At 32.5% G+C, this 134,245-nt stretch overlaps 9 protein-coding genes across 16 annotated transcripts; 6 read left to right on the top strand and 3 right to left on the bottom strand.

Moving 5' to 3' along the window:
* The first annotated feature begins 19,261 nt into the window (after positions 1–19,261).
* Positions 19,262–25,321, top strand: LOC114712457 (phosphatidylinositol/phosphatidylcholine transfer protein SFH13). 3 transcript variants are annotated; one of them, XM_028897001.1, is made up of 16 exons: positions 19,311–19,419; positions 20,175–20,312; positions 20,420–20,520; positions 20,683–20,986; positions 21,382–21,481; positions 21,785–22,051; positions 22,190–22,267; positions 22,361–22,465; positions 22,549–22,598; positions 22,684–22,783; positions 22,911–23,009; positions 23,112–23,225; positions 23,329–23,485; positions 23,714–24,108; positions 24,199–24,273; positions 24,765–25,321. In XM_028897001.1, exons 3-16 carry the CDS (start codon positions 20,514–20,516, stop codon positions 24,783–24,785), a joined length of 1,872 nt encoding a protein of 623 aa, XP_028752834.1. In that variant the 5' UTR covers positions 19,311–19,419; positions 20,175–20,312; positions 20,420–20,513; the 3' UTR covers positions 24,786–25,321. The 3 variants fall into 3 exon arrangements, with proteins under 3 accessions (XP_028752836.1, XP_028752837.1, XP_028752834.1); XM_028897003.1 differs by lacking the exon at positions 24,765–25,321 and having other exon boundaries at positions 19,262–19,419; positions 24,215–24,273; XM_028897004.1 differs by lacking the exon at positions 22,911–23,009 and having other exon boundaries at positions 19,303–19,419.
* Positions 25,322–29,305: 3,984 nt separating this feature from the next.
* Positions 29,306–37,358, bottom strand: LOC114712434 (SUPPRESSOR OF ABI3-5). 2 transcript variants are annotated; one of them, XM_028896970.1, is made up of 16 exons: positions 37,186–37,358; positions 36,586–36,708; positions 36,335–36,375; positions 35,252–36,074; positions 35,105–35,176; positions 34,912–35,004; positions 34,753–34,832; positions 34,469–34,619; positions 34,240–34,327; positions 34,067–34,158; positions 33,904–33,972; positions 33,140–33,319; positions 32,336–32,516; positions 31,044–31,982; positions 30,226–30,404; positions 29,306–29,685 (listed from the first exon to the last, which is right to left on the bottom strand). In XM_028896970.1, the coding sequence occupies exons 2-16, from the start codon at positions 36,631–36,633 to the stop codon at positions 29,506–29,508; spliced, it is 3,216 nt and encodes a 1,071-aa protein (XP_028752803.1). In that variant the 5' UTR covers positions 36,634–36,708; positions 37,186–37,358; the 3' UTR covers positions 29,306–29,505. The 2 variants fall into 2 exon arrangements, with proteins under 2 accessions (XP_028752803.1, XP_028752804.1); XM_028896971.1 differs by lacking the exon at positions 30,226–30,404 and having other exon boundaries at positions 29,554–29,685.
* Positions 37,359–45,656: 8,298 nt separating this feature from the next.
* LOC114712427 (uncharacterized) lies at positions 45,657–46,527 on the top strand. The gene is made up of 2 exons (XM_028896963.1): positions 45,657–45,756; positions 46,175–46,527. The coding sequence occupies exons 1-2, from the start codon at positions 45,657–45,659 to the stop codon at positions 46,525–46,527; spliced, it is 453 nt and encodes a 150-aa protein (XP_028752796.1).
* A 14,661-nt stretch (positions 46,528–61,188) lies between these two features.
* On the top strand, positions 61,189–63,571 carry LOC114712435 (GPI-anchored protein LLG1). Its single transcript, XM_028896972.1, has 3 exons — positions 61,189–61,498; positions 61,591–61,647; positions 62,919–63,571. Exons 1-3 carry the CDS (start codon positions 61,417–61,419, stop codon positions 63,272–63,274), a joined length of 495 nt encoding a protein of 164 aa, XP_028752805.1. The 5' UTR covers positions 61,189–61,416; the 3' UTR covers positions 63,275–63,571.
* A 627-nt stretch (positions 63,572–64,198) lies between these two features.
* On the top strand, positions 64,199–66,091 carry LOC114712458 (pentatricopeptide repeat-containing protein At5g66520-like). 2 transcript variants are annotated; one of them, XM_028897006.1, is made up of 2 exons: positions 64,199–64,701; positions 64,810–66,091. In XM_028897006.1, the coding sequence occupies exons 1-2, from the start codon at positions 64,281–64,283 to the stop codon at positions 65,877–65,879; spliced, it is 1,491 nt and encodes a 496-aa protein (XP_028752839.1). In that variant the 5' UTR covers positions 64,199–64,280; the 3' UTR covers positions 65,880–66,091. The 2 variants fall into 2 exon arrangements, with proteins under 2 accessions (XP_028752839.1, XP_028752838.1); XM_028897005.1 differs by having other exon boundaries at positions 64,199–66,091.
* A 908-nt stretch (positions 66,092–66,999) lies between these two features.
* On the bottom strand, positions 67,000–73,722 carry LOC114712450 (actin-related protein 8). 3 transcript variants are annotated; one of them, XM_028896993.1, is made up of 12 exons: positions 73,306–73,720; positions 73,075–73,160; positions 72,917–72,987; positions 72,665–72,732; positions 72,352–72,413; positions 71,709–71,806; positions 70,647–70,728; positions 70,229–70,371; positions 69,313–69,461; positions 68,061–68,194; positions 67,764–67,882; positions 67,000–67,462 (listed from the first exon to the last, which is right to left on the bottom strand). In XM_028896993.1, the coding sequence occupies exons 1-12, from the start codon at positions 73,623–73,625 to the stop codon at positions 67,445–67,447; spliced, it is 1,350 nt and encodes a 449-aa protein (XP_028752826.1). In that variant the 5' UTR covers positions 73,626–73,720; the 3' UTR covers positions 67,000–67,444. The 3 variants fall into 3 exon arrangements, with proteins under 3 accessions (XP_028752826.1, XP_028752825.1, XP_028752827.1); XM_028896992.1 differs by having other exon boundaries at positions 67,000–67,556; positions 73,306–73,718; XM_028896994.1 differs by lacking the exons at positions 67,000–67,462; positions 67,764–67,882; positions 68,061–68,194 and adding an exon at positions 68,204–68,414 and having other exon boundaries at positions 73,306–73,722.
* Positions 73,723–81,188: 7,466 nt separating this feature from the next.
* On the top strand, positions 81,189–83,800 carry LOC114712451 (H/ACA ribonucleoprotein complex subunit 3-like protein). 2 transcript variants are annotated; one of them, XM_028896996.1, is made up of 4 exons: positions 81,189–81,354; positions 81,565–81,648; positions 82,679–82,721; positions 83,499–83,800. In XM_028896996.1, exons 2-4 carry the CDS (start codon positions 81,595–81,597, stop codon positions 83,594–83,596), a joined length of 195 nt encoding a protein of 64 aa, XP_028752829.1. In that variant the 5' UTR covers positions 81,189–81,354; positions 81,565–81,594; the 3' UTR covers positions 83,597–83,800. The 2 variants fall into 2 exon arrangements, with proteins under 2 accessions (XP_028752829.1, XP_028752828.1); XM_028896995.1 differs by having other exon boundaries at positions 81,190–81,344.
* Positions 83,801–90,063: 6,263 nt separating this feature from the next.
* Positions 90,064–90,823, top strand: LOC114712439 (photosystem I reaction center subunit V, chloroplastic). The gene has a single exon (XM_028896976.1). The coding sequence runs from the start codon at positions 90,141–90,143 to the stop codon at positions 90,627–90,629; it is 489 nt and encodes a 162-aa protein (XP_028752809.1). The 5' UTR covers positions 90,064–90,140; the 3' UTR covers positions 90,630–90,823.
* A 16,873-nt stretch (positions 90,824–107,696) lies between these two features.
* Positions 107,697–110,012, bottom strand: LOC114712459 (root phototropism protein 2). The gene is made up of 4 exons (XM_028897007.1): positions 109,894–110,012; positions 109,727–109,796; positions 108,501–109,601; positions 107,697–108,400 (listed from the first exon to the last, which is right to left on the bottom strand). Exons 1-4 carry the CDS (start codon positions 109,947–109,949, stop codon positions 107,909–107,911), a joined length of 1,719 nt encoding a protein of 572 aa, XP_028752840.1. The 5' UTR covers positions 109,950–110,012; the 3' UTR covers positions 107,697–107,908.
* Between the last annotated feature and the right edge of the window lie 24,233 nt (positions 110,013–134,245).

The following is a 134,245-nucleotide window of genomic DNA, read 5'->3' as shown; positions in this document are numbered from 1 at the left end:
TTATACAGTTCACACAAGAATCAAATTCTGAATGGTCTAAGAGTGGAAGAATTTCCTCCTTAGTTAACCTTTTGATTCTATCAATGGACATATGTCTCAATATCCTATACTACAAGCTAACAAAATTCTCATTGATGACAGTATGTTTAATACCTCGTGAAATACTACAAGATTGAATGGGGTTACGAATTTTTTTAAATAAGTCACCAGTTATTGCAATGTTTGCAATCTTAACATAATGTCTGCTTAAAAACATAGAGTCGTTTTCAAGACATAAACTGTAATTTAACGAAATTAACTTTGAAATTGAAATTAAGTTCCTCATATAAGTTGAAATATAAAAAGTCTCAAAAAGGTCCATATAAGTATTACTCAAAAAAATACGATAAGTTCCAACCAACTGCACACGATCTGGGTTCCTCCTACCTTATAGAACCCATTCCTCACTCGGACGTGGTGGTCTGCTTGTTAAAAAGCCCTGCATGGTTATGAAAATGTGGAACATTAAATCAATATCAATCCACCAAGTGTCATCATCAACATTAATGGCGTGAGATTCTAAAGTAACATGAGAAGCAAACATACCTTTACAAGGTAGTAGCAGTATTCTTTTCTTCTTTTTCTTTTTGTCATTGATAAAGCCTAATTTTTATACATTTTATCCTACATTAATTTAGGGTTTAAATGATAATTTTGAGCTTAATTGGATTTTTATGTATTATGAGATTAATTAGTTGGTTTTTGGATTTTTCATAAAAATTGAGATTTTGGATTAAAAATATAAATATTTTATGATTTCCTATTTTTGACTTGGAATTAATTTTTCCTATTTCTTTGGAAACAAGTCTCATATTTTTAGAAAGGTTATTTTTAGAAAGTTTTGCAATTTCTTGCCTAATTTTTGTGCATATGTAATACTTAATTTTTTATTATATTTGGATATAATCTATATTAGTGGATGCACTTAAATTCTTGTAAGTCAAGAAAAAGCATATAGGAAATCCAATGGTACAAGATTATTTCTTGAAATTTAAACACAATCCAATAAGTAATATCAAGTGGGTCAATTAATTACTAATGGGCTTGAGTTTTGAATTTTTTTAAAAAAAAAAAACCCTCCCTTCCTATTAAATATGCTAGCCGCCACCTATCTGAGGGAGGCTCCCTTTCCGCCAAAATCTACTCTACCTCACGGTTCCAACATATACCACCATAGCTATTTGTTTTTTATTTTTTTTTCCATTTGCCACATAATCCCCACAATTCCATTATTATACTATTTCCCCTCATCTACCACAAGTCCATCGGTTTGACATTGTTCACAATCATTCCACCTTTGATCCACTGTCCTTCAATGGTGGTAAATTGCACAAGAGAACTCGGAGGTAGTACTGGGAAAACGGGCCAGGCCGGCCCTGCGGGCTCGGGCTTAAACGAGCCGGCCCGTTTAAGCCTGAGTTTCAAAAATAAATCATTTTTTCAAGCCCGGCCCGTGAGATGACGGTCTCGAGCTAGCCCGCGGGCTTTTGGCCTTTTTAACTAAAATATTTTTTTATTTTTTTTGTATATTTTATCAAAATAATAAAAATGAAACAATAAAATTACTAATAAAAGGTATAAATATAAATAAAATTGAGTCACAAATATAAACATTATCATGTCTAAACATATATTACAGTGTAATAAAATCTATTGAATAAACAAACTAAATAGAGGACAGACATAAACAACTAAATAAGCATTAAGTTCAGTAGATAATTACAATGCGGATGATCTAGTTTTATTATAAATAATTAACAAAAAAGTTTAACTAACAAACATAGTATACATAAAGAATAATCATTTGTCATACCGACAAAAAAGAAAAGAGTCCATCATCCTTAGTTCTAAATTTGTTTCTAATATAAAAATGATATAGATCTTTATTTTAGTTTAAAAGATTTTTTGATCAATTATATTTCAAGTATAAAAAATATGGGAGAATGACAAATAAAGACTATAAAAATTACACATACAGTATTTTAATAGGTTTTGACAACTTATAAATAACAATATATTTTTGTGAATATACCTAGTTTTAAATTTTGCAATTTTCATGTTTTTTGGTTATTTTTCCCACAACTATAGTGATTCTTTTTTTCTTTTTGTGAATGCTATCTATGTGAGCTGCCAAGATAAGTAAAACTAAGAGTATGCTATGTTTAAAATGTTAGGGTTTTCTTTTTTAAGTTAAGAAAAAAAGACAGAAATTTTTTTAAAAAAATTGGCGGGCCTAAACGGGCCGACCCGTTTATTTTTCGGCCCTACAAGGCTGGCCCTTTTAAGCCCCGACTTCCCTTTCAAGGCTCCAAAATACAAGCCCGGCCCTTGACTTAAACGGGTCGGCCCGACGAGCTCGGCCCGTTTTCCCGGCTCTACTCGGAGGGGAGATAATTTTCATGGCAACTTGACCTTGTTTGGGAGGAAACTTGGGAGGAGCATGGAGGAAGCTTGAGCCTTGGGCTAGTACTTGAAAACCACAAGAGAGTGATATTTTATTTATTTTTTTAATTCAAGGACTTGAGATTATTTAGTTTTAAATAATTTTAAATTGTAATTTTGTGAGACAATTTAGGTCTAGATTGCCATCTTTATTTTTGGATTAGATTGATATTTAGATTTTATCTATATTGAGACACTTACTGGAATTTATGTTTATGAATCTTTGCATTGTTATTTGAATTTATAATTGAGTTTTAATTATGGATTTAATTATCAATGTGGTTTGAATTTCAAAATTTGGGTTCTTGGCCTCTTAATTGTTTAATTGAGTTGGTTAATTGTATTGGATAATTTCAAACATAATTTTCAGAATTAATTTGAATTATTTTCATTGGTTTTAATAAGCGTAATTAACTAATCTTATACCATTATGAGTTCTCTAATGGTTTAAGAATTTTTGAAATTAAGGGTTCCCTTTATTTCAAGTAGGTGACTAAATTTATTAATTCTACTCTTTTATCACTTTCCTTTGGTCTAATTAACTGATTAAGGTTATGAAGGTTAAATCCATGCAAATCCTAAGTTGTTTCCTCTACCATACCTAAAGAGAAACTCTTCAATTTTTACTTGTTAATTTTCTTTCCTTTCTAGTTAATTTTCTTTATTCATCATTTTAATTTTTTTTCCTTCTTCAAAAAATCCCCCCAAAAATTGCTTTGCATTCATTTAGTTTAATTTAATTTTCATATAGATTTTAGGACATTTGCATCTTGCATTTAGAATTAGAATTTTACATTTTAGTTTAGGTCCCATTTATTGCATTTTTTTAGCACCCAAATTTTTACCTAAAAGAAATCCATAACTTGCTTCTTGGAAGTAATGACCTAGGTTGATCCTAACTGCAAATTAATTAGGACCTAGTTTAATTGAATGCTTTAACGACAAAGGCATCATCAGTCATCCTTATTTCCCTTCTTATCACCACCCTTATTGGAACTTTCTACCAAATGAGCTTCCTTAAATGTATTCTTTCCACTCATCAATAATCTAGTTTCTTCTTGCACGCATATGGACAGTAATTCATCTACTGACCTTTTTTTTTTTGTGTGTCGTAAGATATCTTAAAGGTATCAAATTGTAGAGGAAGGGAGTTCAGGATTAATTGCACCAAGAATTGCTCAGTCAGTTCCATCTTGAAGGCTTTTAGTTGAAAGGATAGATCTCTCATTTTCATTATGTGCTGCCTAATTCCACCTATACCTGTGAGCTTCATAACACATAGCTCTGACATGATGGGGCCTCCTATGCATTTGTTCATTGATTTGAATTGCTTATCGATAGCTTCCAAGTATTCTTTAGCTATTTTGTACTTAGGGATCACTTCCTGAATGCTCTTTGCGATCCTTGTTTTTATCATCAAGAGAGCAAGACTGTTGGTTTTCTCCTAATGTTCATAATAATCTTTATCAGCCGAGTCATCAACTGGTTTGGGAGGCCTATCAGTCTCCAAGACAAAGTCCATGTTATAACAACCACGCTGCAAGGCAACATCTTCCCCCCAATCAGGGTAATTAGTACCATCTAGTATGATTTTGTTGCTAGCATCAGTAATCATTTTATGAACAAAAAATGAAGCTACAATATCAGAGAATCAATTAAACTTACAAATTAATTGAGACAATCACAATAAATGTGTCATGCATGTTTAAAGCATTAATAAAGCATACAATTATAAATATGTATCCCTATGATCTACCTGTGGGTAAAGAAATTAGCATAGCATGTATTTATCTCATATTGATGAAACTAAAATGCATTTATATTTCTTAACACCTGTGGGCTACTTAGAAAATACAATACAATTCTATCTTACCCTAATTAAATATACATTTATAATTATTACCTATGGGCAAAGATTAATTATGAATGCATATTTAATTACAATTGATATTTTATAATTCCGTATGTGATTTATGTTACATGCAACAAATAAAGAATGCTGTGGTTACTCCTTAGGAAAGCATGCTAATCACAAATATCAAATAAGTACATTAAATCTAATATATGCACAACTTAATGGAGTACATAAGTGATTAGTTACTACATTAAGTTTTCCCACTATTCAATGCATCCAAACAATTGTTTAAAAGTTAATCTCAACAAATTTCAACTTAAAATAAAACATTACAAAATCCAAATAATTAAATAATTTGCACAAATTTATTATCTAAATATTTAGGCAAATAAGTCACACAACAAAATGATTTTGCAAATTTACCCAAAATGTGAAATAGCTAAAATCAATTTTTATCTTTATTCAAACAATTTAAAAACTTTGCATAAAATAAATTTCATGCGAAACACATTGTTAAATAAATAAACAGCTTTCAATTAATTATTTTGTTTATCATAAATAGATTCTGGAAATTAAATTAAATGGCTCAAATAGAAGGTAGACAAAAAACAGAGCCCAAAAGAAAGTTCCAAAAACAATAAACAATTAAAATGGAAGCCCAAAATAAACAGGACTAACCAAACAGAATTAATTAATTAAATTAAAAACTTAAAGCCCAAATCAAGAGCCCGGACTAAAACTAGCGATCCAGAAATCAATCCAGAAAATGAAGGTCCAAAGCTCTCAGCCTAGTTTGCAAAATAAATAGAAGCAAATAAAATAAAAATATATATAGAGGCCTAAAACAATTTCGGCCCAGACACAAAGAATAACAAGTTAACTAAAAATGCATAGGCCCAGAAGCCATGGCCCAATTCATGCGTCCAATTTATTCCAGTCTAAATGAAACGGTGCGTTTCATTGGGTAGGAAGGACATTGTTTTGGCTTGTGCCAAAAAACACCATTTTTGTCCTCTTCCCCAGTGAGGTGAGTTGACCTTCCTGACCTGCCTTACTGTTGAAACCTGTTTTGTAGCTCTTCACAGCCACCAGCGTAGGTGACCTTCGCACCATATTTTCTAGCTGTGCTGGGTTGTTGTCAGGGATATTTATGGAAATTGCAAAAAATGATACTAAAACAATTACTTTAGAATTCGTAAGTGCTTGTTCAGGTTTTCTTAAGCTCTAGTAAGAAAGGCGATGGAAATCATTGGAGAACAAAATTATTCTCCCTTTACCCCTTTAACCCGACAAGAAAAAATAAATTCAGATCAAAGATATAAAAAAATAATACAATCTGAAAGCATTTAACTGATTATCAAAGTTAAATTATGGTGCAGAATGAAATAATTATATTTGATCTTGCTTATGAACCCGATGAAAATACAACGATGAATTCTTTTATTCCATATAAAGCCTCAGATCATCCCAGATAAATCAAATACTCTGAGACACCATAAAAATGATGCTTGAGATACTTCTATTTGAATAGAGCAATAAGTACCAGAGAAACATCAAGATGCTCTACAATTGTGCCCTCTAAATTATAAAATGAAATAAAATGTATTAAAATAAACAAAGCAGGCAGAGAAGAACCTAACCAAGCTCTAATGCCGTGTGTAAGATAGATTCAAATATATATATATATATAAATGTGTATAAACTAGATAATACAAATGTGAATCCTCTTATAAGAATATAGCGGTAGACCTTAAAGTTACCTCTTATCATACTTTTGCTTAATTGATCTCGGGATCTGAGATAGGAGATGAGAACTGCAAAATAGAACTAAAGTTAGAAGAAAACAATTGTCCAGGTCTCTTTTGACTAGCAAAAGGCACAATGATGACAAGTAGGATTAACCGTCATCAGTCAAGAAACCTCAAAAGAGAAGATAGAGTTAGAAAAGTAGGCTAGCTCGCGGGTTTGACGAAAGTATCCCACATTTTAGTGGGCTAGTAAAATGTCAACCTTAACCTGCCAAATTTTTTTCAACCTGTTTTTTTTTTTTTTGACAACCTATTTTTAAAATACAAATTTATCCAAATTGTCACCAAAATACAATTACAAATTATACAATCCAGACCAGATTAGCAAATCCAACACATAAACTAGAAACCTAATTAACATTCAACATCAAGTCATTTAAAAGATTTTGTTAACTTATCAACTAGAGATCTTGAATTTAAGTGTTTTTTTTTATTAACTCAGAATATCTTCAAATCATTTTGAATCTAAGACTAATTTCTATCAAACTGAAAGCCTTAAAGTTAAGGTTCTTCTAACAAATATTTTAGGTATCTTCTTATTAAATATAATTATGTTTAAAATACTGTGAAATACTCCTCCGGTTCTAATTATAAGACCCAATTGACTTATTTGAGGAGATTAAGGAAATAAGTTAAGTTGGTTATTTATAATAAATAAGTGTTGTCATTCCTAAAATATCTTTGCTAATTAAGTATATTGGCTAAAATTATCATTATTAAAAGGATTATCTTGGAAAAAAATGCATAAATATAAGAGACAAAATGGATTGGGTCTTATAATTAGGACTAAATAAAAAGTTAAATTGGGTCTTATAATAAGGATAGGAGGAGTACTAAATATTACTCCTTCCGTTCCTTATTATAAGAGACATTTGATGCTTATGGCATGTTCCTATATATAAGAGACACTTAAAAGTTGTCTCTACTTTTTTGTGTTGATTTCCTATTTTACCCATATTTATTGTCTTCGACCGACACTCTCTCTCCTTCCCACTTCTCTTTCTTTTAATAATTTAGCATTGTTCTCTCTCCTTATTAATGATGGTATTTTTGGAAAAAAAATTATGCTTTTTACACATTGATTGTTCTTAACTAATTTTAACTGTTTTTTTTATCAACGTAATTCGGTTATTTATGTCTTATGATAAGGAACGGGGGAGTAGCATTTTATTTTAATGAGAATTCAAGTTCACCTGTACTATTGTATTAAATGCTTGTTTGGAATTGCCACACAACGGTGACTTCCCCGAGAGCCTAACAAGAAACCCACTGACACACACCGTGCAGGTATTGGTGCACATGTTATGGTATTGATGCGTACGTTATGGTTTATCAGATGGTTCCTATTTTGGTTATGTTTGATACGTGCCAACTTCATGGCCATAAGAATGTCGTGTTTGATTAATACAGGGCCACGTGTCAATGACACGTGGAAAAGGCCTTCTCGAAGGCACCTCATCTGCATTCTAGATCTTCTCTTTAATTTGTCCATTGTCGCTGAAACCAAACAAATTCTCAACTCACAACCCCCAAAAATTTCAAACCAAAATTCCAAATTCATCAAATGGTTAATTACCCCATTTCTAAATTTGGTGGTGTTGTTAAACTAATTTTGAAATAAATGAAATCCATACTTCACAAAAATTTCATATAATTTGGTTGTTATAAGTGAAAACTTAATATTTTTATTAATTAACTTTATGGGGAGAAGCCTCTTTCATATTGTTGGGCTCAGGCTTATTGAGTTAGCGTTTAATTATTTGGTGAACTAAAATTTCGATGAACCATGTCAGATTTTGTTTTTTTTAACACATATTTGGAAATTTCTGGCTGCATTAGGTCATCCTCTGCGTGTGCTGTCTATTTGGATTCTTCTCTTCATGTCATCTTTGGCTTTTATTTCCATTACGTGTCTTTTAAGATAGGTAACTCTTGAGTTTAAATTTTTATCTAAAATAATTTCTTTTGGAAAAGAATTATGCCAAATATGAAGAATCTATATTAAATTTTAGTAATATATATTAACACTGAATTTTTAATGTTATTTTTTGCAATTTTATAATAAAATTTACTGTTAATTTTTTAAAAAATATTTTTTAATTTAGAAAACTATTATTATGGTCGAGCGATGAGTCAATCTGCCGTGGAGCAAAAACGAAATGACTTTTAGAAATAAAAACAAGTTTTTAGCTTGACTTAAAAATGCTGCAAAAATTTTCTTAAAAAAACTACAAAATCATAGAGCCTCTCGAAAAGTTCAATATATTTTTTAGATCATTCATTTTCATATAGTATTATTTTATTAGAAACCTCATATATTGTGATCTTGTTATGTTGCCAATACTATTAACAAGCTGTTAGTTGAGGGAATAAGTGGCCTTACTCAGGAGAAAAACACAAGTTTAAATTTCAAAAAACACACTCATTGAAAGAAATAAAAATCATTTGCACTTCGTCAAATAAAAAAAAATTATGTTGCCAGTACTTATTAGATATTATTTATAACATATATTATTAGTTTTAGCAGTTAAGTTATGAGAACTATTAATCACTAGCCTTTCCAATTTGAGGTTGAGTTCCACTTTCAAAATATTGCCTTCACCTTAGGTGGGATAACGAGTTGACAAATAGAAGATGGAAACTGTTAAAAGATTTAATTAAACCTTAAAAAAAAAAAACTTAAGCCAATAATATTTAGTTGCGAATGAATCCATAATACGAAATAACGAATATATTGTGATCAACATGACGAAGCATATTCTCCTTTTGCTTTCAAGTCTTTTTTTTTTTTTTCCTTTGTGAAACTTTTGCTTTCAAGTTCTTATAAAGAAGTGGATAAGCTGTCCATAACAGCTGAGTTATCCGAAATTCTGATCCATGTAAATTATAAATATTTAAAATACATTTTCGCCATCAAATATTTAAATATATAAACGTACATTATCATTTTTTTAAAAAAAATACGCTTCAAGCTAAAAAGAAAGAATCTCATTTGCGTGGAAAATTTGGGGGGGGGGGGATACTGCATTGAAAATTTCATTGGTGGACAGTGCGGGTGCTTTATTTGTACAAAATTTATAAAATATTGATATTTTTTGTGTATAAGAATTTTAAACTTTTAAGATTCTTCCGACCGATAGAATTTCTAATAGTAAAGTTTTCCTCTTTTTTCTCATTTTTATTTCAAGAAAATAATACAAACCAGTCAAACTGATATAATTTGCACCAATAATAGCAGCGTTGTAATGTCAAAGGAGAGGAGTAAAGAACCATAGGACGCCATTGATTCTCACCAAGGTACAGCCGCATCAATTTAATTTGATTATAATATTTTAAAAATATCAAATCAGAAATTGGGATAAATTTCTTGTTGAGAAATTAATTGAAAAATTGTTTCTAAAGACTTTATGCAATTCAATTTTTATTGTGTGTAATTTAACTTCTCTCATATACAATTTATCTTTTCTTGAGTGTAATCATTTTTTCTTATACCACATCTTCTGTGCAAAATTAATGAGAATTATCCGGCTTTCAAAATTATAAAGATAAGAGAGTTATTATTTTTGCCCAATATAATGAATATATGGATGTGATATGACAGGATTAGATCAGCAGTATCCTAACTTCTAAGGCTTGATACGTGGAATTCTTTTCAAATAAAAAATATATTTAAAGAGAAAATAAGATATATTTACCTTTTATTTTCATTCCAGAAATTACTTTTTTTTTTTTTGTTGCCAAGCAAACAAAGTATAATGTGTTAATCTCTTCCCTTTTTCATGCATAAATGTCCCAAAACAAATTAATTTTTTTTAATAAATTTGACTTGTGAATAATGCAACTCTGAGTTTTAGTTACAGAGTTTGACTTGTAGTTAATATAGATTATTAAATTTAAATTATAAATACGCAAATTTAATGTATAAATATAAATATTTTAGAATTTTTTAATTGAATGTTTCTGAATTGATTTATGCAAACATTAATGACATAAAAAAAATGGCGTTAGTGTCCCATAAGCTAAATTAATGACCACCTTTACCATGTCCTTATGTAAAAGACAAAAAAATAATGATTTCAGTCTTCAGAGATCCAAACTAAAATTATAATTAAGCTGTAGAGACGAAGGAATAATAAGTGTTAAAATTAAACCTTAATTTTTGGGAAAATTTTCCAGTATACAAATCCCATGGCCAATATTGTTTTGGTTTGACGAGACACTAGAAGCTAGGCAATATCTCAGAAGGGGGTAGGGGGAATATGGAAGCCGGAAATGAGAAGAGGCGGTGGCAGACTGGCAGGGAATAAAATCGGCCGTCTTTTTCACTTCTCTTTCACTCTGATTCCATTCTTATATCATTATTACGTTCCCATTCTTCTCCAATTTTATATCTATATGAGTTATTATTTTTTTTCTAACTAGGTAATTTTATTTTATGTAAAGTAAAAAAAATAGACTTAGTTGTTGATAGAGTTGTTGATAGAGGATAATAATATCGTATGATTTATCTAGCCAATCCTATTTAAATGGACAAAATTTGTTATTGTTATTGTTATTGTTAGAAAGTAAAAAAGATATGAAAGGAGTATCCTATATTTTATTTTATTTTATTTTATTTTATTTTATTTTTGGATGAAACATCAAGGTGTCTACAGTGACCAATTCTTTTGCTGGCTTGTATATGAAAGGAGTATCCTATATTTTAATTATTTTTACAACATGCTATCTCCTAATTTCAATATGCAAAAAGCAGTTTAGCTAAAAATCACTTTTACCAATTTCAATTAAAAAAATCCCAGTTATATGGCACACACAATTATTAATATACCAAAAATTTATTTTACTCATATTTATTTTTTTTCTTTCTTTTGCCAACATATTTTTCTTCAAAACTATATTATATATATACACTACGTTCAGTTTTTAGTATAAGACCCAATTGATTAATTTGAGAAGATTAAAAAAATTATTAAATTATTAAATTATATTATATGTTACATAATCATTCTAAATTATATATTAATTTATAAGTAAAATAAATTAATTTAAAAATAATAATAAATATAAATAGGTTAAAATAATTTAGTAATTTTATTAATATCAAATTAGTTAATTGAGTTTTATATTAAAAACAGAAAGTAATGTTTAGAACCATTTAAATAGTTTATAAATAAATTTTTATTCACAATTTATGAAATATGAAATAGTGTGTGAAAATATTTGGACTTACATAAAACCTATTTATAATAAAATCTTGATTTGCATTTGTAACCGCATCATAAATTTTTTTGGACCGGCAACGGCATCATAAATTAACATTATATATATATATATTTATATAACATGCGTAACGTTCATATTCATGATCCTACGACCAAGGAGTTGTCAAATCAATATATTAAAGAAGATTAAAAAATATGTAAATAAAAGGAATGAGAGCGGAGGAACGGAGACAGAGGCAGAGACAGGGAGGGAATGGAAGAGGGATTGCATTAAATGTCACATCACAGAATCTGTGACCACCGGCTGCTGCGGCGAGCTCATGCCTTTTGTGCTCTCTCTCTCTCTAGCCCCGGCCCCCTCTACTCATCCTTGATTGTGACCCCTTCTTGATCGTTCCTCTCATTTTTATTTAATTTATTCATTGGTTTTGGAAGTATTTAAGTAAAAATTAAATCATAATTTTAAAAATATTTTTACAATATACAAAATAAATATATAGAAAAATTAACTTTATTTGAAAAAAATTAATTAAAAGCATTTTTAATTATTGCCAAACACCTCCTTAACTCATTTGTCCAATTAATTTTTTGGTTTTATTCTGAAAAAAAAACTATTTATATAAATGTATAATTTTATTATTTATTTATAAATATATTGATTTTATTTTTATGAGGTATAATGTTCTACTTAAAATTTATAAGAAACTTGTTAATTTTTTTCACATATCAAAAAATAAAAGTTTTGTCATTAAATATACCATAAAATGATAAAGGTTTTTTTATTTTACCTCCAAAAAAAACGATAAGTTGACTTCAATGTTATACTTTAGTTATCTCTCCTAACTCTTTTATATTTGATAAGGATGAAAGTGGAAAAAAAATCACATTAATTATTCTAACAATGTCTTATATTTTGAATCACAAATTTTTCTAACCAACATCTTATGCTCCCTTCAGTCCTATTTATAAGCTTGAAATTTGGAGAGGGATATTGTTCATTTTATAATCTTTAATTTAGGGTTTGTCTAAATATTTGATGTATTTTTTTCTTAATTATTTATTCTCTCTTCTTTGTCATGCCCTATTGTCACATTTTCAAATATATTCTCTTTCATCTTTTTTCTCATTTATTATAACGACATATTTGAAAACAAAATTATATTTCTAATCTATTTATTACTTTAAACACATTTTAACTACTTATTCATTATCTGTGAATTAGTTACTTAAAGTTTATAATAAGGATCGGAGCAGGTGTATTAAATAGAGATGAAACTAAAAAGTTGTTAAATTTTAAATAAAATTTAATAAAATTTAAGATTTTTTTTGTATGTATGAAACATGTTGAAAGTAACTTATAAATAGAATTAGAAAAGTATAATATTTTTGTCTTTTAGTAACTGTGTTTTGTTGAGCTGTATTGCCTCCAATCCTTTTTAGAAGATCCCAAAATTTAAATTAGTTTGATTTTTTTTTTTTACAAGATCATCGTATTTAGGGGTATTTGAACATTAAATGCATTCTTACTAATTTTTTTGTGGCTGATTAATTTTCTATTCCATATCCCGGTCTTTTTATCATGCTACATTATCATACATTTTTATCTTATTTTTTTCTTTATTAAATAAGGGCATAATATTAAAAAAAGATCAATTTTTACATATTTATTACTTTTAATTAATTTAAATTGTTTTGTTAAAACGGTTAAAAGCATTAACACTAACGCACTTAATTTGATTGATGTTGAGTTTAATTAAAAGTAATTACTACCTCAAATGCTTAATAAAAGGAAAAATTCCAGAAAAAGTCCTTGAAATATAGAAAATTTCAGATTGGATCCTGGAATTTCAAAAATAACAGAAAGGGTCACTGACCCAATATGTCATTTGTGAAATTAAGACGAATTGACAATTTTGCCCCTAACTAAGTAAAAGTGAGTAGTTATTCTCTAAACAAATCTAGGTAACGCTTACACTGTTCTAGTGATTACAAGATTAGTTGTAGTTAATAATAAGGTACCGGACCATGAAAAAGTGAGTAGTTATTCTCTATACGAATCTAGGTAATGCTTACATTGTTTTGGTGATTACAAAATTAGTTGTAGTTAATAACAAGACACCTGATCATGAAAAAGTGAGTAGTTATTCGCTACATGAATCTAGGTAACGCCTAAACCTTTATAATGATTCCTTAAATCATTGTAGTGAATGAATACAAATGAAAGCAAAGTTGTCAATTCCTCTTGATTTTACAAATGACAGATTGGGTCACTGACCCTTTTTGTCATTTTTGAAATTTCAGGACCCAATCTGGAATTTCTTATATTCCAAGGACCTTTTTTGGAATTTTCCCAATATAAAACTCTAATCCATATTATCTCTAGTTTGACATTCAATTAGATTCTAAATATAAGACCCTAATCCACATTATCTCTTATATTTATTCACTTTTTTCCAAGTTAATCCTTGTAGTAGTTACACATAGTTCTGTCTAATACACATGATTAGCAAGGGTATTTTAGAAAAGGCAACACTTATTTATTACAAATAACTAACTTAACTAATTTTTTTAATCTATTCAAATTAGTCAATTAGTTTTTATATTAAGAACTAAAGATAATATTTCCCTACAAATTTTTTTCCCTCACTAAGATGTGAACCTTTAAACTTGCAAAATAACCAACAAAAAAAAAAATCCCTCCATCCTTTTTATAAGTAATCTCAGACTTTATCATATAGATCAAAAAGTTAAAAGAAAATTGGTTAAAGACAATAAATAGATAAAAATTAAAAAATTTTTAATAAGAGAGCATAAGAAAGAGAATAAAAAATTATCATAATAAAAAAATTATGAAAAAGAGAAATGATGTTTTAAAAAATAAAATAATAAATATATAGAGTATTAAAATAAGTAATTAATAGGAATAAAAAAAATTTATTATAAAAATTTAAAATAATTTGTAAATGTAGTTTATATTTATAAAGAAGAAGAATGGTGCTGCATACAAAACGGACGTACGAGTACTATGATTGTAGAATGATTTTATTAAATCGGCAGGGAGCTGCGATTTTATTGAACTGCAATTACAAGGTTGTATTGTTGAATTCCTTCTGAGCTGTGTGTGGCTAAAAGTGGTCAGAGTCAGAGCAGCGGTTGGCATTTAGTTAATGGATTTGTGGTAAGAAGTAACAATGCTGGCATATAAATTAAATATATGGTGATGAAAAATTAAAAAAATATAATTAATTAATTAATAAATATAGTATTGGGGGAATGTAAATGAAATAGAGCTTTCAAGCTCTATGGGGACTCTGCAGCTTCACTTTTCTTTTTCCTTCCTACTTTTTCTGCCTCTCCTGTAGTTTTCTTCTGCTTTCCTTCCTTTCTGCCACTTCCTCTCAAGTCACAATTCCAAATGAACTAGAAGAGGGGACCAATTTTTCCTTCAGTTCTATTAAAACTATTTTATTTATATATATAATACGAGTATTTATTACTTACAAACAAAATTTGTGGCTGGAAATGGGCCATTGAAAATGACATTTTTCATGGGGCTAGTATTTTCTATTTGTCAAGAGAACGATGAGGTCCTAATTTATTCATGATTACAAATGGAAAGATGAAGAAGAGCCGCCATCTTTTAGTCAAAACTATGGTAAATTTCTGGTAAAAAAAAAACTATGGTAAATTTTTTTTTTGGGGATGAGATTTGTATTCTAATATCTCACCAAAATATAAAAAAATTCGGGCATCTTATGAAGATATTCTAATATGGTCATGAATTATTAAATTTAAAATATTTTATAAATTACTAGTAAATTTCCAAAGCAAATAATTTTGACATATACTCCCTTTATTTTTTATTTTTTACAATAGATAAAAAAAATAAGCTTTCTATTAGCAGTTTTGAGGTTAGAAGACCAAAAATATACTTTATAAAATTAGAAATCAAAATAAAAGTACATGTTTGCCAAAATACATCTAAAGTTTGATAATTATCCTCATTACTTAATACTCCTTTTAATAGGGGTTGAAACGGAAGGTTTTAATAAATATTATAAATAAGATATTGTTGGACCTTATCAATAGGATCAAGAAAACTCTGAAAAAACAAATTTCTTTTTGAATTTTGTTTTTGAAAAATTACAAATCTAAACTTTAGGGGATGAGATCAAAGTGTTGTGTTGTGTTGTTGGGAAATGGATCTGAATTGAAATGAACAAACATTGAAAAAGTAAAATGGCGTGAAAAGAATCAGATACCCAAACAGCTAAAAGGTGAAAAACCAGCACGCTGTAACTTTACTGAACTAATTAAATAATGTAGCACCCTACGCTCTCAAGCCAAACACAAACAAAATTATAATCAACTTAGGTAAACGAATTAGCATACCAACAAATTAACCAAATTTAATAATCTTACAAGTCTTTGTCGGATCCAATTCCATATTTGGAGTGATGTGACCACCCTTTTTTTTCTCCCAGAGTTAAACTATCCCCTGTAATTTTTTTTTATTGCAATAAAAATTTCGTATTTTTTTTTAAATCCATCTTAAAAACCAATATTTTTTAAAAATGACTATTTCATTGGGTTAAATTTAAGCATCGTTAAGCCTGATTGGAGTAACTCTCCCAAAAAAAAAATTCTGCATTTATAGAAACTCCAACATGAGATGTGTTTAAATAGCTAAAACTCTTTGCACTATGATTAACATGATGTCCATTGGTAAAAAAACATTATTATTAATTATGATTTTAATTATTAGGGATCACATTGAGAATTTTGCATAGGCAAGGGATTAAATTGAAAAGATCATTATTCTTTTTAGATAATAAAGGAGACGAATAAAACTCACGATCTACAAAGGATTGAGATGAAAGATAATTTCTGGTGCTCATAGTCATCATAAGATTTGATGCTTATCTGTGTTCAGTGTTCGCCCTTCAACAATCTATACTAGATTTAGTCGGCTTATTTTTTTAAAAAAACTTTAATATTTAATTTTTCTGAAAGAGAGAAACTAAAATTAAACCATAAATTTTAAAATTAAACTATAAATTTTAAGGAAAAATTAAAAATAATGATACTTTTTAATTTTAAATAATGCTCATCTTCATTTTAAATTTTATTTAATTTTTTTACAAATTTTAATACTTATTTTGAATTTAAAAATACAATATAAAACAAAAATAAATCTGAATTTTTTTTAAAAAATCTAAATCTAAATTATTATTCAAATAAAATGCGAAAGATGTAAAAGCATCGCCTAATAATGATGAATAAATGAAGAATATTTTTTTTTGATTGAAATAAATGAAGAATATTGACCTAGAAAATGAACGCAGTAAAGCTAACCCCAGGAAACGGTTGGGAAATAAAGCTAATTATGGGGCGAATTAATTCTTTTTGGCCTGATTGGGTGATTTTTAAACATCAAATCTTAGGGGGTGTTTGGGCGGTAAGATCAAAACTATGGTTTTAAAAATATTTTTACAGTGTACGATATAAATATATGAATGAGTTTGTCTCGATTTACTAAAAATATATTTAAAGTGTTTATTGGTTTCCAAGCACCCTCTTAGTCTTCCATGAACCCAAGGGCTGAATGAACCACAAGAAAACACCAAGAAAACAAAATTTAATGAAGGTATGCGAAATTTATGCTCTTCATAAGACACTTGAGAGAGAGAGGAGAGAAGGAGATGAACAATAAAATAATACCATTGTAAAGGAAAAAGTAGCATCACACACTTCATGAGTGACCTGACTTAATTTATTATTATTTTTTTAAAGTTAGGTGGGTTGATTTTTTTTAAAAAATCTCACAAAATATTAGATAATATTTTACAGCTTAAAAGCAATTATAAAAAGACATACTCCCACTTCTTATTATAAGAAATACATCTCTTCTAAGTGCTAATCCTTTTTTATAATATTTCAAATAAATATACTTCCTCCCATCTTAATATAAGAGTTAGTTTGATATTCAATTTGATTTTAAATATAAGATTCCAATACATTTTCTTTTTAACATTTATCTATTTTGCATTCAAGTGATTCATATAATAGTTGCCTATATTAAGGAGTTACTATAAATGGGTAATTCAAACACATATAATCAGTGAGGGTAATTTAGAAAAGACGATACCTATTTATTACAAATAACTAACTTAACTCATTTTCTTAAATTAGTCAATTAGACTTATATTAAAAACCAGAAGCAATAGTTTTTTTCTAAATATAAACTGGATTTCATTTACTCAAGAGGAGTTACATATCAATAAATAAAGATAACAAGTTTCATTAATCAGCTACCATCTCTTCAGTCAAAAGATGGAGGAGCATACATAAATTACTATTGATCTTATGAGAAAATTTAGTTATCTGGTTTGCAAGAGGGTTGTTATCTCTTAAATTAAAGAAGTGTAGGTTAAAAAACTAAATTATAGTTTTAAAAGTGATTTTACAATATATGAAGTAAATATATAAAAAGAATTTTGTTTCAATACGGATAAAAATACTTTTTAAAAATATTTTTACTGCAAACCAAACACCTCGATTAGCATTACAACCCCAGTTAGTAAGATAACAGCTGTCATACTATCAAAAAAAATAAGGACAATTTTCTTAAAATCTGTGTCTAAATATTTAATACTAATACTGTTTTTTTAAAATTTTTTCCATTATATTTTTTTCTTACTTATTCTCTTTCATCTTTTTTTCCTCATTCATTCACCTTTACTCATCTTTTCCATGAATAAGGGTGTTTTTTAAAGATAAATTGCATTTTTTATATTTATTGTTTTCAACTATTTTTTTATTCATATAATTTTATTTGCATTTTACTACAATGGACAGGAGGGAATATCTACCAAAAGAGATGAATGATCTTTTATTACGAATACTTGGTTGATGATCTTAATGTAGCATTACTTTTTTTCCCCCGATATCATTCATGGTTAAAGTCATTAATTAAAATTTTCAGTATCAAGAGAGAATGTAATACAGTACATATTTAAAGTTTTTTTTTTATATAAATATGAGTAGAATCAGAAACCAGAAATTTATTCTATTCTCAGACAATATTGATAATTTAACTGTATCTTCTAAATTTTAGTAAGTTAATTAGAGGCGTTTTATAATATGGAGACTGGAAAGTATTTAAATACTGGTTTTGATTCTTAATATAAGATCTAATTAACTAATTTAAGGAAACTAAAAAATTTTAAAAATTACTTAGTTATAGCACATCACACATAATCTCTCTAAAATATGTATTATTAGATTATATATCACCTCCGGTCCTTAATATAAGACCTCGTTTGACTTTTATTTTGGTCCTAATTATAAGATTCCAATCCACTTTGTTTATCATATTTATGCATTTTTTCAAGATAGTCCTTCTAATAATGATAGTTCTAACCAATAAACTTGATTAACAAAGATATTTTAAGAAAGACAATACTTATTTATTACAAATAACTAACTTAACTTATTTTTTTAATCTCTTTAAATTAATCAACTAGCTCTTATAATTAGGATCGGAGGTAGTATTGGTTAAGCAAATTAGCTTTGAAAAAAAAGGTAAAATATAATACTTTAAAATAGTTTATTTAATTTTTTTTAATATTTCTAAATTAGTAGTTTTTTTTTTTGGCCAAAGAACCGGCTATTGTTGAGACCATAAATTAAAAATTGCCAGAATAACCGGTTTCAACTACTTGCTTTACTCCGTCTAAACATAACTTACGCGGCCAAGTTTCGTTGGTTTAGTTTATTTAATAAAGATATTAATTTTTTAATACCCTTAATTTATTGCATATATTAATACGCCGAGAACACTCTAAGCGAAGAAAAAAGTAACGAAAAAACGTAAAAGAGCGTACCATAGAGAAAGCGAACCGAAGCAAGACATCTTCATTTTTTCCTTTCCCCTATTTTGCTGCTTCCCTTCCACCTCAACAATCTCTCTCTCTCTCGTTCTTTGAGCTTCACCTTCCCAATCTACTCTGCAATCTTTGCTTCTCTCTCTCCTGCACCAGATTGCGCTCAGGTATGTCTCTGTCTCTCTCTCTCTCTCTCCCCAATTCTACTACTTCTTCCTCTTCTTCCTTGTCGGTGTCCTCTCCTGCTTCCGCTTTTTAGTTTTTGTTTTTGCGTTCTCTTTTTTATGTATTTCTACAAGTGTCTCTTGGTGCTGGGGGTTTCTCTTTTGTTTGTGATCCGTGCATTCCGTATCGGCATTGTTCGGTTCAATGCGGTTTCTGGTTTCGTCAGGTGCTTTGGATGCTTTTAATTGGAGACGATTTCACTTTCTTTGTGAAGTTTCACACTTCACATATTTGTTGCCTTTTGTTTCTTCTATCTCTCTGTACCTCTTTGTTCCTCTTGTATCTCCAGGAAGAATTAAGAGCTCGTTTGTTTCGTTCTAATTAATAAGAAACAATAACCGCAACCTAATTGCATATGTGCAAACACGGTGGTGTGAATCTGATTCGCTACAGTTTTTGCCTGAATGGAGCACAAATGTCGAATTTACTATTCTATATTACTTTTGCCTTCTTTTTTTTGGGGGGCCGGGGGGGGGGGGCGGCCCTAAATGGTTTCGTTTATTCTGTTTTCTCAAATTTTTAAATTGTTTTCCCAGGATTTATCAGGGAAAACCCAACCAAATGAGCTAGATAATCAGTTCTACAAGTTTGCTTAAATTAGTATGAACAGTTCGTCTATTATGTTTTGCTTCCTCTAGATGCTACCGTTTCTTGCGCTATTTTATTGTTCTTGCCGCCTAAATACCATATGTTGCAGGGGTAGCTGACGGCGCTCTATAGTAACTTCATTGGCTTCGAAGGGCTTCCATTGTTGTCCTATCTTTGGGAAGATCAAATGTATTAATTTATTCTTCATAGATTCTTGCATCTACAGATCGTGATTCGTGCAGAGAATGTAAGCCTCTCTACTAAGTACACTTCTTTTTGGGGCCAGATCTCTAATAAATGCGCATACTTTCCTAAACTTGATTCACTACTTCTTCCTGCGGAAATTTATGACAGTCTGGAGGCTGGACTATGTACAGACTGACTCTGCTGTGAGCCCGCCTCCCCGTTTTAACGAGGATCAACCATAGCCCACATCTACTAAACTAAAATGTCAGGTATGCCTTGCTGTGACTATCACTTTGTGTCTTATGCTTTTCAAGAGTCTTGATATGCACTATTTATTGGTGCAAATAACCAAACTAATGTTGACCCCTTTTTTTTTTGGGTGCCAACAAAGCTAATATCTGACTGCTATTTATTATAATGTGTTGTGGAAGGTCTTGAAGGGTTTGGCACTCACGATGAAATTAGAGAGAGGAGGTTGGATTTTGAGTACTCTGAAGATGAAAGGCGGCGGTCCAAAATTGGAACACTCAAAAAGAAAGCAATAAATGCTTCATCTAAGTTCACTCATTCTCTTAAGAAAAGAGGGAAAAGGAAAATCGACTATAGGGTTCCACCTGTTTCCATTGAAGATGTGCGAGATGCACAGGAGGAAACTGCTGTCCTAGAACTGCGTCAAAAACTATGTGAGAGAGGATCGTTACCTACTAGGCATGATGACTATCATACATTGTTGAGGTCTGTTCCTCATTCATTCTTAGCATTCTACATGTAAATAGGCAACTGTTTCTCGACATTTTCCTCCTTGTTTAAGGGCGCATTTCCTTTTTGTTTTTCATTTTATTTTCCCCCCTTTTTTTGGGTGAAAAAGCGCTACATTTTTAATATGGATTTTTTAAAAAAAACAAATATGAATTGTTCCTTTTTAACTCTCACTCAGTCACTGACCTACCTGATCTTTCTTTGCTTGCTATTTTCGTGACTCCAATGGGCAACAACAGTTTCAAAACCTTCTCTCTGTTTGTTTTTTCCTCCCCTTTTTGGTTCTTTTCCTTGGTTTAAGCGTTTTGGATATCACAGAAACGTTCCTTTTGCTCTTGCACACTCAACGACACACTGTACTTTCCATGTAGGTTTCTGAAAGCTAGGGATTTTAACATTGAGAAGACTATCCAGATGTGGGAGGAAATGCTTACATGGAGAAAAGAATATGGGGCAGATTCCATCCTTGAGGTAAGAATGGTAATAGTAATGTGTGCAGCATCCTCTCGAGACTCGAGGCATATACTTAGACCATAGGATTTTTCAATATAAGAGAAGATATATCTATATATATATAGTTTCTCCCTTCGTTTTATTTTACCATGCTTACGGTTCAAATATATGTTGAATTCAATGATTTTTTTCCATTTGTGATGGGATTCAAATGGTAAATTATATTGTTGTAAAGTTTGTATTATAGCATCAGCATGCTTTGTGTTAAAATACACTTGATTCAGTTTGTATTTAACTCTAATGCCATAGTGATTTTTGAAGGATTTTGAATTTGAAGAGCTTGAAGAAGTACTGCAGTATTACCCACAAGGTTATCATGGAGTCGATAAGGAAGGAAGACCAGTGTACATTGAGAGACTCGGGAAAGCTCATCCAAGCCGGCTCATGCGCATAACAACAATTGATCGGTATGTGAAATATCATGTCCAAGAGTTTGAGAGGGCTCTGCTGGAGAAATTTCCTGCATGTTCCATTGCAGCGAAGAGACGGATTTGTTCGACAACAACAATATTGGATGTACAGGGCTTGGTATGTACACTGAACTAAACTAACTCCATCAAATTTATATGTTGCAAGAATGAAATTTTATGTATTTCTGTTTTTGTTTTTCATTTTATTCTTTATAATTCATACGGCATTGAACTATTTTATAATTTCGTGATGCAGGGAATGAAAAACTTCTCACCTACTGCTGCGAATCTCTTGGCCACTTTGTCAAAAATAGATAACAATTACTATCCTGAGGTTTCTATCTCTTCACTTTTCAAATTAGTTTGTTTTCAATGCTTTGTTTCCTGTTTATACAAACTTTTTTTTTTCCCCGTAAAATATGTATAGACTTTACATCGGATGTATATCGTGAATGCTGGCACTGGTTTCAAAAAGATGCTTTGGCCTGCTGCTCAAAAGTTTCTTGATGCCAAAACTTTATCAAAGATACAGGTGAAAAATATAACTCTCAGCTATATTTCATGCCTTTTTCATGTAGTTCTATTTTTAATCTTATCCATTTCACAAATTGACAGGTTCTTGAACCCAAGTCTTTACACAAACTACTTGAGGTCATTGACTCTAGGTATGCACATGTGCCTCCATCATAATGTGTTGTAATTTCAACTTTTATTTTGAGTAATTACTGTTTTGTAAATGCTTATTTTCAGTCAACTACCAGACTTTTTGGGAGGATCATGTACGTGTCCTGTAGAGGGTGGATGTCTTAGGTCTAACAAGGGTCCATGGAACGATCCTGATATCATGAAGGTATTCTTTTCTTGAGATAATATATATACTACTCCTATACTAGAGTGGAAACTGGAGGATATATTTAGGCTGAAAATTATTTTGTCAAACTATTATTTGGTAATAAATCTGGATATTCTGATTCTAGCTGGTACAAAATTCGGAGGGAACATTTGTGAGGCAAATCACAAGAGTATCCAGGGACCACCAGAATTTTGGCCCTCACATTCAGCTACGCCCGCTGAAGGTGGGTCTCAGTCTTCTTGACAGAAGCATATTAGGATGTTAGTGTGTTTTTTCTAGTTACTGCGTATTTGGTTTTAAACTTCTGCCTTTGCTCATCTCTCAGGGAAGATTTAGTGATACGTCAACAGCTGAATCAGGTTCTGATATTGATGATCCCTGTTCTCCCTTGGGACAGAGGAGTTCTACTTATTCTCGTTTAGATCCAGTTCATGAAGAAGTGAGTTTTGATGCAATTAGATGAGATTCATATGATGATCCTGTCTCTATGTATTGAGTGCATTTCTCGTGTTTTCATTGATGGAAAAAAATGTCTCCTGCAGGTCAGGGTATTAGAATCCAATGCATGCTATAGTTGTGATGATAGCACCATTCCTGCTGCTGAGAAAGCGGTCAAAAGTGATAAATGTCGCCATAACGAGGATCAGCCTCTTCAAAATGCTGATATGAGGAATATTGCTCGCAGGGGAAATTCAGAAGGTATTTTTTACGCAAAATTTTTGACCAGTCTTATTTTCTATACCATAATAGTAGAATATACATTGTAAACATTTCTTATTTGTAGCTTTAAGCTGGAACAGTTGGAATTCAGTTTATCTATTAGTATAGTTTGGCTTGGTGGTACTCATTGAGTGTAACAATATCACTGGCATGTAGTCAGCATTTTTTTTTTCCTTTGGAACTTACAAGCACCAAATACCATTTCAGGCACTTTGCTCAGGCATTGGTTCAACATTTTTAAGGAGAAAATAGAGAGAAGGGATTTCTTCTATGTGGCAAGAGTTCTGTTATCTTTCTTGGATAAGCTTGTTGCGTACTTCTGTGGTCTAAAATTTGAAGTTTGGAGATCTCAGAACAGTGTTTCCCCACCCGATCCTGTCGAACATAACACCAATAACCCATCACCAGCAGTGGGAGCAGGTGATGAAAGGGATCATAATTTTCCTCATGAACAATATGAACAGCGTCTTCAGAAACTAGAACAAGCGTTTGAGGAACTTAGCAAAAAACCTACTGATATGCCTCTGGAGAAGGAGGAAATGCTAATGGAATCCTTAGATAGGATTAAATCAGTTGAGTTTGACCTTGAAAAGACGAAGAGGGTATGCCACTTATTTCTTCAATCGTCCATAACTTCTCATTGTTACGCTGGTAATGATATCTTCAGCTATGTACGTTTGCTATTAACACAGGTACTACATGCCACAGTGATGAAGCAACTTGAGATTTCTGAGTCGGTGGATAACTTGCAGGAAGCAAAGTGTCGAGTAAGTTGCTTCTAGCAAACGATCCCTTTTCGATGATCAAACGATAATACACTATTCTACGAAAGATTTAATAGAAACAGACTTTGTCATCTTGAGGTTACAATGGAGAGGAGGGTGAACAAGGGGCTAATGATTTCTCTCTCTCTCTCTATATATATATTTATTTATATCAGCCGAGGAATTTTTATTGGAAAATATATAGTTGACATCAGAGAGAATACAGTGGGACCGAAGAATGAATTTTTTCGTTGTTAAAAAGAGTTTTCACACTTGTTGAGGTGTCTTGGACAGTCACCAACATTGTGGTTTGAGAGATTTCATTCTTCAGACTTTAGTTCTCATTTATTTTTCTTTAATTTTCACCAATTATTCACTGTGGTCCTCCCGAGTATCAGACATCTTTTTTGTCAACCAAAATTCGCATTCCTTCTCTTCTTTTTTGTTTCTGTTTTTGCATTGGAGAGCTGAGTTAATTTGAAATGTTATTGCAGCAAAGAAGATTGTTCTGTTGAATTGACATCAAGATTGCAGGCAGGAGTCCGTGACATCTCAGCCTTAGTCTCGTTTCATTAAAAATACACTTTGACTTGTTACAAACTCTCTCACGGAACAAGGTTTGAGGCAAAGTGACCGTGCACGCCGTTCAAGCATTATCGGTGGCTGTGTCGTACACTTGGAAGAGACAGACGTGAACCTATTGGGATGCGGCCCCTTTGTTTATTGCAAAAAATGCTTCATTTCCCACTACATCCTTTGATAGTTGAGAAAAGAAGGCGAATACAAAAGCTCTATAGAGCTGAGAATTTTTTCTTTTTAATGCCCTTTGGAGAATTTTGATCACAAGACACTGTTTCAAGGATACATTTTAGTGACACTGACCCGTAAAGGGGAGAGTAAAAGGTTAAAAAAAAACAAAAGATTGGGGGTGGTAGTGTTTAGGCATCTCGGAGGGCCCAAGAGAGTGGGGACATGAGAATATGTACATAAATGTTCTAGATATGTGCATTAATCAGCTTGAGAAAGCCATGTGTCTTAAATATTGAATGTATTTGTTTTGTTGTTGCGTCATTGTCAAATATGACTCAACAATGACGTATTTGGTAAGTGTTGAGTGGCTCTTGTCGAATGATTTCCAATGTGATCCTAGTGGCATGATCTGCGTTAGGATCTGCATTCTGGACCGCCATAAATACTCAAAATAAATTTAAATTATGCACGCGCACACAATTATACTATATAGATCCATAAATGGGGATTTATGCATGCCGACATAAGTATGCATTTTATTTCCTGCCATCTACGTATATAGACACATGCATTCATAAATAATTTAAGTTCTGCATAAATTCTGGAATGTTACGTGTTCTTAACTTATTCTTATGTTGGTTTTAATTTTTCCAGTTTTAAACAATAAATTTTGATCCATCAAATCTATTTCTATTTAAAACATTAATCCCTATAATTTAATGAAAAAATTGCAACAAGGTCTCATCCAAGGGAATTAAATACCAAAAGGTTCCTTGAAATCATCAAATTATTCTAAAGTTACAAGAGATTTTATTGTAAGAGAATTTATTTGTTTAATTACTAAATTTTTTTTAATTGTTGTATTGACAACTTAAGGTGTAAAAATTGACAACTATCACAGCAAGTATTGACATGTTGTCAATACCTGCCGCGATAGGTGTCAATTATTACACCTTAAGTTGTCGATAACTGTTCTTTCAGTTGTCAATGTAAATTTTAAAAAAAAGGGACAATTTGATAATTAAACAAATAAAATTTATTGTAATGAAGTCCCTTGGGACTTTAAAATAATTGATGATTTCAAGGGACCTTTTTATATTTAATTCCCTTGAGTGTGACCTTATTGCAGTTTTGCCTAATTTAATACATGAATCATTTTGTCTTTTAAAAGACCAAAATCTGGTTTGAAATTTGAGAGGTCAAAATCAAAATAAAAGCAAATTTAAGAGATTAAAAATTATATTAACCCATTCTAGGATCATATATAATTGTCTTGTTTCCTTAGTTTTTGTTGTCATCAACGTTAATACATCTTTTAAGTCTTTTTAATAAAATTCAAATTTATGAATTAATCTAGTCTTTTTTATAAGATATAGTAATACATTTTTACCAAATTAATCTAATTAATTGCATTATCATATTTTTCATATATTACCTTTCATATTGCTTCTCACTATTTTGCTCTCTCACTTATCCTCCTATATAAATAAGGACGTATTATTTAAAAGAGGTGTATTTTTTTTTTTACATATCTATTACTTTTAACTAATCTTAACAAGTTTTTTAAACCATACAATAACTGCTATTTATTTTATAAAAAAGAATGCAGAGAGTATGAAATTTAAAATTGTATACTTAATATACATTATCTTCGTATACTGCATTTGCATCACAATTGATGCCAGATAAGAGATTTTAGAAAATAATGACTTCTAAGAATAAAGAAGAAAAATGAAAATCCTCTGTGAATGCGTTAATACAATAGAGAATTCCCATTTCATTCAAAAAGGGAATATCAGTATGTTTTAAATCATTTACTTAGTGATTCTAAAAATAAAAAAAAGACCAAAATCAGAAGTTTGAAGGACCGCGAATTTCTGAAACTACTCGAACAGGGCAATGTCCTATGAAAATACGTGATGACAATGACATTAATTTTTTTTTTGCTAAAGCATAAGTATCATCCTATTAGAGGCAATCCTATTCGAGGCACTGTTAACCACTAAATGTGGACACCTCTCCCAGTAGGGATTCGAACCTTGGTTCACCACGTTGTGGGAGCTAGACCTAACCCCGTTGGTATGTCACTATTAAATTTGCGATCTTTGATGCGTGTTTTTGCATTGGGTAAATTTGTGTTCTCTGAACACTAAATATTTGTATTTGGACTTGTAATTTCACTTTCATTATAATATTTTTTAAGAAAATTAATTTAAAAACCGTGGCCCATCTGATTTTAGACAGTTTAGATGAATGACAAACATTCGCATCTTCTGTTCAGACTTTAAAATTCAATTTGATGGGTAACCTCAAATATAAACTTCGAAGCCAAAAGCAAAAACTAAGAGACTTATGAACCTCTTGGTCACATGTGACTGAGATTCATAGATGAAAGAAATTAGTTCGCTCAATCATAACAAGTTGTGATTTTTATGTCACTCTGCTTTCCAGCCATGCTTGAAATAAAAAATTGACAAAATAATCTTCCACTACCAAACAAGTGAATCCCAACAATTTCCATTAGCGTAAAGGTAAACAACATGCAAATCTAGTTAACATAATGACTACTTGAATGGCAGGAGCTCTCGCACTTTAATCAAGCGATTGACACTGCGTTGTGTGCACGAGCGTGTGTGGTGCGCGCGCGTGAGTAACTAACCACGTTTTTTCAAGGGAAAAAAACCGCAACGATCGGATTCATTTGCAACAATTATTCCAAAACTAGGTAGTTAGCACTGCTAACTTAGCAGTATAGAAGTCACCAATTAGATCATCAATATTGGAAGTCAAACCATCCAGAGACTATTGACGGTGCTGGGAATCTGCTGTGATTTCAAAATTAAAAAAAAAAAAAACCCTACACCCAATCAATAATATATGGCTCAAATGCAATATTTCATTTAATAACATTTTTTTTGTACTACAGGTATAAGCTGTCCAGATTAAATTTTAATATTTTTAATTTATTTATATTTTAATAATATTACTCCTCCAGTCTTAAATATTAAAAACGTAATATAAATTACACTACAATAAGTTTTATATCTAAGACCAAAGTATATTATAAGATGTTACATTTGAACCTTGCAATTTTCTGACCAAAGGTGGAGAAAGTATTCTAAGAAGAAAAGGGAAGAGAATATTATGAAAGTATCCAGATCCGAAGAAACCAGAGGGTCCAAAGATGGCTCTACCACAACTAACAACCCATAACGTCAATGTCCAACATTACATTTTGCAACAATTAACAGATTAGCATTATGAGGGACTTGCAAACAAGGAGGGACACAAATATTTGAAGATCTATTAGCACTAAACTAGGAACCCAAGTCTGTTTTTTGTTTTCTTAGTCCCCACTTATACCAAACAAGTTGCATAATATAGCTTTCCGAGAGCAAAATCTATCGCATTATAATGAGCAGGGCCAGATTAAAGCCACATTTGACACAGATTAATACTCCTACTTAAAATAATAAAATTTGACATAGTTGAATAACGATGACAAGAGCCTAACAAACATTCACATAAGAAATCATCTCTCTCTATAAAGCCTCTATCTTCTACCTCATGAGGTCCAACAAATATGACCTTAGACCCTGTCAGGTAACGTGAAAGTTTTTTCTCTACAGAGTAAACGGGAAAAAGAGAAAGAAAAGACAAAAATCCGTTGAGTAGTACACTTCACTGCGGGCTTCCAAGAAAGCGATTTTCCATCCAAATGATCAAAGGAGCACGTTGCTAGGGGCAGGAAAAGGAATTTGACATTTTCCGGGTAAGCCCCGTCAACATCATGCGACTATTTGCACAACATAAAATTTTAGAAAGACGTTTCAATACCCGCCCCAAAACAGAACCTATGCAGCCAGAAGGGGTGTGAACAGGGGTAGAGCCTCCAACAGCCAGCACCAAACTGAAGGTGTATGTTAGCAACTCCAATGGCAAGATCGGGTGTCCATTTCAGTTTTATGATTTTCTTAACAAGTTGTATATCAGCATCGTGTTATCTCAAAAACCTGACATTCTAGTACTCAAAACAGAGACTAAATAGAAATCATCTTAGGATTCCATTAATCTTTTCTAACACGTGAAATGTACTTTCAAAGCCCAATTCCATTTTCTTTTGCTCCTATTCGTATTTTCTTTCATGCCAGGTCTTCCTCTTTCATAAAAATTAACTCCAGAATGCCAAATGGGGCCTAAGAAATTGTGCTTGTCATGATCCCAACTTCCCCCCATTCTTGAACTAGGAGGAAAGAAAAATAGAGAAGAAAAAGAAAGGTAAAAATGACCACCCAAGGTTTAAAACCTCTTAATTGACTAAGCGTTCAATCAGGAGCAGAGTTATTCAAACACAAGCTGACAATAAACTAAACTCATCAAAACTTAACAATTATATGTGTGTCCAGTCAGCAACTTTACAAGAGGAAAATATGTCAGCAAAGCCCTAATCACATATTCTGAGAAAATAAATTTTTAAGACCTGAACTACGACATTTCCCAAAATCTGGCAAGTGCTTTCTTGTGAATAAGCGTCTTGTAACTATCTCCTGCCTGAACCTCAAGGCTAGGATCCAACTTTTTCTGCTGACTTCCAAGTCCTGCCCTACTTTCTGTGGCTTGTGCCTGGACAGGCTCTGTCATTCCACTTCCATCCTTACCTAGACCCTGCTCATCAAATTATTCACGAAACAAGAGGAAACAAAACCGAAATATGAAAATGTTAGTATCCTTCAGCAGATCTGCTGTGAAGAAATACCAAGTACCGAGGGGCATTCCATCCAAGTCTTCAGGTCCTATAGAAGCGGAAAAAAAGAAAAGAAAGTATACTACAATGTCTACAAGGAAAACATTTTCTAAATGCGAATCATTAGCTCATCTCTCAAAAAACAACCCAAAAAGTTGGGAAAAACAGGAGCATTAGATTATTATAAATGCAAGGGTGTTCACGCTATGTTTCAGAATACGAACGTCTAAACTCGAATTATTTGACCTTGCATTCAGTGTTCCAACCAAAACACCAAAAATCCCCTACATTCCTTGTATATCTGAAATGAAGATGCCATTTTGCTCCAGAATAAAATATGAAGTATGCTAACCAGTCAAAAGTAAGGTCAGGAATCACTCCAAATACACCTAAGCTCTAGCAAATACACCTACACCACAGTATATGTCAGCTCATGCAGTGCAAAGAGAATGAAATGATACCAAGCCTTCTTGCCATCCCATGTTGCGGAGCATCCGATTGCCAACATTGTTCTCATCAATTGCTTTGTCAGCTGTAATCACCTCATAGGTATCAAGGTTGGCATCCCCAACCACACGTCCTCCACCAACCCCAGGAGGGAAAGGCATTGGATCACCCTTCCTCGATGCAAAATCTCGATCTTCAAAGGTCATATGGTAAAAAAACAAATTTTTTCTCACGAGTTAATGCACACATCTGAGTAAAGTTACCAGTGAACCTATGAACTTCAAAGCTTACAGCTTTCTTATCGTAGATTTTCCAAAGATTGAACAGTGACATTTGATCCCAAAATATCACTTGGTGTGACCAGAAAAGCAAATATTATTATTATTATTATTATTATTTTTGAAGAATGATGTTAACTACCCAACAACAGAGTTAATTCCACTTTCATTAGCTGGGACAAATTAGCACTTAATATATAAACTCAATTTTGTTGAATTTCCGTTAGCTGGAGATATCTGAAATAGGATTGCAGAATTTTTATTTATGCACCCAAAAAGAAATACATAAACAGTATCTTTCAACCCTAAGTTGCCACATCAATCCAGACATCCAATCATCAAATACACACAGCTACGAGATATGCACAGAACACCACATATCAACACCCTAACAAACCAGGAACTATGCTACCTCTATGACCAGAGCCTTACAGGAAGCAAACTATATTCTGAAGCACTTACAAATAATCACTTTTCTTCAAAAGTTCAGCAAATTTTTTAAAATTATTCAAATTTCAAAGCAATGAAACCCAAAATAAATTAAGCAATCTTACTTGAATCCCCAGGTTCCAGATCAGCCAAATCATCCCCAGCTGACAATGATGAACCATACAAACTTCTTCTCTCAGCTGCACGATCCCTGTAGGTAGTTTGAGGTTGTTCCTTGGGGGCTGAGGCAGAATGAGGCATTTCTGAAAACCTTCTTCGACCACTTCCACCAGCTACAGGTGTAGCATAAGAACCCAGTGCAGAAACATTTGTTCTAAAGGGAGTTGCAACTGTTGGAGCATCTACATTCGATGAAGATGCGCCTGATGCACATGAAACGGCTGAAGCTGTTGGCCCTGAATAAGAACTATCAGATTTAATGATCCCTCTTCCAGATCCTCTTATAACCCCCATCAGAGTGCCTCCAAGGCTATTACTAACAGGCCGTGGTTGGACCAGAGAATCTGAAGCGGCAGCCTGAGAAGCAGGGGCAGTGGGAATCCCTGAAGTGGATGCATTATACTCCCTTGTATCTGTAGTCTCATTTTTGAACTTGCTCTTTGTGGGATATCCAGAAGACCTGTCATCAATGGATGTGGATTGGTGATTGTCTTCCAGAGCTACACGAGTAGCTTGACCCTCATGGCTCCTCTGCTTCCACATTGTCAACACATTATTCATTTTCTTTTTGTTAGCCAGAATACTGCTTTTGGAAGCAAGCTTTATCTCCTTCAATTTTTCTTTTTCTTTCTTCTCTGCAGCTATGGCAGCAGTTGCAGCAGCCTGGACTGCATCTGCCAAAGACGCTGGCTTCTCAGAGGATGCAACAGTAGTAGCAGGTGCAGAGATAACCACTTTTTTACTGCTGGAACTGTCAGACACCTTGGAAGGTTCAGACTGATTACCAGGAGCTTTATTCTCAGTTTGATCAGTGCAAGGGATATATTGCTGAGTATTGTGATCATAAGAATACCAAATCCCATTATTACCATCATAGTAAAGACCTACACATTATAAAATGGTATGACGACACCCAAAAAAAAAAAAAGAATCAGAAAAATATACAGGTTGGAGTGCAAAAACAAAAATTCACAAGTATGGCTGCATTGTCGAGTCTTTAGAATACTGCTAAAATAAAGGCTAAACTACTAAATATGAGCTATAATAAGTACAATCTCATATAGCATAAGAACATACATACTTGACAGGCATAAGAAAGAAACAGGGAAATACAGGCTTACAGACAGCCTGATAATTGACCAGCTAACCCATGCTAGTAAATAGCAGTTGGATGCGAATAAAGTTTCTCAAAATGACCGCAGAATTAACACCTGCAAAGTGAAGCTAGATAAAATACCAGTATTCCCGTCATAGTAAAACCCTGAAGCAGCATCATAGTAATAACCAGATGCCTCATCCCAAACAAAGCCCGTTTGTGGAGCCATTGCATCTGTCTGAGCTGCACCAGTTTGCTCTTGACCAGTAGATTGTTTATCATCTGGATTGTATTCTTTAGGGGCCCATCCAACAGAATCATACTGATAAAAGGCAAAAAGGACAAGATATTAATCATTGGCACAAGCACATGCAGAAAAAAAATTGCATTGGATTAATCAATATTCAGCAGGAGTTGCAAAATTTTATTGAATCAATGGCAAATTAGGCAGTGAGATTTTAGGCATGACGTGAATTAAATTTATATGGATCTTAGCATGTGTCTATAGTAAATGATGAAGGTAGAAAAAACTTAATGACTCAAACACATAAAAATGTAAGAAATCAGATCCATATCACCATTAAACAATCACCAAAAATAAAATCTCAACAATCCACTCAAAGTATCATCTACATTTGAAAAACAATCATTAATCATTAATAAAAATAAAAAAGATTGGAAATTAAAATAGATTATCCTGCATTGTTCTCAACTTTTTACTGCAACAAGCCTTGGAACAAGGTCGCATCAAGGGATTAAGATCTCAAAGGGTAAAACAGTAACTCAATGGAAAAGGCAAGCAGAAGACCCTGCTTTTTCCATCAAATTTCACCCTAGTGATAACAACCTGCTTCACTTTAGCACCTAGATGAAGCCCAGAAAAAATGCATAGTCATATTAAGAATCCATGACAATTGCATAATATAGATGAAATAGGTGGAAAACCTGTTGAGCAAATGTCGCAGCCTCAATAGCAGCAGCTGCTAAGCTACTTGACTGGGAAGTACCAGATGTTCCTGACCCAGGACCCAGGATACTTTTTGCATATGCTACTCTTAGAATCTGTCCATTCTTCTCAAGAGTTGTTCCATTCGTTGCTTCAAGAGCCTTGGTGGCATCCTCCACCTATAAATAAATTTCTTGTCAAGCACTGATCAATTAATGAAATCTCTCTCCGAAGTCTTTTTCTTTTAAATTTCTTTTAGAAGAAATTGAAATATACAACATCATGTGCGAAGGGGTCAAGCTAGCACAAAGAAACAACAGTTAATTTGTCTGTAGATAAAATGTGCAAGCTAAGTTTTTACGCAAGTCATAGAAAACCTCAAGTTTAGAAAAAGCAAATAAAACTTGTATGCCAAAAGGTTGTGAAGTCTATTTCAATTAATTAAAAAAAACATAATAATTGTTTATATAACCTCCCAAAGATGAAAATTCCGTGTTGTGTCTTTAGCAAGCATAGCTAAAAGCTCACTTCAAATAACACAACATTCTTAAACCCTATCAAACATAAAGAACCTCAATAGAAAAGGTCATGAATCTAAATAAATACAAATAGCTCTCCCACCGGAAAGAGAATATTAGAAACTCATAAACATCTCATAGTGAACAACGTCATATGCATTCAACTCCATTTACTTTTATCATATTTTTAAACACAAAAAATATCAAGAGATAATCGCTTTATCATTAATCATAAAAGAACATACCGAATAAAAATGTACAAAAGCAAATCCCCTGGAGACATGAGTAAACTTGTCTCTCACAAGACGTAGATCCTGCAATTGATAACCATGATGATTTAGAGAGCAGAGCTTGAAACAAACAAGAACATCTACACCACTCTAACGTACAAGAGGATTGCAGACACACCTTAATAGGAGCATGTTTGGAGAACTCATAGCGAAGCATTTCCTCATCAGCATTTTCATCCAATCCACGAACAACCAGCACATGAGTTGGACCTGATTACATGTATCTTAGCTAACTGCTGGGGCAAAAAAAATAAAAGCAGCCTACATGCTAGAGAAGTTAGTTATTCTGACCTGCCTCTAACCCTTTCTTTCCTGAGGCTGTAGAATTTGACAACGTAATATCTGCTGCAGGAGCATCCTCACTTCGTGGTTCATTACACTGCAATAATGAGAAGGGATCACACCAATACCATATGAAAATATGAACCCCTATAGTAAATTAGACAAGACAACTGAAGATATACAGGACTGCAGCTGGACCAAATTAAAAAAAAAATGAAAGGGAAATAAAAATATGAACCTGATAGCAGGATGTTCGGCGGGCAAAATTGATGTAATCACATATGGTGCACATCCAATCAGATGGTACTGTAATGCTTTTATGATTATGACCTGATTTCATAGATCCCTCTTGACCAAAAGGTCCACCTGGACCTCCAGTTGGCTTACTACTGCAGCAAGATACAGCTCAAGTTGCAATAACATGCTTACAAGCAAAGGGTTTAACCGCATTGAACTTTGACTTACAAAATACAGATAATTCGGAGGACACTCGTGATGAAAATAAATGTAGCACAAAAGTACCTATATTCAAAGAAAAGCCTTCTACCGTCCACAACAAGACCATCATCTCCAAGTTTGTCCATCATTGCTCGAGCAGCTCCCTAGCCAATAATCCTTATCTCATTATATCACTCTCAAAAGTGAAATTACACAATATCAGAAAGTAATCATTGAAAATACCACAGAAGGGAAATCAATAAATGCAAATCCACGAGAAATGCCAGAATTTCGCTCCTTTATAACACGAACATGCCGAAGTGGCCCCCATTCCGCCTGATAAGCAAACAAATATCAATGCCAGAAAAGACATAAAAAAAAATTTAGAAGAATAAATTGGAATAATCAGCCAAGCAAGTCAAGGAGAGCGCATTACAAGAATTTGGTATAGATCTTCTTCGTTGGCATTTTGTGAAAGACCTTTTACAACAACAGTGGCAGATGGAGCCTAGAAAAAAAATAATTCATATCAAATCCGCCATCAGCCATACATCCAAGATAATAAAAAGAAATAGACACATACCACTGAATAATGCTCACGCCGCTTCTCTTCACGATCCCTTCGCTTTTCACTTCTCTCATATCGACCATCAGCATAGCTGTCTTCTCGATAACTTCGACCATGACTTCGACCTCGTGGGGACCTTGATCTTGGATGATCATCATATCCATGAGATTGGGAACGAGAGCGTGAATGGGAATGAGAATGAGAGTGGGATCGGGATCGAGACCGAGACCGAGAACGGGATCGAGACCGCTCATGCCTCCTACGCGGACTCAAATCTCTTTCCCTACTTGAATATCTTCTATCATGTTCTCGGTCACGAGATTCACGCCGCCTCCAATTGCTATCTCTTCTACTTCTCCCATAATCAGAATCATGACTATGACGGCCATGATCGATATCCCTCTCATGGCTATCCTCCCTATAATGATGGGATACACGAGACTTGTAGCCATAATCATCATATGCATAGTCATCATGATCATGTACCCCAAACCTACCAAGTTTATCATATCCTCGATCATCATAGTTTTCAATGCTGGCATAGCCATCTCGAAACTTGTCAAATTCTGGATACATGTCAACCTCCCTATCTCTGAAAGCATCAATCTGATTATATGAATCATAGTAAGGCCTTTGAAGACGTCTAGATTCCTTGTCCAGCAAATAGTCTTCATCATAACCTCTCCGCTTGGATTCACTCCAATGGCCAACAGCAGGTCCTGATGGAGGATATGCCTCCCTATCCAAAGCATCACGGGGGAGGGCACCTCTTTGGTATATATTATCCCTTGAGTATCTTTCATCTATAAACCTCCTTTCGTCATATGAACCACCCACCCTGCAAAAGAAGGGATGAAATGGGAGGGAAGAAAAGGATAAAATTTGTTTCCATGCACTCAAATGAGTATATGCATCCTACTAGTCCAAAACTTACAGCATACAAGGCTCAAAAAACAAATCTCATTGCATGGTCAAACAAGAGATACTTACCATAAAACCACAAAGCATTTAAATTCAGAAATAACTTGCTTAAGACAAAATTTACCCACAAACATTATATTACCATAGTGGTGATGATAAGTGACAGGCAACACTCACCGATAATTTGGCTCATGAGCCGCACCATAACCCTCAAGAGCCTGTGGATTCAAGAGAATAAGTTATGTCAGCAACAAATAATCAATGATGACACGAGGTTAGGCAAATCCAGTCCTTATCCTCACTGCCCCACAGCTCTCTTTCATTATCTTTAAGGGAGAGAAGCCCGGTAAAAAATCACATGAACGCTAATAGTTTCTTTGAATAATCATCCCATATAGGTGAATATTTAAGGAGGAAACCACAATTACGCTGTTATTATCCCAGCCTTGATGTAGCCCATAGCGAGCCGGATCCATTTCTTGAAATAGCCCGAAGCTTTACCCCCTTGCAGAACTCCTAGAATTCAGGAGCAAAATGTCTCAAAACCTCTCCTGTAATATATGCACAAACAGATAGAGTTATCTACCATGAACCAGGAACCAATAACTCCCATGACCTGCACCTTGGCCTCTTCTTCCATTACCGGAATTCCGGAATCCTCAAAAAAAAAACATTAAAATCCTTTCCACAAAAAGGACGTCAGAAATACCTGTCTTCCAATCTTCCGTTACAAAGTAAAAGCAATTAGCTAACTTTTTTCGCATATCATCCAAAGGGGTTTTGAGAGCGAAAGAATGAATCATACCCAAACGATTCAATGGTAAATAAAAATGCAAGCAATCGTCACTGATTAAAATGAGAAAAGTGAGAGACCCCACGAAATACAGATATACTTACCAAATTCACTACGTAACGATTGAACGTGGGCAATTGTCTCCACGTCAAGATTAAGAAGATTGGTTACAAAATACAAACAGGAAACAATTGACAAAAAGAAAGAAAAAGAAAATTTGAGTTGGAGTTTTTACCGAGTGATCCTGAGACGAGAGAGATAGACCGTCGAACACCAATCTTCAGGTCTCTGATCGATTAGATCTAGGGTTTTTCCTCGTAACGAAAAAAAGAGAGAGAAGACCAGGAAAATACGAACAGCTAGCTATACAGAGAGGAGAGATTGGGTAGAGGAAGATGGAACCAACAAAATGCCTAGTACGGCTGCGACTGGCTAAGTTGGGACACTGTCAATATATTGAGGTGGAGGACGCTGACCCCAAAGACCACGACCAACAGAGGTTTAATCCCACCATTTTTTCCCCCCGAAAAAAAAAACACAATTTAATTTTAGCTTTTAAGCAAGTTTAGTTTAGCAAAACGAAACCTCAAAAATAAATTAAAAAATAGTCTCTAAGACATATTTTTACCGATGAGACATTTATTATACTTTTGTCGTCACGGCGAAAACATTTCTCATAATTACAAGTGGATATTTATTTTTTTGAAAAAAAATCCCCAAAATTTATACTCAATCTGAATTAAAATTTAATATTTATTCTTAAGTGAGGAAACATTAATTATATTTATATTTCCTTTTACTTAAACAAAAAATGATTGAAAACATCTATATAATATCCATATATTTTTCTTTAAACCAAGAATGAATCTTATTGAAAGAAACTTCAGCAGATAATAAATAGATAATGATAAATGATTTTATTTAATAAATATATTCATATTAAATGGTGACTGCTTAATAATATAGTTTTCTTTTATTGTTTCCAAATAATAATACTCATTTGCTTATTTTATTAATAATCTCTTTTCATATTTTATTATTTTATATATTAAAAACTTATTTTTAATATTTAGCAATACGAGGCAACTAGACTCACCCCTGCAAATATTGGAGGGCATGGCCATGTATTGAATTATTAAAAAAAACAATTGCAAACTGTTAATTTAATTAATAATTGTTAAATCTCAAAGTATTTTATTTAAAAAAATGAAGTACAAATATTTATCTAGATAGTTATACAAAAATACAAGTGTTTGTAAGGAGGGTTAGCTATAATTCTTAGGTATATTGCCATATATATAAACAAAATGAAAATGATATGAGTTTTGGTGTGCATTATTTGTCATACTCATACATTTAGATTACTTTTGATTAACCCATGTGAATTTGTTTAGAATTAGTTACCCTGGTTATTGAGATTCCAATCTATGAGAGTTTGGAGTACCATTGGTGACTAGCTTGCTTGAGCCAATAAAGTGATTTTTGTAACTTACAGATCATGTTAGATTGTGGAGCAAAAAAGCCCTTTTAGTAATTCCATGTAAACTTCTTCCTCAAGGTCATCATAGAGGAAGGCATTATTTACATCAAGTTAGTGTAAATGCCAATTTTTGGCAGCAGCAATAGAAAGAAGGAGTCTAAGAGTGGCCATCTTGGCAACAGGGGAAAAGGTGTCAAAATAGTCAAGTCCTTTGGTTTGAGTGTAACCTTTGGCTATTAACCTAACCTTATGTCTATCAATCTCACTATTAGCTTCTAATTTGGTTTTAAAGACCCAGTTACATCTAATAATCTTCTTACCAGGTGGTAAAGGTGTGAGAACCCAAGTTTGGTTCTATTTAAGAGCATTAATTTTTACAGTCATGACTTCTCTCCAAATTGAGTGTTTAATGGCTTGATGATAGTTTTTACTATTAAAAAAAAGAAGACATAGTACAAACAAAGTTTTTATAAATAGGAGAAAGTGAAGAATATGAAAGAATAGAAGATAAAGGATACCTTGAGATGTCTTTTGTCGATGATTGGTCAATAGAAAAAATTAGAGCACAATGATAGTCATGCAAATATGGGGGAGGATTATATAGTCTGCAGGAACGATGTAATGATATGGTGGAATAGCAGAGGAAGGTGAAATAGAAGTAGATATCAGTTGTTTAACATTTTATAGGATTTTTTTTATTGCAAGTGTGAAGGAAAAGATTAACATTTTTGTTAAATTATTTGAAACTGATTCAGTTATTTGTAAATATCAAGTTGTTATACATTCCTTTCCTTGTATAAATATGATTTTCTCATTAATGAAATACAAGCTATTCATTTTTACCAAATATTGTTACATGGTATCAGGAGCCAACCTTTTTTTTTCTTCTCTTCTGTCGTCTTCCTATTTCATTTTTTTCTTACCCTCACCAACTTCTCCCATAGTCGCAGACTCTTCTTCTTCCTCTCCTACTTCCATCGATCTACAGAGTCCTTACTACATTTGTCCTAGTGAAAACCCCGCCCTTGTCCTCATTTCCCCTCCTCTTGATAGATCCAACTAGCATAGTTGGGCCTGTGCAATGCGCATAGCATTACTCTTCAAAAACAAGCTCGTATTCGTTGATAGCTGGCTCACTCTGTCAAAATCTGATGATTGTCTCTTTCCTGCTTGGGAGCGTTGCAATAATCTCATTCAAGGGTGGCTGGTCAAGTCTCTTTCTTTGACTACTGCAAAAAGCATCCTCTAGTTTGACAAAGCATCCGACATCTAAAGTGATCTCTGATTGCAATATTCTAAGTCTGATCTGTTTCGCATCACTGAATTACAAGAGGAAATCTACAATTTACGCAAGGCAATCTTAGTGTTAGTGAGTATTATACTTGTCTGAAGATCTTATGGGACGAATTGGACAGTATTCAACTGATTAAGCCATGCTCCTGTAATTTTGCAAACACGGCGCATACTCATCGTGAACAAGATCGCATAATTAGGTTTCTGAAAGGTCTCAATGATTCGTATGCCTCCATTAAATCCCAAATCATGCTTGTTGATCCTTCACCATTAATCAACCTAGTTTTGTCTCTTATGATTCAACAAGAATAGGAACTTACTCATCCTCTTGATTCGAAGATTCTGCTTGCCAAAGGACCATCTCTGTCTCCTCATTATGCTCCGGTTGGTCCCAAGCCTACGTCTATGGTCACTAAATAGTGCAGCTATTATAGTCAACCTCGTCATACTGAAGCAACTTGCTATACGAAACATGGTTTTCCTCCAAGCTTTAAATTTCAATCCTCTACCACGGTGAATAACATCTCTACTCAAGACTTTGGTAATGTTCAAGAAACTCATACTGTTGCATCGCTCCCTGTTCCCTCATCTTCTATGGCTTCTATCCTACCACACCTCACCTCTGATCAATATCAACATCTTCTTACTCTCCTTGCACCTCCACAACCTTCGACCTCTATAAATCATTTCATTGCTTCCGCTAAATCACCTACAAGTATATCCAATTCTTCTTTTTTACATTATGTTACTTAGATCATTGATTCGGGTGCCATTAACCATGTCTATAACAATCTTGATTTTTTTTTCCTTCATATCATTTCATTTCCCTTGTCTCTGTTAGCTTACCTACAGGGACTCAAGATGTTTCCACTATTTCTAGCATGATTGTAATATCTCCTTTTTTAATTCTCACCAATGTTCTTTTTCTTTCTAATTTTTCCTTTAATATTGTCTCTGTTTCCTAACTTACATTGTCTCTTAATTGCTTTCTTACCTTCTTTGATTCTTGTCAGATTCTCTCACTCAATCCTTTGGAGATGATTGGTTTAGCTAAACTTTTTGAAGGGCTTTACATTCTTCATGCAGATATGATTTCTTCACCCACTCCTCAAGTGTATATGGTTTCTTCCAATATCGTTTCTGTCAATACTTCCAATTCTACTTCCACCTTGTGTATGATTAGGACACATTTCTAATACCTCTCTTTCCACTTTACATAAGCATTGTCCCGAAATTCCTTGTACCTCTTATACTTTTCCTTGTGATGCTTGTCATTTTGCTAAGTAGAAACGTTTATCATTTCCTGTAAGCACAAGTTCATCTAATAAAATTTTTGATTTGATTCACTGTGATGTATGGGGTCCTTTTTCTACTCCTTCTGTTTAAGGTTATCATTATTTTCTCACCATAGTTGATGATTTTTCTCGCCATACTTAGATTTTTTTTGTTACACTCTAAATTTGATACAAGAACCCACCTTAAGAATTTTTTGATTTTAATTGAAAACCACCCACAACAATCAAAACCTTAAGATCTAACAATGGTCCTGAGTTTGCTATGCAGTCCTTTTATGATTCAAAAAAAAATTGTTCACCAAACCTCCTATGTTGAAACACCTCAACAGAATGGTTTGGTGGAAAAAAAGAATCAACATATTCTAAATGTTGCTTGTGCAGTTTTATTTCAATCTAACATCTACCTATTGTTATTGCTTGATGTTGTATGCTTGTGTGTTGCCGTGTACATGTTATTGAATGTTATTGTGACATGTTTTAGCTGCTGTAATTGCTATTCATGATGAGTAGATTATGTCTCCATGGCCATGCATCAAGAAGTTAGCTTTGAGCATGCTAATATGTCACTAATTAACAAGAGAATAAACAAGTTACGTGTAGTGCATTAGCATCCATCTAGCATGATTAATATGGTATTGTTTGCTACTGAGATTCCCCTGAATCTCACCCCTTCCTAACCAACTATTTAGGTCAATCATCAATGGGCAATAATGGCATGAGAAACAAGGAGAAGAAAGTGGAGAATTATTGATGTCAATAAATAATATTATTATTCATTGTGTAATTCTCCTATTATGTAATTATTGTTATGGATGTCAATGATGCCACGTATTTAATTATAATGCTTATGGCATGTATAGAAATGTATGAGCATGAATGGGAAAGAGTAAGCACATGTTATGTATGCCAAAGAAATAAAAAGAATTAAAGTAAAGAGATGTTAAGGGATAAAACGTAGGTCCTGGAGTAGTGAGTTTGTAGCTTTAGTTTGACCTACCAAACAAATGAGTTAGGTCACAAGATTTGGTAGACTCATAGTACACATTCCAAGATTTAAAATGAGAGGTAGATCACCTCAATTGGATGTGTATACAAGGAGATACAAATTTCTAAAGTTAGGCACAGAATCTAGAAATTTCAGATTTTATGAAATAAGTAGTAGCATTTATTAATTAAAATGTACGAATTGGGAAAGGATAAGTCCAATTGGATATTTTTCTCTTAAAGAACATTGAAATATCTTTTTGTAGAATTTTAGAACACCTCAATAAGATTTTTATGGAATTAGTTATGAATTTTTGAAGTCGGACCTGTAATCTGAAACTTAAACAGTGAATAGTAACCCGAGTAATTATGTTGAAATTTTTAAATCCATGGGCTTACGAATGCGTACTCTGAGGGGTTAAAGGCAGGACATTTCAGTTAGATAAACCAAGAGTAAGTGAATCAATGTTTCTTGCATGGATAAAGATGAATTCTAAGAAGGATTTTGCAAAAACATTGACATACTCTAAGTTTCCTTGATACTATGTTTATCAGCAAAGTAAGAGAGAATGGAAAGTTAGAGAAAAATGATTTGCTATTGGCAAGATTACTCATATACCACCTTTTTTTTGGAGAACTTTATTACATTCATATGCTTATCACAAAAATTAGAGGTCCCACTTCATTTGAGGATATTAGAATAGTGAATGGTGTTGTTTACCCTAGTTTTAGAGTTGTATGTTATGCTCTTGGGTTGTTAGATGATGATATCGAATACATAAATGGGATTAAGGAGGCATCTATGTGGGAATTGGTACTTTACTAAAAAAAGTGTTTATCAGCATGTTGTTATGTTCTTCATTGAGTTGACCTGATGTGGTCTGGAAAGAGACCTCAAAAATATTGTTGGAGGATTTATTGTATATCTCACAGAATGATCCTCTATCCTTTGGTAAGTAATATTACTAGAATTAGTATATTGGTGTCCTGGTTTTAACATTTGTGAAATTTTACTTATTCTTGCATTTTTTTATAGGAGTTTCTATATCAGATGACGATAAAAGACAAGCTACACTAAAGGAGATTGAAGCATTATTGCAAGAGAATGGGAAAAGCCTTCAAGACTTTCCATTACTTTCTTACCCCTCCTCATGTCTTGTATTTGATGTTAGGAATCACTTGACAATACAGGAACTAAATTATGATCGTACTGTTTACAGGGAAGAGTCGAGGAATTCATTGGAATCCTTGAATGTAGAGCAAAAGAATATCTATGACGTTGTTATCTCTTCATTATCTTCCCTCTTGGGTGCCTTTTGTAACATCTTAAATTCTACTCTAAGGATTTAAATATTAAAAAAAAAAGGGTTCCAAACTGTTATTTTCTCCGTTTTACCTAGGGTCTTTAACTTCAGTTTACCCCTAGTGTTTTCTTTTTACACTCCACCATCTTTCTTTTCTCTTCCCCTCTCTCTCTCTCCCCGCGTTTATTTCGGTTGCAGCGTCGGTCATCTCTCTCCCTTCTTTTTTCATCGTTTCAGATAGTTTTAGTAAGTAAAACTACTTCTGATTACAAAACTTCCTTAATGAAAGTTGTCCTACTCAGTCAGATCTATCTAATGATAGTAATTTTGTGTTGCTTAGAGAAAATTTTTGATATAGAGTTAGGAGCAAGTACTTAGTTTTGATGAGTGTTAACCACAGTATTGTAGATTTGTTATAGTAGATCATTTTTACCGGTTTAGATTTGTCTATTTGTTGATTTTAGTATTTAAAAATTAATTTTTAATTAAAAAAATATGTTAGTTATAAGATATATCATATTTATACCGATTAAAATTAAGTTAAATAATTTATTTGGGTTGTTTGACATATTATTGAGATTTTAATCGGTTTAGTTTTATTTATTGGGTGACTGGAGGTTTTAAAATAATTATTGTGGTTAAAGTTTATTATTTATGAAATATATATATATGCCATTAAAATTTTGATTAGATCATTTATATATATAAATATTTGAGACACTAATGAATTTTTATGGTTCGGTTTTGAGGTTTAAATTTCAAATGAGATTTTTAGAATTTAGAATATACTAATTTCATATTTAGAAATTTTGAAAAATTCCTTTTATTAAAGTAAATAAGTTGGAGGATGTAAATAAATAATTTGGCTTATTAGAAAATTATCAATTAGTTCTAAAGTACTTAATTTTGGGTTATAAGAGTTGTGAGAATTTAGAATGAAAATTAAATTAAATTAGGAATTTAACTAATATAGAGAAGTTTAATTAATTAATTAGTTTGTATTAATATGTGGTTATATTAATTGTGTAGATTAATTTTTGGTTGAGCAAAGGATTGAGCTTGTGGTAATTCTTAGTATTGCTTTGGCGAGAGGTAACCACTTTCCACTTGTTATATGTGCTAATATGTTGTTTGTGAGTATTTTGCTATTTTTAGAATGATAGTTGATATTTGGAATTTGAGTAGATATGTTATATCTTTTGAGCTATGAAAATTGTCTTGTGGGATTTTTGGAATTGTGATTGAGAAGTTTGGAAAAGATATATGATTTATATCTTATGGATTATACTGAGAAAAGATTGAGACATTTTTATTATATTGTGAATGATTGGTTGTTATTTGGATTTTGGGATTGAGTCCTATCCTACCACGTGGTAAGGCCGCCATTGGTGCACATGGGTTAGCTTCTTTTTTCGTCCCCCATAGTGAGGGATAGGCCTTCGTGGCTTCTTATTCGTCCCCCAAAGTGAGGGATAGGCCATATGTTTGATTGATCCCCCAGAGTGAGGGATAGACTTATGTGGCTTGTGTGTTGACCCCCATAGTGAGGGTTTGGATGATTGAAATTATATTGTTATGGATATATCTATGTTTCTCGAGAATTAATAACTATCCCACTTGACACCTCACGAGCACGTGTTAGTATGTATGATGAGTTGGAAAGCTGGTTACTGAGGCATTTGTCTCACCCCGTGATTTAACATTTTCAGGCGATAGTTCAGGTGGTGGCCCATCAGGGAAGGCTCTGGAGGCATAGTATGCTGTTATAGTTTGTATAGCCTCCCTGCTTTTATTCTATGTGCTGACTTGTTATATATTGCCATATAGGGCTCATCTACTATCATGATGTAAAAGAATACTTTTAATTACTAGCATCTGGTATGATAGGGCCGCGAGGAGGCCCGAGACATCTTAAACTCTGCATGTAACGCTCCTTTGAAAGTGTTGACTTTTGACTAATGAGCTCTATAGTTTATATTAAACTGATTTATTAGTTCGTACGTTTGAAAATATAAGCTTGATTTGGGCTAATGGGTGGAATGATATTTCTGGACTTTGATAGTCCAAGGCCCAAGTTAAGTATCGATGTGCTCGTGATATAAGTTTATTTTTTTTAACCATGATAGTGATTTTAAAATTTTAAGGTTTCTTCTTTTCTTTTCTATCATGGTTAATCTTTGGAATAAATTGTTGAATTTCATCTACAATGGTTTTGAAAGAACGGTCGTCACACCTTTTTCTTTGTATATGGTTACAGAGGGACAGGGAAGACCTTCCTATGGAATGCATTGACATCAACCATTCATGGTCAAGGTGATGTTCTTGTGGTAGCATCCATGGTATAGCTGTGATGTTATTACCATCCGAAAGGACAGGTCACTCGAGGTTTGCTATTCCTATCCAAGTTAATGAAGATTCAATTTGCAATATAAAGCATCATTTGCCATTAGGTAATTTAATCAAAGCCACCAAACTGATCATATGGGATGAGGCTCCTATGGTCCAATAGCATTGCATTGAAGCCTTTGATCATACATTAAGGGATATCATACATTGTAATCATCCTTTTGGTGGGAAGTGTGTTGTGATGATTGGTGACTTTCATCAAATTCTACCTGTTATCCCAAAAGATACAAGAGCATATGTTGTTAATACATGTATTGGCTCCTCATATTTGTAGGATTATTGCACCATCTTTCAGTTGACTCAACCTACATTTGTTTTCATCTTCCTCTAAAGAAGATCATAGTCGCTTAGAACAATTCTCACACTGGCTCTTGGAGGTTGGTCATAGTAAGTTAGGAATGCCACATGATGGAATAGCAGAAATTGAGATCCCTAGTGAATTTTTTATTGATTGATATAAAGATCCTGTTACTGTGATTGTGTCAGCTATTTATGATGACTTGCTACAGAACCTGGATAGCAGCAGCTACTTTAATGACAGGGCTATATTGGCCCCCACTAGTGAGATTGTCAACCAAGTTAATGATTATATGTGTTTGTTGTTGCTTGGTGATTCAGTGGACTATCTGAGCTATGATTCTGTTTACAAATCATCCCAAAACAATGATGGATTTAAGGATTTGCATACAACAAAGTTTTTAAATACCATTAATACTTCTGGTATGCCTGTGCACAAGTTAACGTTCAAGGTTGGGATGCCAATCATGCTCTTGAGGAACATTGATCAAGCTTCGGGATCATGCAATGGAACTTGATTAAAAATTACTCATCTTGGGAATTTTGTCATTGAAGCTATAACGTTGAATGGGTCAAAACCTAATCAGAAGGTTTTAATTCCTCAAATGGATATGAATCCTTTAGATAGTTGACTACCATTTAGAATGAAATGAAGGCAATTCCCTATCACTATTTCATTTGCAATAACGATCAATAAAAGTCAAGGACAATCATTGCGTTATGTAGATTTATACCTTCCGAAGCCAATGTTTACGCATGGGCACTTATACATTGCTCTTTTGAGGGTTAAGTGTATTGAAGGGCTTAAGATTCTTTTGCATGGATATTATTGTAATGGGATGACTCTCACCACAAATGTTGTTTATCGTGAAGTTTTCCATAATGTAAGCCTGTGGTGCTGTTTTTTTATCCACTTGGTTTTCTGATATGCTACAATATATAAAGTATTGATTTGCTTCCCATTTATGAGACGCTATTGTTCAAATTTTTGTTGATTTACACGCTCACCAGCGCATGCTTCCTGGGCATCGCACGAGGGCGATCACACTAGTTTTTCTTATGACAAGTGTATGGAGAACGACTTTTGATGAATAGTTGACTTCTATATGAATACAAGATATGGACAAAAAAAATTAATTAAACTTATGATGGTCATTTTCAAAATTTCTTTTTCTAAATGTGGTGTTCAAAATTCCGACTTGGGAAATCTATGTTTCTTGTACGGTTACAAAGTAAAAGGCTTTTGAATTGTGGGTTACTCATGAGGACTGATTTCAATGAAAGCTCAAATCCTTTCCTAATCAATTTGTATTTTTATGATATTTAGTTAACTTGTGATTAATAAATAGAACTCCAACAAATAAGATGACCCGAGTTATGCATTTTGTTATACTAATTCGATTTAAAATTTTGATTAAACCCTAAAGCAACTAAAAGGAGATTTGATCAAGTGATCACTCTCATTCATGGTGGTATTGTTTTGGTGCGTTGGTGTTGGTTTACTCTTTTTGAAACTCCTCTATTTGCTTTCTATCCTCTTGCATGCTTCTCACCAACCACAAAAACTCCTCTTTGCTTCTCTTCTGCATATTCTTCTAGCTACAAATTCATTAAAATTTGTTGAGAGGGAAAAATGATTTGTATTTAGGTTAGGATTTTTTCATTCTTTCACCATCAAGATTGAGAGCTTCTCTTTCAGAATTATAGGATAGAGAAGATAATGAAGAAAGATCATTGACATAAGCTTTTTATTTTGACTTCAAATAGAGGTAGAATGTGATTCTAGTCCCCGGATGAAGGATCCTTAGTCATTTTTTCAGTGATAGTTATTGTTATTAACGGAAGCTTGGAGCATTTAACGGACCAAACCATGAGGATTCAATAAAAAGAACCGAATTCAAAATTTAATAGAACTATGAGGGCTATTAGATTAATTTTCCCAAAAAAATAAAGGTAGATTATTTTAATAACTTATTAGGTTTTAATAATAAAAAAATAGACCAACTTAAAAGGGATGACTCTTTTATTTTTGAGGTCTATAGAACTAACTCATTTAAGTTCAATTTTGCTTTTAAATGCTCTAAAGCACAACCTTGGTCCTCTATTTAAACAGGTTGTTTGTAAATTGAAATGGGAAGTACCCCATATACACACACACACACATACTTTTCTAATTTTATTTATAAGACATTTTCAGCATATTTCACATAAATCAAGAAAAACCTTAAAGTATATTAACTCTATTAAAAAATAACAAATTTTCAATTTTATCCCTATTTAATATATAAACCTTTTAAAAAAATAATTATCTAGATTATAATAAATGAAGGATGAAATAATATATTTGCGCTAAAAATGTAATAAAATGACTTATAAATTAGACAAAAAAATTCCCTCTTTACCCGATAAATAAGACCATAAGAGTGTGTGTGTGTGTGTGTGTGTTTGTACTCCTTTCAGTGCAAAATATAAATTACCTTAATCACTTCATGAGAAGAAGTGGATAAATCATTAAATATGTCTTAAATTGAAATTTTTTTTCCGTCTTTGCTCCTATACAAATCTCTCACCTCTTTCTTTTAAGAGTAAAATACATTTATGATCTTTATATTTTATCTCAATTACAGAAACCTCCTTTCTATTTTAAAAACATATATAAATTTTTCTTTAAATTAAAATATATATTATACAAACCTCCTTTCTATATTTAAAATTTCATTTCTATCTACCTAAACTTTTAGTTAACCATTAAGTTTTAAATTTAAATTATTTTTTAAACAAAATGTCCCTTTTAAACTTAATAGACATTTATATTTCCAAAAAAATTTTGTAAAATCAAAAAATAATTCTAATACATATATTTTTAAAATTCCTAATATATTATAACATTCATTAATTTTGATTTAAATCATAAAATTTTATAAGTTTAATTTTTTATCACATTCATTAGAAATTATTTACTTTGATTTCTTTTAAATTGTAAAAACATATTCCAAATGCGTAGTTTCTGTTTATCATATGATTTAAATGATATAAGTTTGAAAGATTTTATAAATTATTTAAATTTATAATTCAAAACTTTTAAACATATATTTGTTACAAAAATTTATAAACATATTTAGTTAACCATATATACATTTATTTTAAAATTAGTTAAATTTTTAATCAATTTTTTTATGTTTGCCTTGACTAAATGAAATTCATGTAACCGTAAAAATATAATGTAGAAATTTATTAAAATGAGGAATAAAATAAAATAAATTTGATTTAAAATAATATTTTAGAATCTTTTTAGAATATTCCTAATAATGTTAACTGATTAGACTAAATTGTATATTTTTAAAATAGAGGGGAGGTCTATATAATTGATGCAAACTAGAAGAGTAGTCAAAATATTTTACTCTTCTTTTAATGTACAATAGGTAGTTGTGTGCCACTAATAAATATGGATAAAATTGAAAAATCATAATTATATTAGGGAAAACAACACCAAAATATCCTAAAAAATGCTAAAAGGTAAATTAGGATAGGTGAATTTCACAATCTCAAATCAAACTTTTTCTACTATTTTGAAATTTTAAAATATTATAAAATAACAACATTGTGCTTACACGATATGACTACTTTTATATCGCTATTGACTACTCTTGTTTTGTCATTGACTATTTTTGTTTTCCAAATTCTAATGACTACTTTTGTACAGTTATTGACTACATAAGAATAGTAAATAACTAAATGAAAAGCAGTCACTAGATTTCTAATAATATGTATTACATTTTTTGAATTTTTGAAACAAAAGTAGTTAATAGCGAAGCTAAAGTAGTCAATAGCTAAACAAGAGTTGTCATCAAATTTTTAAAATTGAAAGTAGTTAACCACAATGCTAAACTAGTCAATAGTTAAACAAAGATAGTTATTAAAATTTTAAAAACAAATGTAGTCAATAGCTAAAAAATAGTAGTCAGTATATAAAAAAGAGTAGTTACCAGAGTTCCAGTGACTTGTCACCAGAGCTACAACGACCGGCCACCAATAGGGTTGCACGTATCTAAGCTCTGGCAACCAAAAATTGACTAAGGGTACTGAGATGGCAATATTTAAAAAAAAAAAAAATAGTGAAGGGCATTTGCATAATTTCACAATATTTGAAAATTCCAAAGTAATATAAGGGGTCTAAATTGAGATTTTGAAATTCATCCACACTGATTTGTCCTTTAACAATTTTCAAAATATTCTATTGTCTTTTTCCCATATGGATTGAGAGTTTCTTGTATTAATTAGGAGTAGTGCTACCAAAGAAAAATTCTAACAGGAACATGACACTTTTGAAGTTCTTCATTGTAGCAGTCAATTCTTTCTTACATTCTTATACAACCATTAAGTTGGAGATTTTGCATTGTCATTCAATGTCAAATAAGTGCTGATTTGAACCATAACTCTGCAAATATATGACAGGTTCTCATATGTCTTTCTTCTTTTTATCTTTGGGTTCTTTATTGTGATATTCAACCTTCTCGAGATTTTATGTAGCTTCTCAGCAACTCACTGAGCACATTTGATCCTGATAGCTTTTTTTAGGCCAAACAGCATTAGCTTTTATGGACTTTCATTATTCAGCATGTCTAATCTTGCTTCTTCTTTTTTTTTTTTTTGAGCTGGAACATCAGGATGTTTCAGCTCTATAATTATTGAAATTTCAGAGCCCATTTTACAAATAGGCGAAATATAATAAGAAAAAGTATTAAATACGGAAAGCACATTTAAATATCTATAAACAAAACTTGCTAAAAACACAGGTTAACATTAAAAAGGAGCCAATACAGTAAAATATCAATCTTTTTGGTCAGCTAAAGGGGAAAAGTGGTGCATCAATATATAAGAAACTATACAAAATATCATGCATACACAAACCGTACGAAATATTATGTCTTTTTTAGGGCCGAGCAATAGGAGGGACGGGCTAGCCTGTAGCCCACCCATTTATTGTTAAATGGGCACAGGTTAGCCCATAACCTGATGACAACCCATTTAAGCCAATATCAAATGGGTTACAAGGCAAATATTCTACCTTACAAAGCTACCAACAAATTTTGCATACCAAGTGGCATGCCAAATATGAAATAACCATACCTTATTGTAATTTAACAACATCACATAATATCATCCAGATTCAATCACACAATCTTACACAAAGTCACAAAAAATCAAAGTATGATAAAAAGCTCCAAACTTCCACATGCAGGTTAAAAGTTCATACAAGCATTTAAGGTTTGTTAAAAGCTAAATAAGAAATAATATTATTAATTAATTATCCACCTAGATCTTGAGTATGATCAATATCATTATCATCTTCTCCAGAAGCACTTGAAATTGATGAACTTGTAGCTGCTGACTCTTACTCTATAGGAAGAAAACAATTAAAGACAGGCTAGTTCATTAATAAGAGGAAAAAACATGAAACAACGCAAATAAGAAGATATATAGTATATGTAAATCCATGTAGGTGTATTAAAGACAAGTTAGTCACAAAACCATGATTTCTATACTCATTATATATTATATGTAAATGCATGTAGGTGTATTAGTTAAAACTTAAAAGTTAAAGGTCAAATAAGAAGATATATATAATGTACCAAAAGGCTTACGTTTTCCAAAGGCATGATGGTTTTGCGATTGTGATTCGTGACTTTTCAAAGATACCCAATAAAACTCAAAACTTTTTTTTCAATCTAACATGCTACTAAAATAAATGAGCTTGGGTAGAGCCATTCTTGATAATATAGTATATGTACAAATACAGGTGAATATATTGGGATTGATCCCTTTAGTTGATTATATTGTTCCATTATGACGAGACAGAGCATCTGTTTAGTGTTCAATGTAGCTCTCAAATTAACTTGAGTTCAAATATTATGAATAGAGGGAGAGGAAGCAGTTAGAAATTTCTGCAAAATATTCATTTTTGAGCAAGAAAGCGAAATGGCAACAGGCAAGGGAGAGAGGGAGAGGGAGAAGTTAGAAATGAAAATTCACTAATGGTGCCGCTTAGCAAGGAACTGTCGATACCAAGTTCTATCTGATTGTAGTCTAGAAGCATTGACCTTTGCGAGCTAAGACTGACCCTTAGAGCTTTGATCTTCTACGAATTTGAAGTTGAAACTGACACTGAGTAAGGAACTTGAGGCTTCAATCTTGTACAAACTGAAGGAAAAGGGACGAGAATCTACGGTGGACCACTGAGAAGGTGAAAATTTTGAACTCAATATTGAGATTTGAGGAGAGGAGCAGGAGCGACGGCTAAGGGGCGTCAAGGCAACTTGAAAATGAAAATGAAAATAGGAGGGGAGGGAGACTCTGACTGGATCGAGGTGGTAGGGAAGGAAAAAGAAAAATGAATTAATAAAAGATATAAAAATTAAAAAAAAAAACTTAAACAGGTAGATATGGGCAGTCTGATGCCTTGTCGATAGCTCGTCCCATTTAATGAACTACCCCGCCTATTTAAGCCCTTTAAGCTCGTCTGTTCATGGGTTCTTAGTTGGGCTATTTGGGTAGGCTTATATTGGCAAAAATTTATTGAGCTATAGCCGGCTATTAGGCTACGGGTTTCATGTTTAGCCCTACTTTTTCAAATGGGCAAGCTATCAAGCTATGGGTTTCAGAGTCCAATCAAATAAAAATTGGTGTAACTCGTAGCCAAGTTATATAATATATCCAAATTCATCTTTGTGAGTGGATTACATATGGGTATCAAAAGAACTTGACTAAATCCCAGGTACCCCCGAAAACCCTCATTGGTATCAAAGTGAATTCATTGTGGCTCTAGTTTCCTTAATGAAAGGTTTTCTAGTTGCTCTTCCAACTAGACAATTTTCATATAAGAACATTTTCATGTTAGTGATTTCACCTAACAAACTCTCTTTAGCAAGTTTAATTATTCTATTTTGATGTATATGTCATAGTTTAGCGTGTCAGGCATTCATGTCAACATTATTAGAAGAAGTAGCGAAACAATTATGTGCATCAAAATTACAAATAATATCTATGATAAAGAACTTTTTTTTGAAAGGAATGTTGAACCATAAAGAGTCAAATCAAAAAATATGTCTATAAGCTTGCTATGAAAGTTTATATTAAAACCATGTTCTAAGAGACATAAAATATAAACTAAATTTCATCAGAAGTTGGGAGTACAAAGAATCTGCCTCATTATCAAATTATTACATTTCTCCCAATGCTTTCAGAACAATGGCTCTTTTGTTGCCCTCGAATAACTACTATCTATAAAGCCTGTTTTATTCTTTTTCAAGAGTGCCAAATGCATTTCGTGACTCTATAGGCCATAATTGTCAGCTCCGGTTAAGATGTGTAGGATTAAAGAGGTTTTTAGGTTGTTCGTTGGATTGAAAAATAAGATATGGTCAGAATCAATCGAAGAGGAGCCCTCACTTCGAAAAATTGCACCATAGCGATGGAAAATGAAAGAATAGTGCGGATTTATTTTTCCCTACAGGAGATAAAAAGACAATTAAGAGTTTTCTTTTGGAAAAAAAGAAGAAGTTAGAAATTAATAAATCACAAATCAAGTTTAGTAACAACACTTTATTTGGTACAATATTGAATTTGAAAATTAGAAGAATGTCTTATTGACATTTTTTATTTGGCATTTACGAATTTTTAGTTTCTTTTTTTTGTTATTTTTTCTTTCTTTTTACCTAGAAGGACCAGCCACCGTTAAAATTATCAAATAAATACATTGGTTAGGTTTAAACAAATTTAGGATCAAAAAATTTTCTTTTCAATTTGCTTTCTTTTCTTTTTTAATCAATTTTCTTTCTTTTTTAAAATATTTAATAATTTATTGGGAAAATAGCAAATAAAGACCCTGCTATGTAAAATTGTGATTTGGGACTCTTAATTTGGAAAATGACAAATAAAGACCTGGTCTCATATTGCAAATATGAAATCTTGGTGAAATGTCTGAAATGCTCTCGACCAAGTGACAAGTTGACTGTGACAAATGACAAATTCACTTTATCAAATGACAAATTCACTTTATCAAATGACAATTTCAGTAAACCAAATCACAACTTGACTGAGGTTATGCTAAATGATAAGTTGACTATAGGAAATGACAAATTTACTTTAGCGAATGACAACTTTAGTAGACCAAATCACAACTTGATTAAAGGACATTTCAGATATTTCACCAAGGTTTTATATTTACAATATGAAACCATTCTTTATTTGTCATTTTTCAAATTAAAAGTCCCAAATCACAATTTCACATATTAGAATGTCTTTATTTGCTATTTTTCCTAATTTATTCTCTTTTTTGTCTTTTTGTTGTCAGAAAAATATTGTAAAGGAACGTATTAAGATTCTTTCTCATCATCACAGTACATAATGTTTAGCATTTTAATTGCCCGCATGTTTCTTGAGATATTTTACACACATAGGTGAGGGAGCTATTCAAAATTGAAAAAATATGACGAAAATCAGTTTCCATTGTCATTTGCCAAATATTGAGGAGTAAATATTCTACATTGATGAGGATGAAGTGGAAAACCATGCTGAAAGTCTCCAATAAAATATTTTTATGATTTTAAAATTGTCAAACTAAAACCTTTATATATTGTTTATCTATTGCTCATCTCTTTTTTTTTTTTGGGATGTGATTAAAATATATGTAAACTACTTGGTACTTTGATATTTTATTTTATGAAATGAATTCTACCATACTCCTCTGGTTCTATTTATAAGGCACTCCAGCATATTTCACACGGATTAAGAAAAACCTTAAAATGTATTAACTCTTCATTAAAATATAATAAAATTTTAACTTTACTCATATTTAATATATACACTTTTCAAAGGAGATAACTACCTATAATATAATGAATGAAAGATAAAATAGTATATTCACCCTGATAATTTAATGAAGTGACTTATAAATAGGACAAAAAAAACTTTCTCTCTCTGCCTTATAAATAGAACCAAAGGACCAAGTGTTTTCGTTACTTACATGAAACATGCGTACTAAAGCAACTTACTTACTCAACAACACTTACCGTTTATGCTAGTCTCATCTATTACACGGAATTTGAAAAATAAATTGTGCTCCTATAGTCCTTAATATAAAACTTATTTAACTAATTTGATTAAATTAAGGAAGTTAGGTAAGTTAGTTAATTATAAGAAATGTGACAAATTTTTTTCTAAAACATCAAAATCATCTTTCTTAATACCCCATCTCCTTTTTCTACTTGATTATGGTTGAAGAAGTATCCACAGAGATAATTTAAAAAATAAAATAAATATGAGAAATGAGTCTTATGTTTAGGACTAAAACCAACTTAATAATTAGGTCATATATTAAGAATCAGAGGAGTATTATTTATACTTATGAATATCCTAGTATGTTAGAATTTCTTTTATTAAACATAGATATAGATATGCAACTTGATATGATTTGGGACACGGTAGAGTAGTGTCGAATTTTCAAGATAAAAAACCTTTTCGGTAAAAAAAAAAAGAAAAGGAACCAGTGGTAAAAAATGAACTTAATAAAACTATGGGCTCCCCATTTAGCTCCTCCCTTCTTGACAAGAGCCCATAATCTCTTTTGTCTTGCCAGCCCAATGTCCCATAAAAGTACTCCAAAAGAGGGTGGACCCTTTAATGGTATGATTGATAAAGCCCAATAACGTTTGGAGGAGGAGTTTGTTTCAACATAGGTTTTTTATTATCAACAAGGATTGAGTCTAATGAAAAAAGCCAGTCTCTCATAATATGACAAATTAAGATTTGAATCCCTACTGAAAGAAGTGTCTACATCTAGTGTCCCACAGTACCTCGAATAGGATTGCTTCAATAAAAAAACACCTATACTTTAGCAAAAAAATAACATACGTTTTATTTAGGGTCTTATGCGCCCAAGATGGTTCCTTCTTTAGGATGAGGGTTGTTTTTGATTTTTTTTTTTTTGCCAACTAGGGAAAGGGATTAATTTTTACAATATAATAATTGAATACTTAAATTTTTGTTAAGAAAGATTTTTATATTTAATGTCTAACAGTATCTAATAATACTTTTTTGTTACTTTCTCTAATTTATTAATAGCTCTATCCATTGTATAAAAATTGGCAAAAAAACAGTATAAGAAAATTAATTTTTTTTGGTTAAATAAGAATAGGTTTTTTTTTTCAATATAAACTAGAATTATCCTCCGTGCATTATTAACTAATAGAAAAAATATCTTTCTAAATTTCCTTAAAAACGTGTAATTTACTTTTGATTTTTCATAGTTAGAAAAAGCTAGTGAGAAAAAGATATGTAATGTGCAGTAAAATATTTAAAAATAAATAGTTTTAAAAAGAGCATTTAAATAAATCTTTCATGAAAAACAAATATGAAAATAGTTTATTTACTAAAAAAAAAACTTCGCTGTGAGCATACATATATACATATATATATATATATAACTTCGTTGCGGCCAATCTCTTATTCGTAATATTATTCAAAACTTAAATGAAATCTCACAATTTCAATTAAATCATGAGACGGGAAAAAAAAAAAACACAGAGAGAGAGTGATAGATAACAACTAATTTTAAAGGGAAAATTAATTGGCTGAATCAAGTCCTGTAGTTTGTTTCTTTTGAACTGGACTCTTATATTTTGATTCGTTACACTGTTATAGCACTATTAAGTTTTGATAATGTGGAGGGTAACTAAACTAACCCGTGAATAATGAAACATGAATTGGCGCTACGTGGATTAATTTTGATGACGGGCGGATAATTAAGTGATTTAGGAAGCCTCTCAGCAGATAAGAAAAGCTTGGGGATATTTAGATAAAACCAAATTATAGTTTGAAAAATAACTTCTAAAATATAGATTTTGTGAAGAAGTAATTCTGATAAAGTGAGAGTGTTTGAATAGTTGTTATCAGAAGCACCTTTTATATATGCTAATTACTAAGAAAAAGTATAAATTAATATGATAATTACATAAAAGATGAATTTCATAATATATTTTAATTTGAAGGAATAAAATTATTAATAATATATTTCTTACCAACATAATTAATAACATATAAGATAAGGTAATTAATAAATAATTAATATGTGTCTATATTTATAAAATATATTATTAAATATGTTTATAAAAAAAATAATTGATGGGTGTTAAAATCATATTATGGTTAAGATCTACTCTAACAGGTACAATCATGCTCTCTAATTTGAGCCAGAAACATAATTGATTCACTTTTTCTGAAACCATAATTTTGAATCCAAAACCATGGTTTTTGACCCAAAATCATGGTTTGTTAATTTTACCTCCCGTTTGGCAACTTTTTTATCCAAACGATGGTTTAGGTCCCCAAACTATGGTTTGGGATGTTATCTAAACAGGCCCTTATCCAGGCAAGATTGCATGTTGATGCTTTGCATCAATTTGTTTTTCTATCCCCTCTAATTGATATAAGAGTTTGTTTAATTTTTAATTTGGTCTTAAATATAATATTTTAATTCATTTTATCTTTCATACTACTTTCGATCCTTAATATAAGAACTCGTTTGATTTTTATTTTGGTTCTAAATATAAAACCCCAGTCTATTTATTTTGTCTCTCGTATTTATATTTTTTTTTTCAAGGTAGTCCTTATAATAATAGTAATTCTAGCTAATACATTTGATTAGCAAGGATATTTTATTAAAAAAATACATATTTATTACAAATAACTAATTTAACAAGCTTTATTAATTTATTCAAATTAATCAACTAGCTCTTATACTATCTCCGGTCCTTAATATAAGAACTCATTTGACTTTTATTTTGATCATAAATATAAGACCTCAATCTACTTTGTCTCTCATATTTATCTATTTTTTTTCCAAAATAGTCCTTATAATAATAGTAGTTCTGGCAAATACACTTGATCAATAAAGATATTATAGGAAAAATAACACATATTTATTACAAATAACTAACTTAACAAGTTTTTTAAATCAACTCAAATTAGTTAACTCTTATATTAAGAACCAGATGTAGTATTTATCCACTTTTTTTCCAAAATAGTCCTTATAATAACTACATATGTTATATGTTTCATAAATAGTAGTTCTGGCTAACATATTTTATTAGCAGAATATTTTTAGGAATATAACACCTATTTATTACAAATAATTAATTTAATTTATTTTCTTAATCTATTTCAACGGTAAACTATTTTTTATATTAAGCTTTATTTCTTGCTCTCCATCTCTCAAACCCAGTTTTCGAATTTCAAGCAAATAACTCATTTCATATCCATCCATGAAGGTCTCGTCTTCTATCTTTTATAAATAAAAAATAGCACTCTTATAAACAGGCACCACACATTGTTTTCTTGAGAGAAGTAAGATCCCAAATGTTGATATTTTAATTTAGACATGAAACATGGCTCTTTAATTTTCCTCTTCAATTGCTGACTTACATATGATTACTGTTTTCACCATTAAATTATATTTAACGTGTGGCTAAATTGGGACATCATCCCTTTCAGTATAAGTTTTGACAATTTCAATTTCTTACCATGATTTACTTTCTTACTCTTCAAGTGCTAACCAATTAAGGACTTAAGCCAAGTATAGGATGTGCTAAATTGTATGGGACTTGATTCAAAATTAAAATAAATTATGAGGACTTGTGAATTAGTTTTGCCAATTTTAAATTGCTAGCCGTGATTCATAAGAGGTAGTTGATTAATTTAAAGAGCATAAAAAAATTACTAAATTATTTGATTATAGTATCTATTATATGATTTCTCTAAAATGTTTATATATATCATTAGATTATATGTCAATTTATAAGTGAGATAAATTAGTTTGAAAAAAAAAATAAATATTTTAAAATAAATTAGTAACTTCTTTGATCTCCTCAAATTAAAAAACAAATGTAGTATGTATTAATATAATAATACATAAAACGAAAACACATAAGAGATATTGTTGGCCAATATATGCGTGTTTGTAAATAAAGATATTACATGAAACATTTTCTTAGCACCATAATCAGTTCTCTAGGATGCCTTTTATTGAATATAAATACACACACAACATGAAAACAATTCGAATTATATTCAATTTCAGAATTTATAGAATAGAAAGGAATTATATTCTTAATATAAAATATTATAAATTTGCGTACTCGTAACACTCACAAGTTGTATAGCAATAAAATCTTGTTATAAAATGAGAAGAAATAAAGAAACTAGAGAGTAGAAAAGAAAAGAGAAAATAGAGAAGACAATAATCTTTTTTTCATTCATTTTGTTGTTATTATTATTATGGCGGTAGAAGTAAAAGTTAGAATCTAAATACCTACCAAAAGAGGAAAGTGGGTGATGAGCAGAAAAAAGATATAAATACTCTTCAAAATTGTTGAAAATCAATGTTATTTGTGTGGTATGAAAGGACATTGGTCACGTATCTGTTTTACGCTCGAACATCTAATAAAACTTTATCAAGCCTTCATAAAAAAGAGTTTAAATAATATGAAAACAAATTTGACTTTTCAAACTGATAATATGAAGGTAAATTTTGCATACAAGAAAGATGATGTTAATGAGTTAGATAATGTTAATGGTCTTGATGTTATGGCATATTTGGAGATGGTTGATTTCTTTGAGAATCACGGTTATAAGTGTCTGGATTAAAAATATATTTTAGTTTGTTTTATTTATGCCTTTTAATTTAGTTTATATTTTACTTATGTTTATTTCTTTTTCTCCTTTCATGTTTCAAGAGCATTATTGCTCATGATACATTTGAAATTTATATTAATGCATTTCTTTTCTTTTACTAAAGAATATAAATGTTTTTTTTGTTCGACATAAGAATGAAGATATGCGCTTCATAAATAGTGCTACAACACACTTAATATTGTAATATTTATAATAAATCTTTATTTTTCCAAACTTATTGCAAGAATAGAAATATTTCCTTTAATGAAGTTCTTTTGTTCATATGGCAACTCCAATTTTCAAAGGGTCACAACCATGCGGGGAAGTAATTTTGATGGAAGGGAAAGTTCCCCCCAAAAAAAAAGTAAAAAAGAAATAAAAAAATGAATTAGTATTTTAATTTAATATTTTTATTTACACTATGAAAAAGACTAATATTCCTTTATCTAAGAATACAATACCAACCCTAACCCAAACATCAAGACCATTATCCACCATGACGGGAAGCCATAGCAACCATCCTAAGGAAACGTACGCGTCATTGGAAAAATGCAGTATAATCAAATCCTGTCAAACCCCAAAAGATTAGAAAAATAATCTTCAAACCTAATATGTTGAAGATGCACAATTTTATAAACTCTCAAGGAAAGCATGATAGTATAGGCTTTGCCAAAACCTGTGTTTGCAACACTAGAGATGATGATGTACAAATTGAACCATATTTTTAAAAGTAATTTTACGGTATATAAAATAAATATATAAAAAAAATTTGTTTTAATTTATGTGCAAGCTTTTTAATTAAACCAAATACCCTCTAAATACAAAATTCTAATTCTATTCTCACTATTTCAGATTTCAATGGCAACTTCAATTTTCAATTTTTTAAAATAAACTTAATTAAGAAACCTGTGTTGGCATCTGCTTATCAGAATTAAAATATGCTTCAAAGTTCAAAAAATACTTATAAAAATATTTATAAATAGTTGATTAACCAAGTCTTCACCAAAATTTAAACTCTTGAATTTGTAATTGCAGGTCTTTTTTTGGACTGAAATTACAGGTTGAGCCAACTTACTTATCCTCAGTGTTTTTGAAATTACGGAGAATTAAAAAAAAAATCTTTAAATTTTAAAATTTTAGATCAGTTTTATTTATTACACTTTAATAATAATTGACAAGATTTGAAAAGTAAATGACAACACATTTTAAGATCTTTTTTTTGAATTAATCACTACTATGTATCGTAGATACCTTGGTCCAAAAAAAAAAGTTGAAAAACATTGATCCAAGATGTCACGGAAAATAATAAAATTAAAAAAAACACACACACACACACGCGGTGGTGCTCTTTCCGGAGTGAAGACTGCTGACAAGGATGCGGTGCTGAGGGCGGAAGCGCGTTATCCGGCTGGCACCCATTAATCAAATGCAAGATCGTGTCTGTCATCCTTCTTATTTTTCAATTTTGAAATTATTAATATTACATTGCTGTAACTGCCCCTCCATTTTCCCTTATTTATATTATTCTCAGTTGAACTACCTTCACGAAATCGACACCTAAAACCAGAACTAGAAGAAGAAGAAATACCCACTTTGGATCTATCCCTCTTCCTTTACTGAAACTTACCAAAAACGCAGCAAAAGAAAATATTGAAGTACTATTCAAAAAATTGATCTTGATGGGATTCAATCAGCGTTTCTGGGTGTGTTGTGAAGTTCTGCTTGTCTTGTTAATGGGTCTCTCAGTTTTTGCAGTTCCCGGTGAGCTTTAGCTCCTGTAATGTCCATTTCGGTATCTCTTCTCTTTGATGTCTAATGATTCTGAAGAATTCGATTTTACTATGTTATTACAGATACTACCTTCGATTCTGCGGCGCATATCGGTCGGAACCTTCTTCAGGCTAAAAAAGGTTGATATTTTTTCCAATATTATTTCTTAATGGTGCCCTCTGTTGGATCTACAAATATATTTATTTGTTTTTTGTAATATATAGTCGTCTGGTTTCTATAACTGTTCCTTTGATCCGCATGCTTTGTGAAACCGCTGGTTCCTAAATCTTCGCTTGTAAATCATTTGCTATTTTTGTGGGATTTCTGATTATGTCATTTCCTCGTGTGATTTGAGAGAACTAAATTCGTTGCTCCTGTTTTAAGAAGATAAGAATTATAGAAAGATTTTAAGTTGTTAGCATCTTACCACAGACCTTTTGCCTTATCTTATTCTTACAATAATTAGGTGTCCAATTCTTGGCACTTGAGTTAATCAAAATGGTCACTTTTGGAGGACGAAATAACAACGAAGGGCTAATCTTTGATCATGTCCAATGCATGCAGTGTTTCTGTGTCTGGTGTTTGTGGTTGGAAAGAATTGTTAAACTTTTCACGGATGGATTTTTCCAAAACATCCTTAGTGGGAAAAGGTGGGTTGGCCTCTTTACGGAGTTTAGCTAATGGTATGCTTATAGAGAACTCACATATCATGGTCCTAGTTTGGTGATATTCATATTTCTTCCTTTTAAATCATAATTCCATAGCTTTACGTACGAAAAAGTGGTTTTATAATTTGGTATTGTAAATCATGGACTGGCATTATGACTGTAAATTCAATGCACTCTTCTTTTCTCAGGTACGATACTTTATCTATAATGAAAACTCTTGATTGCCTGTGTGAACTGTGAAGAACAAAGGACGAATTGTGCTCAATTGCACATCAATAGATATAATTTTATTACTAGTATCTATAATTGACTTTTCGGTGTAATGTGTTGTACAATCATTAGTTCAAATAAATCTTATTAGTTGCTCATATCAGTGCCTGGAAATTGTGCTAAATGCAACCCTCACATCTCATTTTGAACTTGTGTACGTGCAAATAAGATAATGGAATTGCTTGTATCATCCTGCTCAAATGCAGAAAGCAAGTCCCAAACACGTTGACTACTTGTTTCTTTTATGTTTAGTTTTGTTACCTCACGATTCTTCATGTTATAACTCATAAAAACTGCAAGTGAAGCCAATCTCTTGGATCCTGCATTACATCTATAAATTTTTGTCTTGGTTACTCTGGGATAGCTGTTCATTGGCCACTACTAACTGTAGTAATTGTTCACTTTCTTCTTTTCTTGTTTGTTTTTCCCCTCTTTAATTGACATTTCTTTGTTTTTTCACCTTGCATCTGCAGGCTGTCCTGTGAATTTCGAGTTCTTAAACTACACAATAATCACAAGCCAATGCAAAGGTCCCCATTACCCTCCGAAAACCTGTTGTGCAGCATTCAAAGAATTTGCTTGCCCATATGCTGACGTTTTAAATGACTTGACAAACGAGTGTGCCACGACCATGTTTAGCTACATCAACATTTACGGAAAATACCCTCCAGGACTTTTTTCTAGCGAGTGCCGGGAAGGGAAGCAAGGTCTTGCCTGCCCCGCATTACCACCATCGATGTCCGCAAATGACACAGCTAGTCAGATCATGCACTATCCATGCTTGATTCTGATGCTCTCAGCTGGTTTCTTATTCTTGTTATTCCTATAATTCAATAGTGCCCATTTTTTTTGTCATTATCATCTTGTGCACTACATTGTTATTGTATAATCTTTGACAATTCTTTGATTACATATCATCTTGTCCACCATCAAGATTGTGCTAAGAGCCAAAAGGGTAGCATATAGTAGATTAGAGCTAAAAGTCTCTGTTTTATTTGAGTGAGTGTTGGCTTCAATGCTTTTGAGCTTGTAAACTCTGCTGAGATGGTTTACCTTACAATGGGGTTTCCCTCTATATCTCGTGTCTTATTCTTAGCTTAACACCAAAAGACATATGTTGCATGAAGTTCTTGCTATGTGCGAGGTTTGAGGAAGATCAAACCGTCTTTCAGTCTTTTGTGCACAGCCTTATCCTATATTATTTTGTAAAAGACTATTTTCATGGCTTCAACTTGTGACCTCTATCTCGCATGATGACAATTCTACCCTTATTTCAAGGCTCTCCTTTATCACCGTTTAAATTGGTATAAAAAATAAAAATATATCATATGATGTTTTTTCCTTTTTCAACAAGAAATTCAGTTTAGAATTATTTTTTTTCGCCTTAATAGTGTTTTATTGGGCGTCATTATTTAGATACGAATCTTTTGTTTCACGACAGAAAAAATATTTAAAACGGAGTACATTTTAATTGTTTCGGTTGTTTAGCATGGCTTTAAACTGCAGCACGTTAATTTTGTTCTTAAAAAAAAAAAAAAGATAATGAGTATTGTTAAGCCAAAAAAAAACTTTTCATTTAAATTTTTTTTCCCACACCAGATGTTGAATAAGGTTATTTCTAGCTTTGTCCAATCAAATTCTGGACTTTGTTTTGTTGTGAGGAGCAAATGAAGGTCTGCGATGTGACTTCTAACCTGAAGAAAAAATCTGAGGTGATTGGATATGGTGCGTGCGGATAGGAATGCTTCACACTTTATCAAAGAATGTCATATATCTGAGCAAGGAACTCTAGCTCTCGAACTTCTGCAGAACAAGTATCCATATATGAACATTACATGGCTGTCTCTCTCACTCGTTCATCCTTCTTTAAGCACAAAGATTTAACACTAAGAGCTCATCAGAAAATTCCCACCACTGTTCTTTTGCTTCAAATGTGTCAAAGCCTGCAAGAAGTAAAACAACTTCATGCCCAGTTCATTGTGACAGGACTCCTTGGCCACCCTTTGAATTCTGGGAGACTCCTTGAGTCATATGTTAAGATTTCTCATAAAGACTATGCTATATCTGTCTTTGAAAGTATACCTTCTCCTGATATTTTTGCTTTCAACACTGCCATAAGAGGCCTGACTCTGTGTAATCTCCCACATAGTGCTCTGTTGCTTTATAATACACTGCTTCTAGAGGGTCAAATCCCAGATGGTTATACTTACACTTTTGTGCTCAAAGCTTGTTCGTATTTGGAAGCTGTGTGTGAAGGTGAACAAGTACATTGCCAGATTATTAAGTCTGGAATATCAACTAGCACTCACATTAATAGCTCTCTGATACACATGTACACTACTGCTAATAGGTTTTCTTGTGCAGAGCTTATTCTTGCTGGGATCTCAGAGGTGGAAACGCCTCCTTTGAACTCAATGATTTCTGGGTATCTAAGGCATGGACATGTTAAAGAAGCTAGAGAGTTGTTTGATAGAATAGAAACAAGAGATGTTGCTTCTTGGAATGCAATGATTTCTGGGTACACAAAGAATGGCCTACATGCTAAGGCTTTAGACTTGTTTCAGGAAATGATGGCATCCCAGGATCCTCCTATTGCTCCTGATGAATCAACCCTTGTGAGCTCATTATCTGCCATTACCCATCTGGAAACACTGGATCAAGGAAGATGGGTGCACATGTATATAAAAAGAAATGGGTTTAAGATAAGCAACACTCTTGGTGCTGCTCTTATTGACATGTATGCAAAGTGTGGCTGCATTGAAGGTGCCTATGAAGTGTTTGAGGAAATACCTAAAAGAGATATAGTCACTTGGGGAGCCATCATATCTGCTTTTGCTATTCATGGCCAAGTCCAGAAATGCTTCGAACTCTTCCACGAGATGATTGTGGAAGGAACTCATCCAAATGAAGTGATCTTTGTGTCGATCTTATCTGCTTGTTCTCATGCAGGATATGTTGACATGGGATACCACTATTTCAACAAAATGGTTCATGATTTCAGAATCAAACCTTCAGTTGAACATTATGGATGCATGGTGGACCTCCTAGGTCGTGCTGGAAAATTAGCAGAGGCCGAAGGGTTCATCGAATCAATGCCAGAGAAGCCCAACTCAATTATATGGGGCACATTCCTTAATGCTTGTAGGATGCACACTGATGCAAGAAGAGGGAATAAGGCACTAAGACAATTAATGAATCTTGAGCCAAATTCTGGTGATAGATATAAATTAGCAGGGATCATGTTTGATAGTGCAGGAGAGAAGGAATGTGCACAGAAAGTGAGGAAATTTATGAAGGATTTTAATTTGAAAGGTACAAGTGGGTTGAGTTCCGTTGAAGTTGAGGGGGAGTTTCATGAGTTCATGGCGGGGGACGCTGGCCATGATGAGGTTAGAGAGATTTATACCATATGGGATGGATTGACAGAATGCTAAAACAGATGGCCTAGCTAAAAAGTTATGGGAATGATAGGAACAGAATTACAGTGAGTCTGTGACATGGGCATTGTTCATGGATTGTAAATAATACAGCTTCGTAACTTTTTTTTCTAAGATATGTTGATCGATTGATTGTAAGCATAGTAAAGATGAATCTTACTAAAATGAGTCCTTTAAAATGTAAAATTTATTAAGAAGAAGGGGGATGAAAAGAAAATAAATCTATACACTTAATTTTTGTGTCATTATCTTTCTATTTTAGACACTTTACAAATTCCTAAACAGGTTTAAAGAGCGAATGTCTACGATGTGTGAATTTTTTCTATGAAAAGATGACATAATGATGATTAAAGTATATATCTAGTCCTTTAATTTCACATAAAATTTCAGTTTGATCTAGTCAATATTAGATTTCTCTTAAGATTTAGAATCATGTCAACTATAAAAGCAGTTTGCTTTATTAATTCCCTTTACCTAACAACAGAACTAGCTCTTCATACAAACTGCATTATTTATAAGGTTTGAACAATACGATCTCTGGTCCATAATATAAGATTTTATTTGATTTTTATTTTGATCTTAAATATAAGATCAATCTACTTAGTCTCTTATATTTATTTATTTTTTCTTAAGATAGTTCTAACTAATACACTTGATCTTATAAGACCAAATAAAAAATGCCCGTTAATCATGGTACTCTTTAGTTTATTTTTTAGCTTTGAAAATACAAGGTTATTCGGTAAAAGAAAAACTTTTAAATGCATGCTTTATCTTACTCCTTCAATTCCTTTTATAAGACACAAATAATTAAATTATACATATAAACAAATTGGTTGAAATTGGTTAAGGCTAATAAATATGTAAACCATTATTTTCCAAAAACAGCCTTAAAATAAAGGGAGAGAGTGAGTAAATAAATAATTAATGCACTGGGACCAACCAATAATTAATGAGTAAAAATGAAAAAGATCCACCCCTAAAAAGGTTCTTATGCATAAGACTAGAGGGAGTATCACCTGTAGTTGGATGCAATAATCACACTCAAAATATGCCGCAACACGAGCCTTAATCCTCATAAAATGAGTTCAAAAACTTTTGACAGTTATGGGACCAAAAGAACTTTAATTCCTCCTCTCATTTAGTCCCTATGCTAACCAAGCCAACTCAGCTGTCATGGTCCATGGCCTTAATAAATTACTATACTTATTACATCATTCAAGGTACATCAAATCCCTCACCTTTCATCTAGTCCTCAGTTGAATAAACAATTTCTTCTACAAACAAGAAAATACAGATGTATCAGAGCTTTCTAACAAATAATGTAAAGATATAAGGTATACCTTTTTCCCTTTTTCCTTTTTTGGGCCAAAGTGGGATTATCTATATCAATAAATACATTTTGTTTGGCCAAAGAGATCAATAGATACATTTATTTATTTATCTATATATTGAATACAAATTCACTCCTTTCATAATCCCGTCCAAGAAGAACCTCCTGATCCATTGAGTTGATGGTGCATAATGATTTAAACTCACAAGAAGAGCAAGTTTAGAAAAAGCATTCACCATATGGGCCGGCCCTGAGAAATCACAAATTATTCACCATATGAGATTGAGTCGAGACTTGTGGAAGTGCTTCTTCTTTATACACCATGGACCAGGAAAGGTACTCAACTACACAAAGTTAAGATCAGTTGTGAGCAGCACTCAAAATATTAGAACTCACGCTGTCAACCCTTCTCCAGCACACATAATCAATGAATCAAATATTCACTCGAAAAAGTTCAGCATGCGGGACCTCATTCAAGTACTCAACATATGTGAAGGTGACATGTAGAAAGCCCATTTCAAATTTATGAAATTATCAAATAGATAGCTCACATTGCCAATAGTCCTTGCTCCAAACCATGCAGTTTCAGCACCATATGGAGGAGGTATGACTTCGATTCCACTGGACAACTGGGGAGGTAATAAATCACGGAGTTCCTTGTCTAACCTTTCTGTACCATAAGGATCCCAAAGTGGGATTAGAACCCATTAGTCAAAGTAGCCCATCACTGGCGTTTTTTTCAATACCTTAATTCTATTTTATCATATTGAGATGCTCTGTAGTAAAAGATGCAAATCTTTACAAATAAAATGGACACCTAACGTTTATCCAAAAAAGGGGACATTCACCTGCTAGACCTGGTAAGCATGCAGTTCCCCCTGATAAAACCACAGTCTTAAACCAATCAGGGTCACCTGCTAATTCTGCAGAATGGCAATGGTCCATACAAAGAGCTACAGCCTGGTGCAAACCCATTGCTTGCCTACAACAAGACGTTCATGATAAGCTTAATGTACCATTCCGGGGAAACAAGGAACAAGGTGACTAGCAGGCAAGAATTTTCCATGGTGTGCCATCACGGCAAGAGAGAAAAACACTGCCAAAGGGACAGAACATCCCAAGGTCACTCGGTTATGGATAAAGAGGATTTTCAAGGAAGTTGCATATATACTAGACACTGACATGTGCTGCCTGTTACTTTCCCAGTAAATACAGATAAGCAGATTTAGTCATTGATCCTTTCGCAGATTACATCATGCTTGTTATGTGGAAGTATAAAATAAAGAGAATGACAATTAAGATAAAGAGATTCTAAGAATATTTGCTACCAAGTTTCTTGACTTTCGTGCATGGAGAGCCAGTATTTTCTAAATGACAAGAGAATAAAAAGGAAACAAGAAAAAGGTCAGAAGAAAATGCCATTTTGGAGTTTTATCAACAATTTGCTTTGTGGGTGGAAAGCCAGTATTTTCTGAATCTTTATGTCGAACATGAGAATTACATCCTCACTATGATGTAGTCTATATTTGATAGTTTTCTCCCAGAAATCTGAAGAAGTTTATTTTGCAATTAATGGTGCACTTTGCAAATATAACTCCTTAACATACCATTAACAAAGCCATATATCTTTTCTTCTAATTCTTGAAGTATCGAATCAGCGGAATAACCATCAGATAAATACTGTGAACACTGTTCTGGAACTGAAGGTTTCAACGACAAGACCAGAATTTAACAGTCAATTTTCATGCAGAGAACTAATTCAGTCCAAGAAAACAATTATCATATTTCAGATTACCTCTTCCCTCTTTTTGAGAGTGAGGTAAATGATAAAATTAGGGGCTTATAATAACCTATTGTTTACATATCATTTGTTTTTCAAGAAAGTACGTTTTCATTTTTTTCAGAATTAAAAACTGCACCACCAAGTTCCGGGGTTGCCAAATTTCAACATGAGTTTACTTCTGAAGCAATTGAGGAAATTGTTTTCTCATATAACTTAGAACCAGTTTATCCAGGTTCAGTGATGACAGTCAAGCTACTATAAGAAGTGGGCCTCAATGATGAAAGCTGCAACAGTATTGCAAGCGTACAAATACTTACAATCCAGCAAGCCGAGGCTGGAACAAGATCTCTCCTGTTTGAAAACGCTCTTTCGAAAGTGTAAACCATCCTTCTCCCGCTGCTTCAAACGATGCTTGCGTATCTTTCAATAGTTCAGCTTCATAATCAATAGCAACATAGCATAGCTCCTGTTGACATGGAACCAAACCATCAGAAAACTTCAGTGAGATGACTTCACAGGAAGTAATTTCTGAGTTAAATTCAACCAATACAACCATTCCCAGCACACTTCAATTGAAACCAAACGTACAAACATCATATAATATATATATATATATATATATATATAAAAGAAATATTCGGTCTTCACACAGAAGTAATGTTCCCACTGATCATTGAGATGAACCTCAACCACAGTTCTGTCCGCATGCACTTGCCATCCTGCAACTTAAATTTAACCAATAAATTACGCTGCAGGATCCTGCTCCAGTTCTGACTCATACTTCAATTCATGAGGCAGAAGATATTTCAGCACTTGGAAAAAATGGAGCCACAAATTTCTGAGGAACAAGTTCAATCATAAAATGCTCGTATATTATGAATCAGAAGATACACAGCTACTTCTTTTGGGGTAGATGAATGAGAGAGAAAGAACCCAAAATATCATATTTTTATCCATGTGCAAACGACAGGTTCTCAGTGGTCAATATTTGAAAAATCCAAAATGTGATCTGAACTATGAGAAGCTTAGAATAAAACATTGTAACTTCCATTAAGATATCTTGCGTAAATTACAGCAAATTAGACCAACTGTCAGCCAGAACTAAAATCTATAACTGCATTTCATGATAAGAACGAATGCACAACCGAAATATTCCATTGCACCACAGACTACCACAATGATATTAATGGTTGAAATCTCCTCAAGATTTGTAAAGCAAATAAACAGAAATACCTCTTTCAGTGTGCGAACAGTGTACAAAGATTCAAAATTCATGTTGTTCCGCTGCATCAGCTCCCTAAGGAATCCTGTAAGTTTGATCGCTCCCAGTCCCACAACTTCCACACCCACCTTGCGCATGACTTTACCATTCAGAACTGCAAAATGATAATGCAAGTGACTATATTCCCATCAGAAAAATCTAAACTCGGCATTTCTTTTATTAAAAGGGAATACAAGTAGTGCTTCAGACAAAAAGATGTTTAAGCATTAACAACCATTTGTTCATGCATGAAGTAATAAAGTATTAGGCATCCCCACATGGACAGCACATTAATGAGCTCCACATACAAGAATTTAATAGTATGCATAAATAAAATATTATATTAAAGAATGCAGGGCAAGATAAAGAAAGGAGATCTATAGAGCATACTTGGAACTATAGATGTGACCTGAAAACCAACATTAACAGCTATTCCAGAAGTTTGTTTTGCAGCATACAGAGCCAAAGTGGCCTACGTTTACCAAGCAGAAAGTAAGTAATATGAACAAAATACCCAAAAATAATTTATTGAAAGAACAGAATAAACAAATTATATAATTCAATGCAATTATGGTCATGCACAAACCGACAAAGTACATTCACATCATGCTTAGTTAACAACTTGAAATTACTGTTAGATTACATTACATCCACTTGAATATTCACACCAAGGTCCTTTTCTATTAACTTGACACATAAAAGTATTACACTACCTTTTTTTTTTTTTTTGGGGGGGGGGGGGGGAAGGGGAAGGGGGGGTTCAAGAAAGTTTGCATGATATGTCTGAACATTTAATTGCTGATAGATCCCAATGATATCGAACAAATCTCACTCAGTGATATAAGACTTGTTTTTGTTGTTATTATCAAGAAAGTTTAGACCATGGGCCTTACTTATCTCCACTCCACCCTTACTAATTGAGTTAGCACCCTGTTGATATTACAACATTCCTTTTAATCTAGTGTTAACTGCACAAGGAGGCTGCCCTATTTGCAGAAACCTGACCTAGAGTGCTTATTAGGACTCCAACATATGAATTTATATAAGATCTTCTTCTGCATTTGGTATTTATCATTCTACCCCCTAGAAGAGGTATAGGATTTTGAGTTTTTATCCGCCAAGCATTGTTGATTACTCCAGAGAAGAAAAAATAGGTTCTCTTCGTCAGAACGATCAGGATGAATAGAGTATAGGAATAATTACATATAAGCACTTGGAAGAGATATCAATAGAGAAGCAGATATAGTTATAATAGTGAAACAACTAGAGATACCTTAATACCCACTTCTTCTAGTGTCTGTTCTAATAAACTAATTCAGATAATGAATCACAAAAATCCTCTATATCTGAGTCAATAAATTATTTTCAAAATCTGTCAATGTGCATCATCCCTATGGTAGAACAGTAGATATAAGGCAATAAGAGCTTTCTTGTTAACGAGAGGAAAAAAACCTGGTTGACAGCACAAACAGCAGGAACATTCATGTCAAAGAGGGCGGCACATATTGCCTCCTTAAGCTGCCGCCTTGATGCTTTGGCAGATTCGGTATCTGAAATAATGGCACGAGATTAACATTCTGCGTCAAAGAATCATATAATGCAAGAGAACTCATCTATTTTTCACTTCAATAATTCATTTTATAAATACGTGAAAGTTAGATGCATAAAAAATGTCACATAAGGTGACATAACTTTCTCCATTGAGTAGACTGTCCCCATAGAATATAGGATGCACAACAATTAGAATGATTACAACTCAATTATAAGTAGAGTTCGGTGTCTAAGGCACATTTTCATTGTTGCTGTTAAATAGGTATACAGATTAGAAAAGCATAATTAGATGTCTAAAATGGATTTTTTTTTTTTTTCCCCTTGTTAGCAAATACCTGGGGAAGCTTATAGCAAATGGTTGAAAATAGATATTTGGACCTAAATAGAACATTTTGATTGGTTATCAGATGATTGATATTGGATATTTAGATAGGTATTCAAATGGTTTGATTTGTTATTTCAATGATTTATTATGCAAGGAGTTCTCCATTTTTTTTTTTTCCTTTTTATCCAGATCATGAAATAAATCACAAATGTAACTGACCATCATAATGGCATATTGGAATAGAAACAATGACTGGTTGAGTACTTGGTTTAACCTGCATCCTGCGGAGAAAACACTATTGCATCAGGCACCCAATACTAACCACTAAAAAATTAGGCACAGAATAAATAGAACTGCCATAGCTCGGTCATGCAAAAGTCCCCCCCCCCCCCCCGGGTAAATAGATTAAGTGATACAATAGGTACGCAGGTAAAGAAGCATAGTTGGAGAGAACAAGAAGAATTAACTTAAAATACGATGAAGTCCCTCTTACCAAAAATGCTCTTTTTATCAAACATTTAAAACGACAAACCTGTTATAAATAGTTGCAAAAAAATGTCTAAGTCTAGTGTACATTGGAGACTCAAGGTTACCGAATTCCTGCACATCAATGATGAAAAACGTAAGACTATGGACATCAGAAGGGAAAATTTTATCTGTGAAGTGAGACGAGACAGCAGAAAACCAGGTGCAAGGGATTTCCAGTGTCTTGAAAAAAAAATTAAAGTAAAATAAAATTGCTTACGCAGTCTTAGCTAGTGCAAGTTCCAATAGAAAACCTTACCAAAAACGTAGCTGATCGCCCTGATGGGCTGTCATATTTGCTCCAACCAAACTTGCAATAGCCAGAACCACCTATAGAAGCGAGGATACTATTGAATCCGACAAGAAGAAAATGTCACGAAGAACAGAATTAGAAGTATAGGTAGTTGCAACACCAACCATCGATGATAACAGCACCAGGAACTTGTTCTCGTAAGCCATATATACGCTTGAAAGATAGCTGAGACATCTGACCAACTAAGGTTCTGAAATTCGAAGGAGTCAAAACACAGCAAGATATCCATTAGACGCAACGGAACACTGTGATTCTGAAGTTCTAAGAGTTGAACCTCCCTTACGGAGAAGGAATCATCCCAGAAAAGTGCAAAAGGAAAAAGTGGAGATACTTACGGAAGAGGATGACCGGACCTCAAATTGGTCTCGGCGAAAAAAATGGTATCCCATGGCTCCAATTGGCAAGTCTGAAGGAAATAAATCCACAGTCGATTATCGGAGGCCAGCGATCTCCATGCTTTGCACACAAGACTCAACCTAGCAGCTTCTTTGGGACCCAGAAGCCTCAGGATTTGGATCAATATATCGGAAGGAATTTGCTCGAACACACCCAGAGGGGAATCCACGCACCGAAAGCGTTCCGGCGAGTTGGAATTTGAACCCGAACTGGAACGGTTCGACACCGATTCCCACATTTTCCTCAATAACATCGCCATGAATTAGGTCACGGAGTTAAATTCTGAAGCATCAGGCGCAATTTCCATTGGCAGTAAGCTTCGGGGAAGATGGGTTGTGAACTTGTGCGGGTTGGTGTGGAAGTTGAAGCAAGGACAGTTAGTTAGTACGCGAACATGTGTAACCACGTGTCAGAACTCTATCCATGTTCTAGCTTTTTTGTATGTTTGTTTTTTATTTTTTGGATTTTTTTTCCCTCTTTTACGTCGACAGCCTCGTTTCCCTTCTATTACTGTTTGTAACTTTGCTTTATAACTAATTAAGTAATTTTAACAGATAAAAAATTTAGTTAAATTAGTTATTTATAATAAATATAAATTAATTTTTTTTAAAATATCGTTTTAATCATCACTGCTCTTAAATAAATCAGTACTACCTCCAACCTTAATACTACTCGTCTACCCTCAATTTTTAGTAAAAAAATTAATTTGACTTTTAATTTGGTTCTAAATATAATATCACAATCTATTTTATTTCTTATATTTATCTATTTTTTAAGGTAGTTCTTGAAATATTTGCACATGTTAAAAATTTCATTAAATGATAGTTTTAACTAATGCACATGATTAACAATGGTATTTTAGGAAAGACAGTGCTTATTTATTACAAGTAACTAATTTAACAAATTTGATTAATCTACTTAAATTAGTCAACTAACTTTTATAATAAAGACCATAGGTAGTATAAAGTAATGATTAAAGGACTGGATGGTCCGATCAGTTGAACTATCAATCAAACTCATCAACAGCTTGGTTTGGACCAAAAAACCGTTCATGTGGTTGAGTTGGATTGGATTGAAGTTGAGCTATCATTAAGGCAAAACCCAAAGTTGGACTAGGAACCGGAATGGTTTTCACAAAACTAGACGGTTTTTTAGCTTGACTGAAAAAGGTACTAAAAAATTTATAAAAAAAGAAGAAAAATAAGAAAAGACCCCCTCAAATATCAATTAAAAATTTCATATATTATAGTGTTAAAACTATGAGTCGTTAGCCTTTTGTTTTAATGTCTAGTCTAACTTTTAAAATAATATTTTAAACATATATAAATTTAAATATATGAGGTTTTAGTCTATTTTCAATGATTTCACTAATTTTAGATTATTTAAATGTATTTCTAAATTATTTAATAATTTAATATTTTCATATATATTAATTATATGTATATAATATTGTTTTAAATCAATTATTGCGTTACCAGTCCGACCAGACAGTCTGACCGATACGACTGATTGAACCATGACCCGTTGATCTTTTCGGTTCAACTTCTGATCCAGCTTTTAAAACATTGGTATAAAGGACAATACTTATATCTCGTTCTTTATATTCATTATGTCAAGTTTTTCAATTACGTATAATCATGTGTTATATTTTAAAATGTTAGCATTTAATTATAAATTTACATAAAACAAAAAAGGATACATTGTTGTGCATAATTAGAGAATTTAACATAATAAATATTAGTAACTTGACCTAAGTTTTCTTCTAATATAAAGTCCAGTCAGCTAATGTGGAGAGATTAAGCAAGTTATTAAATTATTTTAAAGTATTTATATTCATTATTTTTTCAAACTGATTTGTCTTACTTACAAATTAATGTATAATCTAATGATACACTTTAGTATTTAAATATGTTATAATTAAATAATGTAGCAACATTTTTAATCTCTCCAAATATGTTAACTAGGACCAGAGGTAGTAGAAATATTTTAAAGAATGAATTATAAATTAGTAGATAAAATAAATTGAGATATTATATTTATGACCAAATTTATATAATATATTAATGCTTTGCTTTGCTTTCAGCCTCATGTAGTCTTTATAAATTTTTTTAACAACTGTAGTCTTTATAAATTAATAATTTATGTTTTACAATATAAAATTCTTCTTGTACATTTATTTCATGCAGCATAAAATTATGTAAAATAGATTAATCCAAATACACTCACACACACATATACACACACATATATTATATGTTGTTGGAAACCTAAAATAAGTTCTGTTATTTGTTATTTATGAACACTTTAATCTGTTACCCTGATATATATATATATATATATATATATGTATGAATTATTTATTTCACATTTATTTTGTTTTTGAAATAAGATTGAATAAATATGACATGGGGGATAAATGGCAAATGACACAAATAAAAAAGTGATAATCCTAAAATGAAATAATTAAGTACTCAAAATTAATTAATTAATCCATCAATCCGTTAGTCCACTTGATTGAGTTTTTTTTTTTTTTTTAACCAGCCACTTGATTGAGTTATTCCTTATTATGTGTCAAACTTTTGATAATTTCAGATATAAATCACTACCTCCGACAAGATGCTTCAAATATCCTTTTTTATTGGTATATATTAGGATAAATTGTTAGATTGTTTTATTTGGTCAAAAATATTCAAGTATTCTAATTATCTCCTTATAAATTACAGGAATATAAATGACACATTATTTTAAATCATTCCGTCCAATTTATAAAGTCTTAACCACTAATCCTCAATACATGACTTTTCACAAAAATCTAATGAGATATTCATAATTTTCAACAAATGTCCTTCTATCTTTTTAATGGCATTTTCATCCTCTATCCACTGTACAGTTCCTAGTTCCCAAGCAGGAAGCTTTTATTTTATGTAAAATATGGTGATTTTGAAAAATGGTGAAACCTTTTAATATTTAATTAATTTTAACTAATTTTTTTAGTCTTAGTAATTAATAGGACCTTATAAAGAGAAATGGCATTACTCCACAAAAAAATGTGGATAGATGCCTAGCTGAAATCATGTTGTTAACCTTTTCTCCTAAATAAAAGATGTTAGAATTTTGTGAGTTTAATAAAGACCAGTTTTAAAAAGACTTTTTGAAAAATTAAAGTTTAAACAATTTTAATTATTTTTTAACAGATTAAAATATACTTGTTTTGGGCCCGCAAACCAAAATATATTTTTTAATATTTTAACTTTGTACAAAATTTCACCTTAATTCTCAACTTTTAAAAACTATATTTTTAGTTAAAATTATTAGCCTTTAAGGATGAATTTGTGTAACAATTATGATTATTTTAAAAAATTAAAATTAATATATTAATATTTAAGAATATTTTATCACTATTTAAGATTTTAGAATCATTATTTTTTTCTAATATATCTTAGCTCGGCTTTTCCATGAGAAGGTGTATCGAACTGCAAACATTATATTCTTCTGGTCCTATTTATAAAGCATTTCTAACATATTTTGCACAGATCAAGAAAAATCTTAAATAGCATTAACTCTTCATTAAAATATAATAATTGTTCAGCTTTACTATATAAATAAATGATAAAATAGTAAATTCACTTTAAAATTTTAATGAAATAAATTATAAATAAGACAAAAAAAAATTTTTTTTCTCTCTGTCCTATCAGGAACAGAGGAGTATATGGCATGCCTTGTTAAAACCAACGTTTTAATGGTGGGATCCAACCTCAAACAAGAAAAGCTAACGGTCCTCAGCATTCATTGTTTGACCAATTAGACGGGAGTTTTTCTTTCTTTCTTTCTTTTTTAAATCAAGACAATTTATTCAACCAGATAAAATGACTATAATACTAAAAAGCTAGCCCGTTGAAATTGAAGAATTTGGGCAAGGGTTACAACGCACGCATCACTCCAAAATATTTTTTTTCAAGTATATCTAATATCTTAAAATATTTTATGATTCATCTAATAGTTTAAAGTATTTTTTTAAAATGTGTTCAGTACCTTAAAACATTTTTGTGTATTCAGCCTCTAATATATTTTTTTTTCAGTGCACCCAATATTTAAAAATATTTTTTAGCGCTTCTAATATTAAGACCAAAAAAAAATATTTAAAGCTTGGTCAAAAAAAAATATTTAAAGATACTTGACGGATAACTTTTTGAGCAAAGTTCAAATGCATCAATTTCATAGGCAGGCCCAAAACGACAAGAACGGAAAAGGCAACATAAAAGACAATCCAAACTTGTAACCAAAAAAAAAAGAAAAGACAATCCAAACAACAAAATGAGCAAGAAAAAAACAACAAATCTAACATATGGTTTGAAATTTAAAAGGTCAAAATCAAAATAGACATAAATTTAGAGGACCAAAAATTATATTAACCTTATATAGAAAAGATAATTTCATAATAATTCTAATTATCCACATAATAACAAGACAATATATATTCTTGATGAAATAACATTATATGGCTGCATTATAAAGTGCTTTTTGATAAGGCCATCTTTTTTTAAAAAAAATTATAATTTATAATAAAAAATTCGTTGTTTTTCATCAAATCCAAAGCCCGGTTGATTTTGTAAAAGTTATTTTGATTTTTGGTTTAATGGCAACTCATCCATAAAAAAATTAATTTGATTTAAATCCAGCCGCTACTAAGTCTAGTGAGGGTTTTTTAGTCACAAGTTAAATATATCATGCTTCCACATCATTATGGTAAAGTTTGATTTGATGTGCGCAACATTTCCAATTAATTTCATCAAATTTTCAAAGATATTTCAGTTAATGTGGTTGATTCAGTTATTTAGACAAAACCAATCTAAATAAACCGAATCCGATTAGATATTTAGAGTTTTAGACTCATCTTTTCCTCTCCGTTGTATGCTTTTCTTGATTCTTGATGCCCGGCATTAGTTTAGTCGTCTAGCTGTCAATCACGAGTCTCATTCACAAAATTATCCGGAATCTGCAAATTTCAATTCAGGACTCTAAAAATAATTTAATTACTTTGGAGATCAGAAAAACAAAAAAAAATCTATTAAAAACATCCTTAAATAACTCAAATTTTTATTTGGGTTATTAAATTTGTCAAAGTTTTAATCATGTCACTTACTTGAAAGAGAAATTCTAAATTTTGTAAAATAATTATAATATCCCTTCTATTAGAAAACTAAAACGATGAGGATAAAAAGCAATTTGAAAAAAGTGAGTCGCACCGCCAGAAGTACAGGTCTTAAAACAAACAAAAAAAAGATTCTTCTTGAATTCAAATTCCAATAAAAACTCAAATCAAATGCGGATTGATATTTTGTTCAAAAATTATGGCTGAACGTATTTTTTACTATCACCCTGACCTATATTTCATCTAAGCGAGACCTTCTAATTGTTTAGGTAGATCAAAATGCTAAGTAAGCAAAAAGAGAACCAGTAAAAAAGAATAAATCTTCCTTTTATTGAACGTAGTTACTCATTTTGATGACTTTATCATGTGATTTTATTTTACCATACAAATCTCTACCTTACCTTCTCGGAGTTCTATCTTCGGAGAACTTTTATACTCTTACTCATTTAGATTATTTACAATACTTATTTAGATTATTTAGAATTCTCATTTTATTTTACCTGATTTCATTCATTGAGAAGAAAAAAATATTTGAATTTATATAAAAATCTATATGCATACTACTTGGATATATTAAGTATAATGGGTTCACTAAGACTCAAACCTAGAACTAGTCAGATAGAGTAGATAATTTTTTTTGTTAATCTAATTAAAGAAAAAAAAAACCCCTTCCCAAGCTGTACTTGCATTTTTCATTGCACACAGCTTTTCCTATTTATACATCTAAATTTCAGTACTTATTTTATCAATTCCTATTCTATTCTCAGTACATGAGCATCTTATAATCCACTTCCTATTTCGTAATAGAAAGGAATGATTTTTTTTTTTTTCTCTTTTCCTAATTTAAGGAGCTCGATAGCCAACCTAGCAGCAACAATCGAAGTGGTTGAAATCAATGGATTCTTAATAAATTCCTCATACCCAAAATAAAAAAAATAATTAATGATACAATCAACTAAAAATTTATGACTTAATTATTCAGATTTATCAAGTCGAAGTAATTAAGAGTTTCAAATTGAAAAAAATATTATTTATTGAACCATAATACAATTTATTGAACTATAATGAGATTTATCGAACTATTAAAAAGACTTCGATATTTCATTTTTTGTTTTTATCCACATAGTTTTTGTGAATCCCTGCAATATTTGTTCTTATCTTACTTTACATTTCCAAACCATTCTTTAAATTCTCCATTCTTTTTCTTAATATCATTTTCACATATTATAAAAATTCTAACAAGGAAGATTTTACATCCACTGTTACAAATTTGGAAAATTGATCAAGGAGGCAATGATGAGTTAAATTTTATTTTAAATCTTCCTCTCTTAATTCTCATAGTTTCATCATGTTATCTTGGCTTCTCATTTTCCTTAACATGGATTGTGGGAGATGGTGGCGTATGTTGGGGAGGCAAGGAAGTCTGAAGTGTAGCTTTTAGAGTGATCTGAAAAGTTGGTGTGTGTGTGTGTGTGTGTGTGTGTGTGAAGAATATTATTGAGAGCTACGTGTGTACAGCTGAGTGGAATGTATTAAAACATGATTTGAAGTTGCTAATTGAAGGTGGATTTTGTTATATTGATTGTAAAAAGTGATTACGACCATGACTATGGGTTATAGTTGTTGACTTTTTGTTAATAGTTTAGTGAAACATGTTAAACCTCATTTGAAGTTGTACATGGAATTGGAAACTTATGAGTTATGAATTGAAAATTGTTAATTTATAATTGACATGTGTTAACTGCATAATTAAACTTGTTATTTTTCAAGATTATGATATAATCAGTTTTTATTCAAAGATACATTGCAAGTGTGTTATGAAAACATAAAATTGTTGGTTTAGAATTGAAATGTGTTAACTGCGAAATGAAAAATGTTAATTTAAAATTCTTTTTTGATTTTTAGTGAAAAGAACATTAAAGTCATTTTATAAAATTTTCAAATCTCTCATTGGCTCATGTGACTATGACCTAATTAGGATTTAGCAAATTTAGTAACCTAAATAAGATTTGAATTATTTAAGTATCTTTTTAAAGGATATTTCCTCTTAAAAACTAGCATAGGATCAAATTTTATGACAAAATTATCTATGGACCTGTTTGGGAGGGCTTAAAAAATTCCTTATAAGCACGTTTCATATAAGACGAGACAAAACTCCTCTCACATATTTGCCTCATATTCCATAAATCACTATTAAAAAGTTACTTATAAGCTACTTATAAGCTGTTCCAAATAGGTTTTAAATGTCTTAAATTTGAACTTGAAAAACAAAAAACAAAAACAAAATTACGCCAACAATTCAACAAGTAACAATTTTAATTTAAATCGTAACAAGCAATTTTATAAAAATTTCTTACTGAATATTAAAAATTTCTATACCACTCAATTAATGAATAAAAATGAGCAAAATCACCTAACAGTTTAAAAACTGAGGTTGATTGTTAATATTTTCAATGATCATGACCATACTGCTACTCTTTCAATATTTCCAAGTCAATATTTATCGCACGAAAATTTTCAGTTATAGGCAATTTCTACATGAAAATTTTCGTGGAAAAATTAGAACTTAAAGCATTTTGGAATTATGATATTTTGGTTTTTTTTTTTTTCCCCCGGGGTCAGCAAAGTGCATATCACATAATCACAGCTAAACCTAATGACAGAGAGAGAGAGGGTGCTTGTCTTCGCGCACACTTAAAATCGGCCGTCCTCGGCTCACACTTCGTCTCTCGCGCAATCCCTTCCTGATCGGCCGTCAGCTCGCCACCCTATTTCTTCAGCGGCGGAGCTCTCTCGTCTCTCCCTTAATAATCCCTCCATAGTCCTGTACGTTTACGTGTAACCGCTTGACCATTTTTATCATTATTCGCTCTTGCCATTAGTGAGCGAGTTTTCTTCTGCCTTAATTCATAATAGTAGTATCCGATTGCTATAATCTTATTTCATTCTTCCCTGCTGCTTATTTCTGTCATTGTTGTTATGTGATTGAATATTGTCTTGTGCGTGATGGAGTAGTTGCATAAATTTTTTTTTGTTGTTGTTGCAGGACTTAAAACTTCATTGGTAGAGCAAAACAATGTATCTTCAGTATTACATAAATGAAAATGGTGACAAAGTTTACACTACCAAGGTGATATTTAGTTTCTCTTTAGGTGTTCTGTTACACGACAGGGTTTCTTTTAAATTGAAGTTGAAAGCTTTAGGTCCGGTTTGGTACGGATTATTGAAAATAAGGTATAGAGATTATGATTAGAATTGAAAAAATTGATTAAAAAAAAAGTTTAGTATGAGATATTGCTTCATACATGTGATTAAACAAACCCATGTGTGTGGGATTGGGGAATACCGCTGGGGGAGGTGTTATTTCCTAAGTCCACCTTCATGGGTTTGCCTAATCCTATGTATCAAACTATTATTCATGCTAAATACTTTTTAGTGATATTTTTCAATTGCAATCACAGTCCCTATCTTCATTTTAATGCTTTGTACCAAATGGGACCTTAAAGTATTAAACATGAATTTGTGCTAAGCTTTTCATTATGGAAATAAGCAGATTTTTACATGCACCAGCGGGTTCATGAAGTAGAATGACAATTTGACATGTTCAAAGGACTTGTTAATGAAATATCACCATTTAGCATATCTATTATACTTCTTTTTTTTAATTGTTGTTTAAGGTTCAGGTTTACAGATTGAAAATACAATTAGTATATCAAAATTTCTTTTAACTTTCCTGACATTCCCTCAGTTTATTTTATCTATTCTCTCCATAATTATCTCTTACTCCATAATTAATGTTAGTGAAGATAAGGATGTACTTGTAAAAAATAGTAATTATTGTCGTCTTAGGTTTTCAAAATGACAGACATATAAAAACAAATCTTCTTTAAAAGTGACAGTTAAAAAGAAACAGTGGGAGCAACTGCCGGGAAATGATTTACATGTAGCTGCAAGTGTGGCTAAAAAGATGATTAGGAAAAAGAAGATGATGTGATTATTAGAAGAGATGGGCAAGTGTGTTGACTTTCTCTTTTGAAAAAATGATTGCATCAGTAGGTTTGGCGCATAGTTAAGTTTGGAACTCCATTCTATGTTGCACTACACTAAGTCCAATAAATGGATTTTTGTTGTACTAACTTTTAGCTTCTCTGTTCATGCAGAAAGAATCACCTCTGGGTTTGGCGACACAGTCTGCTCATCCAGGTAACATAGTTTGATTGTTTCGACAATGATGACACTTTTTGCCGTGGGTTTTCATGGAACATGGCCATTCTCAAGTTCCTTATGAATTATGTTCTGTTTTTTTTTTCTTCTTTACTTTTGTACAGAAGACAACATAAAGAAATTTTGAATAACATATATGAGTGACATTGTGCGTGATATCTTTAGAGAATGCAGAGTCTGTTCATTTTCTGTAGACTTGATCGCTAGATGTTAGTTGCATTGGGCTGCCTTCAACCTGTGGACCTTTTTTTTCTTTTTTTCATTTCAAAGTGTTGCATTATGATTTTTTTCCCTTTTAATTTTACTGAACGTTTCTTGAACCTAGAGTGAATCTGTGAAGATGCAAGTTATTATATATTTAAATCAAATTGAGAAAGCCAATCTTGATGGTAATCTGAGCACTCCTTCTGGGGCCTGACTTTGTGGGATGTGTTTGTATTCTGTTACGTGTGGTACATAGTACATTTGTGATGCTGTCTTCCCCTTAGGCGGTTAATTTATTGATTTAATCCTTATACCCTAGTCTTGGACTTAAGATGTGTTTGATTTTACGTGAAAAAACAAAACGTAGTTTCAGTAGTTCTCAACGTGAAATCAAACATGTATTTAGTGTTTGTTTCCCTTTAAATGAAAAGAGATGCCCTAGTTGTTTATGCCATATTCTGGGGGGAATTTTATTTATTTATTTACATCAGCAATACCTTATTGATGTTGGATCACTGTTACGTATCCGCTCTTTATTTGGTGACTTTGCAGCAAGGTTCTCACCCGATGATAAATACTCAAGGCAGAGATTCCTACTGAAGAAGCGCTTTGGTCTGTTACCAACTCAACAGCCACCTCAAAAGTACTAAGTCAATATTTAAATATGAATTAATGTGGCGTGCTTTCCTTCTTCCCTGTTTTGTACTAATGAACACTGAATTGATGGAAGAAATCTCTGGTGCTGATATTTCTTTAGTATGTAACGATTGACTGGTTGGATGTAGAGATTATGAATTGCAGCTTTATTGTTCATGTTATGGTTTTATGTGAAGAGATGATTTATATTTCTTCAACTTGTGAATTGCTTGTTGTGGTATGGGTATGTAAGTGTGTCGTTCCTGTCTTACGCCGACAGGGCTGGTGATGACAGGAAGATCATTTATCCTCGTTTGAATTCGATATTTCGAGTTACGTGTTGTGTGGCTTGTGCGAAGAATTCACAATCTACTTTGTTGAAAATTTCAATCCCAATTGGTGATTGGAATGATTGTATTATGCATCAAATTACTTGGCTATGACCTTGTTTGGCAATTGCGTCAAAACCTTATCGGTTCATTCGAATTTAATGAATAACTTTTTTAATATGTTGTGTACATGCAGATACTGTACTATAATCGATGTGAGTGGAAATGTGTTAAACCAGACTTTGAATCAGTGTAGTTTTTTAAACTGTGACCAAATTGGTAGGAATAATTTCATACCTTCATCCTTAATGAAGGTTTTAAAAAATTCATACCTTAACAAGTTAATATTTAATCTAAGTGAATTAATAATTCATCGTTAGTGCTTTACCCTTAGAATCTAGGAAAAATGACAAAAAAAAAAGTTGGAATTTTGTAAATACTATACAAGAAATGTCAACAAAAATTTGTTGTTATTTGCAAATTCAGATTTGTCAATACTAAATAAAATTGTGTTATTAAATCTGATTTGGGATTTTCAATTTTCAGTTTCTTTTTCTGTCATTCTCTCTAGAATCTATTCTTTTTAATCACTTTTTTTTCTTTCCCAAAATCTATTGTCAGAAAGTTAATCAAAACACAATAAATTTTAAATTAGTAATAAATTCGTATAAGAATAATGCACATAGAATATTCAAATATTGGGAAAATATTTTTCCTAATGGTAATGTTTTCCATTAACGACTAAAAAAATTATTAAAATGGGGGAAAAGAAATGTTTTAATTTGTAAAGTTTGTAGCATTGGTTCAATAGCAAAAAGACAAAGCTGTCGCGAGGATAAGACGAAGATGTGGATTTGATAAGGAATGGATAGTAAATCCCGAAGGACTCAGTGGCGGGCTGGCTCTGTTATGGAGCAGTGAAATTGTAGTTAATGTGGTACACTCCTCGAGCAACATCATTCATGCTACGCTCTCCTCAAGTTTGATTAATGTGCCTCAATTCATTACCTTTCTCTATTGCCCCCCAAAAGAACAAGGAAGGAACCTGGGAAAAAAATCTTGTCCATTGCAAGAGAAATTGAGGGCCCCTGGATGTGTGTAGGTGCCCTTAACGACAATTAGAAAAATTCTAAACTTTCAGAGGCAGATTTCTAACCGCGGCCTTCTAGATCTGGAATCCAGGGCTCAGATTATACTTGGAATAACAAAAGAACGAATAAAGCTCTTGTGAAGGAAATGTTAGATAGAGCTCTGGCTAATGTGGCTTTTAGAGAAAGTTTCCCCAAAGCCCAAGTCTTCCATTTAGAACCACTAGGTCAGATCATTTCATGTTGCATATTGATTTACGTTTTGACAGTATTCAAACCCCTTTTGTTTTCAGATTTGAACTTGTCTGGATGGAACATTCTGATTTATGCAAAGTGGTGCAACAAGGTTGGATGGGAATGATTCAAAATGACATGAGTAAAGTGGAAGAATTTTTCCAAAGATTAATGAACTGTCGAAGCACTCCTTTATACGGGAGTAAAAAGGTGTTCCCAAACTGCGACAAGTTAGTTGAGAAGCTGAAAAAAGCAATTCCTAGAATGCATAAAAGGGGGCTTCAATGAAGGTAAACTACAAAGGGTTGAGGAAATTACACCGGAGATTGATAAGACCTGGGACGGGGAGGAGGCTTTCTGGTGGCAAAGATCCTGTATCGCTTGGCTGAAAATAGGGGACCGTAATTCAAAATTCTTTCATATCTCCACAATATAATGCTGCCGCAAAAATTCAATTCTAAGAATCAAAAGTGAAAAGGGGGCCTGGGTGGAAGAAGAGAATGAGATAGTAGAGAGCATATCTAGATATTTCTCTATTCTTTTTACAACCTCAAGTCCACACGACTTCAATGATAAGAGAATCCTCTTGGCTCCAGCAATAGACACAAAAATTACAGAAGCAGCCTTCCAGCTAAGAGGCACAAAAGCACTAGGGCCTGAAGGATTCTGTGGCAAATTCTATCAGGGCAGTTGGAGTATGATAAATAAAGAAGTAACGGAAATGGTTAAAGAATTTTTCTTCGGAAATGGTGACATCAGTAGGCCGAATGACACCAATCTGGTGTTGACCCCGAAGATAGAAAGAGTAGAAATGATCTTCAATTCTGCTCGATTGGGTTATGCAACTCCTCAGACAAGATCATATCAAAATTGCTAGCCAATCGATTGAAGCTACTGCCAAACAAAAGCATCTCTCCTACCCAAAGCCCTTTTGCTCCAGGGCGACTGATACAAGACAACATAATTATTGCCCATGAGGTCTTCCTCTACCTTAAAAGGAAAAGAACCAGGGGAAAATATGAGTTCGATCTAAAGATGGATATGAATAAAGTATATGATCATATTGAATGGGATTTCCTTTGGGTAGTTATGCTAAAAATGGGCTTTAATAAGGCCTTGGTGGAGCTGGTGATGAAATGCGTCACGTCGGTGCATTTGAATATTTGTTTATCAGGTAGAAATGTTAGCCTGTTTTATCTGAGGAGGGGACTTGTACAGGTAGACCTTCTTTCCCCCTATTTGTTTATCCTTGTGGCTGGGGGTCTCTCTTCCATGTTAAACAGGGAAGTGAATAGGAGAAATTTGAAGGGAATAAAACTGTCTAAGTGTTGCCCAGTGTTATCTCACACTTTTTTTTTTACTGACGATGTGTTACTATTCATGAAGGTAGATCTTGAGAATTGTAGTAGGTTATCAAGGCTACTTGGAATGTATCATGATGCATCTAGTCAACAGTCAAACCTCAGTAAATCTAGGCTTATATTCTCAAGAAACACACCGTCTGAGGTGAGGGATCAAGTAAGCCTTGCTCTAGGAATACCGACTGTAGAAAACCCAGGTAAATATTTGGGCATTCCTAATATGTGGGGCAAATCGAAGAATCAAGCCCTGGCATACGTCAAAGAGAGGGTGAGCAAGAAGGTTCAAGGATGGAGAAGCAAACTTCTTTCCTTTGCAGGCCAGGAAATCATGATCAAATCTGTGGTTAATGCAATCCCTATCTATCCCATGACTTGTTTTAAGTTTCCTAAGAAAGCATGCAAAGATTTTGGTAGGGGCAAAATGAAAAGGGGGAATAGTTTGCACTGGAGAGCATGGGAACATTTGAAGAAACCAAAGAAGCATGGAGGGGTGGGATTTTGGGACTTTGAGGTCATCAATATGCCCTACTTGCCAAAACAGCTTAGCATTTGACGCAAGAAGAGGACTCTCTGTGGTGCAAAGTCCTGAAAGTTGTTTACTTTCCTAATAGTTTTTTGTTGAATGCTGTAAAAGGATATAAAGCATCATGGTCCATGGATATGGTCTAGTATCCTCATGGGTAGGGATATGATCTCTCCAAATTGCCAGTGGTTAATTGGTGATGGAAAATCTATCAAGGTATGGCAGGATAATTGGATGCCAGGTTTGTCCAACAAGTCTCTTAACCAAGACTTGAATCTTAACAATGACTCGAAGGTGATAGTAGATAGTCTTATTGTTGAAAACATATGGCATATGACCCCTCTGGAAGCTATAATTTGGATTAATATTGTGCAACTCATTAGCAAAATTAGATTGGATTACCTAACCCAAAAGGGCAAAGTTGTTTGGACCCCAGCCGTAATGGTGCATACACAGTGAAAAAAGGGTATAAAATCCAAATGGATGTTAGAAGATTTATCTCGATGAGACCTAGAACTTCTTGCGTTTTGCTCGAATCTGTGTGGAAGGAAATTTGGAAAATCAAGGCCCTTCCAAGGATGGTACATTTTGTGTGGAGATGTTGCTCGAAAGCGGTGCCTACTAATCAAGCTCTCTTCTTGTGCCACTGTTCTATCAACCCACTGTGCCTTGTGTGCCTTTCAGAACCAGAAACTTTGGAGCACTTGTTATTCTTCTATCCTTGGGTTAGAGGAATTTGGTTTGGAAGTCAATTATCAATGAGAGTGGATCAAGCTAGACTAAACTCTTTTGAAGAATGGTTTAGCTTCCTAACAGAGTCAACCATGAGGCTTGAGGAAAATGATTTTGCCCTGATTATGTGGATTATTTGGTGTATTTAGAAGGAAATGAATAATACAGTGTTCAATGCCAAAACCCCTGATCCAATTGTTGTTTTGACAAGAGCACAAAAGGGAGCTAAGGAATTTCTAGAAGCACATGAATGGGATTTAGAACAGGATAATGTGATGTCCATCAGCCAGCCTGATCATTGAGTTGCACCCCCTTAATTAGAATGGCTCAAGATCAATTGTGATGGGTCATTTTTGGTTGAAGATAAGTCTGCTACAATAGGCCTAATTTGCAGAGACAGTTCGGGATCCTTCATTTGGAGCTCTGGAGAGTATAATGAAGCTCAATCAGCTTTCATCTCTGAGGCTCGTGCTGTATAGAAAGCTTTGATGTTGTGTAAGCGTCTAAACCTCAACGAGATTATTATAGAAACTGACAACCAGGATTTCTTTGTTTGTCTGAACTCTTCTTTACTGGGGAGGTGTGAAAGAGTAGGATGGCAAATCCTCAAGAACACTTTAGATCTAGCTGCCTTATGCATAGACCTTCTGTTTTCCTTCTCTCCATGAGAAGGCAACGGTGCTGCTGATCATTGAACAGTCTTGATGCGTAGGAAGATGTACCTCATGGGGTAGGTGGACACACCATCATCTTCTTTATTTGAGTTTCTGTCATGTGATACTGCTAGCTCTATGGCTACTCATCACAAATCGCCAAATCATAATGAAGGCATGATAGAGAGGGAATTGGTTAATGGCTTAAGTATGGTTTCTAGTCTTTTAGAAAGGGGATGGCCTTTTGTCTTAGCTTTTAAATCTTTGCTTATCTTCCTTTGCGTTTTTGCTTGTACTAGACTTTATTTTTTGCCAAGTTCATATAAAGAATTATTCAGGTAAAAAAAAAAAAAGTAGCATTGGTTCAATGGTTATAACCAGTTTTTAATTGGTTTGATTTGATTTTTATACACATTTCGGAATACGCAATAAGCTCTAGGTTGGTTGATGGAAGGTATAGAGCTCTGCCTACTACTTTGCTATTTTTACATGCCTCTGTTCTAGTGAAGGCTCGTTTAGTAGACAGCAAGCGAGCAGCAGGCCCCTACCTACTCCTATAAAAATGCAAAGCAGCAACCTCCCGTCAACTCCTTCATTTTTATTTTTTTTAATACTACCTTCGTTTCTAATTATAAGAGCCAGTTGACTAATTTAAGAAGACTAAATAAGTAAGTTGAGTTAGTTACTTATCTTAAATAGGTATTGTCTTTCCTAAAATATCCTTGTTAATCAAGTGTATTAACTAGAACTATAATTATTAGAAGAATTATCTTGGAAAAAATTGAGTAAGGATGAGAGACAAAGTAGATTGAGATTTTATATTTAGGACCAAAATAAAAGTCAAACAGAGTCTTATATTAAGGACCAGAGGTAATATTTACTACTTCTAATATTTAATATAAGAGTTAGTTGACTAATTTGAATATATTAAGAAAGTTTGTTGAGTTAGTTATTTATAATTATTATGTGTTGTCTTCCTAAGATATATTGTTTGGTATAAGGGAAATGGAGATGAGGGGATGGGAAGGAAAATTTTAATAAGCTCTATTTGAAAAATTAGATAAGTGAGGTTTGGAAATTTTAATAAAAAGAAGGAGTAATATAAAAGAATAGTAAAAATTGATTAAAAGCTTTTAACCCTGTTTTTTTAAATTTTTTAAATCAAATTTATTAAAATTCTCCCTCCCTTTCCTTCCTCTCATTTTCCTTCACGCCATACAGATCCTAAAATACCTTTGCTTATCATATATTAATTAAAACTATCATAATATGTATAATTATTATAAAGACTACTTTAAAATAAATAAATAAATAAATGAAAGAGATTATGTGAAGAACACGAGGTAATGCTGTATCTTTTAAAATCCATGCAGATGCGGAGAAACAGCTTCCCCTCCCCCGTCGTTGCTACATTACATGTCACCGCTTGATACAAGTTCGCCAAAAATCTTTGATCCAAAACAAACCAATAAAACAAAGCCACGTCATCACCAAAATCTCAATTGTTTCAATCTCATCCTCACAAAGCATTCTCCTATCCGCATTTAATAATTTCTGTTCCCACTTCTCCCATAATCCCTTCCTCACCACCCAACCAAACCGACGCGATCCAATTTCACCGATCCTTCTTCTTCAATAATGGCAGCTTCCTCCATGATCTCCTCTCCCGCCTTCTCGCCGGCTGCCCAGCTCCCCCGACACTCCCCGGTGGTGAGCCCCTCTTCCCTGAGCTTCCACGGCCTCCGACCGCTCACCACCAAGGCAAACCCTCTCTGCACTCAGAAAAGGACCTCGGCTGCGCGTGGTGGATTGGTGGTTAAGGCTGAGCTGAATCCGTCGGTGGTGATCAGCCTGAGCACAGGGCTTTCGTTGTTCTTGGGGAGGTTCGTGTTCTTCAACTTCCAGAGGGAGAACGTGGCCAAGCAGGGCTTGCCGGAGCAGAACGGGATGACACACTTCGAGGCCGGAGACACGAGGGCGAAGGAATACGTGAGCCTGTTGAAGTCCAACGACCCCGTCGGATTCAACATCGTCGACGTCTTGGCTTGGGGTTCCATCGGCCACATCGTCGCTTACTACATCTTGGCCACCACCAGCAACGGCTACGATCCCAAGTTCTTCGGCTGAACCCTAATTTTAATTCGTTCTGAACCTCTCTTTCCTTATCCCCTAGCTGTATAGTTTCTTCTATGATCTATCATTTTGTTCCAAAACTAGCTCTATGATCACTGAAAACAAATGATCTCTTTTGATCCATTTTTCTTCTTCTCTTTTTTTGGATTATTGACTGCTTTACTATAAGATGTTCAAGTTATAGGAAACTAAGCACGTAGTTATGCGAATTTTGATTTGAGCCAACCAAACGCTTGAATCAGTAGGTAATCGGAAATTCCTGAAGCATGGAATTGAACCTAGCATTTATCAGTTCCATGGGAAAGACATAAAACTAGAAGATTAGTTTCAACACTTGGTGGAATCAATGAACATTAAACCAGTATTTTTATCGTTGAATGAATTAATATGTAATCTAATTTTAAAGTTAGGTAGCTAGTTTTGTGCCCAAGTTGATTTTGTTGTATGCTCCTCCGGTGCGGGGTAGATAATTTGAAATTTAATGTTGGTATTGTATGTGAGATTTTTATTTTACATGTTTATAAGATTTTTCCTGATATTTTCTTAATAATAATGAAGTAGGAAGAGAGAGAATTAAGAAAGATAATTAAGATATTTTAAAAAAAAATCATATTACTTAATTTAACTAATATTTTTAATTTATTTAAATTAGTTAATTAGATATTACTTCTAATCTTTAATATAAGAGCTATTTGACTAATTTGAGTAATTTAGAGAAATTAGTTAAACTAGTTATTTATAATAAATATGTGTTGTCTTTTCTAAAATACTATTGCTAATCATGTATATTAGCTGGAATTACTATTTAATGAAATATTTAACATATATAATTATCATAAGAACTATTTTAAAATAGATAAATATAAGAGATAAAATAAATTAGAATTATATACTTAAGATCAAATTAATTGTTAAATTAGTTTTTATATTAAGAATGAAAGGTAACGTTACTTAAGTATGCAGTAGTTTGAAAAAAAAATAGTTAGAGAAGCACTTGAGAACTTTTGAACGTCGAAATGATGTGTAATGTTTTTTTCCGCTCAGGTCCCCTTTGGATTTTTTTGACCTTGAAAAAAAAAATCTAAAGTAATTCTTTTTCAATTTTTATCTATCATTCCTACAGGTCAATATTCTCAACATGAGAATCAGACCAACGAAATAATGTTACTTAGCTGTGCATTTGTTCTCACCTAGTGATCCGTGACCGGAAGAAATATTTAGGGAAAAGTTCATTCAAGTCTCATGTAAGAGAAATTATTACTCTAAAGTCCCATGAAATCATTAAATAAATGTGAAGTCCCAAGGGACTTGTGGGTAATAGAATCAAATTGTGAAATTACCAAGCTGCCCTCACTGATTAATTTAGTTATTAATACATTCCACGATAGTTGTTAATATAACTGGTTTAGTTGTTAATGACAAGCATATAGTGCATGTAGACATTAGTTGTTAATACATATTACGATAATTGTTAACACAACTGATTTAATTGTCAATTATAAGTGTGCGATACAGGTGGATATTAATTGTTAATACATGCCGCGATAGTTGTTATCATAACTGGTTTAGTTGTCAATAACAAGTACATATTCTAAGTAGACATTAGTTGTTAATATATGCTGCGATAATTGTTAATATAACCAGTTTAGTTGTTAATGACAAATATGCAGTACATGTAAATATTAGTCGTTAATATATGCTGCGATAGTTGTTAATATAACCAATTTAGTTGTCAATGACAAGTGTGCGGTGCATGTGGACATTAGTTGTTAATACATCTGCTATATTTGTTAATATAACTGGTTTAGTTGTTAATGACAAGTGTGCGGTGCATGTAGACATTAGTAGTTATACATGCCATGATATTTGCTAATATAGTTAATTTAGTTGTCAATGATAAGTATATAGTATATATTAACAATAGTTAATATATATCACGATAATTGTTAATACAATTAGTTTAGTCGTCAGTAAAAAAATGTGTGATATAAGTTGATATTGAAGACCAACATATTTGAAAAGCATCTATTATGTTTGTTTCATATAGGAACCCAACTTATAAATGGTGGATAAGCTCATTTGCAATATGCTGAGAGTTGTATGATAACAAGAACCATAAAAGAATGAGTAGAATGTCTAATTAAGTCATATAAAAATTTGTTTGAACATTGAAAAATCAAATATAAATTTATATGTTATATCACAATATACAGTTTCAATATAAGCACTCTAAATCTCATTGCAATCATCCATATTCACTATAAAGATTTAATTTTATTTCATGAACAATAACGTTAAAAACAATAAATATTTATTACTCGAATAAAGTCATTCCAAAATAAATCCATAAAGATTTAATTGAGAGTGAAGATAATAAAAAATTCATCCAAGTACTAATTCCAAAAGCAACAAAATAAATCCATAAAGACAACCATCCATTCTAAAAATAACATATTTATTATAATATGCAAATCCCAGAGAATAATAGAGCAAAATCACTTGTAGACGAGGGAGCAAATAAAGTGGTGACCTTTGGTACAGGTGGGACTTGTAAGGATTCAAAAATATTCAAAACAATAGAAAGCTATCCCAATATACAAGGAGGATCCACTAAATTCCAAATTGTTAGCTGCTACTCATGAAATTCAAGAACATAGCAATGGTAAGCTGAAAGAACAATCCATAATATGAAAAATAAAAGATCATAAATACTATTCAAATGATAAAGATGAAATAACTCTTCAATAACATAATTTGAGAACATCCCTAGTTAAATAGAACGCTTATGATTGGCCAAAAAAAACAAGTTTTGACATCAAATAGGATATTATTTGGGATAAGAACCGGAAGAGAAATCAATTATCATGGTATAAGAGATTGGCAGGGGCAGAAATTAGAATGGATGGGTGGAGTGAGGAGTTATCTTGACCATCATACGTATCTATACAGATCAGTGGAAAGAGCGAGATGATGAGCGAGCAAGTAGAGCAATAGAGGACTGAAGGGGTTGATGGTAATAGACTGATGTGCTGTGAATGATGGTGGAGCTAGACTAAGGGTCGAAAGCCAGAGAAGGCGACATCGTGACATGGAGTAAGAGGCGAAGAGACAAGAGGCAAGAGGCGAAGGCATGAGCGAGAGGCAATGGAATGAAATTAGGGATTTTGGTGGTTTATTAGCTTCTTTTTCTTTTTAATAAACAAAGCCAAAACGGTAATTGGCTAATGATAATTTTTTACGATCAGGTCCCATGGGACTTTAGAACCATTTGAAGATTTTTAGGGACCTTTCTAATGGTATGTCTCTTGTTTGGGACCTTAACGTAATTTTCCCAAATATTTATAGCTGGTACGATTAAGAGTTTTTTATGAGTTACTTTGAATGAATTTTGTATTTTTTTTCTTCATTGTCAAATTTAAAACAACATCATTTTGAATTAGCAAGAAAATAATAATCCATCATATTTGTGTTTTAATAACTTTATTTTTTTAATGATGTATTGTTTATACGTGAATCATCCATTTAGTTATGCATGTATTAATGTTTTTTATTTTAAATATTACTCTTTTTGAGTGTTAACGTCTGAGAAAACAAATTCACAAAACAGTGTCGGTAAAAAAGTTTTAAAGATGGACAGTAAAAATTAAATCTAAACATTTTAAATGTCAACTTAAGATGAGCTCATGGTACTCATCCTTAATTAGGATGTCCTATGCACATGTGCTGGATTTTCAGTTTTAGATTACTTGTAACATTCCATGTAAAATTATGATTTTTTTAGTTATTGTCTTCTTCTTCTTGTGTTACAAAGGCAAAAAAAATATCCCACAATGATTTTTTTAAATATATTAATCATCAATCATGTTATTATTAGTTCACTTGAGTTTGTAATTGTTACATTATTGAACTAATGGGTCAACACACAAAAACAAAAGAAGATTGATTTTAGAATATCAAGCACCTTTTAATTTTTGTTTTCTAATTTTTCTTTGTAGTTTGGAGAGAGCTATTGTTTAGTTTAAGCACATATTTTAAAATGTATTTGATATTTCTGGAAGTCGAAACAAATGTTAGTCACTAAATCACTAAATGAAAAAAATACGGAATAAAGTTATTTTTTTGGCCAAAAAAAGGGAATAAATTTATTTTTTGAATATTAGTGACTCATGCTTAAAACGGTTATAATTATAGAAATTGAGTTGCAAGAAATCAAATTTCAGAAATTGAATTATAGTCAAATTAAAATTATAATAACTGAGTTACATGGAACCACGATTTAAAGGCTGAGTTTTAATTGAGTTAGATCCTGCTATAAGAACAAAAAAAATTCTTAATTTTAAAGCCAGTTTCGAGATATGATTGATCCATTAAAATATTATTTTATACCTTTGTTTTATTTAAAATAATTATTGTGTATTTTTTATTTTGCAATCATCCAAATGTAGTCAACATTATTGACTAATCTGTTTGAATTGGATTCCAAAGGAAAGCTCGATTGCATATTATTTTACTAACTTTTCAATATTTTACTAGATATGCATTATAAAAAAAATACTATCTTTTATGGAATCGATTTACCAAAAAAATAATCTAATGGAATTGAAAAAAAGTGTAACCTATTTTGTTACTTAACTAATTATTAATAATTAATAATCTGCAAATTTATACATGACAAATTTTCAGTCATTGTCCCAAGATCCCTTGAAAGTGAGAAAGGGATCCTTATTTGGTTTGATCAAAAGAAATGGGGGATGAGTTAAGGGCAACTAGCTTTGACAACCTTGTGCAATGTATAAAGAGAAGTTATCTCACTTCATAAACCAAAAAAATAAATAAATATATCAATTACACTTTGATAAAAATTGTCATTCTATATTAACATTACATTTCATGTCTTTGCAAATTCTTAAATTTCTTTTTATACAAAACATTCGTAGTTGTCTTCTTTTGTTTTATTATGACTATCATTCAAAAACATCTTCAAACTTTTCCTTCTCCTCACTCTTGAAAGAGTGCGAAAAACTGACTTCAATAGATATAATTCAACATGATGCGATGATTATTTCTGACTTTTTTTAATAGTCATGGTAAATGACAGGGTCATTAGAAATTGCCTCATTCACATACAAAACAAACTCTAGTCATATTTATAAGATCTTGTTTGTATACTACAAATACGATCTTATAATTAGAATCGGAGGTAGTATATGTTTTATGAAAGATTCACATTTATACTATGAATGAGAACATTTTGCTTTGGTTTCAATTCATTCAAAATTATGGTTTCAATAATAGTTTTATCCAAATAAGAAATACGTAATTGAAGTAGACTAGTGCTCCTACTTTGAGGGTGAGTTTATGTGGATTGGTGCCTAAGCTATTTATTGTGTTGAGAAATTTAATTGTGTATAGGTTATCAAAGCAATTATTATTTCCAGTAGACTTACATATTATGTCACTACTTAGAAACTCAACTAATTCCCCAGGTAATAAAGAGCACATGTAATTATTTTAGATGGCTAGAGTAAGAAATGCTCTATCATTAATTTGTTAATGACACTAAAGCACATACTTGAAATTTTCTCAAAGAATTATTAACTATTTAAGTGGAATGTTTCACTCGTTAAGAAATTTCCAGAAGCAATGTAAGGTTGTGGAATGTGGCAAAAACCTAGTTAAAAATAGCTTGGTTAACATGTTAAATACTACCTCTGGTCTTGATTTTCAATTTAGTCATAAATATAAGATCATAATTCACTTTGTTTCTCATATTTATTTATTTTTTTTAAAATAGTTCTTGCTAATCATGTGTATGAGTTAGAATTACTATTTGATGAAATTTTTAACATATGCAACTACTATAAAAACTATCTTAAAAACTAGATAGGGTTAATATAAATTTTAGTCCTTCAAGTTTGCTCTCATTTTAGTTTTTGTTCCTTAAGTTTTAAACCATAGGTTTTGATCTCTCAAAATACAAAATAGTCCAAATTTTTATTAAATTATAAGGAATCAATATTTTAAATAAAAAGAAACTTGAGGGATGCGATGATTATTTTCGAGTTTTGTTAATAGCCATAATAAATGACAGAATCATTAGAAATTGCCTCCTTCACATACAAAACAAATATATGTTTTATGAAAGATTCACATTTATCCTACGAATGAGAAGTTTTTCATTTGGTTTCAATTCATTCAAGGTTATGACATCAATAATAGTTTTATTCAAATGAGAAATACATAATCAAAGCATGACTAGTGTTCCTACTTTGAGGGTGAGTCTATATGGATTGGTTCCTGAGCTATTTATTATGTTGAGAAATTTAGTTGTGTATAGGTTATCAAAGCAATAATTATTTCCAGTAGACTTACATATTATGTCACAACTTAGGAACACAACTAATTTCTTAGGTAATAAAGAGCACATATAATCATTAACTTGATCAACACTTTAGATGGTTAGAGTGAGAAATGCTCTATCATTAATTTGTTAATGACACTAAAGCATATACTTGAAATTTTCACAAAGAATTATCAACTAGTTAAGTGGAATGTTTCATACTTTGAGAAATTTCCAGAAGCAATGTAAGGTTGTGGAAAGAAGCAAAAACCTAGTTAAAAATAGCTTAGTTAACATGTTAAATACTATGATTGATGTGTTGACTGGGAACAAGTGAGTGGAAGTCATTTTGGAGTGTTTTCAAAGTAAGTAAAGCATGATTTATGCAAACTTTCTCTTTAAAGATAGTTGAAAAACAAGTTTTCATGAAAAGTGGAAAGCTTTCTGATGCTTAATTAATTATATAGGACACTAAAAGATAAATGAGTTAAACTCTAATGTCTTGGTTGTTCGTTTATATCCCTTTCCTTTAATTGTTTTCATTAGTTTTATTGTCATCAAGATATAATATAGCCCATTAGGCCCTCCCTGAAATATCTATAATTATATATTAAAATAACAATATAAAATACATAATATAATAATACATAAAATATAATATAATCTTATATTTTAAGTTTTTAATTTTCTTTACTTCTTTCACTCTTTAGTCTTCAAGTCTTCACTCTTCAGTACACCCAGCACCTCCCCCCCAACTTCTGCTTGCTACTTGGTCACTTCTAGTCACTATCTCCCTGAAGCAAGTTGCCATCCGTTGAATCGTCCAGCTCAACTCGCCGTCATGGTCTAAGGCTTTGAGTGTCTCACCTTCATTCCCTCAAGCTCAACTCACCATCATTGAATCCTCAACTTGTCTCTCCAGTCTCCACTCTAACCTGAGTGGCGACAATGAAAGCAGCACCTGCTGACCAGCACTGAAGCAGCGAGCCTGCGAATACCTTAGTCCTCGCCTTCCCTCAAGCTTAACTCATCGTCATCAAATCCTTAGCTTGTTGCTTCAATCTCTACTCTGACTTGTGAGTTGTGACAGTGAAGCATCGATAAAGTCTTCTCCATCTCGTTCGGCCAGCAAGATTCAATCTTCATCTTCCTCTATCAATTCAGTCTTCTCCATCATCGTCACGGTCTGTTACTCTGTTTCTTGCTATTTGATTTTGCTTTGATTCTATCCTTGCGTTGTTTTCTATTTCATATAATTTTTTGTTGTTTTATGTTGCAAATTTGTTTGCTTGGCAGATATTATACCAATTTTGAATTCCTTTTGTTGTTTTCTATTTCATATACCAATTTATTTGCCTGGAAGAGAATTTATTTGCTATGATCATTTTACAATGTCAAGGAAAATAGAAAATGGTTTTGCTTCTGCCGTGACTCTATTTTCTTAACTCCCAAGTGAATTCATTTTTTTTTAGTAATTGGTTTTAGACTTTTGAGATAATAGATTCATCTAAAATGAATCAATTGTATCAAATGGTCTGTTAAGAATTGTACTTTGCAAGTTTGTGTTAGTATTATTGTATCACATATTGATTCAATTGTGAAAATAATTGTGTATTAATATATCTTTACAAAATGGTTTGTTGAATTATATAATATTGCAGTTTTAATGGATGATGAAACTTCTATTACATCACCATCTTTGGCCATTGGTGGATTGTCTCAAGCTACTTCAACCCCTCTTCAAACACCAATCCCTACTAGACCTAATCAAACACCAAATCCTAATAGACGTAGTAAAGCTCCTACCCCCAGCCCTACTCTTCCTATTTAGCCTCCATGTCATCCTATCCTCCCTTCTCCCCTCTCTCCTTCTCTTACCCCTACTCCCCCACAAACAAGTTTTATCACACCAGAAACAAATGTTGATAGAAGGGGTATAAAGAGAAAGACAAGAGAACCTAAGTATACATCAAAGGTATGGAAATACTTTGTTAGATTGCCAATAGAAGAAACTAATAGAGTTCACTTAGCAGTTTGTGTAATATCCTAAATTTTATTTTAGGACTTAGTAAAAAAAATTCAAAAAAATAAATAATAATATTTTATTATTATAATAAAATAACATTTTAATATATTTTTTTTAAAAAAAGGAACAGCTTTCCATTGAATTCAGTGCAAAGCTGAGGCATGGAAAAGAGAAGAAAGACTTTGGGGGAGGAGGATTAAATGCAAGAAGAAAATGAGAGATGAGTGGTTGGAAAATTGAAGAATAAAAGAGTGAGGGGACGCAGAAGATAAGGTGTATGTGGAGAGAAAGAGAGAGAACAAGGAAGAGAGAAATAGTGCATGAGAGAGAGAGGAGCAGACCAGTGAAGGAGAGAGGAAGCTTTGAAGATAATTTAGGTACATAAAATTACTTCTTTTCATCAAACTTTCTTCATGAATAATTCCTATATATTTTACACTTCCTAATAGTAGTATTACTATAGTGATTAGAGAAAATTTTGAAACTTATCTATGATGTAACTATTGAGTTTTGATAAAAGATTACTATAGAAATTTAGAGGTAAATGAGTTGTTAATTTTAATCAGTTTAGATTTGTCCATTTGTTGGTTTTTAGTACTTAAATTAATTTTCCTAGTTGAAAAATATGTTATATATGATTTATATCATATTTTTACTGATTAAATTTAAGTTAAATAAATTATTTGGGTTGTGTGACATGTTATTGAGATTTTAATCGATTTAGTTTTATTTATTGGATGACTGGAGGTTTTAAAATAATTATTTTAGCTAAAAATTTTATTATTTATGGAAATATATATATATGATAGTTATACCATTAAAATTTTGATTAGATTATTTCTTTATAAATATTTGAGGTACTAGTGAATTTTTGATGGTTTGATTTTGAGGTTTAAACTTTAAACAGAATTTTTTAGAATTTAGAATATAATAATTTCATATTTGAAAATTTTGAAAAAAAATCCTTTTTATTAAAGTAAATAATTTGGAGGTTGTAAATAAATAATTTGACTTATTAGAAATTTTTTTTTTTGATAAACAAATTTTAGGAAAGGGGTCGGGCTCACCCACGATCCAAGGGCAGGGCCCTTAACGCTTGATCCACTGGGGCCTGTCCCTATGGGCATGGGAGCATGACAAGTAAGCCCTTTTTTTTCTGGCCCAAAGGTAGGAATCACCCAGCTTCACTACGCTTGTGGAGATGCCTCACCCAGCTTCACTTATTAGAAAATTTTAAATTGGTTCTAAAATACTTAATTTTGGATTATGAGAATTATGAGAATTTAGAATAAAAATTAAATTAAATTAGAAATTTAACTAATATATATAAGCTTAATTAATTAATTAATTAATTAGCTTATATTAATATGTGGTTATATTACTTGTGTAGATTAATTATTGGTTGAGCAAAAGACTGATCTTGTGATAATTCTTTCTATTGCTTTGGCAAGAAGTAACCACTTTTCACTTGTTATATGTGCTAATATGTTGTTTGTGAGTATTTTGCTATTTTAGAATAATGATGTGTTATTTAGAAGTTGAGTAGATATGTTATACTTTTTGAGTTATAAAAATTGTTTTGTGAAATTTTTGGAATTGTGATTGAGAAGTTTGGAAACATATATTATTTATATCTTATGAATTATACTGAGAAAAGATTGAGACATCTTTCGCTATATTCACTAGTACAAAATGCTCATTCAACTACTCATTTTTGCTTCTGTTACATGTGTAACAGAAGCGGTAAGTTATTTATGTATTTTTCGCTTCTGTTATATTATTGACAAACGCTGTAGTAGTACTTATGGCATTTGTTCAACAAGTAAAAGACGTTGTAAGTGCTATTTTAATACTTTAATTTTTTTTATCATTTTTAATTTTTGTATTGTTTTGTTATATAATGTTTTCAAATTCATTAACATTTTTATCATATATTTTCATTTAATTTTTTTTACTTACAGTATTTATTCCTAAAAGAATAGAAATCATAATAAGCATTTATAATTTTATATAACTATCCATAAACTTTAAAAGAGAAATTAAACACTTATGGCATCAGCTCCTTATTAGACTAGACACCATTTATAGTCAGAAACTTTTAAAAAAAAAAAAAGTTAATCACTTATGGTGTTAGGTCCTATATACATTTGAAAAAATTTCACCCCTATGGTGTTTGGTGCTTATTGGACCCGACACCATAAACAAAGAGCAACTTAGGAAAAAAAATCCCTAACCCTCCTTAACATTCAATTCTTTGCTTTGCTTTCGTGGTCGCCTGCCCAACTCCATTATCTTCTTCCTTTAGTCATGACATTCTCACTTCTTTCCTCAGCTAGCAATCTTTCCCAGCACCATCGTCTTTATCCTCACTGTCACACTATTCATCTTCATCTCCCTTCATCAACATGCCTAGTCATTGCCCCTTTTGTCTTCCCTCTTTATCTCGAGCTACAATCATTGTTGATGCTTCTATCCATTGTCCTGACTAGCGGCACACTTTGACACCATTAGCCATTCTCTAAATCTTACTCTTTTGCCATGCGTTGCTGTCTCTCTCACTGGCGTCATTATCGTACATTCTTTAGTTGGATTCATTGCTGATTTTGTCACTCTTCCCCCGTATTGTTGTTCCTTCTCTCTCTTTTTTGCCTTCACGGTATTTCTTTTCTCTCCCTTATTTATTTACATTAATTTCCAAGTCTTATTTTGATTTGTGGGCTTGTAATCAGTTAATGAATGTCTGACAAATGATATGGTTGTAGGCAATTGATGGTTTTAGCTAATGAATTGCAAACTCTGTAGCTAACTTTTGAACAGGAAGTAAAAGCGTTTTTTGGTTCAGCTCCTTCTTTGTAAAACATTAATGAAATAAATGAAAAATTGAAGGAATTGATGTCAACTTCTTATCTGCATATGCTGTCATCTTTTTTTTTTTTTTATCAAAGGTGAATTTCTAATTTTCTGTCCTGTTATGATGCTTTCTTTTATGATATATGAGTTGTAGAGAATGTTTATCTCTGGTTTTGTTTGACTGTGTGATTGAACTAAACTTAAATTGAAATTAATTTGAAATAGATTTTCAAAGCAAGTGGTTAGGATGATTGATTTTTGAGGTTGTCTTAAGGTGTAAACTTTTGAAAAAGGATACGGTTGTGGATTTAGAAAAGAGTGTAAAGGATGAAAATTGCTGCTGCCAATTAAAGCTTAATAAAGGAAATTTAGTTTGTTGCTTGTGATCAATTAGATTAGAAATAGGACTTTGAATGATAGTAGCTGCTGTGTTTTTCTGACTTGAGTAAGTGTTGTGATTTTCTAGTGTTGTGGATTTTTTTTTTTACCAAATGTATTGATGCTAATAAGGGCCAAAATAGGATCAAGAGTTATTAAGGGCAGTTTCATTTTTATTGTTAGAGTTACGTTTCTTATAAGGATTAGTAATTTTGTGCTCTTGAGTTAGTGTAATTTAAGGGAAATAATGTTCTTGAAAGTTGTGCATTAAATTCTAGCAAAAAAAAAATTGTGCATTAAATTAAGCAGGCCTTTACTTAATTCATCCTCATGAATATATATTGTAATTCCAAGAACATGATTGTTACTCTCATGTTCTTAGAGTTTGTTTGTGGCATTTAATGTTCCATTCCTCTTGGATGTGTACTTACTTTTTTGTGATTTTGACTTGATATTGGATCATATACCATGAGTCTAGTGTTTTGATACTTTGGCATGTTTCCAGTGATCTTATACAGGTGGATTTGTATTAGTTATGACTTGAAGATTGATGCTAGAAGAGACTTGGATGATGTGGGTGCCACTTGTGATTGAAGGTATATTTGTTTAAAGTTGTGTCATATTTATTTGGGAAATTAATATTTTACTAGGGGCTTATACTTTTACTGTGATGGACCGAAGAACGCAAAATATGACTTGTTTTGAGCGTTTTCTATTGTTTTGCAATTTTGTAATACAATACTTGTTACCCATAATTTTTTTGTGCTGAATGATTCGAGGCAGTCTTAGACTAAAACACTGAGCTATGTTGTGTTAAACTCTTTAAGATGATGTATTTTGTTATGGGTCATATTTTTCTTTGTTTGTTCTTATCAAAATACTGGTTCTGATCAACATTTACTTTGGCTTATAATGGCAGTCTTTATTGGAGTCTTTTAGTTATTGTCATCCTAGTGAAGTTGTTACTTGTAATGGTAAGATCTTGGCTTGTGTAATTCTTGTCTTAGAAAACAAAAATTGCAGAACAATAAAGCAAACGATAAAACTAAATGATGTGCATGTGGGTGCTGCCTTTTCCTTACATAGTTGATCATTTAGTTACATTTGAGAAAAATCCAACAATTTGGCAAGTTTCTATAATTTTTTTTCCTCTTTCAAATTTAGAAATGCATAGAAGCAAGTCCAATATAATATGCTTATGATTTATTTTGAGATATCAAGAAAAGCCTTTTTGTTCTCTCTTTCTGAGGGTACGTTAGTTGTTGCTTGGAGCTATCCTTGCTGGATATAATTAGGTTGGTGAGGAGATCGGCTTTGATGTTCCTTTACTTCTTTTATTAGTTCCATATTTCAAAGTTTTTTTAAAAATTTTATTATATGTTTTTCAAAGGTAGCATCTCATGCGAAATAGTATTCTTAGGTGGAGGAGGTAGAGGATTTGGGTATCTGATATGTCATTCTTGCAATAACACTTCCAGCTTGAAGGGCATGGCAGCTAAATTAGACAGGGCATATGGCTTATATATTTATGTGCTATTTGAAATTTATGTAATTACTGGAATTTAGGCTGGCTTCAATATTTTTACTCCATGTGACATTGGATTTGTATAGAAATGCTTGAACATGTTAGCTCAGGAGTAATTGGCAATTACCTGATTTCTATGCTTTTTTATTTTTTATTTTTTTTGGTGAAAAATAACACTTTCGATGTCTGTTGCCTAATGCAACAGAAGCCATAAGCTGTGACTTACGATATCTGTTGCTTTATGATAGATGCCGTAAGTCCCAACTTTCACTTCTCCACCTTCCATTTCTCACCCTGTGCAATAGTAGAAGCTCATTTTTAACAGATGCCAAAACTAGTTTTTTGTACTAGTGATTGTAAATGATTAGTTGCTATTTGGATTTTGTATTGAGCTTTGTTTTACCAGGTGGTAAGGCCGTCGTTGGTGCATATTAGTTGGCTTCCTTCATCTCTAGAGTGAGGGATAGACCTTTGTGACTTTTTATTTGTCCCTCAAAGTGTAGGATAGGCCTACATGTCTGATCGATCCCCTATAGTGAGGTATAGACTTATGTGGCTTGTATGTTAACCCCCATAATGAGGGTTTAAATAATTGAGATTATTTGAAAATACATATTTTATATTTTTATTGATATATCTATATTTCTTGAGATTCAATAATTGTCCCACTTGACACCTCACTAGCACATGTTAGTATGTATGATGAGTTAAAATGTTGGTTACTGAGGTTTTTGTCTCACTCCGTGGTTTCTACTATCTTCAAGTGATAGTTTAGGTGGTGATCCTTCAGGGAAGGCTCCAGAGGCATAGTATACTGTTATAGCTTGTATAGCCTCCATGCTTTTGTTCTATGTGCTGATTTATTATATATTGCCACAAAGGGTTCATCTACTCTAATTTTGTAAACTAATACTTTTAATTACTACTATCCTATATGAGGGGTTGTTAGAAAGCCAGAGACCTCTAAGACTCTGCATGTGATACTCCGTTAAAGTGTTGACTTTGATTAATCGACTTCATAGCTTATATTAAAATGATTTATCAGTTAGTATGTTTGAAAGTATAAGTTTGGTTTGAGCTAATGGTTGAATGATATTTTTGGACTTTAGAAGTCCAAGACCTAAGTTAATGATCAATATTGCTCGTGATATAAGTTTATTTCTTTTAACCATGATAATGATTTTAAAATTTTAAGGTTTCTTTTTTTCTATCATGGTTAATCTTTCAAATAAATTGTTTGATTTAATCTAAATGGGTTTTGAAAGAACAGTTGTCACAGCTTGTAAATATTGTCATACTACCTATGTTTGACAGCACATTTTATTGATGATGAATGGAAGCTTCACAAAAGAATTCTCAATTTTTGCTATGATTGAAAATTATACAGGTGATACTATAGGGAGGACCATTGAGCAATGCTTGTTGGATTCGGAGATTGAGAAAGTGTTCACCATAATTGTGGATAATGCCTTAGCTAATGATTGAGTTTTGGGATATCTTAAAAGGCGTTTGAGGAGTTGGAAGGGCTTACTTTGTGATGGTGATTATCTACAATTAAGGTGTTGTGCACACATCCTCAATTTGGTGGTCAATGAAGGTATTAAAGAAATAGCTTTCAAGCCATTAGATGTGCTGTTAGATATGTTCGTTCTTTTCCTGCACGCTTTTTAAGATTCAAAACTTGAGCTAAAACTGAAAAAATAGACACCAAAAGCCTTGTTTGCCTTGATGTAGCTGCTCGATGGAATTCAACATATTTAATGTTAAAAGCTGCAATGAAATTTCAAAAAGTATTTGAGCGAATGTGTGATGAAGACGATGATTATATTTCATACTTCAACTCAAGCACTTCAAGCTCTAGGCGTGATGCTTCTAGTTCTGCTAGGTGAGAGCATGATGGTATTAGACGTGACCAAGATAACTTTCTTGGTCCTATTATTGATGATTGCAATAATGCTCGAATCTTCATCAAATTCTTGAAGGTTTCGTATGACATAACATTGAAATTTTCAAGCTTTCTTTTTGTATCAGCAAATGAATGCTTCTACCAAATTGCTCGTGTTCAGAAAATACTGCAAAAGAATATAACAAATAATGCTAATTACTTCTTGAGAGAAATGAGCACTAGCATGCAGGTGAAATATGACAAGTATTGGGGTTAAGCAGACAATATAAATCTATTGCTTTTTATCACTGTCATTTTGGACCCTTAATATAAACTAGCATATGTGAATCATATGTTTGATCTTCTTTACGTTGATCCTGAAGTATGTTTAATTATGAAGGAGAGGGTCAAAGATTGTTCGTATCGGTTGTTTAATGAGTACTCTACGGGGGTTTCTATTGAATCAGGGACTATCTCCACAAGTACAACAGGTGCAACTTCATTGCCTTCTTTTGATGATGATGATAATGGCGAAAAAGATCCAGGTCATAAGTGGTTAGAATCTATAAAACAAAGAATTTCAATAGATCCTCAAACTGAGTTAGATAGATATATAGTAACTGACTCGAGAGATAAAATCCCTTCTGCAACTGAGTTTGACATATTTTTATGGTGGAAAGCTAATTTAGAAAAATATAAAAATCTCTCTTACATGGCACGAGATGTATTAGCTATGCCAGTTTCTACAGTGGCTTCTGAGTTTGCCTTTAGCACTGGAGGATGTGTGGTTGATCATTATAGGAGCTCTTTATTTCCTAAAATGACAGAAGCACTAATTTGTAGCCATAACTAGCTACAAGTTGGGCAATCAATGTCTGAATTTACTGACAAGCTTCGCGAGTTCGATAATTTTGACGAGATAGAAAATGTCCTTCAACTTGCTAGTAATCTTTTTTTCCTCCTAAACCTCAATAACTCATATATATATTTATATTACTTCATAATTTGTAATGTAATTATTCTTTGATTTTTTCCCCCTAGATGCTATTACACCTGGAGGGGAGAATTTAATGGCTATTGGTGATTGAAGATTCATTTTTATAAGCATGACTAACCAAGTTGGTAAGGTGCATCAATGCATCTTTTAAAGTTTAGAAGTAATTTCTTTTTTTATTGTTTACTTTCTAATATGTTAAACTTATAGTTATTTTTATTTGTATTTTTTTGGGTGTTCTATCTTTTTCTAGAAATCATGGAGATTGATGTAAATCGTTTGAATTTCAAGGCTTCAATTACAACATTGAGAGTTGTCTTGCTTTAAATAGATTATTGATGTTATTTAATTGGATATTTGTTAAGACTTATTTTGGATTATTTCTGGATGATTTCAATGTGTTAAAATGTAGAATTATGAAATGTAATTTTTAGCTATGGATAAAAAAAATTTTCCTTATGACATGAGCAGGGCATCACTTCTTGGGCAACAAAACCTGCCCAGCCCAGCCTGCCTATACCCGGCCCAAAATGGTTAGGGTTTCTACGGGCAGGGCAGGGATTGCAACTAGCTCATGCTTCGGGCAAGGGCCCTGCCCTGCACAGCCCTACCTATGTGCACTGCTATTGCAACTTTTTAATAGGAATTCAAACTTTAGTTCATTACATTATGAGAGACTAACTCTTTTCACTAGACCCAACTCCTCTTAGTTCTCTCCTTAAATAAATGTATGAGCAAAATATGGGCACTCTTAGGAAGCATAACGTCACTTATTTTTCATTATATACATTAAAGCGTTTCCATTTTTCTTAGGTCAAAGTTTTTTCTAGTCAATACTACAAATATTCCACAAACAAATTAAATTGTATTATAACAACACGGTTTAATTTGTTGATGTTATGATTATGCATAAAGCATTCAAATTCCCACCCAAATTCAAAGCATTCACTTTTGACTACATGCCTTTAATTTGTACGCACATAACCTAAAACCCACCTTTTTATTTTCACGTAAAAAACCCAAAAATTAAAAAAAAAAAAAAGACAGCTTCAATTCAAGTACATAACAAACAAGAGGAATGAATACCCTTTCCAATATATAAAAAGACTATATACAACAACTGCTTCTATTTATGTCTTATACAATAATAATCACTTCAAAAGCCCTCACCATCACCAGAAATTTAAATAACTGTTATCTTCTTCTTATTAATTAATTAATAATTATATTATAATCCAAGCGTGCAGATCACAGAAAACATTTTTTTTAAAAAAATTAGGAGATAGAAAATCTTCTTCTTCTGGGCCTCGTCACATCCACAGGCCCAGGCCCATCCTCCAAGTGCAACGTATCCTTCGACCCATGTTTGAAGGGGTTAAGCTTCCCCAACTTCTTTGACATAGCCGAGAAGAACGTGGGCTTCTTCGTTGTCGTGAGGCCTCCCGTACCAGATGATGTCCCTCCCTGAACGTTCTTCTGCAAGTCCGATATGTACATCTTCATCTTCGTCAGCTCCGTCCTCAACTGTTCGTTCTCTCTCACCAACGTCACGTCCGTCTGCAACTGCTGATTCTTCGCCTCGTGCGCCTCCTTGTCCTCCGCCCCGCTCCTCAGCTTCAGCTGATCGTAGTACAGCGCGTGTAGCACGATCTGTACAGGCAGCCTCTTGTTCTGCGACGCGTGCACACGCGCTTCGTATGATAGTTTCAGAGGGTCCATCACGCTGCACGCCTTTTCTCTCTCTATTTCATCCAGATTCGGATGTGCCTGCAAGAAGAAAAAACGTGAATCGGTGTGTTAGGATATGAATTATGGTGTTGTTTAGTTAATTGGATGTGTTTGGGAACGGGAATTTGCTAGTATGTACCTTGAGGTAGATATCTACGGCGCGATAGAGGTCGTCGTCGACTTTTCTTGCGCTTTTAGGGATGAGAACGGCAATGCTGTTGAACTTGGAGATGGTGAGCTCTGTATAGGCTGCGATCTCGCCGAGGTAGGTGTCGACTGTCTTGGCGACGCGCTGAGTTGCGGCTGAAGTTTCCTTCAATTCGCCGGTGTTGAAAACCGCTGTGCTTTTCTCCTTGTCGACGAAACCTGAGATGATTCTTCTCACGCTGTCCAAATCGAGGAGCCTCTCGCCGTCGTAGGTGAACGATAGTACCAGGAGGTCGTCCACCGTCACGTGCTCGAGTATGTCCGAGATCCGCTTCTCGAGCTCCTTTATGCAGCTGCTCGAGGCTCTCAGGAAGATCGCGCACCGGAGGAGGCAACAGAGGAAGTTGATTGGGAAGGCTGCTTTCTCCGAGGGGAAGAGAGAGACAATGGATTGGAGAAGTTCGCGTTTTTCGGTGAGGGAATTGGAATCGGCGACATTCGCTGCCTTGACGCCGTCACCGGAGTGATCTCGGACTAACTCCCGGAGCGCACGCTCAGTGTAGGTAATCAACGCACTGGCTAGAGTCAAGGCCTTCGCGCCGCGATTCTTCATGGCGGCGATCACTTTGCCGAAGAAATCGACGTCGAGGATGGTAAGCTCTTCTGTCCACCAGTTCGGCGGCGAACGGCTTGGAAAGTTAGCTTCGTTGCAAGCCTTGGAACCAACAGCTTCAACGCACTGTTTGACGATACCGAGTTCATCAGCACATGGAAGTAGCTGCTGACAAGATTTGAGGACGAGAACGGCGCGGGAGAGGCTGTTTAAGGCGACCCGGGAGATGAACTCTTCCGTACGGCTGGCGAGATTGTTGTTGCAGTAAGTATCATTCATCTGGAGGTACTCGGCGGCGCAACGCAGGGCGGCGACGTTGTGAACGTTGATCTCAAAGTTGACGCCGTAACAGAACTTGGCAGCGTTCTCGAAGATCTCAAGCCCTCCAGGTACATCAGAAAGATCGATTCTGGTAAGGTCACTTTCTTCAGACTCCATAATCAGCTTTCTGATGTAGTTGCTCTTCGCCACAAGCATAAACTGCTCCGTCACAACAACACCATGAACAAACAAAAAATTCACAAACCCGTTGAGTTAGTTTAACGATTTACGTGAACAAAACCACAAAACCCAGAAAAGTACAAGTAACATGCAATTTTCTCTACCTTGTGAAGAGAAAAATTTGCTTCTCCAATTTCAACAACAACATCTGTTGGGATATCTTGAGAGAAAACCCTGCAATAAGAAACCAAACCAATTCAATCAATCCTTGACTGTTTTCGCACGAATTAGAAAGTAGAATGGTGTTTGATGGGTTAGCACATCAAAGTACCAGTTCCCGGTTCTCTCCATGGCAAGGGAGTCGCTGCTGGAGTTGGGAACCGCCATGAGTGATGTGTGGTTTGATTTTGGAGCTAGAGAGCTCAAGAAGGCGTGTAGAATTGTACAAGATAAAAGGTCGGTTCTGGTGCGGATTATAAAGAAATTGAGCAAGATTTCGTTATCTCTGTAGTTTTGAATGTGGCCCCCCCATGTGCTGTAGCTTTAGCTCATTTTTGTTATCTCAGTTACCTTTTTGGCAAAATGATTCTTCTAATGGTTTATCCATGTCATTTTCGAGCAAGTGGGTTTGCACTTCTGCCTAATCTGCATCCAGACAAATGGGAACTGATAATTCGATATTTGACAACACTGGCACCAACAGATTCTTCGATATTGATTTATCTTAGTTCCCTCTTCATCTCCAAATTTTTAACTTGGTGGTGCATGCATATCTTCATGTTGGTAGTTTGAAAATTGGTCATGCTTTGCCCTGGTTATTTTGTTTTGAATTTTCAGTGACACACTTGTTACTCTATAGATATCACATTAATTGTTGGAAGGATAGGAAGCATTGTGAATCTCAGGCTTCGAAAATATCTTGACCAAATTTTATTACAGCCGGCGGACCAAAAAAAAAAATCTAAGATATATGTCCTTGGGCAATGTTGAAAGTGAACTATGAAAATATCTTCCGCAACATGCGTGTATCTGGTGGGGGTATTCTAGCTTAGAAATGTTACCCGTTTAGATTTTTATGGTCTTTTAATCTAGGAATTCACCTTGTTTGTCGTCTGTGTGTACACACACACACACACGCATATTCTTCCACATGGACATTTAACTTGTAAATGTGCACATTTGGAATGATTGCTTCCCCATATGGCCATATTATACTCAAATAGAAGGATGCTGTAAAGATATCAAACAGGGGTTGATCAGAGTGGAAGAAATTCTGGTCACTTAACCACGAAGTCTCAAATCTGAATATGCGTGAATGCAGAAAACGGTGCCTCTCAGCGAACTAACTTCCATCGGATCAAATAGCCAAAGATTTTGTAAGGGTAAAATACTTGGTTGATCCGTTGACTTTCGTTCTTGTCTCTTCATTTCATTTGATTTTAACTTAATTCATTAATCTTACTCGTCATCTAGTTTTGTCTGATTTTTATGTAGCATTGAATAACAAAGTCATCCACTAGGGTCTTGGAGTTTGATAAAAACAATAATCCCATTCCACAATCATAGTCAAGAACATTACATGCCCCTTTAAATTAGAAGATGTAGAAGATTTCCATGAACAAGTGGTGACAAGAAAGAAAGCAGAAGGTGTCGATGAATGTAGATGCAATGAATTGAATGAAAAATAGTAATCCAGAAAAAGAGGGCGAGTTGAAGAAGCGTGGGGTTGGAGGGATGGGGGCCGCTGCATGGTCCGGTTGGTGTGGTGTCAGGACATGTCTCAGCCACACAAAACGAGTGGTTCTCGCACTCACTCACTAGCTTCCCCTTGCGTGCGTGCACGCGCAAGCCTCAATTTGACCGTGTCACATATGATTTAATTATTTTTTAAAATATAAATCGGATAATTTAATTTATATAATTTAGTTATTTAGTTTTTTAATTAATAAAAGGCTATCACTACATATTCAAGTAGGCGTGAGTGTTAAAAACTTCACATAGTTGTTAGGAATTTAAGTCCCAATTATTGTTTGAATGGAAGATTTAGTTAGAAAGTTTATTTTTATTTTAGGTTAAAAAATATATTTAATTTTTTAATTTTATAGAAGGTATTAATTTGGTCTTTTAATTTCAAAAGGTATAGTTTTAATCTTAAAATTGTTAGTTGGTTTTTGTAATAATCATGGTTGTTTTAAATATTAAATTTAATATATTAGTATTTGATATCATAATATTATCATTTGTAGTTAATGATTTTAGGGTTAACGAATTTAAAATATATTTTTTAAAGTTAATAGATCAAATTGAAACATTAGATAAAGTTAAAGTACTAAGATTATATTTTAGCCTTGATTTTAAATGTAAGATATCACTATACTAACTTGCTTTGTCTTTTAAATTTACAATTTTTATTGATTATCTTTCAAGGGTTTTTATAAAGAGGTAGTTTTAATTCAATTAAGTATGTATTTTAAAAAAGTTAATATATATTTTTAAATAATAACTAATTTAATTAATTTTTTAATCATTATGAATTAATTTTGTAATTCCAATACTTAAAACTGAAGTATCTACCACCATTTGTCTCGGACATGGGAAGGAAATTAGTTTTTATTGTTAGTAGAATATTTATCTTGTAATTTGCTTAAAAACGCAAGGTTAGATAATATTATATTCTCTTTTTGAAGACACTAAAACAAGCCCATTTGATCTATTTATTTGCACAGATATGTTTACCAAATATTGGTCCGATCCCTAGTTATAAAGTTTCCAATATCTCCTATGAGTTCATCAAAGTGCGCATAGATATGTTATCGTTAGTACTTCTCTAATTTTAATATAAGATTTGTTTAATTAATTTGATTATATTAAAAATGTTAAATAGATTAGTTAATTATAAAAAATATAACATGTCTTTCCTAATACACCATAATCATCTTTTTTAATATTTTCTCTCCCTTTCTACTTGATTATAATTGAGGGAGTATCAATAAAGGTAATATAAAGAAAATTGATAAATATGAGAAATAAGTATTATATTTAGGACCAAAATTAATTTAATAATTAAGTTCGATATTAAGAATCGAAGAAGTAATTAAAAACCGAATCATTGGCAATCGTGACTTGTTTCGATCCTTCATCCTAACAAATTCTGGGGCCCTCAAATCCACTTCATGCTTGTTGTAATCAAATTTAGAAGGTGTTTGGATGGAAACTAAACTATGGTTTTAAAAGTGCTTTTATGGTTACAAAGTAAATATGTAGAGGAATTTGTCTCGTTTTGCAGAAAAGTGCTTCTGAAACTATGGTTTGGAGATTGCCAAACACCCCTTTAATTCAGTTAGGGGTTTGAAGTAAAGCCACTTCGTCCTTGTTATAGTCAAATTTAATTATATGGAATATCCTTGGATGTGAGATTTTGAAATTTCACTCTAAAAGGGGGGGGGGAGTGGATCTGAGTTGGATACTAGTTAAGGATCAGTTAAGAATGTTTATGGGATATCTCCAAATCATGCTATGATCTCCGAAGAGAGAAACTCCAAATCATCTTTTGATTTCTTTTTTTTTTTTGAAATTTTTTTAGCAATATGTAGCAATATAATTTGTATATGTTAGGGAGGATCCAAAATTTAGATTGATTTGCCAAGTCATGAGGCTGAAAGGTGATTGGTCAGAGAACATGCAAGCAGGGAGGGAGATGGATATCTAAACCGTGTTGGGTTGGTGCCAATTATAATGTTGGGAGATCTTGACGGACAAATACCCAATCACATTCTCCTGCGTCCCCCACACCATCTATCCATGTCTAACTATTTATATTTTCATTCACTTGGCTCCCATTTTCCCCTGCTTTTTGGTTTTTTTTTCTTTTTGTGTGTTTTTGGTGGTACAAGTTTGAGATAATAAAATTCATACATAAATTAAATAGCAATGTTGAAATTAATTACTGAGAAATCATTTGATATTTGCCCTTTGATCCAAGATCTGAGGAGAAGCCAACTTTAACCAAGGAGTTACATCACATGAAGCTAAAAATAGTAGAGATTTTTAATCAATTCAATCTTTGATGTGAATATCATAAAATATAAATATAGAGGTAAAAACACAGGAGAACCATGTCATTTAAGCATCTCCTAAGTTCTTTTTTTTTTTTTTAATAAAAAAAGACTTTATTGTACTTGATTAATGAGATGCTAAATCATACCCCAAAATTGAATTTATGAAGATAACAAATTTCCAGCTAAGGAATTTTGTTTTTTAAAATAAAAAAATGGTGCATTGTCATCCACACACTTCCCCTCCCTCCCTCTCTCTTCCATTAAATTGATTTGTAATCTTTTTGCCAATACACACGCAAAATGGCCCCCCCAATGTCCCCAAGTTTGAAACTCATATGGCATGTTAAATGCCTGACACAGAAAGATACATGCATAAACATCTATATTCGTTTCCTATACTTGTAAATGTAGCTAAATTATTAATTTACAAATATTACAAAAAATTAGTAACTGTTTGATTTAGTTATTTATAATAGACTTGTGTTGTTTTCTTTTAAACACTCATTTTAATGATTACCTTTTTGGTAGAGTTTTCTTTTAATTTATGTAATCAATGAAAATAACCTAAAAAATTATAAATTTCAGAGATAAAATGAATTAAAAATTTATATTTAAGACTAAAAAAAATATTTCAATTAGCTTCTATAGTTTAAAATAAAAAATGGATATAAATTATGTGTTAGAAGGTAAGGAAGATGGCAAAAAAATACCTGTTAAGTTTCAAAAATAACAAATAGGTCATACTAACTATTCTTATAATGATTTTGACTATTTTAATAATAATTTTGATAAGTCAAATATATCAAAATCATCTATTTATTATTTTAAAATTTAATGGGTACTTTTCTATTATTTTTCCTAGAAGATAAGTGAAGGAGGAAGGAAAAGCCATCTGGAGGGTCATAGTCACAATTAATGGTGGGGGGCAATGATGGATCACTAGTCACCCAACCAAGAGCTGGCTCATTTTGTTTCATATGACCTATTCTCTTTTGTATGCCTCTATTGTAATTCTCTCATTTATTGTTCTCCTTTGTTAGTTTCCATCCTATTCCTGGTCCCATTGTGACACCCTTCTCAATATTCATTTCAATCCTCTTAAGCACAAAACAAAACAACATTCAATACTATATGATGAATCTATATATTCCTCACTTTGATCTTCAATGTTTTGAACCCAGGAAATAAATAAATAAATAAAAATAATCATTGACAGCACTTTAGCTCTTGTTTGGATTTGTAATCTGACTTCCCTAAAAGGTTGTTCTGATTTTGGGATGTTATAGTGTGAATTTAAACACACCCTTTATCCATTATCCATATAGCTTTGCTTGGCTTTATTTAGATTAATCAAAACCTAATATTATTTATAGAAGCTGTTTTATATATAAAATCACATATTTTAAAAATAAAGATCAAGTAAATCATTTATCTTTCCTTCAAATTTTGCAAAAAAAAAATTGCATAATTTTTATTTTTAGCGACCCATTACTAAAGTTCAATAATAAAATCATATAAATTGATTGTTCAACCCTAAAAAAGAATGTGCGTAAGAACAACCCAATAATAGTCCTAATTTTAAAAATATTTGAATATGAAAAATTTAATATGTGAATTGTTAGACGGTGCCATCAAAAGATTAGTTATTATACAGCTGAGGGTCAGGATCTGAATAGCTTTCTGGGTACATATGGCTTCATTCAGATGGAAAGAAACTACCTTTCTCTTCTTAAAAGCCCAACCATAAGAATGTTCCCCAGCCATGCATTACTTGTGTGATATATAATGACCCAATATCCAATCACAAAAAAAAATTTTCATGCAATTTATTATTTTTATTTTTTTGAGAATTGATTGCATGATAGAATTATCATGTAGCAGGTTTTTATAAGTCATTCTCCAAAAAATAACATTTCTACACTCAAAATAAACCCGCTTAATATAAAACCTAATTATTGAGTTGATTTTGATCATAAATATAAGACATACTTTTCATATTTATCAATTTTTTTAAATTATCCCTATAGATACTCCTCAACCATAATTAAGTAGAAGAGGGAGGGGGATATTAAAAAAGATGATTATGGTGTTTTAGGAAAAAACATGTCATATTTCTTATAATTAACTAACATACCTAGCTTCCTTAATCTAATCAAATTAGTTAAATAAGTCTTATATTAAGGACTGGAAGAGTAATATTGATGAATTTCTGTGGTGATATTACTTTTGTGACCAATAATTCTATAGTCATATAATAAGCCCTTCAATATTTTATTTCTCTTTTTATTTATTAAAAAGCTAGACACTAATCCGTGCCCATAAATTGAGTTCCACAAGTGTATGAGCCCTACAAATAGGTAATGATGACTCAGTCATTTGCAGAGAGAATCACTTTGATTGGTAACTAGACATTAAACTTGCTGGTTAAAAAAAAAAAAAAACTAGACATTAAACTTTTTACTTTCATTTTTTTTTAATTTTCACACTTTCATTTAAGTTGAGTCAAGCAAAATAAGAGTGATTAATGCAACTATAGAATTAAACTAAGATTAATTATACAAAACCACCATAAAATTTATGTCATATATAAATAATTTTCCTGACCTTAATTTTTTTTTTATATATATACAGAAGAAAGACTAAGTTTGAAAATACATAAAAACTTAAAATAGTATGAGAGTTAGATCCCAAACAATCTTTGTTCATTAGGACTCTCAAATATTGAGGTGTCATGTCGTAAAGTTTTGAATGCTAGAGCCCCTTCTTTGTTGAATCATCAACAACTTAGTCTTGTTCATGAAAAATATTTTGACATTTTACCGCGAGCAGCTTCTCTCCGCTGCTATTTTCACTTGCTGCCCTCCTTGTCTTCCAACGACACCATTTATTGAAGGAAATGATATGTGGGCCGTTTGTTTGTAAAATCATATGAATGGTGATGAGACAATTAACCTAAACGACGTCGTTTTAGGTGTTATCTTATCCATCAATTTTCTCATTCAATCTCAGCTATCTGTATAATTTCATATACTTCCTCCAGTCCTTAATATAAAATCTTATTTGATTTTTTTAACCCTAAATATAAGAGCCAAATTCACTTTATCTCTCATCTTTATCAAAGTACTAAAAACAGGATCAGTTACTGAATTGGTCAAGACAGTGGGTCAAGGTTTAGTGGGTTAGACCGGAGTCAAACGGGGGATCAAACCAGTGAGAAATAAAAAAATTAAAAAATAATTGAAATTTTTATCATACCATCTAAGGACTAAATATTAATTCATTACCTTGAATTACAAACAAAATAATTATATACTTACAATTTATTTGACAAATTGACATCATAATGGAGTATCATATTAAAAAAATTACTATACATTAATCTATCAAAATATATATATGATAGCAAAATATTCTTACTTATAATCTATTAATCACTGAATTCATAATTATTAATAGCTTAAGAGAGAAGAAAAAGTTTTTGGCTCAAATTTTTTTTTTTAAAATAAAAAGCAACTTGGTTAACTCACCAACCTAGGCGGGTTAACCGGGTTGGTCTGGATTACATTGGGTCACCCCCAGGTCACTTTAACCTTGGCTTGCATGGTCAACTGGACCGGTTACCTGGCCGGTTCACCGGTTTTCGAGCTGAACCGACCGGTCCTGTCAAAGTTTACATTCCATGATATTTATCCTTTTTTTTTTTCAAATAATCTTTCTAATAATAGTAGTTCTAGCTAATAAACTTGATTAGTAAGGATATTTTAGGAAAGACAACACCAATTTATTACAAATAACTAACTTAACTTATTTTTTTTAATCTACTCAAATTAGTCAATTAGCTCTTATATTTAGGATTGAAGGTAGTATTATTTCGTCATTTTCCTCCTGCAATTTAGTCGTTCTTCTTCTTTCACGTGCTGGTCCATTCTTTCTTCTTCATACAGCAGCGTGGGAAAATTCAGGGAACTAGTGGGACAAAGTTTCAGAGAAGAGAAACAGCAAGGAAGGGTCAGTGGGCACTGGATATGAAGGATTAGTGAGTAAATTAACAATCTTTTATCAAATACTCACAATTTTTTTTATGTCATATTTAGTTTTATATTTTTGCTTTTTTATAATCTAACTTGATAACCTTTAAGGTTGGTGAAAGAGGATATTATTTCATCTGGATTTATATTCCTATTGTAGATATAATGTGTTTTTCTATAAGTTTGGTTAATTTGAACTTCCGTTATACGCGTGTGATTGTTTTGGCTTTATATAACTTTTGTTTCATATGTAATATATTATATACATATGTTGGTTAATATATTTCTATTTTTGTTTGCATATATCTATTTCTGTTTGTGTATATGCATGTTTGTTAGTTTTGAGATCACAATTCCTCTGCTTTTATTATAGGAAAAAAGACAGTAAAATATCCTCAAATTTACTAAATGACAAATTAGGGTAGGTGAATTTCGAAATCCCAATTCAGGCCCTAGGTATCATTTTAGAATTTTCAAATCTTATAAAATGACAATATTGTCCTTACTATCAGTGACTACTTCCATATAACTATTGACTACTTTTATTTTCAAAGTTCTGGTGACTGCTTTTATATAGCTATTGACTACACAAGAGTAGTAAATTGCATTACTAGAGTAGACAGTAGTTTAATAAGAGTAGTCATCAGAATCTAGAAGTAAATGTAGTCAATAGCTAAAAAAAGTAGTCAATACATAAGAAAGAGTAGTCATCGGAGCTCCGTGACTGGTCACTAAGGTTTCAGTAACATGTCATTAGAATTTAAAAATAAATGTAGTCAATAGCTAAAAAAGAGTAATCAATATATAAGAAAGAGTAGTCACCGAAGTTCCGGCAAACTCGATGGCTGGTCGCCGATAGGGTCGCCGGTGTCGAAGCTCTAGGGGCCGGAATTCCTGAGGTGGCAGTATTTAAAAAAGAGGTAAAAAAAATAGTAAATGACATTTGTGTAATTTTACAAGATTTGAAAATTCTAAAAAAGTACTTGGAGTCTAAATTGGGATTTTAAAATTTAGATACCCTCATTTGTCATTTAGTATTTTTAAGGGTATTTTAGTGTATTTTTCCCTTCATTATATTGCATATATGAGTTTGTATTTATTTTATTTACTTATAAGAAATTTATATTATGGCTATATACCGTTCAATTTTGCACGAGACTAGCATGGATATAAATTTGATTCCTAGACTTGATCGTGAATTTGACAATATAGAAGAATCATGAGAATTTTGGAAAGTATATGGTAGGAGGACTGGTTTCTGTATTCGAAGAGTTTTAACAAGTGTAAAAAAGATAAGTCATCATATTCTTCTTATCTATACTCCTTTGATCCTATTTATAGGGTAGAGAGAGAGTATTTTTTGGTCCTATTTATAAAGCACTAAAATTTTTTTTTGTATGGATATACAATTTTACCCCTTATTTATTGTTGTGTTGACTTTGTTTATATGAGGTATAATGGATATTAAATAGGGATAAAATTAGAAAGTCATTAAATTTTAAAGGAGAGTTAATGAAGTTTAAGGTTTGCCTTGGTCTGTATGAAACATGCTGGAAGTGCCTATAAATAGGACTAGTGGAGTATGTTTGTTGCAAAGAAGGGGTTAAAAAACGAAATAAATGATATGCTCAAATAAGGAAGCCTAGAGATAAGATAAAGACATGTTGCAAAGCAAGAATAAAAATTAAAAAAGTAAATGGAAAATACAAAATAAATGAAATTTTCCTAGACCATAATCATCCTCTTCAGCCTCCTGAAGCTGTTCACTTGTTTATATCTTAGCGAGGATTAAGACCAACTCAACGTCATCAATTAGAAAATGCTAAAAAGGTTGGGATTAGTTAAAAATTAGCGTTCAATTTGCAAAGTCAATATGCAAGAGGTTGAAACAATTTGGGATTTATAAGAGTTGATGTAAAGAATCATCTTAATTCAAGAAGGCAACAAGCCGTGGGATACGATGAAGCTGAATGTATATTTTGATATTTTGAGCAACAATTAATAGAAAATCCATCTTTTTTCATTCTCACCAAATGGACTCAAACGAGCAAGCGACAAATGTGTCTTGGGCTGATGCATGCATATTGGTCGATTATGCTTGTTTTGGAAAAGTCATTTCACTTGATACAACTTACTACACAAACTGTGACCACAGACCTCTTGCGATTTTCTCTGGCTTCAACCATTATAGAAAAGGGATAATATTTGGAGTGGGATTGTTATACAGTGAGACTGTTGAGAGTTTTAAATGGCTCTTTGACACTTTTCTTTGCATACACAAAAATGCAAGGTCACTAACCATTTTCACTAACAAAGATGTTGCTATGTCACGAGCATTACAAGAAATGATGCCAGATGTAAAGCATGCCTTGTGCACCTGGCATATTTCAAATGATGCAATGAAGCACCTTCCAAATTCAATGGTGAGTGATTTTAACCATTGCATGTGATGAAACTGAGTTTGAAGAAGGTTAGCAAGCATTGTTGTCCAAACAAGATATGGCAGAAGACTCGTAGTTGATGTCCATGTATTAGATAAAAGAGAAATGGGCAGCATGCTATGTAAAGAACTCAAGGACACTTGGTATGAGAAGCACACAAATTAACGAAAGTGTTAGTGCATCTGTCAAAAGTTACACCCATGTTAAAGTGGATATCAATGGATTTTTTGAAAAATTTGAACAAGTTTTGAAGGAAAAGCATTATAATGAATTACAGGAAGATTTAGAGACACTTGACAGGTTGCCAAGGTTGATATTGCAAAATTCAAGTATGTTTTGTCAACTTGTTGAGGTCTATACTTGACCTATTTTTGACTTTTTCCAAGACCAATGTGATCTACGTGATGCTGCACATATAAAAGGGAGAAAAGAAAGAAAGATCACCACGAATGATGATAGTTCCACCTTGTTTGATTATGTGATCATCATGGATGATAGTAAACGAGATAATGGTTTGACATGCAAACCTTTCACAAAGACAATCACCTATAGTCATAAAAAGTTTGAATGAGTACGCATAAATAAAGGTGGACAAGAGAAGCACGATATGGTGTTGTACACGATATTAAAGGGAAAGAGGTTGAAGTTGATCCTAAACTACAAAGATCAACTCGGTACAAACAATTATACCCCTTACTTGTTAAATTAGCTAATGATGTATCAAAAAGTCTAGAAGCATTTGTTCTTGTTCATGAAGTTGTGTTGGAACTAAGTAAGCAAGTGACTAAACTTCATATCAAATACCTATCAAATGATAGTAATGGTGGTAAGGACGGTGTGGAGAATCATGCTAGCAGTAATGGTGGCAAAGTTATTGGGTTTAAAGATATGGTAGAAAAATAAGTAAACGGATAAAGAGTAGATTTGAAACCTCCCAAAGAAGGAGGAGAACAAAAACCTTTAAAAATCTGAGACATCAAGTCAAGTACATCATGATAATATAATGTTGGATAACTCTTAGCCAAGTGAAATGACCTTTACAAATTTGTTGCTAGTATGTTACATGTTGGCCAGCATAATGAACTAATCTGTTTATCTCGAACATGTGTATATTGAGATGATGTTTCTATTTCTTTATTGTAATCACTACTTGATTGCTATCTCATATCACTTGAAGCACTAGATTTTAGACAAATACATAATATTAGTAACCATAAAGAATAATAATAATCGAAGAAAATAATTTAGTCATTTTTACTGAATTTTGAATTTTTTTTACATAGATTTGTCTCATCTCAAAACAATTGACAATTACAATACTTTCACTTATTAACTACTAAGTTAGATTGTGTTTCAAATATAGGTCTAAGGATTGACTTAGATCTTCACATATGAAATCTCTATGTCAATTTATTTTGCCTAACCTTTTTGTATAGCATATGACTTCTTTTGGACTGCTCTCTTTTTTGGTCATGAATACTCGTCATTTTGTTCTTCTATGTTGCTTTCTATTTTTTGGTCAACCATCATGTCTTTTCAAATGATGTAATCTAAGTTGGCTTTATTTTTTGGTTAACCTTGCTCATTGTTCATGTAACCTGTTGTCAAACAAAGTCAACAAATAATCACTTGTTTGTAAAGGGATAAAAACATATGCTAATCAAATAGCTATCAATTATGCTATTTACCAATGTAAATAGATGGATCAAAATATTGTACATGGCTACAATTGATGACAGTCTATCGCTACTTGCAGCCCCTGTAATTCCATTCTATTAGTTCTAGAATTATATATTGATCAAAACAGTTATATAAATTGCACAATATCACAGCTTATAATCAACAACAATACCCCTAATGCTTCTAGCTGTCTAATTTTTCAAGTTTTATGAGTTTTGAATCAATAGTATTATGAGTCTCTATGAACTGCAATTATAGATATCAGCTTCCATCTCCCTCTTCACTAACTAGTGTTGCTACTATTATCAATACAATCAATAATATTACGATCCTTATCAATAATAGTCATGATTGATAAAGGAAAATTAAATGGAAAGTTTATGGTTACATATTTATTCAATTTTACTGAAAAGGAATAATATTACAATCCATCAAACCATTCCAATCAAGGTTCTAAAAAGAAGTTTGCTATGAACATCAATTCCTGTACGTAATTAAATGAGAATCAGCTCTAAGTACATGTGACATTTGTTGAAATAGTTAAAATAGCTAAACTTTTGGTAATTTTTTTTCCTAAGGAAAAAGGCTTTGAAATTTGCTGAACCAGGATCTCTTATGGTTGGCATTTATCAAAGAGGTGAATGTATATATAAATGAACAAATCAGCATTTGTTGAACATTCAATATTTTAATTGAATAAGTATATATAAATTGAAAATTTTTCATCACTCACTGGAGCACATGTAATGTGTTATGTATCAAATACTTTTGCAGATACGTATAGTGATTAAGCAAGCAATGTGAGAATATTAATAAGAGGAATGTACAAAAAATGACACTAAAAATCATTCATAAAAGCAGAAAAGGAGATTTATAACCAATAATCCAATATCATAGCCTATTATCAATAAAGAACAAGAACCTGATAGTTAAAAAAATTGTATAAGACAAAAGCAATATAGTTATAAGAGCATGCATACATTGAATTAAATCCAGTCCAAAGGACATGCAACTCGCAAATTAGATTCCTCCAGGAGATATCTAGATAAAGTTGCAATTAACTTGCATAAAAAAGACTTTAAAATGCCCACTTCATTAACTTGATAAATCCCTGTAATAGAGTAGGATAACTTAATTTGGTGTTCATGAGGCATGACCGAAGCAACCTCTTTCAAGAAAAGACTTGACGAGCCATGGAGAAGAAACTTGAGGAGATGAAATTCGTATACCATATGGCTTGCCACACATACCTTCTCCTTCCTCTTGAATTAGTGAGAGAGGAAGATGCTATAAAGATCGAAGCTTTAGAGTTAGTTACTATTTTGATTCAAACATTTGCTAATCTCTAGGTCGATGGGTCTGTGAACCACACTACTTGTAACAACTAATGGTTGGGATTAAAATTAATGGAGGGCTGAGATTTTGTTTAATAGGATAGAAATAATGTCATTTAAGGTAAAGGAGGGTAGCAGATGCGAGAAGGCAATGGAGAGAAGCTAAATGCACATTTTACTTGCCAATGCCATTAGTGTTTATTTGAAATAGCTGTAGGATCCTCCAAAAGCAATTTTTTTTAATTATGATCTTTGAAATTCGAGATAAGTATGTAAGAAGAGTTTTGTCTCGACTTATATGAATAATTGCTTTTGGGGTGTGAGAACGTGATCCTCAACAGACGTATACTTAGTATAAGTGCCTCTATCTAAGCCTTAAAGTAATTTTCTTAAAGCCCATGTTCCAAACAAAACTGAGACATCTTAACATAGTCCATTCTTCAACTTCATATGCTTCACATTTACCCAGAGTTTGAGAAATTCCAGCTATTCAAATTCCTTAGCTATCACCACAATTATAACAGGCAGACTAAAAAGTTCTAGTAACAATATACGTGGTATATACTCGTATCTATTATTTTCAAAAATAATGTGTCAATTTAAAAAATAGAGAGACTTAGAAAAAACCACATAGAACAAGTGCAAAAAGTGTCAACTTGTTATGAATATAGACATTATATGGATGTCCATCTCCCTATATCAGAATTAATAATATGAACGTTAATTTCATCCATATGTTATTTCACATTCCTTAAAAATGTTGTAACTTCATGAGATTTTTTTTTGGTAACGTAGTTAATCATATTAAATGAAGAAAATGGTAAACGAAAATAGGGTCTAGGATAAGTTTTCTTAGGAACTCAAGTGGAGGTTGTTGGAGTTTAAACCTTTTTGGTTTAATATTGTGCTGAAAAGTGTTTAAAAAAAAGCATTTTTACTCTTTTTATTAAAAATATTAACAGTCAACATTAATTTTTTTAATAATTAATATTAGTTTTTAACAAAAAAATGTGACATTGCTCCTTTTTTTAATACTTCTAGAGCAATATTAAGCTAAAAAAACTTTTGAATATCTACAACTCCTTTATGAATACTTCTAAGATTAAAATGACTCTTAACCTCATAAAGATATAGGCATACATATGCATAAAACAATAACACATAACAATTATTGAGACTACTATTATAATGACCCAAACTGATGGTCAAATCAAAACCTCCAAGAAAAAAATAAGAAATAAAAGGATATTTGATGAGATATGAGTATTTTAGCATTTTTTATTAGGGCTGGTTGTTATTATTATTTTTTATCTTTATTATTGTTTTAGTATAATTAGATCTAGGGTTTTTATTCTATGACAGACTTGAATTATTGAATTAAATTGACAATTATCTTTCTTTCTCCTTTTCTCTCCCAACTTTCCCCTTCCCTGTTCTATTTTCTCTTTTTGCCTCTTTTTCTTTATCAGATCTCTTCTCCTTTTCATTCATTTTTTAGTTGTTTATTACTTCTTGTTATTTTATTACTTATCCTTTGCATGACCATTCGTGAAATCCTAGATAGACACGTAGCCTTTGAATTAGAACTCAATTCTTTTAAACCTAGACTTTATCACATTGAATCTCAAATGGACCAAAATTATCAAACCCTCCAATACCAAATCTTTGAACTCACTAAATGCTTAAAGGAATCAATGGCCGAGATTAAACAAGACTTTAATGCTAAGTACTAGGAGCTTAGAGACTCTAAAACAGCTTAGGAAATTTTAGAAAGAGCTTGAGGAATCCTTGAGAGAGACAAATAGGTGAATATCAGGAAAAGTTACAGATAGCATACTTGGGAAGACCCTTGAGGGAAACCGATCAGCCACTAAACCCTATGAGCCTGGACCATCCCTCTTTAAGGACTCTCAGAACTCTGTGTCCTAATAGCCGTCCCCCTAGGCTACCTAACAATGATTATCTCTACCTACTTGTCAAGCAAGAAGAGGACCCTTGGGATGAGCATGACATGGATGATATTTTAGAGTCTCCACCTAAAGATAGGAAAACTCATAGAGATTACCTAGCTAACTATAGATATAACTGTAACCCATCACCTCTTAGACAATATTGAGATGCCCCACAACAAGATTACTATGATACTGTGATGAAAGGGGTCAAGGTTGAGGCACCTGATTTTGACGACCAGTTAGATTCGAATGCTTTCTTGGACTGGTTAATGATGATGAACGACTACTTTGAGTGGTATAACATGAGTGACCTACAGTGAGTTTATTTTACCAAAATAAAGCTCACCAGGTCTGCAAGAAAGTATTAGAAGAATGTCCAAGGAAACCTAAAGCATTTAGGGTAGCCTCCGATTACAACTTGGGCTGAGATGAAGTGAAAGATGAAGGAAAAGTATGTACCTACCACCTACAAGAGCCAGCTCTTTAGCTAGTTGCTTAATCTCAAGTAAATTCCACAATAGCCGACTATGTGATTCAATTTGATGACCTCATGATCTGTAACGATTTGAACAAGCCATATTGGGTTACTATCGAATGATTCATTAATGGTCTTAGGACAGACATTTAGAGGGAACTTCAAATAAATTACCCTCACATAATAGAAGAAGCCTATCATAAGGCCAGGGAGATAGAATCACTATCTAGATACCCATATGCTCAACGTACAAATTTCTCAAGCATGGAATCCTGGTAAGTTTAGACATTCCCTGCTAACACTATGAGCTAGAAAAACCAGTTCTTAGCTTTTAGGATCGAGTACTTCTAGACAGGAGTATCTTCAGTATCGAATGCTTGTACCAACGGCTTGACCATTGAGTGCTTTAAGTGCCATTCCGAAGGCCATATCACTTCAAAGTGCCCACAATGCCCATTGATAATAGAATCTCAAGATGATGAGGCACTCATTAAGAATATATACCCCTGACATTGTCATTGACCCGGTTGAGAGTCCTTCCAATGTGGATGAAAAAATCATTGCAGACTAAGGTTGAACATGAACCAGATTGGGTTGAGCAGGGCATTAGCCCTTGGTGTGGTCCATTTTGGTCTTTGGGCTAGTCACCCCAGCCCGAAGACCAGACCTGCCTCGGTTTTTGGGCTATGAGGAACCCGTTGTTCCTCGGGTTTGGCGAATTGGACCAAACTAGACTAGGTTACTAGTCTTGTAGGTCCAATTCAATCCAAGTCCATACCCCTGGTCCTATTTTTTTTTTTTAAATTCCTAATCAATAATTTCCAATCTATAACATAAAAAATTCCTATCTACTTGTTCTAAACAGAATAACATCATGAGAATACCAAATTCCAAATAAGAATAACTTTAAAACAATCTACAAAAGTACAAATTAAAATCAAGTATAAATTGTAAACAATACAATAAAAAAATAAAACTACAAAGCAACCATAAAAGTCCATAATATAATATCAAACAAGTCCATTACACTAAGTCTTGAAAGTTTGCAGCTTGCTGGTTTGTGCATGCTGCACTTTTCAGCAAAATGCAAGTTCAAATAGGCAGAACTACAGTGTAGAAGGAAAGTCCATTACAGTACACCAAAGTAAATGTCAAATGAAAATATAATCAGTCTCAAAGTTTGCTAATTTAAGGGTCATAGGCTAATCAAATGTCATAGCTAATAATAAAACCAAAATGCATGCCAATATCAAATATTGTAGGTCCATCACGCAACAGCAAATATCAAACATGGAATGATAATCAGTGACACAGCATATGGCAGCAAACTATGAACTCAATCCTTGCTTTACTCTATTTCCATGGACACAGTAGCATCTCCACCATCAATGACACATGAAGCATCTAGGAAAAAAAGACACAAAACAGAAACATTATAATTTTATAGTGATATGATAAATTTAAATAAAGGCTTGTTATGTTTAAAACATTACCAGACTCTTCAAAATCATCAAATTCACAAGCTTGTTAACAAGTTCTGATAGTGATTGACCAGGAAGAAGCCAATTTTGTGAACAAATTAATGCTTCAGTCATTCTAGGTGACAATGAGCTTCGATATTGATCAACCACATGACCTCTTGTGCTAAAAGCATATTCAAAGGCAACTGTTGAGACTGGGATGGCCAACACATCACGTGCCATGCAAGAGAGGATTTTATACTTAACAGAATTTGCCTTCCACCAAGCTAGTATATTGAAATCAGCAAGGATATCATTAGAATCAGTAGCAAGATACTTATCCAACTCAGTTTGAGAATTATTTGAATTTCTTTGCTTGACTGTTGCCAAGCATTGAAGGCCTGGATCATGATCATCCACATTCGCTACAACACTTACTGAAGACGAAGGCGTAGCAGGAGATGAAGCAGTGTTGGATTCAGAAGATATCGCAACAAAGGTAGAATATTCTTCAAACAAACTATATAAGCAATCCTTGACCCTATCCTTCATAGCCAAACAAACTTCATTGTCATGGAACAAATTCTCAAATATGTGGTTAACATATGCCAACTTGGAATAAGGATCTAGTATAACTACCACAATCAACAAAGGATTCATAATTTCAGCTTTGCCCTAATATTTTTCATATTTCATATTCATGTTGAAAGACATATCAGATAAGAGGGAATCTGAATTCATAATATTTCTTTCCAACATCTGTTGAACACGGGCAATTTGATGGAAGCATGAATTTGATGTCACATTAAGGGAAGCTGAGAACATCAATGTGATATCATAAAAAACCTTCAAGAATTTTAAGAAGACCCATGCACGATTCCAATCTTCTACAACTGGGGGAACATCATGTTTTTATCTCTTTATCTTCAAGCCTAGCATCAAGCTTGCTTCAAGAAATCACGTGATTCAAGCCTATTGCTAGATACCTCATGTGAATCAATCAAATTGATATCATACACTTCTGATTCATGCCTTGGAGGAGGGCTGGGAGGCTAAAGTGTGACCACTAGTCATCATCCTCATCATTCATTCTTTTAAACACTTTTTGAAACTTCAATGCTGCCTCTAACATCAAGAAGGTTGAATTCTACCTGGTTGACACATCCAAACAAACAAGGCTTTTTGTGTCAATTTTTTTAGCCTCAACAAAAGACTTAAACTTTGCAAAGCATGTAGGAGATGAGCGTACATATCTAACAGCACTTCTAATGCTTTCAAAGTTCTCTTTCAAATCCTTTAAGCCTTCATAAACAATCAGGTTAAGAATATGAGCACAACACCTAATGTGTAGGTAATCCCCATCACAAACCAATCCCTTCCAATTCCTTAATCGCTTCTTCAAGTATGACAATGTTGAGGCATTTAAAGATGCATTGTCCATAGTAATGCTGAAGACCTTATCAATTCCCCAATCTAGCAAACACTTCTCAATTGTCTTCCCTATGGTTTCTCCTTTGTGATTCTCAACCATACAGAAATTGAGAATCCTCTTGTGCAGATGCCAATTAGTATCAATAAAATGAGCTGTTAAGCAAAGGTAATTGAAATTCTAATTTGAAGTCCAGCAATCAGTTGTGAGACAAACATGAGATGCACAACTCTTTAAAATGTTCTTTAAAGTCTTAACCTCACCAAGAAACAACTGCTAACAATCCTTACCAACAATCATTCTAGATGGGATAGGAAATCGAGGCTCCAACGCCTTTACAAATTTTTTGAATCCTAGCTTCTCAACTATTCTGAAGGGTAGCTCATCACAAATGATAAACTCAGTCAAGGCTCTTTGTATTCGTTTCTTATTGTATATGTGAGGGACTAAGGCTTTTCCTTGAGAAGTATTTGAAAGGTAACCCAACATTGACTGCTTCTTATCTTTATTGGCCTTATGTGGGTTCTTTGTACATTTAAACAAATGCCTTTTCAATGAAGTTGTACTATGCTTATTAGGGTCACAAGCATAAGTCAAGCTACAGTACTTGCAAGATGCTCTGATCTCTCCATTAGTTTCTTCCAATAGTATCTTCACAAAATGGTCCCAAACATGAGATGTTTTTGGAGGCCTTCTTTCTGGTTCTTTTCTCTTCCTAGGATTCTCACCCTTAGTTATTCCTGCTTCTTGTGTGAATTGGGAGGTGGGTGCTGCAGCAGTAGTAGGGACAGCAGGAGGAGGTGATGGTGTTGGTGTGTGAGAAATAGGACTTTGAGAAGGAATTAGTGAAGGTCCAAAGCCACTTTGTGTTTGGTTATCACCCAATTGAGGAGTCATTGAGCCCCTTTGACTTGATATGGAATCTTGCTCCTACATTTCAAAGTGATTGTTAAAAAATATATGACAAGCGTCCTGTGTTCCAATAAAAAAAATCATCACAAATGTTAATTGTTAAATAATAATTAAAACAACAATAACAACGACATGATAAATATTCCAAATAATCTTCTACCTCATGTAGCAAAATGTACTCTGATAGGTATCACAAGACCCAACTAGAAATAAAATGAAACAACTAACGGGCTTGAAACGAAGAAATAACAGTTAAAGAATAGGTAGAGGCCAAATAGATAACCACGTGACAATCAGTTGAGTGGCCCTGTAGTTTTAGAAACTATACACACACACAGGTACATGTGAATGCATGGGGAAGGTCGAAACCACAATCAAATTGTTGATTCACCTAAATCAATTTTTATATATCAATATTCAGATTACATATATATATTCAATAAAAATAACACTTTTTTCCTTCTACAACGCTAATTATTTTTCTTTTATCATACCATGGTCAGTTTAATTTAAGCAACTAAGCTAACTGTCATTTCTCATGTGTGGTTGTATACTACCAGAAATGAAAGAGGCAATGAAGAGCATCCAGAATCTTCAAACCACCTAGCCTCAACTATTCTCTCATTTATCTTAACCTTCTCCCTCATACAACCCCTACCCAAACAAAAGAGGCATCAAACTTACCTGGATCTACAGTGATGGTGACCGAGTTGGAGAGCAGCGATGAGCCAGCACCTAGCGAGCAAAGAGTGAGCGATAGTAGGAAGTATGACCTTGGGTTGCGATCGAGGCTGCACAAATTGCAAACAGGGATGGGGGAGAAGCAGTCGCCACTTCGCTAGGTTTTGGCCTTTTGGGAATGAAAAATTGAAAATGAAAGGATGGCTGATGCGTGATTCGAGCAAGGTAAATTAGAAATAGATTATTGGATTTGGAAAAAAACAAAAATGATTTCAAATTGGGCCTAAATCAGAAATGGACTTGTAAAAAAAACAAAAGAAACTTAAATATGGGCTCAAAGCACAAAAATGATATATCCCATAAGCCATTAGTCCTATGGAGCATTTTTTTTTATATCTTACAAAAATATTTTCATCGGGTAGACCAGGTTATCAGTCCAACAGGCCTACCCATAACCCAGTCCTACCCGGTATTCAGGTCAGACCTGAAGTTCACCAGGCTTTTTGGACATTCTTTTTAGCTGGACCGGGTTGGATTGTCATCTCCAAGGTTGCTACCCTACGTGCATCAGCAACCAATGATCTACTTGGCGAAGTGATCCAACTCCTGAATGAGTTTCAAGGACATTACACTAGAAAAGCTACCTTCTGATCTACCACCTATAAGGGACATTTAGCATGCGATGGACTTGGTTCCTAGATTGCAGCTCCCTAACCTACCACATTACAAAATAAATCTAAAAGATAGGGAAGAGCTCAATTGACAAGTCAATGGACTGCTTGAGAAAGGCTACATCCAACATAGCCTTAGTCCTTATGCCCTCTCTGCCCTCCTGACTCCTAAGAAAGACAGCTCTTGGAGCATGTGTGTAGACAACTGAGCCATTAACAAAATACCAGTTTCCTATTCCAAGGCTCGATGACATGCTTGACTTTGTATCCGTATCTACTTGGTTCTCTAAACTTGACCTTTGCAGTGGATACCATCATATTTGACTCAAACCTGAAGATGAGTGGAAGATCGTGTTCAAGACTCAAGATGGTTGTACGAGTGGTTAGTTATGCCTTTTGCCTTAATGAACGCCCTTAGCACCTTTATGAGAGTGATGACCCACATGCTACAACCCTTTCTAGGGAAGTTCTTAGTTGTTTACTTTGATGATATCTTAGTTTTTAGCAAGTCCAGAGACGACCATTTAAGCCACCTTAGATAGGTATTTCTCACCCTTCGGAAGGAGAAAGTTTACCTTAATCTACCTAAATGCTCCTTCCTACAGAATCAAGTCATCTTTCTCGCATTAATTGTTTTTGAACATGGTTTGTCTACTGATCCTATGAAGGTTCACACTATCCAAGAGTGGCCTGAACCTCAATCACTGCATGCAATGCAGAGTTTTTGTGGCTTAGCTAGTTGGACCAATATTACAATCAACTTCCAGCAGTACGAGTATGACCAAAAGAGGGCATGTTGTAGGTGTCAGCTTTAAGACTTAATATAAAAGCTAGTTTGACATTTAGTTTGGTCCTAAATATAAGATCTTAATCCGCTTTGTTTTTCATATTTATCAATTTTTGAAAGTAATCCTTAGTAGTACCAAACATATGATTATCAAAAGTATTTTAGGAAAAACAATAACTAATTATTACAAATAACTAGCTTAACAAACTTTCTTAATATAGTCGAATTAGTTAACTAGCTCTTATATTAAAGATTAAAGGTAGTACCAAACAATTTTGGTAAGCAACACTGCAACAATAATAAGAATAACATTCCTCCTTGTTTTGCATCTCATGGGATTTTTAAGATTCATATTCGGATTAAATTCATGTTCTCTCTTTATGATTCATTATTTTGTAATGTTTGAGACTTTTGAGTTGAGTATATGCGGGCACACAAGGCATCTCATTTTATTTGTATTGAAATAAGGGAATAAAACAATACATACATATGTATAATAAATTAGTCTCATTTCTATTAGTATTTAGTATATATCTATCCTCTCTTATAGTTTCCTCTTCATCTCTTTATATTACTTTTAATCTCTTTTGTTGTAGTAGAACCATTCTAGATAGGAATTAGATATATTCTCAGTTAGGATAATGAACGTCTCTGTTTCATTATGTTCGCTGACTACGCCAACTCGTCGAAATATAAATATATAATTGAAGTTGGTGAATGGTGATATGACAACTATTAAACTATATAATTTCTCGTTATTAATGTTCTCAACAAACATCTTTAAAATGAATAATTAACATATAATAAATTTTAATCTTAAAGTCTTAAACGTACACACACTAACAAACTAACACACGTACTGCATGTGCTTTTTTTTTTTTTTTCTCTCTCTCTACTTCTTTTTTAGGATTGAGTTATGCTAAGGGAGTGTTTGGGTAAAACAAATTATAGTTTCAAAAATATTTTTACGGTATACGAAGTGAATATGTTGAGAAATTTGTCTCGATTTGCCAAAAATGTTTTTAAAAAGCACTTCTGAGGTAACCAAACATCCCCTGAGTTAATGTCCAGGGAATGAATTATAATAGGTCAAAATTATATGGACCAAACAATTAATTTTCCCTAAATTATATAAATTTTATAACAAAAATTTATGTATGATAATCAAAAGCTCTAATAAGACCACGAGCTATGAAGTTTTTTTAATGACTGGTAAAAAAAAAAAAAAGAAGAACTAAGAATTTATACAGTTTTTTTTAATGGTTAGGAATTAAATCCCAACTTTTGGATAAAAGCACAAGAGCTTCTACCTCAAGTTCTTACATTAGTTATTAAAATGATAAAATCCATTATTATTTATTAAAACTTTAGACATCCTTTTAATTTTAATTTCAAAATCTATTTATTTCATTTTAATTAAAAAATACGTTAAACATATAAACTTGAGTACCTAAAAACAACCTTAAAGGATCAATTACACCTTCTATTCATCAAATATTTGACTTTAATGGATATTGACTACTCATATATAAGTTGACTCTGTGTTTAAAACTCCTCAGACAGATATGAACAAGTAAATGATGATGGCATGCCGCCTAACACAAGATAGTAGTATTATTTATTTATAGAGCATTGAAATAAAAAAAATAAATCAAAATGTTTGATAATTATAGTATTTAAAAGTTATGAATAATGCCACTCATTTTTTTTAATGTGTGTAATATATAGGATTTTTTTTTCTTGTTATTTGGAGTAAGATAAGAAATCTGCATTGGATAGGGATGGAATGAAGAAAACTTTAATGTGAAAAGAATTTATGTCCTAAAATTTTGGATCAAAATATGGTGTCAAAACAAAAAGTATTGAAATTACACCGAAGTTTTATTTTTCATTTGGGGTCTTGTCGAGAAAAGAAGCACCACGATTAGAACGCGAAGGTCTAAAGATGGGAGATTTTATTATTTATGCCCAGTATGCCTTAATTATTATTAACTCTTATTACTGACATTTTAAAGATATTTTTAAATTTAAATATTTTAATTAAAAAACCTGAAATAAATAGACTTTGGTACCTAAGAACAACCTTAATAATCAATAATACATCTTGTGTTCTTCAGACATTTGACTTTAATGATAAAATATTAACTACTCAAATCCAGTTGATTTTTCAATGGCATTTGATAATGAGTTTCTTGGAATTCGCAGTCAACGCGAATTATTTACTTATTTATCTTTATGATGACACAACACGAATTATCTTTTTATTTTTATATTTATGGCCATTGGATATGCAACTTAATTTTAGGACTAAGTCTAAATTATAAAAAATGCAATTAGACAACTTGGATTAGACAGTTAGCACATGGTTTTAATTAAAAAGTAACTGTGAAAGGAAGAAAAAGTCAGGGAAAATCCTACAAAAACGCCTTTACAATGTGCAAAAGACAAATAACGTTGTTAAATTTGTATAATACTCTATCAGGATGGGTGGGCTAATTTAAAATATTAAAAAGTTGTTAAGAGACACCACTAGCTCTAAATTATATATACACTGCATATAGAGTTATTACTAAGGAATCAATTTTTGTTAATGGCTTATTCATTTTAGGTAACACCTCAAAAATTATTCACTTTCAAGTTTTAGAACTTTAATTTTACACAAGCGAGGACCGTTAATAAAAGTTGTTATTGAGGAATCAATTTTTATTAATAACTTATTCATTTTAGGCAATACCTGAAAAATTATTGTCATTCACTTTCATATTTCAAGATTTT

The sequence above is a fragment of the Neltuma alba genome, unplaced genomic scaffold (genome assembly GCF_004799145.2).
Source record: "Neltuma alba isolate B1F8T4 unplaced genomic scaffold, ASM479914v2 tig00011361_pilon, whole genome shotgun sequence".
Taxonomy (NCBI): Eukaryota; Viridiplantae; Streptophyta; class Magnoliopsida; order Fabales; family Fabaceae; genus Neltuma; species Neltuma alba.
The sequence above is the reverse complement of the archived record's forward strand: the minus strand, read 5'-3'. Positions and strand labels throughout refer to the sequence as shown.

What these genes read in the sequence shown, in the direction of transcription:
- LOC114712457 (XM_028897001.1), top strand. An exon ending in ACGATCCTGATATCATGAAG is followed by an intron (nt 22,784 to 22,910) that starts GTATTCTTTTCT and finishes TTCTGATTCTAG; the next exon opens with CTGGTACAAAATTCGGAGGG. An exon ending in TAGATCCAGTTCATGAAGAA is followed by an intron (nt 23,226 to 23,328) that starts GTGAGTTTTGAT and finishes TGTCTCCTGCAG; the next exon opens with GTCAGGGTATTAGAATCCAA.
- LOC114712434 (XM_028896970.1), bottom strand. Translation starts at nt 36,633, where the DNA reads ATGGATCCGGCTCGCTATGGGCTACATCAAGGCTGGGATAATAACAGC. An exon ending in GGCGTGAGCATTATTCAGTG is followed by an intron (nt 35,177 to 35,251) that starts GTATGTGTCTAT and finishes TTTTTTTTCTAG; the next exon opens with GCTCCATCTGCCACTGTTGT. An exon ending in AAGATCTATACCAAATTCTT is followed by an intron (nt 35,005 to 35,104) that starts GTAATGCGCTCT and finishes TTTGCTTATCAG; the next exon opens with GCGGAATGGGGGCCACTTCG.
- LOC114712427 (XM_028896963.1), top strand. Translation starts at nt 45,657, where the DNA reads ATGTTATTACCATCCGAAAGGACAGGTCACTCGAGGTTTGCTATTCCT. An exon ending in AAAGCATCATTTGCCATTAG is followed by an intron (nt 45,757 to 46,174) that starts GTAATTTAATCA and finishes ATTGATATAAAG; the next exon opens with ATCCTGTTACTGTGATTGTG.
- LOC114712435 (XM_028896972.1), top strand. Translation starts at nt 61,417, where the DNA reads ATGGGATTCAATCAGCGTTTCTGGGTGTGTTGTGAAGTTCTGCTTGTC. An exon ending in CTCAGTTTTTGCAGTTCCCG is followed by an intron (nt 61,499 to 61,590) that starts GTGAGCTTTAGC and finishes ATGTTATTACAG; the next exon opens with ATACTACCTTCGATTCTGCG. An exon ending in CCTTCTTCAGGCTAAAAAAG is followed by an intron (nt 61,648 to 62,918) that starts GTTGATATTTTT and finishes TTGCATCTGCAG; the next exon opens with GCTGTCCTGTGAATTTCGAG.
- LOC114712458 (XM_028897005.1), top strand. Translation starts at nt 64,281, where the DNA reads ATGGCTGTCTCTCTCACTCGTTCATCCTTCTTTAAGCACAAAGATTTA.
- LOC114712450 (XM_028896992.1), bottom strand. Translation starts at nt 73,625, where the DNA reads ATGGCGATGTTATTGAGGAAAATGTGGGAATCGGTGTCGAACCGTTCC. An exon ending in ATGCTTACCAGGTCTAGCAG is followed by an intron (nt 67,883 to 68,060) that starts GTGAATGTCCCC and finishes CTTATGGTACAG; the next exon opens with AAAGGTTAGACAAGGAACTC. An exon ending in GAGCAAGGACTATTGGCAAT is followed by an intron (nt 67,557 to 67,763) that starts GTGAGCTATCTA and finishes AACTTTGTGTAG; the next exon opens with TTGAGTACCTTTCCTGGTCC.
- LOC114712451 (XM_028896996.1), top strand. Translation starts at nt 81,595, where the DNA reads ATGTATCTTCAGTATTACATAAATGAAAATGGTGACAAAGTTTACACT. An exon ending in ACAAAGTTTACACTACCAAG is followed by an intron (nt 81,649 to 82,678) that starts GTGATATTTAGT and finishes CTGTTCATGCAG; the next exon opens with AAAGAATCACCTCTGGGTTT. An exon ending in GACACAGTCTGCTCATCCAG is followed by an intron (nt 82,722 to 83,498) that starts GTAACATAGTTT and finishes GTGACTTTGCAG; the next exon opens with CAAGGTTCTCACCCGATGAT.
- LOC114712439 (XM_028896976.1), top strand. Translation starts at nt 90,141, where the DNA reads ATGGCAGCTTCCTCCATGATCTCCTCTCCCGCCTTCTCGCCGGCTGCC.
- LOC114712459 (XM_028897007.1), bottom strand. Translation starts at nt 109,949, where the DNA reads ATGGCGGTTCCCAACTCCAGCAGCGACTCCCTTGCCATGGAGAGAACC. An exon ending in ATGGAGAGAACCGGGAACTG is followed by an intron (nt 109,797 to 109,893) that starts GTACTTTGATGT and finishes TTCTTATTGCAG; the next exon opens with GGTTTTCTCTCAAGATATCC. An exon ending in CCGTAGATATCTACCTCAAG is followed by an intron (nt 108,401 to 108,500) that starts GTACATACTAGC and finishes TTCTTCTTGCAG; the next exon opens with GCACATCCGAATCTGGATGA.